This window comes from Leuresthes tenuis, unplaced genomic scaffold, assembly GCF_036924035.1.
Source record: "Leuresthes tenuis unplaced genomic scaffold, fLeuTen1.0.hap1 SCAF_3, whole genome shotgun sequence".
NCBI classification, from domain to species: domain Eukaryota; kingdom Metazoa; phylum Chordata; class Actinopteri; order Atheriniformes; family Atherinopsidae; genus Leuresthes; species Leuresthes tenuis.
In genome coordinates, this window is record NW_027325357.1 from 21,440,801 (window position 1) to 21,584,979 (window position 144,179).

The window sequence follows — 144,179 nt, forward strand, 5'->3', positions numbered from 1 at the left end:
CGTAATAACCCAGTAGATTCTGCTTTTTGTCAGAACAGCCTGCTAATAGACAAGCAATACATGGTTATTTTCAGCTTTTTACCAAAATATATTAATTCATTTGTCCAATTACTCCCCAACCCCGAGAAGAACCCTTTTGGATGAGAGCTGAAACATCTGAAGAATCAAGAAAAGTCCAGTTGGCCTTATTCGATCTCTTAGGATCACCATGACCTGGATGACACTGCTACATTGAAATCAATTCACATTCTTGCCATCACACGGCCTCCACCTGTATTAGAGATGCTGTTGTGAACTTTGGGTCACGATGCAATCCTTCTCCTTCCTTCTTGTTGTCCTGATATCGTACAATCTCAGTTTTAACTGTCTTTAGAATAGCGTTTCACAGCTGGCGTGACTTTTTAAAAGAACTATTCTTTATTTGTACGAATTTAATAGGACTTTTCTATTTTCAACGACACGCTTCTCATATTTCAGAATATGTGAAAAATTGTTGATTTGTTCACTTCTGTTTCTCTTTTAATTCATTTATTTGTTCCAAATGGAAATTGTCACTCAATCAACTCCAAACCTTTACCTCAACAGATTAAGACCACATGCTTTTGAATTGACTGGCTAGTTAGAATAAGTGGGTTCTAATTAATAACGAGCTCTAAATCCCCAAGTCCTTCTGAAATATTTGCTGTAAATGTTCTCATTTTTAAAGATAATATCCACACTTTAAACCCGTGTTTCTAATATAATTTGAATGTGTTTTGGTGACCAGCAGAAATGAAGGCCGTGTCAGTGTCCAAATATTTCAGGACCCACCTGAAAGTGTAAAACAAATAACACAGAAGCCCACTGCTATATACAACTGTTTATTTTTGATTTGCAAAACATCCAACAGAAATAACATTACATTAACAGCAAATTATAATAGAAAAAAAAGAGAAAATAATTAAACAGAAGATACATCGAAATTACATTAGAATTTAGATGACTTAAACGTCTTGATAAATGGAGCCATATCATGCTGACCTACACAGGCAGTTTATGGCTAGTAGCCTGATCAATATGCATGTGTTACAAACATTATAGTAAGTCCTTTTGTTTGCTCAGGCATTTAAATTCAACGTGGTATAATTTAGGTTTACAATGCAGGGTAAGAATTCAATGCCAAATTCTAATTCATCTTTATTAAAACTGATCAATACACTTGGCTGACAGAATACTAAGTAAAAAGCCAATCTCACTCAACCTCCCCACTCAGTTTTATCCGAGGAACACCTGAAGCCAGCTTATTTACGCCCCCTCCCCTGCATTAAAAGGGTCATGTTATGGCACACAGCTCAGGGTGGATGTGCCCAAGGCAACACTGTTCCTCAGTATTCACTGATCAATAAAATTGCTCCAATTTCATTCAGTGTTTACCTGAAGCAGTTTGACATGAAGACGGAAAACTTGATTTTGGAGTACACACCGAAGTGAGTCGTTGCTCTGGTAATATGATACAAGGATATCAACGGAATATTATTTTCCTAATAAGCACCACTAAGTTGCACAATGTTCCATTGAGGCTTGGAGCTCCACTGGGGACACACTTTGGACGATGTCCATGTTATGTAGTGTCGATTACACATAACTTGGCGGCGGTCAAGACAAAAGCAGCATTGCATGGATACTGAGGATTTCACGCCTTCTAATTCCCCTTGTTTGACCAAACTTTGGCAGGGAATGGCAAAGGTGTGGGAAGAGACTTTACAACAGAAGGAGAGAGAAAGAAGAGGAAGAGAGCACGGAGAAAATGACTGGGGAAAAAAAAAAGAAAAATAATCAGGTAAGGGTGATGTGCACCGGCCATGATAACAGTATCAAACGGGACACCTCTCACTTCTCCTTCTGCTGCAAACTCTTTCAGGTTAAAGCTGCGTTCACTCTGAAAAATTCGCCTCTTCAATTTGCCCTTCAAAAACTGATGAAGATACTGCGGATATTGGCGACAAGGCAGCAGGATTAACTACATCCGTTACTGAAAACTACACGAATATAAGATCAAAGTAAGGGGCGAAGATGCAGAAAAGAATGCCGCTTCTGGAGTAAATTCAGCCTCATCCTAGCCAGAGTCCAGATGGTCAGAGTGCAGGCACTATATCAAAACCACTCCTGGTATTTTGTGCGTTAAAAAAAAAGAAAAAAGAAAAAGAAAAACGAAAGCTTTGCTAAGTTTGAGAAGAGGGGAAAAAAAAATGTACAAAACAACCCAAAAAAAAAAAAACTATGAATGACTTCATTAGCTGGACTCTCCCAAACCTGTGAGATATCTCTGAGGTAATCATTGAAGTATGACTCATTAGACAGCAATAAATACCAACATGAATACAAATATAAAAGTAAAAACAGAGGCAAATGCTTAATGCTAAAGCAAAATCTGAGCCAAAAGAGGTAGGTATTTTAGGTAGATTATGGTGTGCATCCATTGAGGACGCTCCTTGTTCTAAGAACTACATTAGATTGATTCCATTACAATGCCTGTCCAGAAGATAAGAGCTGGAAAAGAATAAGAATTAGAAAAAAAAGAATAAAGACTTTAAATTCGTTGCATGGAAGATGGCCAACGGTTTCGTGTAAAGTATAACACTCGATGTGTTTTTCTCAGACAGGATTTGTATTGGCAACAGTACAAAAACTTCAAAAATGTTTTAAGAACATGAAAAACTGTAAAGCTTGCTGGTGATAGTGTACCATGAGTTGTATATTGCAGGCATTGTTACTGTGTTACATTGGTGTTCCTACGGGAATCCGTACGGATTCTGAGCAGCCTACCATGATAGAAAACAAACGATACGGAAACTCGACGATGCATCATATTCACATTTACTGTATTTGCATGTTGTGAACATGATTTTTAGGATGGAAAATAGATGGAGGAAAAAAAAGTGTCAAAGTTAAAAATAAAAACCTTTCCAATCCCACAGCGAGTTATAAAGGGGGTTTCTCTGAATTCCCCTGATGTCATGTAGTATTGATTCCGTGTGCTACCACCATCTACATGTTCGGTTAGTAGCTATAACGCATCCTCGAGAGCTTTCCTGTTCAGTTATCAAATCCCCAAGAGAAACTCCTCTTTTACCCTGTTCTTGTGTTGAGGGAACGTCCCCGTGGCACTTACATTTTTCACCAAAACCTCCTGCTGTATCTAACATACACAAATCAACACTGCACCTCAAAAGGTAACAAAAAAAAAAAAAAAAACTAAATCAAACTCATTCCTACATACAGAGGTATGTATTCAGGAGAGCATAAATCAACATGGAGACTTCTCAAAACTTCAGTGTTCAGTAACCAAGCACATCATAACCCTCATCAAACTGACATACTGTACATACGAGTGGTACTGCCTAAAGACGCTCGAGCCCTCGACTACTTAAGTTAAATCACAGCAGGGTCATTTTGTGGGACGTGTGAAATTAAATATATAATCCAAAAGGATTTTCAGGCCGAAAATAAAACGACAGGTTATGGGAACATTAAAAAAAAAAAAAAAAACGGTTTGTGCTATGCAGATTAATTTGAGAGGGAGGAGCGGAAGCCCCGACTGTCATGTTGCAAAGAATCACAGTGACAGTTAAGAGTATAATAATAATAATAATAATAATAATAAAGCCACAGTGACAGAACGGCCTTTGATTATGACAACTTAAAATAGGAGAGAGTGAGAGAGGGAGTAAAAAAAAAAATTAGAAAAAGATATCCATGCGGACTAAATCGACCAAAGCAAACCCATCACAACTTTCCACATGCAGCTGTTAACAACAAACGTGCTCTTCTCTCGCCATCTCCCCCACATCGTCACCTCTGTCTGCTGAGACCAAGGCTATGTCTGACATTGGAGGACCACGTGACTGAGCATTTTTAATTGATGTCCTTTGACATCTGCACTTGGCAGGACTAAGCACTTTTTTTTCTTTTTTTTTTTCAGAGAATTGCCTCATGTAGAGGACACGTCATCTTCTTTCATCTTATACAAATCCCACAAGCAGCGAGCTATAGAGCACTGGCCTGTATAGCCAAATGATTAAAGTCTGTTGGCAGTTTGGTTAATATGCCATTAGATGCTACCTGATGAAGCATAGGCCAAAGATGACTGACAGCAGAGAGAAGGCAAGCTTCCATGATATACAAGCTCATGTTCCTAAAGCCACAGATGACTAGTATTTACACTTAGCAGATTATAAAATGAAAATTCCCAAGGCTCTGGAGTCATCATTGTGATGTACTGTAATATAACAGGTGTTTAGCTGGCTTGGTGAGCTATATGGCTTATATTTGAGGACATCTTGTTCTCTTTCTGAAAAGGAACTGTGGAAGTTAACGTCATCCCACCACTAAACAAATAAGAATCTGACTGTGTCAAACACACAAGCAGCCCCTGTTTAAGCCGTTTCTAAAGTGTTCCTACCAAAAAACACGAGTGTTTCAGAACATAGTGATAATAGTTTAGAACGAAATAATGGTCAACTGTAATTGCATATATCTGTCTGGGTAAAAAGCCCTATGTACAGCGGCAGACATATTATAGTTATACAATATACATATCTATATATATGTATATATAGATACATATATTGACATATATCTGGTATTTACAAAATGCAGCCACTAGAGGGCTGCGCAGCATACATCATCAAACAGGAGGGCCAGGGTGTGGAGGTGCACAGCACCACCACCACAACCAGGCCCTCAGACATTCTCGAAAATCCACTTCCCAGTCAGAAACGAAAGGGGTGTGATATCTGTGGAGGTCTGAAGCAGCTACCCAAGCTCTTTGCCCACCGAGCTCACTGTATACTAAAGAGGAACAATTCATGGAATTGTTTTTAAAATGTGAAAAAATGTGAAATGACGTATCGATCAGAAACACCTATTGCAATTATATCCATGTCTATGCAAAGTCCACATATGGTATGCACTGATATATCAACAAGAAGACAGGCCCCTTGCTTTGGCCTCCATAAATCATTCCAGTTAGATTTGGCATTGTAGCCCTTTTAAATCTGTGACGACATAGAAACGGTATATCAATACGTAGGGTTGACTAAAGGGTGGTTTAACAGTGCTTAGGATACATGTGGTAGCAGTTAATTATTAACAAGGAAATAAAAAAAATGTAATCAAAGACACAAAATAACAAAAAAAAAAAAGAAAAAATTCAAAAGAGAGTAGCAAGCCATAATGCTGGCTTGGTTTGATTGATAATTAGCAGTGTAAAAGTAGCTAACACATTTAGTGGCTAATTCTCACCTCAAAACCAGGCACCCTACGATCCTATCAAAACCTCACTATATTACAGAATATGCTCTGTATTCTGCGTGCGGTATAAATCTATATAACGATACTTTCCTTCATACGCTGTGAGGCTAGTCAGACAACTTGCCGAGTGGCTGCATGAGTGAAGCGAGCCATGGAGCAGCAAAGTTATTTTTAGGTGCTGAAAGCTTTTTTTAAAAACGTAGTTGACCATACCTTTGGTGAAAGGTGAAAGGCGTGTGTTTGAATTGTACACAGTCATATAAATATGCTGCCTTGGAGAGAAGCAGATTTAAAAAAAAAAAAAAACAAACAAACAGACAAACAAACAAACAGACAAACCTACATGATTTCTGAATAATCCAAAAATTCTGAGTAATGTGCAGGCACTGCTTTTGCACTGGTAAACTGAAACGTTAGCTGTGCTGTATCTAAATTGTTCTGTTTCACGTAGGTGATGAAGATATAAAACCCAGTAAAACCAAGAGGTAGCTCAACTGAATGGCTAAATGAATAACTGAGAATGCTTGTTGTGTTGGTGGGTGCATGACATGTGCACACACAAAATGTCCAGGCATTTAAAGCAGCTGTTTGTCGAGTTAAATATGAACAAAAACACTGTATACATAGGCAGATGTTGTATGAATAGCTTAATTTGTACTATATGACATTCCCTTGTTTACTGTCACTTAACATCTGCTTGCTCTCGACATAAACTTGGCCTATACACCAAGATAACACTTCTGACTTACATACAAGTCCCACACATACACACACACACACACACACACACACACACACACACACGCCGCTTTCTCTCCCCCGCTAGCTCTATACTCCACACCTGCTTGTAGTCCATCCAGCACATTCTCAGCTCCCTCCTTCCACTTTTACCCCTCGGGGTCTTGTCTCCACCTTCCACCTCTCCACAACTGGGCTTCAGAGGAGGCTTCTAGGAGACTTCACTGCCAAACACTTCCAACACCAGCGGGGTGAGCTGCATGCTGTGCTCCGGCTGGAAGGACAGTAAGCGGTACTGTTTGGAGTGCTCCTCGTTGAGGCTACGCAAGTCCGCCAGCTTCTGGATCATCTTGGCATACCGCAGCCGCCCTCCTGGGTGGTGAAGCTGGATGTAGGCCTGCAGGGTCTCCGACAGTCGGTCTTGGAGGGCTTCAATCCTCGTGTGATCCTGCACACCTGGGCGGTCTGCAGCAGAGAGGGGAAGAGGCTCAAGAGATCTGTGGCTGATAAACACACTTAAGACTAATTGTGAAGGACTACTTATCAGTTAAAATACCCAACATGTTTCTCGCATGTGTAGTTATAACTTTCTAGTCAGGTGACTTGCTAATTTTAGCTCAAGGAGTGCACACAGGCAATATTAATGAGGCGCCTTATTCACACTCAGCGATGCAAACATCTTTTCGGTTACACATACATAATGTATGTACAGTGTCTTCTGAAAATGGATACCACACACACACACAAATGCATTTATTTGCATAGAGGTCGTTGCTCACAATGTAAAGAGAGATGCAAAACTCCCACAATAGCATAGGAGGCACCACAATGCAATTTATGCTGAAAAAAGTGTGTGTGTGTGTGTGTGTGGGGGGGGGGGGGGGGGGGGGGGGGGGGGGGGAGGGCACTTAAAACATCCCTTAATTAAGATGTTTTAGTTGTTTTGTGAATATAACAGTCATAATGATGAAACTGAGATTAGACATCAACGATTCACGGTGGCTCTCCACATATTTCCTCGTCCAGCTACAGTACCTGGAGAGAGCAAACAGATGGCCATGAGCAGCACGTGCTCCTCCTCATGTAGGCTGAGCTTCTTCAGGCCCACCTGGAACTTCACCAGCGGCTCCAACAGCTCAAGAGTGTGGCCCGCTGTAGAGGATCAACATATTAGTATATTCTGAGCAGCTTCAAACTCGATCGTAGAGGAAAGGCCCTCAGGGGAGTGCTACCATCCCTCTTAGTCATCACCATTTCACTTTCCTCTATGGAGTCCTATATGATGAAGATTTTTTTTTTTAATCAGCGTTCTCAAAGTTAATGTGATAATAACACCAACTCATTCTGCGGTTTGAAAAAAACAAAAAAACAAAAAGAGTGAATATATACTGTAATGAGATTCCAGAACAAAAGTCAATTTCAGCTGATGGTGGTTATGGATCACGTTGTTGCTTATTGACTGCCACACATATCGGGAAGACAAACTCCTTCTATACTCCTCTAATCTATTTTAGTTATTACATCCAGTCTATGACTTCAAGCACAACACTAACACCGACAGTGTTAGTCCTTGTATTATGTAACAGAATACACTAAGCCGAAAAATTAATTACAAGGTGGCAACCTCTGGTATATTAACAGTGGTGTTTGAGTTCTATGATATTGTAAGGTAGTGTAATCTTTCCACAGACTGCAGCTCCTGACTGTAGTAGGGCTCAGTGCAGCGGCAAAAGGCAGAGAGAAGGACACAGAAGAGTAACTGCGTATCAACCGGGTTTTTATTTCCACCGCTGAGACACTGAGCACAGTGACCAAAACTGGGATATTCTGAACTATTTAGGCATCTAATTGCTGAAAATGACATCACTACCTGACAACCCACAAGGCCACCTTCATACAGGAAGGACATAGTGATAGTACATTCGTTTGGAGCATGTTTGCATTTAAAAAACTTCTGTTCGGGTCAAATCTAGAGAGATTAAACAATACAACAGATTTTTTTTTTATTGATCCCCATCAAGTAGATGAGGTCATTGAATTAAATGGGAATTAAAAACTGATAGATCATTTTTTCTTTGCATATGTGCATTCTCCGGCTAACACGCGAGTAATAATCAGTGCATTTCATTTGAGCGTGTTTGTGTTTATGTAAATCTATGCGAGTCAAAGGTCACACCACCCACAGACGTTTAGGACTTATTGTTGCGACTGTGTCTCCTTGCTTTGATAGAACGGCTGGACTGTGCTGACGCTTTCTGAGGACGTTCCAAATTGCTCCGGATACACAAAACAATTTCCTAATTCTAACATTGAACTCTATGTGAGCATTAGCTTTGTTCATCTAAATAATGAAAGATAGTTTATTAACTGCTGTGAGATACACATTTCTCTAAAAGCAGCTGTCACAGTGAAGGTGTCAGGGGAGACCGTTCAAAATGCATGCACTGTCACTGCATGAGAAGACTTCTCTTCAAGCCATTTTTGTGTCACATACTCAATGATATTTTAAGGCGAGCACAACAGAGCTTCTTATCCTGCTTCAGACAGTGGTTGTTTTGTAGTGAGCAGGTCAGGAGTGACATTCTTTGCTTGATCCCAGAGAGAGGGGATCCTTTTTTGAAAGGCAAATGAAAGCCACAGGGACTTCAGAAGATAAGTAAGACTGGTTTTGCAGAATTACTTGCATTAGCATCTTTGGCCTAAGGGCGTGTACACGGGCCACTGCTAGTAACCTTATCTGTAGTCCAACACGGGTGCCTCTTTAGGAGCCAACCGTTTACTTCAAACACAACATAAAAGTGTTAATATGTAACGAGCACAAATGTTTCTTTGTTTTGTTTTTTTTTTTGTTTTTTTTCACTCAGAGTAGGAAAAAAAAGGGGGAAAAAAAGCATGCGGTGAATATATATATATAGTCTTGAACACAAGCCAGCCTTTAGAGCAGTCACGCTGTAAACACAGTGGACTTCACACTAACCTTTGGTGACATCACTGATCTGGTATTTAAAGTCAGGCGCACCACAGCTCCAGGACATGTCTTCCAGGTTGAAGCTCTGATTCGAGCGCAGCATGATCACCTCGATGGCACTGGACTTGAGCAAAGCAATCTGGTCCTCTGCAGTCAGCTCTCTACGCGGAAAGAAACATCAATTATGTTAAGAGCTCCGCAGAAGACAGTGAAACATAAAAAAATACGATCGAAAATAAAGTCTAATGTGTGGAATGTGACAGTTAATCAGTCGTGCAATTCATTTAAAATAATTCTGATAACGACTGGTTTAATGGCTCTATGTGGAGGCAGGTGCGGATGCAAAAACACATATAGTAGTTCTTTTCTGCTCGCAAACTGCCTGTAATGTCATAGCTCTTAAAATATTTTTAAATGAAAGTAATGACGTGGCAGGAGTTATGAGCTGAGACATGCAGACGTCTGGCGTGTTTTTCAGGGATTAGAATACAGATCGAAAGTGGACAAACATTCCAAAGGTAATCCATCATGTCCATCACCCGTTGTCAGTCGTTATGACAACTTTCAGGAAAATACGGGCTCAAACTCGTTTCAGCCTTGACTTTGCAGTGACCCCAAAACACACTGTGCGTTTGTCCCTGTCAGCACACCACGAAACAAACACTCTGGAAGGCAACAGTTTCCATGAGTGGAAGGTGGGACAGAAACAATAGCATCCTGGTCAGTTTAGTTTCACCTTTACAACAAAAGGGGGAAAAAAAAAAGCTGGTTGTTATCTTTCACAGCCATGTGATCCTATTCTGTACAGTGTTTTCTGTTGTCAGGGTTGGGATATTTTATACTTGTTTATGTCTTTAATGAGTCACTGTGAACCATTAAGAGTTGTAGTTTTCAGGATATTTTCTGCAACAAGTCATAAACATGCTTTTTATACAAAAAGAAAAGAAAAACGTGCTCATGAGACACACAACCAACTAATACACCGGCAGGTATAACCTCACAATGACAGCTGGTCCGTGCCAAATGAACAATCTCAATTAAAGAATATTCAAAATGATCTAAAGATCGCTATACACCATCTTCAGTAGTGTATTGCATCCATTATCAGTGATCTATGGTCTTTGGACCGCAGTCGTCACCATGGTACAACGCCAATTCATCGAGCAGAAAAAGTCCGTGTACAAAGTCTTCAGCGAGCAATTGGGTCAAAAGTCATTGGGAGAAAAGCAAATAAAAATACAGTCTAAAAGTTCACAGAGCCAAGGATTATATGTTTCCAGTCTATTCTGTAGGGAGAAAATTATACTGTCTACCTCTTCTGTCACTGTGTTATCAGCAATGAGTCACAATACTTCCCGAAATGAAAGTGAAAGTTAGAGTGCACTGCAGACAATCATACAAAATGGGTTACGCATCACTACTGCGTAACAAGGTTGTTGGCCATTATTACCAATTTCAGTTTCACCATCTTATAACAGTCAATGAATATTTCATTTTGGAATCAAACTCTCTTGAAAACTTGGTTTCTTTTGACCGACCATACACCACCACCATACAATTAGCTGTGCAACAGACAGAAAGATACGACACACACGTACCTGAAGCCCGGGATCATCTTCGCAAAGCCGATGACCTTCTGGATGCTATAGGAGACCAGGTCAGCCAGATGGGGCAGCATTGAGAAGCTAGAGCCTTCCTCCTCACTGGAGTCCGGGCTGCTGCCCTGTTCCTGGTACATCATCAGCAGGTTGTTGAAGTTCAATTTAGTGTCAATCGACTCTGCACCAGGATAAACCGAGCGGGGTGGAGGAGAGGGGAGGAGGAGAGGGGAGGAGAAAAGAAAAGAGAGAAAAGTGTTCATGTGAAGGCATATGCCACGCAGACGTGTTGAAAGAGACGACTAAAAATAAGGTCAGTGTCCGCTAAGTGTTAGGTGTGGGTCACATGACCACGCCGCTCACTGCGTTCACTCCATTAGTGATGGATACATTAATGATCTGCTGTTAACTAGTGAGAGTCGGGTGTCTGCAGAGAACAAGTTATTCACACGGGTTCCACTGGATTCTCAGTATAGCAGCATATTTTCATTTATAAAAGACCGTAGTTTTAATTCAATGTCAAAAAAAGCTTTTAAAAAAAGGGGGTGGTTACTGGAAAAATTGTTTAAATACATCTTCAAGTGTCATTGTTTTCACTGGTCTGTGAATGTCACCTGGAGAGTGACTGAAGGAGTCAGAGGAGGCATCTGAGAGGGAGTGGAGAGAGGCAGCTCTGCTGGCACTTCGCGTCACCGGGCCCTCTCGCACAGGAGGCTACACAATTGAAAAGGGTGCAGGTCAGGAAAATGATGTCAGCATTATCGTGCTGTCAGCATTCCAATACGTTGCCTTGATGATGAGAATTTGAACAAACCCTAAAACGACAGAAGTCGGAGTAGGAGTCGTCGTATGTTTTGTGGTGCGCCTCCACCAGCGTGCCGATGACTTGACTCTGTTCGTCAGTGAGTCTGGGCCGCCGTGCCTCCCTCTCTGCCTCGCGCTGTGCCTCCTCATCCTTCCTCCGCTGAATCAGGTCCTTCTTCCTCTGTACTTCCTCATCTGTCAGAATGACTGCAGGGGGGAAAAAACAGCGAAAGAAAGAAAGCGTTAGAATATAGAAGCACGAGAACAAAAAGGAACCTTTCAGGAAAAATATATGTATGCAGAATCTCTTTGTGCAAGAACAACATACATAAAACAAATCAGAAAACACGTGGGGCAGAGATTATAAATTATAAATAGCCAGAATAACAGAATACGTCTACACCATCAAAGCTGTTCTAAGGTACATGTTGTACTTGGGTTTAACACTGTGATGACAGCTATGTTGATGTTGCGTTGGGTGAAAGGAGGTTGTTATTCTCTGGAGGAAGAGAATGGGAGGGGATGGGTCCATATGGAGACCCCTGCTGCATTGAACAACTGAACGCATTGTCTTTGTTCTGTTCGCTCCTTGTTGTTCTAGCCACTGAATTAGCTCACAGAAACAGAGAGAGAGAAAGAGAAAGAGCTGGGTCTCGACAACATGCAGCTGTTTTTGCAACATCACTGGCTCCTGTTCACACGCAGTAAACTGTACTGCCTTTGCCACCACTTCAAGAAATGCTGGGAAAACACTAAACAAAACAAAACAAAACATTAAGCTCGCAGGGTGAGTATTTTTTTTGCTTCAAAGAGGCCTCTGGATAATATCCGGACATTAGCAAAAAACAAACAAAAAAAAAAAGATGTCCCAGCAAACCGAAGACTATGAAAACAAACAATCTGTGGAACATGGAAGCCTGGCAAGACTGCACATAAGGTGTATACATTTAGATTAGGTATACTTAAAAAACATGCAGGGGTCCACTAGTTCAAAACACTTTAAAAGGGGCAAAGACCCAGAGATAGCTGACCTGAATCCAAACATTACATAACATTTTCAGGAGGAACAGGAGGCCCCCCCTGAGACAGCAAACATCAGATGTGCAGGTTTCCCCGACAATTAAGAAAATCTATTTTCTCCAGTCATAGAAAGAAAGGAAAGGACAATCAGATCTGACGTAAATAAACACATTGTGTTCATTCTTTAAGCAGCATGCTGCTCTTAGATCGACGCAGAACATTAAGTTGACTCAGATTAAGCATTTCATGCCTCTCAAAACACGAGCTCAAGTCTCCACTCAGCTCATAATTAATAAAGTAATCTACAGTAAGAATCCAATCCTGGCTTCAAAGCCTAAAAAAAAAAAAAAGTCCACAACTTAAAGAGCCAGTATGAGACTAATTTATAGTCTGAAAGCAGTTAAAATACAGATGTATAACGTGGTGATATAGGTATTCTTTTAGGAAAGAGAGTAACTTCCTTTTTTTTTTTTTTTTAACCATTAACTTAAAGAAAACACATTGCAACATCTTGTAGGTAAGAAAGGAAACCCAAAGCACACTGTGTCTTTTTAACAAGCGCATGTTAGAATGTTGCCTTGAAGAGAAATGGGTCACCTGTCATACTTACACTCTTTCATCATGCCGATGTCCACGCAGCGTTTGAGCCGGCATGCCTGGCAGTGGCGCCTGTTGTCCTTGGTGATGGTGCAACTGCCGTTAAAGGGACACGTGAAGGAGGCCTTGCGCTTCATACTGCGCCTGGATAAACAGCAGACATTTTAAAGTCTATTTCAATACAAAGGAAAGTATATAAGGACCCAAAATGTCTAAGAAGTCAGTGGATTTAAGGCTCAGTGTGTGTGTGCCTGAACATGTTTGTAATTATATGAGGTTTTTTTTTATGCTGGAATGTAATGTAGCAATGAGGCACCTTGACAACGTTTTGTACAAATAATAATCATGCCAGGGATGGATAAACATTTTTTTGCCCTTCAAGCGTGGGATTGTAAGAAACAGCATAAATTTGGACGAGCGCCAAAGAATCCGGGGGTCTTGCCAAGGAGTGACGCAAAATGTAATGATTTAGTCACATGAATGTATGAACATTTATACACAGATGTGAGCAAAAACATACAGACACGCATGCTTTGTGAGAGTTCAAACCAGGGCCATCTGAGAGATGAGGAAGGAGATTATTAAACATCCGTGTTTTTTCTGCTCTCCCTTTGAATATCAACACCGCAGAGAGAACAGACGCAAATGGTCGGGTACGTTAAACACACGAATACGTATAAAAAAATATAAAAAAACACACAAAAAACCCCCAAGACTTACTCTGGTTTCTTCTTGGGTTAAATTGGAAACTCATGTCTGAGTCAATGAGCGGGGAGCAGCCAAGGCATTAACTATAGGACTAAGCTCATTTGTATTCTCGACCTGCTGCTGAGCATTAGTGCAAAAACAAATGTTCTCAGTGGTTTTGAGAGTGTTCCTTTTTGACTGTGGGCGGCAATTACATTACATGTGCGTAACCATGTAGGTGGCAATTAGAAGAAAAGAAAAAATATTTGAGCTTGTATGTCTGCGAGTAGCTTAATCTGTGACATGGTAAAGATTCGGTTTCATGGTATCGGTATTTGTGCATTTGTTTACCTGAAAAAGCCCTTGCATCCTTCACAGGTCATGGCATTGAAGTGGAAGCCGGTGGCTTTGTCGCCACACACGCCGCATATCCGCGGCACATTCCTATCAAACTCATCGGGGGCCAGAGTGGAAGTACTCACAACGGTAGACTCCATCACTAAACAGAGAGAAAAGGATGGATAACACCTTCCAGTCATAGAAAATGCTCACTTACTGAGCCACTCAGCCAACAATTAGCCCACAAACAGAAACGCACGAATAAACCTGCCAACTCCTAATATCAGTAGTAAATGCAGAAATATCCACTCAAATTAGAACCACTCGCAATTTCAATACAATAAGATACAGTAGAGGAAAAAACTGTGTCATTTTATTTAAGAAACTAGCCATTTTCATTCCATAAAAACCTTACATTAAGCGAGACATCTCTTTTCATCCGCTGACCAAAATGTTTGCATGTGATTCTACGTCCTAATCTTCCCTTTGGAAGCAAACTAAACTCCAGTGGTTTTATCCCGGGGGAAGGAACTGGAGCCATATGAATCAAGTGGAAAAAACCCTGTTTCACCCCAAAAAGCTGGATATGGGTTACATTTGATTACATAGTGCTCAGAGTACCTTTTTAGCTTTGCCTTGTGAGAGCGAGAAGAAGAAGAAGAAGAAGAAAAAACAGGAGGCATGTCACCACAAGGCAAGCATCCTCATAAACTATCACTGTCCTTCACAAAGCTCCTCTCTTATTCCTTTCTTTGCTTTCACTGCAGAGTGAAAACAAAGCCAACGATGGACGAAGGAGGGTAGCGAAACCCATACTTAACAAAGTCACATATCAACAGCCGACGTGGTAAGGGCCTAAATGAATCATTTCAATTAATTTTGACAGAAAACTTCATCATTCGTGCCTTATAAAAAAATGTGTCAAAGTACAACCACTGGAGCTGAAAAGTTGTTGCTGTTTTTCCACTTTTGTCCAGCGGTAAACAGAGACATCTAGTCATTGCCTTTTTGCCGCAGACGTCCTGAATTGCAAAGGCTCGAGCTTCTTCGGTAGCTCAAACGGGAACCACATGCTTCGACCAGGAATCTCTGATACATCTGTTACAGTACACCAAAACATATCTGCAAATATTTGTCGAGGCAATTCAGCAGATGGGCTGAACAGAGTCCTGATAAACAACAGACCACAGAGAGCCTTGTCAAGACTGTTTTGGTCTTGCTACTGAGGCCGTGAGCTTCAACCAGGTGAACCTGAAGCAGAGCAGACTTTTTCTTTTTTTTTTTGTGACAATATCTGCGAGGAAACATTAGATAAAAAAAAAAAAAAAAACACAGACAGAGAATGTAAAGGATACTACAAACTCTCCCTGTTTTGAGGGTCTTCGTTGAAACCAGTTACTGAGTGGGCAAAGATGTGTCCTAAACAACTCTCGCATTCCTTTATTTCTAAAGGTCAAAGTACACATGTTCACTTTAAGTTCCTTCCGAATGACATACTGGACAGCTGCACAAATCATCGGTCGCTCTACATAAATCAAAAGCCCTGAAAGTGGTATTATACATTTTAATCAATGGATACATCATTAAGCCCCCCCCTGACGTATTTGCCATAGAATATTTGAGATGAAGGGTTTTATATTTCAAGCTCTTGCACTATCTTAAATAATGTGCATTCATTTGCGAGTGAGGCCTTTGAGGGTCTGCATCACACGCATGCAAACCTTTTCAAGAACAAAAACTCAGCTGAACAGGAGTCAATGTAAATCAGATAATCCCGTGAATGCAGCGTTTTCTGGCTTCACGTGATCGAGTTCTCTGATCCTGAGAAAAATGAAAAACAGAGGACACTCTCACAGTCCAACCACTGTTTTATTCACTTTTTTTTCTCCAAAAACAATTGACTGGTCAGTAGGCAGTGCTTTTTGTGTATCTTGATCGGTTAAGAGAACCAGCTCAAGTCTGTGGTAGCGTCCGGAGAAGTGATGAACTGTGGACTCAAGAGTTTTCTTCACTATCACAACAACAACTACAAAAAAAGAAAGAAATCTGTGGCCGATTTCAAAATCTAATTAGTACTTTTCGCCGGTCTAACATAAGAGTCAGAAATCCATAATAGCTGTCATGTTACGTAACTCTGACCGGTATAAATGGAACAGACTTCACAATGAAGCAACTGTATCAGTTCTACTGCCCCTCGGCAAACTAATCTCAGCAGACTCTTACACTCATCATTCATTGTGAACCAAAACACCCATTTACCTTAGTTTATTATCGAATGATCACTGAAGTCAGTCCTTTGTGACTGCATTCAGCCTTGACAGGCCATTAGACTAAATGCAAGGCAGAATTGAAAGAGCTCTAAATAATGCATCAGCTTATTAGACTAGATCTGTACTCATTCCAGTCTTGGGTACACAAAGCCAAACAACAGGTTTTCAGCTTCAGGCCACGACTGAATGTCTGACTCTTGACCAATATACACTTTGGAAGGATCAATTAAATCCTTTGCTGCGGTAATAACTCAAAATATTATTCCCTTTACCAGATGCATAAAGTTTAGGTATAGAGCAGCATAGTAACTTAGGCATATTTGAACGCAGCTTGGCTACGAACACCTTTACCTGAAGGCTAATTAACACAAGACACCACGTCCTTAACAATGCTTACACCAACTGGGTGGATCACAAATATCTTTAAGAACTACAATCTGGTTATTAAGACACCAACACAACTTTATGTAAAATGCTATGATTCTCTTATATTGTCCGAGCCTCTCATGGACTGCGCTCTGGTGTGTTTACAGTGTGTATTTGTTGTGCGATTTCTCTCTTACTAATATAGTACCTTTGCTGTAAGCTCAAAATGGCAGGTTTTACATTGTAGTAGTGAATTAGGGCTGAATGATATTAGGTAAATATGCCACATTTAGTTTAATATCGCAATCTCTATACAACTTATACATACACAAATACTTTGATATATCGTGCTCATCTCTAGTGTATTAACGGGGGATTAATTCCACTTCTGCACCTGTGGATGCTGGTTAGCTGCAGAATATGCACAAAAGCAGCAGAACGCAGCTTGTTCTATTTCGAATCAAAATGTCCATTAACATTTCCTTTGCAGTACTGATGTTGTGCATATTTTTATTGTGGTAAGAACACATTTTTTATATACTATACAGCCCTAGATTGAATGTATTTGGTCTGAACTGAATTAAACATTCCAGCCCGAAAGCGACTTTGGGCTTTAAGTGATGGGTAAAATATCATCACTGCATAAGATAAAACAAGAGTAGAACTGTTAAAGAGAATGTGGCACAGTAACTGTTTTATCACAATTATCTTGTTTTTTTTTTAAATCTCGTTTATTCTTTAAGCTGCAAGTTAGAAATAAATGATGTGGGACAGCCTTCCCCACAGAGTAGGAGTGTTTTCTATCTGCTCGTGTCTCTATTCCACCTCACTACTCAGACTGCTGGAATGAGTTCTCGTACACTGGCCTGCGATTGACTGTATCATTCAGAGAGAAGAGCCAGCCTGCAGCGAGAGTAACGTAGGAGGAGAGAGGGATGTACGGGTGAAGCAGGCCACAGACGAAGTGAGACTGAAGGGATGCTGAAACAAAAGTAAAAACAGACAGATATGTACAGGGATACAGCTGGAAAGGGTCACCACGGCCCAATGTACCCTGCTGGCAGTTGTGGAAATGAGTGAGGAATATCATGAGGAGCGGCAACTGAGCAGTGGCTTAAAGATGATTAACACAAACAGACATTTTGTCATTTCAAAAGCTGGCTAAAAATACACTGTCAAAAGCGACTTGAGTTCCTGACTAAATATAAACGCGCCCAATCTCTGGCTGTCCCTCATCTTGAAAAGGATCAAGGCAAACAAAAAAAAAAAGATGTGTCGTTCATGTTAGGACTGCACTGTCAGAGCGCTGCTCCTACTTCAGTTAATCTTTCAAATGAACGAGCTGCTTTTGTTGTAACATGCTGCTTCGTATGGAATCTGTCTCCTGGTAAACTGTGCTCGGGAGAAAACGAATCACTTAAATTCTAACGCGTCTTTTAAGGCTAGAGACATTTAGGTTCAAGGCAGTAGTGTTTTAAAAGTGGTAGTCGGGGTTAAGCAACACGTGACAGCCTCGACACCACTGACCCTTCTGCTCACCCGTCTGACACATATGTGCCGGCTCACAATTTCTCAGAACCAAAAAAAAATAAATCAAACATGTTTACAGTGACTCCCAGAACCGCACTGGAAGGTACGGTGAAACTGTGGCCCCTATAGAAAAGCGCCAGGCACAGGGATGTTTTCTTACAAAGGAAAATCAATCCATTACAAATTAATAAATAAAAATAAAAAAAACATAATACCATCCACTCCTTTCCAAATGCTTTGCCTGAAATACAGAATGTAAATGGTTCACACACACACACACCTTCTACCGCATATCAGACAGGTGTTAGGGATGCCAAATATATACAATGACAATAAAACACAGAAAAAGCAGTAAATGCCAGTTTAACACAACCAGTTATCAAAATGCATCGGAATAGATGAACCCTAACCCTAAAAAGGAAGAACTTCTTGCACTGACTGCACCTACGTCATGAATGACCCCCAACTTTAAAACAAATTGATGGATTTATCTGGGAATTAACAACGAAAGGAGGCAAAAACCAAACGCATTAAAAGACTGGTGCCTGGAGTGAAACAGTGGCGGAGACTGATGAGCAAGAGATGAGGCCTGCTGTAATTATCCATCTTACCACAAACTGACTCTAACATGTCATTTTAACTGGGTGGTGAAAGCTGCAAAATAAAGACACATTCCCAATTTTGGCTGAGTAGTTGGAGGAGAGGATAGGGAGTTTCCCCTTCTTTCTTCCCAACAGAGGAGCTGAGAGAGAACAAGTGAAACTTAGCATGCAGTGGTACAGTGACTCATTGTTTCCTCCTTTCATTTATTACCAGTATGGCTGAACTGACATGCGTGTTACCCATAATCCAGACGGCGATGTTATGACTGTTCCCAGGTTAGAGATGAAATGTTGGGATGTTGCTGCATAAAGACCGCAGCTCTTTCAATATAGCAATGCGTGAATGTGGTGGTTAGAAGTGATAGTTTGAGCTGCTGTGAGATATTAATGAAGGGGAAAGTGCCAAAGTAGATCATGTCATGAGTCCTGTCCCAATCGCAAGTTAACTTATTTCCCTCTATTCTGCTCCCCATTTGATGTTCAGCTCCATCAAAAGGGTGCCGAGTACCAAAATGGATAGTGGTCACCGGTTCTTGCCGTCAAGCGTAACAGTCGTAACATCAGTGAGACTTAGGCTGTGAAAAAGATATGGAGTGCAGCCAAGATGTTAGATAAATCTTCATCAAAGTCAATACCAAGCGACAAGGAAACCCATCCAAAACACACGGCAACCGCTCAACAACCCATATAACATGATACCGTTAATACTTGAGTGTTGAAATGAAATGTGACTGAAGACAGAAAGATATAACAATGTGAGCAGAGGGGAGGATCCAGGCGGCATTTCAAGTGCACACAGACATGTAGAGAAGAGACGGGAAAGCGGGAAATAAAAAACCTCTGGCATCACGTCCTAAGAATGTCAGCAATGAGTTTACAGACCACATCCCAACACATAAGAGTTAAAGTCAGAATCACATCCAGACCTATAGCAGGTCTGGAGGAAAGAGAGGGCTTGCTGTGGAACGCTAGAGCGAGAGAAGGCGGCCCCCGGGTGACAGTCCAATGAGCATCTTCAATCTACATCACATGACGCAATCCCACAAATTGTTCTGAAATTGTTCCATCCTGCCAAAAGTTTCTGTTGAAGGGAAAAAACAGAGAGCAAAATAGTGGGAGAAAAATATAAAGGGAGGAGATGAGGAGAGAGAGAACAGACTGAAAGAAGTTGATGAGAGTTGGGGGGGGGGGGGGGGGGGGGGGTAAGCCGATGTGTTTTACTGCATACCTCGGGCTGGGTCACTACGAGTACAGAAGAGACATAAAACAAATCAGATCTGGAATGACCCAGGCTGCAGAGAGAACTGGGCTACAATGGAAACACATGGCCCTGTGATTCACCCAGAGAAGCGCATGTTAGCTCACAATACCAGCAAAGAGGATGAAAAGGAATTCTAAACATGGTTTCAGGTAGGGAGGAAAAAAACAAGCATCAGTACTTGGAAACATTATTAGGATTAAAGACAATTCGAGTTGAATTCTAATGTGTTAGATCTTTAGAAATGTCCTTGTGAAAGAAAGAAATTATGTGTATCTATCTATCTATCTATCTATATATATATATATATATATATATATATATATATATACACACACACACACACACACACACATAACATCCTAGGGGGAGTGACAGTGGAGAGAAAACAATGAACAAAAAGAGACGCTGTGGATCTAACAAAAACAAAGTAGACAAACTGAGTCTGTAATGCAGCTAAACAACTGGCTTTGCAGACTAGTCCAGTCCTGTCTCTTCGCTTCCCTCTCATTCTCCCTCCCACAGCCTCCACGAGTCTATCTCATGCTCTTTTTCTACGATCACAGGGAGCATGTTACAGCAGCAGTAATAGCACATGACAAGGTGACCTGTGCCCCACACAGGATGGGCTAAACTGGGGTGGAAGGGGTGGGGGGTCCCATGTCCCGTGTCCAGCCTAAACCCCCACCACCCAAACACACAGGCCCCAGTGCTGGCCAGCAAGGAGAGAGAGAGAGAGGCAGTAACGGCAGGCTGCCCCCTTATGCTGGGCCTCTTGCTGGACTCTGGAGAGGGGAAAGAGACGAGGCAGGGAGAGGTCCACTAAAACACACACGCACGCACCAAAAGTCCTGTTAATGTCTATGCCGTGTTTGACAGAGAATGCACATTCTGTAACACACAGAGCTGCGAACACAGAAAGCCAACTGGACAGAACCGGACGGACAACAGACATGTGGGAGGTGGGTGCAAAAGCAGTTACCCACAAGTCAAGTTATATAACCCTCTATAAAACGCTGTCTCTCTTTCAGGAAACAGTTTTAATAAAAATGTAAACTCTAAGGAAATTCCTGTACAATCACTTTATATGAAATACAGATGACAAAACTAATTAGGATCAACTGCCTTTGATATCCAACAGTGACAAACTGTATTTGCTTTCAGAAGAATCTTTTCAGCACGACCTGCCCTCCATATGCAACAAATATCACCTGTGTGATAGTCAGGCTAGAAATCATCAACCACAGGAGGTAATTCAGGGCTTGAGGAGATTAGGGGGATATTGACATGTCATTACCTTCAAAGGAACTAAACAGATGTGAGAAACATACAAGATGGTCTTTGCAGTTATGTGCAGCCGCCTCATTCTTTCTATAGTGTCACATGTAAAAGGAAGAAACCAATTACAGCAGTCACTAAAGTGGGGCGGTGGGGGTATTTCAGTGGATGGGAAAACTAATGGACTGTACCATCACATTCCCGTAAACGAACCTCCTACAGCAGCCCGCAAAAAGACAAAAAAACCAAGCCCATATTGTGGATTCCAAAAATTGCTATATGCTCAGTCCTACAGAAAACTTGATGTGAACCCCCAAAAGCCACCAGATCAACATTTAAGCTGAATAATGCTGATGCAAATTATACTGACTCTTTAGTAAATGTTCACGCCATTTCAATTCAGAACCAATATGACCATTGATTATATACCTGCACGGCTGACACAATTAACTCTCCCCAGATCAGTTAACGAGCTCCTGTAAAAACGGTGTCAGTGCCGTCCGTACCGCAGGCATTTTTTCCAACATAAACTCAAAGGTGTGGAAAACATAACACGAAACTCTGTGAAACAAAAAAGAAAAGAAATAGGCATATATACCCCTTGCTGTTAGAAGAACTTGATCCCTTCACGTTCACTTTTTTTTTTTTGGTTTAAAGCAGCCGAGAGGAAAAAGCTGGATGTTGTTTAAATTTCAGACTTAAAGGAGAAAACTCTTGGAGGCTTTTGTTCACGACTGTCGAAGTGAACGCAAACTAGCCATAGAAATGCAAACAATTGTGCCAAACATCGGCGTGCCATGTTGTGTTTGTGGCACAGATACACATCTCCCTTCCTGCTCATGAGACTCTTGTGCACGGGCTTACGGAGGTAAAGGCAAGAGAACATCTGCATCAAAGCATTAACTTGTACGCCCTTATACGCACACTCAATAAATGTTGTGTGTGTGTGTGTAAAAACAATAAACAAGAAAAGGAGTTATGAAATGTGACAAAACCAGCAGCAGTTCATAGTAATGATTCATAGTAATTTCAATAGAAGAAAAAAAAAATAAGCTCTACACTTTAATGATTTCTATTGGCAAATCTCCTATGCAGTCCTGCAGATTTCATTACACAACACCCAGGCTTCGGTGTTTAGTGCTGAAAGTGGTACTATGGTCACATCAAATGAATCAGGCATTTGTTTATTCCTGTGAAAACCGTTTCAACTTTTTGTGAGTGAATTTGTCCCATTTCTAACAATCAATTACAGCCATAAAGTCACGAGATTGTAAAAAAAAAAAAAAATAAATCCATGACAAACTCTGGTCAAAAAGCAAAAGTTATAGATTTCATAACACGTGAAAGACTACTTTCACACAGGCAGTACACACAAGTGCATTTTTACATGTGCGACTTAAAGGCAGAAATAAAAACAAGGCTCACCTGGGGTTTTAGCATGCCCGTTCACAATGTGTAAGACTGGAAACCTTTCTTCACTTTATCCCAGGCTGGTAATCCTGTTCAATACAAGAGCAAATTGGCATGTCGCAAGTCACTGAGAGGGCCTTTACCTTAGGACCTGACCTGCAGTTACTCTGTTTATGTAACACTGAACTATTTCCAACAGCAACATACACACTCAGTAGTAATCATGCAGAACTTGAGCGAGTACGTAGACACACAGCCCTTATAAAACGTCAGTTTGACTGTGTCAAACATGTTTTCTAGGTTCTTGAGCGAGAAAAACACACACACACACACGCACACCAAAAAAATCAATATACGACTTCAGCATTCCTCCACTGCATGCGAGTTTCATACCTCAGCTCAACTTTCCCCCCATCAAGACCGAGTAGCTTTTAATCCTCTTTAGTCGCCGTCTTCTTCATGCTTTTACAAAGTGTGTCTCCTCCATGTTGGACAGAGTAAGTTAGCTTAAAGGAGAAACGACCGCGCTGCGTTCAACTCAGAAATGTGAGGAGACTTGGGGAGAAAACGTCAAACTCGTACGCCCTTCCAGACGTTCACACACGCACACACACATACACGCTCACACACAGCATCAGTTGTAGTAGCTAGCGTTAGCGTGGCTAGCTGGCTGCTTTAACCCTAAACGCGGCAGCGAGTTCAGCCAGCTTATGAACAGTTCTGCGACCGCGAGCCACGACCATCCAACGGAAAAACGCAGCCGTCAGTCACTGAAAGGCTAACGCAGGTGCTAACATTCAGAAAACTCGGGCATACCTACGGCTGTCCGACGATAAATAGGCTAAACCTTCTTCTCCAGGGTCCAAATAGATGGCCATTACTTTTTGTTATGCACCGCCCCTCTCTTCGATCTCTACGGGAAAAAGGGATTTCCCCCTCGGCCCCTACGATAACCAATCATAGGTTGACTCTGCGTGCGTCCTGCTTTGTGGTTGGTAACGTGAGTGTCCAGCCGCTGTGTGCTTGGTCTGCTCTGGTGCTCATAACGCGGAGGACCGCCCCGTCAAACAGGGGTGTGTCTTGACGTCAGAGGTAACGAAGAGGTAAACAACTTTGACCGCGTGAGGTTTAAAGCAACATGGTTTTACCGTTGATCTCTGAATCAATGGAGACGCTGCGCGGGGATTACGGTGCTCACACTGGCCACGTTCTGTTGTCTCAGTTGGTGGAAATCGTTTCAGTGAGGCCTGGTTTTCACCTGCAGCGGTACCGAGAGTCTTTGTTTGCAGCATACATAAGCATTGCATTTTTTTTATTTTTTTGATAAACCCAATAAGGTCACAGTCGATGTAACACAACTGAAACTTTATAACGAGAGATGTCGCGCCCCAGATCTTTAGTTTAATACATTTTGATTCATGTTTCCTTTGACACTATGCAAATATGCGCAGCGAGGCGTGCGTATTTGAGGGGTGTGTCCTCTCTGCAGTACAGTGGTAGGCTGGGAGGCAATACTGCTGCATGGCGATGTTTATATGGATGTGCAATGCATAACAAATGTCCGAATATCCTTTTAAAGTACAGTTAATCAGATCCTTAATCGAATTCGTTGGACATGTTCTTAATTCATTCCTTTGCTTTCTTTAAGCCGTTATTTGGTAACTGATCGCTCGAGGCGTATAGATCCTCTGGTGGGTGGTTAAAATGGTGGTGGTGGAGTGTGTGTGTGCGCTTGTGTGTGTGTGTGTGTGTGTGGTTTTAAAATCAGTGGAGGGGGGCTAAGAGAAGGTCAGATGTGTGTCTAACATGTAAACACCGTATAGGCCTCAGATAAGAAGGGGAGTGGGACAAAGAGAGGGGGGCTAGAACTACACACACACATCCAAGCAATCAGGAAAACAAGAGTAAGTGTGCAGAAAGAAAAAGAAAACCACTGACTTTGAAACCGCAAGCTACTGTGTATTCATCATAATTTATCATAAGGACCCTGTCATGCATTACACTGTCATCACCAGCGATTTACAGGACCAATACAATTCTCAACATGTTTAATATTTTTATTGTTGTTCTTTGCATTTTCTAATCCCTGGACATAGTTTGTCGACTCTACTCTGAAATTATCTTAAGCATGTAAACATTTTAAATAAAATCTAACTGGAAACAGCAGCTTTAAAAGCTTATCGTTAAACAGATAAAGGCTGTAATCAGAAAGTACAAGTTGCAGCCAGTTTATTGCACCTTACAGTTCACAAAAGGTGTGAACAAGCTACCCCTATTTAACAAATGTGTAGCATCCCTCCATTTCACTCAGCATTGAGGAGTGCAATAGTCGCAGCATAATCTTCACTCCTTTTCTGCTCTCCAAATCTCCAGCTAGCATTGCTTTTCCCTCCAAAACGACAAGAATTTTTACAACAAACATTCTCTAACTATTCTAGTCCATTCCACATTAAACAGTTATACATTTTGTACCCACTGTTTTGCCAAAGAGTACAGACCACTCAACAATTAGGCTCGCACCATAAACCCCAAGGACACATGAGCAAAGTTCACTGTCGGCTACAGTCTTGTTTATGCCAGCTTTGCATTCTATCTGCCCCTTCAGAACTAGCATATTCTGATCCTGCCAACACATTAGACAAGTGTCATAGGCTTAATAAATGTTGATTCATGTGCAGTAACTGGTAGTAAAGTGTGTGGGTGTTAGGTTCATGTTCATGGAGAGTTGATCCTTATCCTGTGGTTTGGCTTGTTTCCAGCTCTGGCACCAGGACTGGATCAAGCCGTTCTGCTAACGGGGATTTATTTGGCTCCGCAACACCCATGTCAGACACGCATCCTGGCCCAGCCATTTTGTGTCCTCAGATGCTCCGGTTCTTCACAGTAAGCTGGCTTGCCGTTTGGAAACCAGGAGAGTGGAAACTAGAAATCAGAAACACTTGACCCACTAAATCTAGGGGGCTCAGAATTTGTGGCAGTGGTGCAGAGACATAAATAACTGGCATTGTAACAGAGCTCATGCTGGAATACAATTTAAGGAGGGACATTTGACTTTAGGATTCTTTGTGATGCAGAATCACAATTCGTGCTGGTATACATGTGTGTGATTTTTCCTTTTTATGGCAAAACTGAATTTGATAGCATTGTCATTTTTTTCATAATCGAATAAAACATTTATCATAAGGGAAACACACATTGCACAGAGTGAAAAACTGCACTTGTGAGTTTTGTAAAAAAAATAAAAATACTGCTGATGCATTGTAACACCTGATAGAAAGGTAATCAACTGCAATGGACACCTCAAACACAACTTTGGCAGTCTGAAGCCAATTAGCCATCTTGGGAAGCCCAGCTGTGTGTCACATGTGTCGGCCTCTCTCCCAAACAAACTGAACATGTTTTACACAAGCTTTCAGAATCACATAAAGAACCAAGTGGGTCTAAGAGCTCTTAGTGCTAACGAGAACAAAGCCCTCAGGTGCACTAAAGTACCTGAGAGCATCTTAGACCACGGTCAGACAACATGTGGCGATCAGCTATCAGATTTCCAAATGGACACACTTGACTTTGGCCTACTCTACTTTGGTGATGTTCCAGTGCTTTACAATACAAACGCATGTTATGCCTATGAAACTCAGGATATCCTGCCTGTGGGACTACCACCCTGCTCCACTTACATCTGTCCTCATTAGATGCCTCAGGGGCCTGGTCAAGACCCACATAGACTCACTTCCCCCAGGCAATGCAGATAATCCACAGTTTGCATTAAGCGTTAGAGCTTCTGAGATTGCCATCACCTTAACTGTACAAGGCCTGTCTCCCTTATGTGTCGGAATACACTGTGCCATTGAGAATATAACAACACGGCTTGTAGCATAATTCCCTTCACCCTTTTGGGACGATGAAAGCACTGGAGTTGCTGACAGCCAGGCCACTGGTGGTGAAGATAAACACTTCCTCCGCTCTTGATGTTGTCAACACTGCAAACACGCAACATTTGAAGCGACAACTTATGTCAGTTCTCACTAATTGCTTGTGACTGTGGCCCAGAACAGAGCCAATTTGATCATTTTGAAAAAATTGACACCACGTCCATCAAAAAGCTGAGACGAGTTTTTTCAGGAGAATGCCAATTTTTTAGATGATATCTTCTGAAAAGTGTATCTTTAAGAAACGTTTCTTATATAACTCACAATCCCAAATATTCATGAAAATGATAGTCTTCCGTTACGCTGGCTCAATATGTGTATACAGACAAAGTTGAATGTGACGATAGGATGAGGTGAAGAGGATGACAGCGGGCATCAGGAAATAACAAGGTCGAGGAGGAAACACAACGATCAATATGCCTTGAGAGGAGAGTGTCAGCAGTTTTAAGTCCCTTTGGATCAACATTATGGGCTGATGTAAACATGGAAATTCAACGTTGCTCTGACTATCCTCAGAATGCTTTTCGTGTGCTGGACTGAGAGCAACCGCAGCAGCTGCATCACTGTGCGGTGTCCAAACTGCACCGCCCTGCTTTGTAGAGCTATACAGCAGGCGATGTAAACAGCATAGTTTCTCACAGGCAATAAACAACCAACCCACCAGGACAGTTACCAGACGAGATGCAAGAAGAACACCCATGAAATCATGCATAACCAAACTCATCCTAGCCGCAACCTTGGCAGCCCGAGCACCATGGAAAACATTACCAGAATATGATTTCCAGAAGGCTCAGGACAGCAGTGTCCTTCCTGCCATCAGACTGTTATATCACTTGTTCCCAAACCGCCTTCACTGTCTGCATCATACTGTGTGTTATTTCCAGCAGATTCTTTTTCACATGTAGCTATTGTTAAATGAATCAAAACACGGTAGTTGTTATAATGTCACACAGTATTAGTCTTCTGAGGTCATGAGGTTCTCGCCAAAAGATTTTTCTTTCATATCTTCAAAAGCAACTCAACTGAACTCTACTTGAGCACTTGTGACATACGTATCCCTACAGGGATTGCTTAAGTTATTCTCATTCATTCTCTCATGCTTAAGCATTACTGGGATTCTTCTGTCTCCTTTAGGTCTATACTTAGAGGACCAAAGGTTATTTTTCTTGAATTCCTCAGAAGATAGCCAAAAGGGTTGGAAGCTGTTCCTGGGCTCATATACTGTTTAGATTTTGTAAAGACAAACATAGAAATGACTTTTTTTTTAAAAAAGAAAAAAAGTTTTTTTTTTAAAGTATTATTTCTAGTATTACATGATCCAGTTTTCAAATTGAGTCAACTTTATTCATAGAGACAGAGAGATCCTAGACCTCACACCACTGCTCTACTGTTTTCCTCCTGAGGCTCGCCAATTGCTGCAATAAGAAGATTGTACTGCTTATGAGACTAGTGCTGCCTATAAAGGTTCCTCTAGTTCCCTCTTCTGGGAGAATCAGGGAGGACATGACCACTAATTACTGTATTTTTGCACATCGACCCCTGAGAAATAAGTGTTTGTTTCAAGTATGAGTGTTTGTTTCAAAATTGCACAGAGCTTAACAACCATAAATCTTTAACTACCTGCCAATAAAATGCCTTTTATGGAGCTGAAATGGGTATTAAGTTGCTCAACAGCCTTGGTTGTGCTTTGTCAGATTTTTCATCTCTTAATACAGCAGATGTGGAACAAGTTCCAAATAATTACACTGGAGTGGTACCTTTGTTGTGTAAGGTACAAAAGGAAAATAAAATGTCTTAAATTATTGCAATACAGCATATGTGCCTAACTCATTACATAACTATCAACCCATTCAATAGGACCAATTCTTGATTTTTGTAGTATCACATGCTGCCCCCTTTTTAAGGGAGGGACTTGGGTCTTCATGGGTCAGAAAGAAAAAAAACAATAGAAAAAAATCTAACAAAGCAGAACATAGGGAGAATGGGAAAACATTTGGTTTTAAAACTACAACTGCAACTAGTGTCCTCGTTTCACAAATGTTTAATGTTATTGAAAGAATATTATTAAGAATATATACCCAAATGTTAATAAAGCTTGCACTGTTATGCTAGATGTTAGTAGTTTATCGTTTTAAATAAACTTGATACATTGCCTATTTTTAAGTTAATACATGGTTCAAATGATTTACAAGTAATTCCATTCTGTTTTTACAGTTACAGAAGAAGAAGAATTACATATGTAAATCTTATATCATATAACATATGTAATCTCAATGTAACTTTCAAAGCAAGGCCTCACATAAATAAAACCCAACAATGTCTCAGTGAGGCACATGGTGGTTGTGCTGAGAACCTGCCAGTGGTGGGCCGTCAGGGCCTGCAAGGCCTTCTCTGCTGGCCTAAAAATATCTGAATCACAGACTGATGTCTGATGAAATCCCAATTATATTTTATCCATGAATACTTAATACTATATTAAATAATTCCAAATAGTCTGTCCGCTTCCTTCCATAGCTTTTCCCTTGGTTGCGCTGATTCCAGACGTACTGATTCCATTTTCATATTACAATTTTAACCAATCACATTTCAGTCATCATTTGTTGCCAAGGTCACAGAAATCTACCTAGAGGCCTTCACAATCAGTTATATGGGCCCTGTAGCATAAAATAAGTGTCGATCAAACTGTTGCTTCAACCAATCAGATTTTGACTTGGCGACACCAAGGCCTTCCAGCAGGCGTACGGTAACGTCACCGCATTCATACCCTTTGATTGGATAGTCAGAGAGTGAATTAGTCAGAGCTAGCAAACTGCATCTGCAGCGAGCTGCACGAGCAAAAATATAGTTGTGTTGATTTCTTTAGCTGTTTTGTCAACCCACAATGGCTGAAGGAGGAGAAGAAATGTATTTAAAACTTGTGAAACTTATGCCAGAAATACGACAGGGCAAACTCGACTTTCAGCATTAGCTTCGATGGCGATAGAAAAGGACTTCTTGATGGAACTGAAACGCACGGATAATCTGTACGACAGAGTAACGAGGAAAGAAAGGAGGATGGATTTTGTGTACAAATAATCAGGATTTTTGGTGAGTAAAATGTTGCTATTTTAATGAATAATATAATGTTGTTATTGATGTTTTTATGTGTGTGGCAGCTGTAGCTGCAGTCGAAGGAGACTTGTGCACCCCGGGTTTTTTTAATTCTGTAAATGCATTTATTCTGGCTACACGAGTTATCTATCTGCGATGCAACAGCTCTTTATATTGCAATTCTGCATAAAAATATGTTTTTTACAGCCATAAAATAGTTATTGAAGGTGGATTGATTCAGACGGAGCATTACTGAAGGAAGGTGTGAAACGCACGGCCCGCCAATGGAACCTGCTATACCCAAACTTCTGTAGTTACTGAGTAGCTAGTCACTGAATCAGTTGTGTGGTTTCTCAAAGACATTTGTAGTAGTTCCTCCGGCCTTTGGTATTTCAATTCTGGTTTAGATTATTTCAGGTAGTAATTTGCCGGGACTCTCTTTGTTATTTGTCAAATAGATTCACATTAATTGTAATAGGCTAAATTCCAATAATTTGGTCCAGCCTCAGCACTAGTAAATATTTTTGTCAATGAGATCAACAAATTCTACTAAAGTTGCCTTCATGTAACAGCAGCAAAACACCGGGTCATAAAATAAGAAAATGGGGTGTTAAACTCGACCACAGGCAGTACTCTTATTTTGAAAACAACGCTTTTATTTTGTCGAATTGGAGAGTGAAAATAAATTATAGAAAACGAACAGCTAGCAAAAGGACGTTACTGATATTAACAGGCATGGCTCTTCAGCTTTGTATTGCCCACACCCAGTATTTTGTTAGACAAACGTTGTGGCAAACCCACAGCTTTATATGCATGCGTATATGCGAGCTGGCAACCTTTCTTACTGTGACGCCGCTTTCACACAGCGAGTTTCCTCTGCTATCAGTTAGCTAAGATAGCTTTGGCGAGCTAAGAAAAAACGGAACACGGGAGTTTGCGTGATACATAGTCACATACCATATGGTTATATATATTACTTGGAAATCATTTATAGTTTTTACTACAAAATATATCGGAAACAATAAGTATTCTTTCAAAATAAGACGTGTGTTGTATATACGGATATGTCGGTCCCATGGTGTAATGGTTAGCACTCTGGACTTTGAATCCAGCGATCCGAGTTCAAATCTCGGTGGGACCTCGCCCTTTTGATTTAAATATAATATTAGCTGTCGTCTTCACGTATATTCAAGATGTTTTCGAGAACAGTTAAATATATTTTCCCATTATTTACTTTATGTGAACTGCTTCCACCTGCTCTTTTCTTGTGAGTCAAAGCTGATTACAAGCTGAGAAACCACACGAGAGATTCTGGTTTGAATAATTTGGTTTAATTTTTTTGTCAGACACTACGTACTCAATTCCTTTCAACAACTCAAAATATATTACTTCTTTTACAAAAAGAAATCTTATATGAAAATTTGAGAGTGCTGAAATAATCTAAATACTGCCTCAGTGTAGAAAACAAATATTAAACAGAAAGGTATAGATAAAATAAAAACAGAAATCTGTCTGATATCTTAACACAATGATAACAATCTTTGGCTGTGAGTTAAATTTCTCTCTGAAACACTTCACTCATCATACTGTATATGTTCATGGATATTTGTCAAAATCTGAAACAGGAACTAAACTCTAGTGATATGAAAACACTTTTTATGCGGATGTTGTAGATTTCTTCTGATGATAATTTCTTTGGACTCTATTACAAAATGAGGTGTCTCATTTACAGCTGTACAAATTGGGCAGGGTTTTGCCTGTGATTTTCCCAGTTTAGTCATTTCTGATGCACAAGGCCTTAATAAATACAATTATTTATCATGCGAATAGATTATTTAAACAGATATGCATCAATTTGTTCTGGGATATTTCAATTACAGTAGCAGTTTTGCTTGTATATCAAGGAGAAGAATGAAAGGGTTGCATTGCTATGAAAATGAATGGGGATGAAACTTTGCACATCCGCAGATGAAGGCACGATTTATGAATTAGTATTGGATCATAGAAATGAAAATTGAAATTAATTGAAAGACCAATGTTTTTAGACTAAGCCCTAGTAGAAAAGTTATATGTCTATGTAATGTATAAGTGTTAATTAGTTTTAAGGCTGGCCTCCTTTCTACTAAAGAAAATTGTATTAAATGATCTACCCGTTTGTGTTTTACATTCTGGTATAATTCAGAAATGTATTTTTTGTTTAACGCATCAGTTAGATAAAAATACACATTTGAATGCAGCTAGAAAAGCACTCTCTGTGGATAATCATAACCCCCTTCATTAAAATGACTTACTTTTCTCTCTCTCATATCACACAAGGAACACAATTGTCAATAAGCTACTTCACGTTAAAACTTGACTCTTACTCTCTGCCACATTGTTAAGACCCTCTTAGCTCCTTTTCCTTGAGCTTTTGACACTAATGTAGAGAATTTGGTTTCCCATCATGCTGTTTGTAAAGTTAGTTTACATCCCATAAACGATCAAAACATGAATAAAAATCGAAAGAGGAAAAAACCTGAAAAACAAAAACACCCAGACACCACATAAAACTCTTGTCTGACAACATTAGGTCACTCTTTGGCTTTGAAAACTATTCCTCTGTAACCCTTTGCTATGTAAACTGACAGTTCAGCAGTTTGCAGCCCTGCAGAGCAGTGATTTATCAAAAAAAGGGGATTCTCTTATGAAAACAGTCATTCACCACACATGCCACTTGCAAACAAAAATATGTTTGTTGTATTCAAACTTCACGAGATAAGATGTCAAACTCATGTTATAAATATCTTCAGATCCACAATAGTCCATAGTTTTAAATCGCCTGCTTCCTCATCTTCTTAGTTGTGGTCCCAACATGACTTTATTGATGAAGTTGACAATTGCCACAGCCGGCTGCTCGGGATCCGTCTCAGCAAACAGGTGACACACATTCTCTGTAGTAGCGCCTGTCCGTCTGGCCACAAAGCCAAACATCCTGCAGCAGAAAGAAGACATGACAGGTCAAAAGACTGGAGAGCAAATAATATTTCATACTTAAAAGGCACCAGATTTTGTCTCTGGACATCGGAATCAACAAATCTGATTGTGATAAACTGCCATGCAAAGGAGCACGTTGCACCATTCTGTTATATGACCCAGGTGGAAAGAACACACACTGACACAAGCACTTACTTGCATGGCGTGCTATCAGAATTAGTCCACCTGAAGCCCGGGCACACAGAGACACAGAAATAAAATGTAGGAAAACATGAACAACAAGGATATGGAGACTGTTTCATAAGCCTAAGCACTCAGTGGTAATCTACATTCACCTCTCAGAGTACAAAAGCAGACAAGCAGCTCACAAAGAGAACTTATATTGTAAAAAATATAAGTCTAATTAGCAACAATTTGTACAGCAGCAGCACTAACGAGCACATTTATTATTATAACCTTCACTGAAGGCGATCAGGCTTGAACAAGCACAAGAAGTTGTAATTAACGGTAAAACAACATTGTGTTTATTTTTTCCTCATTTTGATTGACCCACCTCTGATCTTGAGGGTCAAGACTGCTGAAAGTGACACTGTTGATTGGGTAGTGCCTCCGAAAGAACAACCTGTGAAGACGTAAACAATATGAAAACTCCTATGTCTGACTTTTTTTTTTGTCAAACTGATGTGTTAGTTTTCATAATCCTGCATTAGGAAATTACTACCTCTTCTCCTACAAGTGACACTCAGTTGAATAAAATGTGGTGCTCTCCCTTACAAACAAGTCTGTGGTGCTTCAGAAGTACAGTACCTTCTTTTGCTGTCGGTTAGCGTGATGCCTTGAGAAGACACTTTAAAGTGGACCATTGTTGCCACTGGCCGTGGATTCAGAGCTAAAGTACACTTGGTTGCCTTGGAAATAGCCTCCGGCCCCGTTAGTGACTCTGTTTCTACAGAGTTTAGGTAGAGCACGTTGCACGCTGAAACATTAGAGATATTAAAAAGATGTCGATTAAAATGATTAAACCATCAATGCTGTGAAAATATGACGCTTGAGCAGCTGAAAAGAAAAAGAACTTCAACTACAGAATACTGTTGCTGCGTGAACAAGCGTGTACTCTACCTGCTCCTTGCTTGAGGAGGTCAGCTGCTGTACTTGTATTTGTTGCACTTTGCATCTCCTGAAGCTCTCCAACCAGATCTGAAACATCATCGGCTTGTGTTACCGAGCCATACCGTCAACATGATCGAGGACTATTGCAATAACCTGCTATTCATGGTTTGTGTTTTTCAGACTGAAAACTAATGATACAAGTATTACCCTTTTCTGGAATGCGGAGGGCACATGGGAGAGAGATGGGAGTAATTGAATGTTGGTACACCAAGGCAGATAAGCTCCCTGAGACAAAGACAGAAAGAGAAAATAGGTGCATCAGATTACGACTGTGACAGATTAAAAGGGATTAAAACAAGGAAAATAGCCTGCCTTTGACAATTTAAGTGATAGCAAAAAAATCTTGAGGTTTACAGGTTTAAATGGATATGCTCCAGAATCTTATATATAACCAAATATGTGAAACATACTGCAGTAGTTATGTCTACACCATAACTGACCAAAGTAGGACTCGTTCTGACAGCCCTTGATCTTCACTCCCCGTGGCCCAGTCTCAATGAGGAAGTGTCTCACCAGCTGTTCCAGAGGATCCCCTGGGAAGAGGGAGAGGAGAGTAAGAAGGCAAGGAGCGATGATTAAACATATGGCACACTGTCAAGCTGTCTCACGGATAAATCGAGAAATCTGTCTTGTTTGTTCTTTACCAGTCATTACTCTGCTTCAAACCTGGCTGATGTTAATGTAAAGCTATATTCAATATCTGTCATGAAGCTCCAGCTTTTTTTGCTGATCATGACGTAACCTCATTTGTGTTTTTGGACAAACTTTAGGGCGAGGGCCCATGTAAAACTGTGGCAGGAATACCTTTGTTCCCAGTGATGCTGGCATTAGGAGGAGGGGTCGCCACCTTGAGGGCCAGGCCGTAGGCACCCTGGAAGGAGTTACTGTCTCTAATGAGGAAAGTTCCCGGCTCCTTGTCCTTCAACACAGCTATGGCTAAGATGGAGACGACAGAGTGGAGGTGTAAAAGAAGAGATAAGGGTAACGTGAGTCATCTTGTTGTATGAAATTGTACTAACTTTCCCACTTCATTTATATTTGGTGAGATGGTTAAGAAATTATTAATACAAACCATGAACCCTCACCTTGGTCTCTGGAGATGCCTGGTTTGTACCAATATTTTGAGCTGTCCTGGACAAACTTTGCATTCACCCTAATGTCTACCTCATCCCTACAGCTGGGTTGTGGAGACCCCCTTCTTTGCTCTCCAACAGCAGCAGAGAAAGTAACGTGCTGCGCGGGAGAAGGAGCTGAGGAGGCCCGGAGGAGTGCATTGTGTCCATTCAGGTATGTTGCTGTGGAGGAATGGCGCTTCTTCTCTGGCAGCGGTGGCTGGATGGCGGGGATAGTTACTGCAGTGTACCCAGTGTACGGGACATGGGGGACGTTTAGTAACGAGTAGTAGTAGGAGGCTATGGGGAAGGTCGGTGTGTGATATCCATCGGGCACAGGTGACGGAGGTTTGGTGTCGGCTGAGCTGTCTCTGTCTGGGGTCAGTTTCTGTCTTGCAGTATCTGTAGCAGTTGTGGAGTGCTGAGGAGAAGATTGCAGCTCTGGGGAACCAATGGGAGAATTTGGGGAGGTGGTGGAAGGGCTGGAACTTAAACTTGGAGACAGATTCTGTGCTACACCTCTGCTGCAGTTGGATGGGCCATCACTAGGAAGAGCAGACCCATTGAGTTGGACTTGGATTGGGCTGATGACGACAGTAGCATAGCTTGAAGTACGTGATTGCTTATATCCATCGATACTTCCTGTGATCTTGGCTGCTCCAAGTTTATCATCGGCACTCAGAGAAGACTCGATTGATGGTTGTGTGGAATTTGTAGATATGGCTGAACTTTGGGTTTGTGTCTCTGATGGCACTGGTGGGATAGATTTCTCATTATCTTTGTTGGACTCTTGATGTATAGCAGTTTCTTGGCTTTGAAGTGGGCTTTCAGCATTTACGCTAGTCAAGAGACAAAGTATGGGGGAAAGAATTAGACTTAATTTAGATATCGGGATAAATGCAAACACACTCCCAGCATTAATTGATGAATGAAAGAGTGTTTCAAACACCTGTCTTCTGTGTGAGTTGGGCTGCTGCTACCAATGAGTGTGTAGTCATGATCAGAGTCCAGGCCTGGGGTGCTTGACTGACCTTGGGAGTCAGATTTGCTCTCTGAACCTTGAGATATGTCATCCTCTGTATCCGTCTTGGCCTTTTCTATTTTATCAGGAGAGATTAAAAGGAATATGTTAAAGGTATAACAAAGTAAAGAGTGAACAAGAAGCAAAGATCATGGGAGTCCACTATTGATAGACATTTACACTTTGAGGAACATTATCATGAAATGACTTCACAATTTGTAGATGTGATGGACTGGCGACCTGTCCAGGGTGTACCCCGCCTTTCGCCCAATGACTGCTGGGATAGGCTCCAGCCCACCCGCTACCCGATTGACGGTATATAGAAAATGGATGGATGGATGGATGGACTTCACAATTTGTAGATGTTTTTTTGGATTGTTGAACCCTCTGTCCATTTTCACTACTAAGAGACTCTGCCTCTCTACGGTGCTTCTTTTATGCTCAGGCAGGTTACTAACGTGTTGCCAAAAAAAAAAAAAAGCTTTCCATATGAAAAATAATCTCCAACATTTTCTCATTTACCTTTGTTCTGCTCAATGCGTGGCTGGTTTCCAGATCCTGAGGGGGTGTTGGGAAGCCTTCCTCTCCCAGGAGATGGGCTACTTGCAGGCAGAGGTGAGGCCGATCCAGAGTGATAGCCTGAGGCATAACCCCGGCTCTCACGGCTCTCAGATGGGGATGACTGGTACGGGGAGCAGGGGCAGGAGTGGTGGGGCTGTAGAGGAGTTTGGTAACCACTGCTTGCTCCATCCCGCACATCTATCAGTGACTGGGGGATGGCATAGCTCTGGTGAGGTGCAATGACAAATCTAGAGTGCTCCGGGTTTGGAACATTGTCCAGAGCAGAGTGGCAGACACGAAATGCCGGTATTGATGTTTTGCAGTGCCAGAATTCTGCTTCTCTTGCCAGCTCCCATGGATTTTCTGTTTCCCATAGTGGAAGTGCCTCTCTTGTCCGTTGTATCCCAGCTGCTTGGGCCCAATGGGGATTCTCTGATTGGTCAGGGTGCAGCAGATGGAGCGCCCTGACTGAGGCTGATTGATGCTCTCGCCTGTTGGAACAGTCCTGACATGGGCAGCAAGAAGATGATGCAGGAGAACCAAAGAACATTTCTCTGTAAGGGCTTGAGGGCTGTGGCTGGTGGGAGAGGTGAGGGCCTGGGCTGAGGCTGGAATGGTGGAGGAGGTGACACTCATCCCCCGTGCAGAGTCTGTTTGAGGCTGGCAGGGTGTGGCTGTGAGGGTGGGTGTGCTCGGTGGTTGGATAAGGGTAGCATTGCCTGTGGAGGCACGGCAGGGACGGAGGTGGAGGTGGAAGTTCCCATGGTAACTCGGGTAAGGGGTGAGTGCTATGGCGATGGCAGAGCTCCCTGTGAGTTGAATGAGGAGGAGGGGACATAGATTTGGATGGTAAAGCTGGCAGAGTTTGGCTTTTTGGATGGGTTTTAATGCCGTTGCAACGTACAGGACAGTGACCACTCGAAAGACACAGCTCACTATCCATTTCCCATCTGGCATCACTGCATTTTGTACCTGCTCGACCACTACAGGAGCGCGCTTGCCTCAAACTCACTGGACTTGACGGGTCTCCATCGTCTAAAATAGCTGTTTCTCTGTCCCTTTCTTTCTCTCTCATCTTGTCCTTTGCTCTATTCTCCACATTTCCTCTCCCAAATGGACAGTCAGTTTTTTCTCTGTCAGGAGAGTTAATGGACAGAGAGGCTTCACCAGGGTGATCAGAAGGGACCGCAGAACAGCTGGATTTAGAGGTGTAGGTGAGAGGTTGGATCTGGGCGTGGGATTGGGTTTTCACAGTTGGGCTGCTAGTGAGGCACCCATTGGGTGAAGCTGCTGAGGCAGTTGCACCTGGTCCACGTCGCTTCCTCACTTGAGCATACAAGCTGCCGTCTAGAGGGCCTCTGGTGTGCGAGATATCTGGTAGAAAGGTAAAGAAAATGTTATTGTTAGATTTCACCCTCTTTTTTATGTTAAACTACATGTTTACATCTATTTGTATGTTCTTACTTTCCATGCTGTCTTGGTGGTGGAGATTGAAATTCTCATAGGAGTCCCATCTGACCACAGGGTCTGAGGTGTTGTAGTCTACCTTGATGGATGTGTCGTTCTTGCGGTATTCTCGACCTGGCGAAAGCAGAAATGAAAACCCGCTGAATACTTCAAATGTTATGGTGACAGACAGACAGGTGGACTCACAGATGACAATAGTCACCTCTCATTTTTTCCGGCCCATTGGAGAAGATGAATTCCACAGTAGCATCTGGAGGAAATCTGTCATCTACAGAAAGACGAGCATAAAGGCAGTGACTAAAATATCCAGAGCGTAACCACAGAGAGTGAGAAAAACATCCACCAGAAGGTGTGATCTGTGAAGCAGAAAAACCAAAGTTAACAAATAAATATGGTTGCTTCTTGCTCTTTTCGAGGTTGAAATAAATAGGCTAAAAAGAAAGGGAATTGCTTTACCAAACAGAATAGAAGTCAACAAAGAAATCCAACTACTGAGAAGAGCTTTCTTTTCAAATCCAAGCATCAGTGTGGCGAACATTATTCACAAATCCTGCTGTATGCATGCGCCAGCAGGCAGCACTTACAGCAACTGCCATGAGACCGCTGGTTTGTGGGCCACATGCAAACATTTCTGTTTCATCTAACCTGACACTGTCATTTGCTATTTGTCTCAAAATACACACTAACACCACGACGGTGTGAGGAAGAAAAATGGGTCTTGAGTGATACAGCAAGGAAGCAGCAGAAATATCCAGCAGTGGGTGCCCTATTTTTTTCATTAATATGTTTACTCTTTCCTCACAATCCAGTGCAGTACAGATCCAGTACAATCTTAGTAAGTTGCATGGATATAATAAAGCACTGCAGTTATGCATGTTCTTCCCTCCACTCATTTCTGTAATGCCTATTTGGAACTGAAGCGTTTTTCTGACCTTTGTGTTTTTTTTATACCTGTGCAGGCCAAGTCTAGCTCTGTCTTGCCAAACCACAGCTGGGCTCCATGAACGGTGCAGGTGTGGAACTGGACTCTGAAGACCACCTCCCTCTCTGCGGCTCTGCTCCGCCGGTGATAGCATTTAACCTGCAGATAAGGAGTGGGATGAGAGAATACATTCAGGGGGAATGTCTCAGAGTGATGAGTAAACAAAGAATAATCACATTTTTGCTTACTCGTTCACAATTTCTTTTAATAAATGTAGATTCAGTACGTGTTGCTGCTATGGCAACGATTTGCACTGCGACGAGCACAAATTTGACAGTGGTATCCTCACCAAGAGACACTGCACACGTTTGTTATCTACAGATGAGTAAGAGCTTAAGTAGTTTAAAAATAATCAACTGATTTTTATAAAAACAAAGTTTGACTCCAAGTTTTAGGTGCAAAACCCACCAAGGAACAGATCCTGTATGTTCAGAAAGAATGCATATAGATGGGATTTTAATCCAAGTAGGGTTTTAAATGAGTGACATCCAGTTCTTGATAACATATCTCACCATAATGTCCCCCTTTAATAGCAGCGCTGGCTCCATAGTCACACAGAGCTTTCTTGCCCTGGAGCTCTGGGGATCACTAGATACACAGAGAATAAAGAGTGGGAACAACAGCTTCAAACATACATAAAACAAGTTAAAACATGTCTCTGTTGGGTAAAACACTGGTAAACATCATACACTTTAATGTAAGCACAGACTAGACTGCAGTTAAACACAGACTGTGACCTCTGGAGTTAACATCTGTCAAAGAGACTGAAGGAAAGAAACCCCCCCCCCCCAGACAAAATGGTGAAGTCAAAATACACAGTGATCCAAGTGACTTACTAGACGCCTGAGGTGTAGACGAGTTGTAGAGACTGGTAGATTTTCAGGAAAGGATAAAATCCTGCATATACAGAAAGAAGCTGAGGACGTTAACAATTTCAAAACTAGTGACATTGAATAGACGAAAGCTTTACGGTACTTATTCATCAACATTATAAAACTTCCGCTCACTGTTCTAAACTCATAGTTAGCATCACAGCACTTCTATTTCCCCAAAACGAGTATGTGAAAAAAAAAAAAACTGACCTCCTCCTGCCTGGAAGTTTGGTAGGGAGGGAATGAGGATCTGATGAAGGAACAGAGGACTGCTGTTCATTTTAATGGTACCGGACAACAAACCACTAAAGTAGTAGATGTACCTGTGGATTAGAGATGAGGAAATGATGTGCATGATGAAATGAGAGTGTGACTAAAGCAATATGACATAATAATAATAATAATAATAACATGTGAGTAGTGACATATGGCAGAGATGATAAATTTGCAGGTGCATGAATGTGTCACACCTGTTCTGAGAGGGCTGCAGGGAAGAGGAGACTTTGTCCTCGCAGAACTTTCTCATGGCCAGCGTGGTGAGAGCCTGGTCCGCTCTGGAAATAAATGCAGCAATTTAAACGTATATGTGCACATAAAATGCCACATTTTATTGGGTATAAAATGAAGGTCACGAGGTTCGTACGTCAAGTAGAATGTGGATGTTTCTGGTGAAATACTTTTTTGGAATAAAATTAAGCTTTAAAAGGTAACATGCTGGGATATTGAGTGTCTTGTCTACTTCAAATGATGCACATTACCCAGCTGATATCTTGCTGTAGTGCATGTATGCTGCCATAATGACCCCCGTCTTTCCTTTGTTTCCCTGTGAAAGCAAAGAAAGATCGAATGGGTAGTTAATTAGTTTTTTTCCCCTTCAGAAAAAAAAATCACAGCAAATGAAGCAGTTGTGTGTTAAGGTTACACTGACTTTGCAGTGAAGGACCACCACATTGCCGGGGTCAGAGGTCAGCCAGGTCTCCATGGCCTTACAAATGGCACAAATCCTGTCCAGAGGAGGAGCGTGACAATCCGGCCAGCCATAGTCCTGCACCTGGACCGCAGACGATTTATGTTTCAAATTCTGGTGTTTTTTTTTTTTTTTTCACCCAATCAAGTCTTTCCATTAAAAAGTTTATATAGGGGAAAATATTAAATACATTGTTTGAGCATGCCAGTGGTATTCGTGTGATTATGCTGTGCAATGCCCTCTACCTTTTCAGGTGTAAATACTTGTACCTTTGGGTTAAGTCTGGTGATATCATGCCTCTTCTCTGATAAATTCAGCAGCTGGAAAATGCAGAAATGCAGAAGCAGGCAAGAGATAAAATACAAATATACATTATTGTATACTGTTACTGTTGTATACTGTATACTGTGAGGACTGAAAGCAAACAATTTGTGGTTACCTACACACAAATAAACATCTTAAGCTTTGAATAATACAACCTCTATTAAAAGGATAAAAACAGAATGCAATTTATGAATCTCATGAACCAATGTTTTACTCACATTGAACATAGAAAATGAAACATTTTACCGTTTCATGAAAAATATTAGCTCATCTCAAATTTGATGGCAGTAATACAGAAATCTCAGAAAAGCTGGAACGGGGCAAGAAAAAACTGGAAAAGTAAGTGGCAAGTAAGTTGCAACTAATTAGGTTAGTTGGCAACACGTTAGTAACCTGCCTGAGCATAAAAGGAGCACCGTAGAGAGGCAGAGTCTCTGTCTCTGTCATTAGAACCACTGCATGGGCTCAGGAACACTTCCACAGTTCACTGTCATCCAAGGTTTGCCCACAGTTCAGAACATTGCCACATCGCGAAACGCAAAATATCGTAAAGGAGACCCAGGACTGTTGAGCAGCTAGAACCCTATATCAGACATAAATGGGACAATGTTTCCCTCCCAAATTTCCAGCAACTGGCCCCGTTAGACTAGTGTTAAAAGAACAGGAGGTGGCCTTGTCCCAACTTTTTTAAGACATTTTGTTATGATCAATTCAAGACGAGCCAGCATTTTGTCATGACATACTAAAATCTCCCATTTTCAGCATTTGATATAAAGTCTGCTGTGAATCAAATATTGGTTTATGTGATTTCAAGCGACTGCAACCTATTTTCATCTAAATTTGACATAGCGTCCCAACCTTTTTGAAAATGGGGTTTTACATTAAACAGCAGACATAAGCTACTTGCAGATTGATCCAGTCAGTTTTTAAGTGTATCCGTATTTATGAAAACATTTTCAACGAACCAGAAATCTATCTTGGTGCTTAGATTTGAGCATGGAAGCCACTTCCTGCATGTTTCTGCGGTACCGCTGCTCCTCCAGGTCTGGCAGGAAGAAGACCGAGATGATCCTCTCTGTGATGTAGGTGAGGTCAAAGTCGTAGTGGCACTCCATTACATGCTCCATCACTTGCTCCACGCTTTTACTTCTAGACATCGTGAAAACCCATTCTTTTAGTGTAGTAGACGGTACACACACTCAATTCCTCTATTTGATTCCAACTTTACTTTACTTTTTTGAATGTTTATATCTAAAAATGCCATTTTCTTTTGTCTGCATGTGTTTGATTAAGGCTTTCTAGTACCTTGGTATGGAGCCTCTCTTCTTCTGTGATGTTGATTTAGTGGAACTGTGCTGTATAACAAAGAGGGAAAAAAGAATAGCACAGTGCTGCTGTGACATGTTGCCTCCCAGGATATATAACACTTCTTTCTTCCAAAAATGTGTACAAACCTACCAGGTCCGTAACTGGGGTGCAGGTTGCAGGCACCTGAGAGGAGAGAAACATATGGTTAGATTTTGCAGCAGCAATCTTGGCATACATTTTGAATGAACCTGCTCAAGTCAAGTCATGTGTTTGATATAATGCTCATGGTCCTGCTCCAGCAGTACAGATGAAGGAATGGAAGGCTGTGGGATGAAGAGGAAGGAAGAGGAGCTGCTATCGAGGCTAGTAAAACTCATTCTCACTCTCTCTCTCTGTCATCTGCAGCAGCTGGTTTCAAGAAACATCTGTCAGTGTGGATTTTGCGGTTCCACATGACAAACTCGTGACACACGATGTCGGAAACACACAGATTAATACAAATAAGGGTCCATGGTAAGATAACTAGAGAGAACTGCTTGTTGTGCTGGTCATTTGGTTGATTGAGCAGAGGTGTTGCTCAGGATATCAGGAGCTCAGTAGAAATATGATCGATTTCTTTTTTGGCCTCTTGGAAATAAAAGAGAGACTAGACCGACGTGATTTAGTGCTGGTGGAAGACTACATGTGGTGAGCAGTCCCTGTACTTTGCTGCCAACAGTAACTTGCCCAAACCACAAACACAGAGAGGCAGAGGGAAGCTGAGGTCATTTCAACAGCCGTTCCAAGCGCATACAAATAAACTTCAACAGGTTTTTGCAGCTTTTTGTATGTTGGTTTCATAATAAGGGTGGAGGGCGTGATAACCATGGATTTCAAGGCAGATAATTAAAAATGCATGAACATGAAAGATGAAAAATGGCATGGGTGAAAAAAATGCAACAGAATTCACAATGACTTTTATATGGTCAAAAGCAGGAAGAAATGTCCCAAAACATTCAGTATTTCAGTACAGTTATGTATTCTGAGTCTGAACCATGTCAGCCTTTTTACATTTGAGCTCCCCCATGTGATTGATTGGCAGCTGAGCCATTCACTGTTACACTGAGTGCTGGTCAGTACTGGCAGGTGCCAGCCAGGCAACAACTTAACTAGTAAAATGCCCGACAATCACAATGATCTACAGCTGAAACAATGTGAGGAAAACAACAGCAACCAGAAATACAGTTTTAATGACAAAAACATTATTTCAGCTTTTATTTCTTTCGTGTTGGAAATTTGTCAGTCATCAAAAAAGGGCTAACCTTCCATGGCATGATTCTAACCCTTTCACACCAATACAGTGCTTCATCTAGAATAAAGTCCACACTTTTTACCAAGTGATCCCAGCTTTATTGTTTTGCTGCTGTTTTTAAAGTTTCTTTGGCAATTTTCTTTTCACAAAACACCAAGCAACTATTTTATGCTGTTTAATGCTTAATGGCAACATCTCAGGTGCTCCATGAGGTAGTAGTTGAATAAATACGTTGGGCAACATTGTTTTCATTTTTCCGGTGTGCAGATTTTATTTTTTCAGTAGGGCGGGACTCGATTTAAAAAATTATCTAATTAATTAGAGGCTTTGTAATTTATTAATTGAACATTTTAATCACATAAATATTTGACCAGAAAGCAATGAGAAGCAATTTTATTTCACATGGATTTTAGTATACCATTGAATAATGACTGAATACATAAGCTTACGCAACAAAACATTGGGGTTTTTTTTCAAGGTGGTACTTAACCAACCGTCCTCTTATCGACGCTTCCATCCATCCGTCCGTTTTTTTTTTTAATGCCTTTTAAGAGAAGGGGAGTGACACGCAGCAAAAGGCCGTCCGATGCGGGATTCGAACCGGGGTCGACTGCAGCGAGGACTGTAGCCTCTTTACACGGGACGCTTGCAAAACCCACTACTACGCTACCCCATCCGTATATATTTTTTTTAAACAAAATTTCCCATCCACGGGGCCAACCAAAGTGGTCTCATCAGCTTCTTCGTTCAAGTTTGACTATTTTTCACTGTGGTTTGTTGTTGTCTGAAGTCAGTGACGGCGCCTGGGTGTTTTTTCTGGTTCAACTCCGGTGGGGCTAACCGATACAGCGGTGGGGCTCCACACAACCACACAACAGCCGAGAGTCAAAACACAGCCCAGAGCCCCCGACCAATTAAGTATGTTAATGAGGCAACGAGGAAGAGCATGAAACAGGCAAACAGGCAAACACACAAAACGCAATAACAAAGTCAGCAAAGTTTACAAAAACAATATTAAAACTCACCAGGTTGAGATTTTCAAATAAGTACAATCCGCCGGGTTTTGTGACGAGCATGCACACAAAGCGCGCGCACAGGAGTGACAGTTGTCGTCGCAGCTGCCAAACGAGGAGGCGCTGTTGGACTCCGCACTTCTCTTGGTTTTATGGTAGGGCTAACGGTAGAGCTAACACAATTCTTGGTGGGGCTATAGCCCAATCAAGCCCTACCCTGGCGCCGCCTATGTCTGAGGTCATTAACGTAAGGTGATGCTCGAGTATAATCGGTATGTCTGAAACTCATCCAGTGAGAAATGTTCCGCGGTGCAAAAATAAGTGCGATTAAAATGTGTTTTTAACGCATTATTTTTGTGTGATTAATTAATCTTAATAAACGCGTTAAAGTCCCGGCCCTAGTTTTCAGACATTGTTTGCAAAACAATAGGAATATGTGACAGAAAATAAATGAAAAGTACTGCACAAAAATATTTTTTTCTGATGTAGTGAGACACTTATATGTGGTAACACATAAGAGTGTATACTATGAAGAATGAAGCTGTTTTTTGTGCGTCATTACATTGAGATATCATCACACTATTAAATTACATGATCATTTAGCAAGTCTTAGGGACAAAATGATTGTACTGCCAGCAGCTGCCCTTTCTAGCTTTTTCATAAAAGCTGGCATCAGCAGAACTCCACACAATTGCTGGTGACAAAATCGAAACCACTGGCAGTGGACATGAGAGGGGCTACTTCAAAAGATGTACCACCGTTTTGGTCAATTATAGCAAAGCAGTCGTAGGTTTTTTTTGGTAGGAAAATGAGCTCAGCTTCTGCTACGTAACGCTCAAACCTGTCAAAATGTGGTTTGATTCTCAAAAGAAACAACTGGCTCCACATTGGCACTGAAACTGTCCTCGTGTTAAACATGTATAGAAGACACAGCAAGTCCACTCATTTGTGCAAGTTGCAAATGTTAGTCTTTGCAGAGCAAACCTCTGGCTAATTTCCCATCACTTTGTCATTGCTTCTTGGATGGTGCCCCCACTGCTAACAAGGAGCACCTAACATACCAAGGTATTCTGAAAATGCTACATCTTAATAGCATTCTATGTTATATTACTTGTGTGTTAATAGAGAGATATGTTATTTATGCCCATTTTTCTTTGGCAATCAGAAAGTTAATAATAAAAAAATATATATGTTAGTGTTAAATGTTAAATATATGGAGTTAATTATCAGGTGAGTTGCTAGAGAGATGGTGGAGAGCAAACAAAGCTTCAACCTAAAGCTCAAATAGGGCATCTATCAATGACACTCTCTGGGGTCCTTCCAGTTTTTTTTTTTTTTTTTTTATTCTTTGAAAAAAGTTAATAACTTGTCTTGGTTTATGACATGAGCTATGATAACTGAAGCAAGCATTAGATGTCCGTGAATACTTTGATTTAAAACCCCAGACTGATCTGTGAATAGTAAAAAGAAACCTAAACAGCAACTTTTTCACATTGTGGCACTAGCATGGCATGACTGGTATAGCCACACTCCTTCCTTGTTTTTTAGAAAGTCTAAGTGCATAAAAACTGATCACACTCGTGTTATAAAACTTACAACAGGAAATGAAAGAGCACAGAGATTCAGCCATAGGGGAGATCTTAACAGGTTTAATAATAGTAGTTAACTGGATAAAGTAGTCAGGTTCAGGAAGCAACAGTAGGAGACAGACACAACACACACATGTACACATGTAAAACACAAACATACAAACACACACATGCAGACAAAAGGAAAACCTAGAGGCAGAAACTGTAGAAATGTAAGATTATGGGAGAGGAGCAAGACACCAAAGTCAACAGGAAGCAATTTGCAACAGGATGTCAGTGCTGGTCGGCAGAAGTTCACACATACAAACACACACACACGTAAATACATGCATAGTATACATGTGTGCCGAGTAGCTCTGCCAGCCTTGGGGTCTTCATTAATGCATGCTGGAGCCACTGGGAATGGGGCCATCTGGTTCAGTTTGTCTTGATCATCAGTCAGCATTTACCAAGGTGCCAGTGACAGCGCTCTATCCCACCCACAGGCACTGAGTGGCTGACTGTTAGTGGACTGGATGACTGATCTGTGCAGTGGGTCAATTTTCTTATCATTTATCGAGCAGAAATGTTAAATACTCACTTATGTTATGCTTTGCAGCTGTTGGCACTGCTGGACAGAAAATTGAATCAAAAGGAAATGCTGTATTTTTTTTTTTCATAAATCTCTCAAATTAGTCTGTGAATGAGGGAATATCCAGTTTGGCTGTGTCCAAGGGTTGGAACATAATTAGCACTTCAGCAAAGACTAATGCTGCTTATAGTCCTGTTTTGCTTCTTTTAAAATGAATCCTGTGTGTCTGTTTCTCACTGTTTCAAGTTTTCAGATATTATCTCACAACCAAACAGCTCCAGCTCTGTAAGGTTCTGCTCAGACTTCTTACAAAATATGCTGAACCGTTCTTTTAAGACAATAACTTAGGGTTCAAGTAAAACGTCAAGAAGATTTTTCAGTATTTTCTGACATTAATTAACAACTAATCAACTTTAAAACGGTTTAGTCAGTATTTATCACACTCAAACATTGAACCTTTAGATTATCCTGATGCCTAAACCCCTTTGCACCGCAGCATGGCTCTAATTCTGGTATGATTAATGACATGTCTTGAGCCACCTTTCGAGGGAGAAGGGATCCAACATGCAGAACTGAAGGAGCAGTGGAAGCAGGGGATAAATGGGAGCATTTAAAAGGCAGGCATCAGTATCCCAGAGCAGCAAGTTTCACTCTGACAGTCATCTCTGAGGTGACTTCACAGTCTGGACAGGGAGAAGTGAGTAAGCCTTCCTGTACGAAAGTGGAAAAAGTTCCATAGTCTCACCAAAAACTAAAATAAATCTTTTTTTTTAAACTCCCGATTGTTAATGTTTTCCTCAGGGCACAGCAAGGATAATGTAGGAGTGGCTGGAATCATTTCTGGAAGAGATGCAGCATCCTTGCTCTTTCCTGTCTCATTATCTCTCTGCATCTCATCCTTCCTGTCGTATTTCTCTATTTCTCACACCTTGCAGTCTGACATCTTTTTTATTTCTTTATGTCTTACAATCTGACTCGCTGCTTGCAAAGCTTCAGGTAAGACAATGGGAATGATGTCTTATCCCTGAGATACGAGCATGCGCTCTCCTTGTACAAACAACATTGGATAACATAGAGGAGCTTGATAAGCATCACCACGCATGGCCAGGGCACGTCACAACCAAACTGGCCCAGAGCAGGAGGGAACAAGAGCTCAAAGCTAAAGCAAAGTGTCTGGGGAGTAGAAAAAATAGGCAGAACTTAAGAGGGAAAAAGACTGGAAGACAGGAAGGAATGGCAAACAGAGACAGAAATTGAGAGCGAGTTCTGAACATGAAAGAGATATCAACAGCTGAACATGCCTCCTGACCACTCTCACAGAGCAGAGCGATTTCACAGAGCTATTTTGATTCAGTTCCTTATTTTAGACTATACAGAGTATCTCTCAGAACACTTAAATGTTCATTTTGTCTATTTGCATGTCAGTCATCTAACAAATTCCCTTTCCCTGTCTGCTGCAATTGTAGTGGGCTGATTTGCACCATGTCCCATGTGACAGGCTGATGGCTACAATAGGCTAACACGCATATTTTTAGTTGGTCCTGTTGTCTTTTCGCCAAATAACATTTAACACGAAATAACTGAAAAAAACTCATACATTTATCACAGCCTGTCCAGTATTAAAATAAAGTTATTGCAAATGACATCCTTTGAACTCAAACTGTTTATAAAGGCGCTTCTGTGACCCTGGTAAAAATAGGAGAAGTATCTTCCAGGAATATTAAACAAAGCTTGATGTGCGCCTCACTCAGGAAATTAAAAGTAGAGTGTCAGTATAAACACTCTGAGCTTACATCTGCATGTGTGTTCAGCAACACTTCAATGTTGCTAAGGCCAGGAAGGCAGTAAAATGAAATCAACCATGACAATTATCTGTATGCAGCTCATCATGCCAGTGATGGTTATAAATAGCAACAACAAAGTTGCAGTGATAAGCCACCACTATAATCAGCTTCCAAAGATATTCATCTGACAGGATATTTTACTCTGCAATGTCCACTCTCGCCATCACCATTCACTTTACTGGTTTTACCTTCCCATTGATGTGCAGTGACACTTTCTGCAACCACAGAACCACAGCGTGCTCACCAGGTCCCCTGCGGTGACACATGAAAGGCTGCAAAGGTTGGAAAATGTGGCTCAAGGCACCCAAAAGACGGAGAAACAGGGACTCACAACATCTGGTCCAGAGCTGGACTGATAATTGGCATCTGCCTCAAAATCGACTAAGGATTTAATGAGGAGAGCTTTTGAAAACTGAAAACTAAATAAGCAAAAAGGACCATCAACTTTGTAGGGAATTTTTTTTATCTATTCTGTCCACTCAAACTAATGACAATAAATGAATGCCACTATCATAAACCCCACTAGCCAAATAGCATGCACACAGATCACAACTGCCATATCAATTCATAAATCAGCATGAAGCATTAGGAGAGCAGCTGGTTTGCATGAGAGGACACTGTCACCATCTGTATTTCACTTTGTAGCATTAGGATCCATCAGCTGATAGAAGGAAAGTTGACTGGATATTGGACAATGGCATTCCCTGTCAAGTATCCTTTGATCAGAAATGTTAACTTTTGCATATACATGACAAATAATGTATGCATGTATACACAGTACTGAAGTAGACAGATACACTAAACAGGTGAAATGCATTGGGACAGCAGGAAGTTTCATACTAGAAAGTTAGCGACAGACACATGTCAACAAACCCATAAAAAATCAAGTATGGCATATTTAACTTTCACATGCATTTGGAGTTGCATATAGAATATGGTTCAGGCACACTTCACTTCATAACAACAATCTCATTAAAAAGTAAGTCTTACGAGTCAATTCTGAAATATAAATATTTAAAATCTATGTATTCTTTATAGGTCAAAGCAGGAGTCTCTGCTTCAATTTTGCCATTTGTCTTAATCAGAGTAAACACAATCCCCTTTCTGGGCAAAGCAAGCACACTCTGGCTTCAGTATTAACAGAATAATATGCACAATCACATGCTGCATTAGCAGAGCAAACACAGTAGAACGGGTTTAAAGATGTTAGATTCTTGCTGAGTAGCGGATGGGAAAACATGAGGAACAAGTTGAAACTAATGTTTTCACTAGAGAAACTAAACCCAAAGATTAAAACAGTAAAGACAGCGCAGTGTGTTTTTACCTCTCAATAAGCAGCTTCAGTCTTTCCCTCTGCCTCTGAGCAGTCCTGTGTGTGGAGTGTGACACTACCTCCCTCCTCTTCTCTCACACACACAAACTCAACTCACTCCCTCTCACCAACTCACTTTCCCTCCCTCCCTCCCTCCCAATAACACATATACTCACTAACAGTGTGCCAGCAGCACATGCAACATAGCATTTCCCCTCTCACTCTGCCTGTGTCATACGCATGGTGAAGCCCATCAACTGTGCAAGCACTTTCCCCTTACATGTGCACTCACAGACACGTCAATACGCCACACGGAGACAGCGAGCACAGGGTGCTGATGTCTGTTGACCGCTCGAGCGGCCTGAGGCTGAGGCAGAGAAATGACAAGAGGCGGAATAAAAGTGGCAGGAGGACAAGTGTTGGTATTATAGAAGATACTGAGGAGACAGGCAGAGACAACACGATGCACATGGGATGAAAGAATAAAATTGGAATATCACACTGATGAGAGGATTTCACATTTGAAAAAGGTTAGAGAAAATGTAACACAATGTAATGAAACGTTTTGATAAAAAGATTGTCCGAAAGAAGAGAAATTTATTAAATTATTAAAGAGGAAAAAAATCAAAGAAATTTGTTATGAGAGAGACATACTGTAGAAACATGTATCACAGGACACGGTAGGCCAGCCTTGACCTAATGTTCCCCTTTATTTATGAATACCCCCAAATGGGACTGATTACACACACACACAGCCTGCCTCCCCAGCTGCCTCTCACTTATTTGTGTGCCCCCATGATCACTCACTGGCAGGCATCTACGGCACTCTTGTTATTTTCTATATTTATCCACTCAGACTTTTTCTATCCAGCCTGATCATCGTCCTGTGAGACGATGTTGTCTCTCATCCGTGGCACCCGTTCTGCTGCACACTCACGCAGTTTCTTTTTTGGCTATTGCTGTGGTGACCAGGGGGATGAGTACGACCAAAATAATAATCCTTTTTTAATACATGCTGCTAAGGGACAACAGCTGGTAGTACCCAGTCGTATACTGTTACAGTGTGTATGTGTGTTTCTTGTTCAGGTATCACTACTATTGTAAGGCTCCTGATATGTTACACAGTCTCATCATGTGAATTTGTCTTCATTATGATTATGAAAGTCCCCATAATGAGGATCTTTATAGAAATGTTTTAGGAAAGAATAAGCCTCAAGGAATTCATGTGAATGTTATGATATCATGTCCACTGGAGTCATGGATACCCCACTGACCAAAGAGCAGTTCAAATGAGGCTAACCACTTCTGGGGTCTTGATTAGTATTGGGCAAGAATCAAATTATGGTTATGGTTTGTTTGCCCACGATCAATGGAAGTCAACACAATGTCCTACAGTGATTGCTGCATGATATTATCTTTGTATCTGTGGAGGAGGAAATGTGACAGACAGGAAAGCCATCAAACAGCTTAAAGACCTAAAGAGCATTGAAATAAACGTGTTGAGTCTCTGTGGTTTGTGTTGCTGAGCAGCGACAGCAGCACAAGTTGCAGCATGGTCATGAACTCAGTGCTGTGAGATACTGAGCTGCTGTCACATTTGGGCAGAGGTGGCTACTGCTGATGTTTTGAAATAAGCTGTGGACACAGAGGGTGCTCGTCTCTCATGGCGGAGGCATCTCATACTTCAATGAAGCAATTTACTCCTGGTCCAAACACCAAGTCTGCTACATCCAAACTTTAAAATTTCTCTAGAGTTTTCATACCATATCTGACATTTGAGGACAACTAGCTGGATGTTTAATGTATAAATAAATTTCCAGCTGTTAAGATCAGTGGCACATTTTGACCCTGTATGTCTTGAAGTTGCTACATTATTACCAGACATTTGCAGCTGTAGGTACTGAATGTTATAATTCAACAAACAGGAGACCAAGACCAAGCTTTTAAGACAGCATACAGGTTGTCATGAAAACTTAAATGTCATCTGTTGGAAAAGAATACAGTAAACCTATTAAACAGCAATTTAGCTGCACCACACACCCTATTTAATCAATGTGGTTTCAAATCATGAGGCTAAAACTGAGAATGTCTGCCCAACTCCTTTTTCCTCATATCACTTTCTCACTTCCTCTGCTCCTATATCAGATTTTTTGAGGGACTCAAAAGGGAGGATGGTAAGGAAGTGCTCATGGGCATACATTCAGAAAGTAAAAGATTCCTCTCAAGTAGTTGATAGTTGAATCTAACCAAACAAAATTAGATGTATCAGACAGAAAATGATCCAAAGTGCTTACTGAGATAAAGCTTAATGTACTTTGCTGGAACGATATAACAGCTTTCCAATCAACAGACAGAAGACAGTGAGTGTTTACAAAGTGAATTGAACCCCTCCCTGCATACAGACCACCAATAGTTCTCGTCTGCCAACAAGTGCTGATGCTATGAGAAAACAAGCTATGTATTCTATAAGCTCTAAAGCCTTATATCAAACTGTATGTCAAAGTCCCTCTTAGATATAATGGAGCTGTCACAGGTGATTGAGGACACTCATGTTATTACACGACTAAATTCTCAAAGCAGCCTGGCTTGTTAATGCTCTGTTTGCAGACCCTGTTTAGTAATACTTCTAGAACAGTTCATTAGGCTTATTCCACTATAGGCTCACCTCATTTTAGCATTGCTAGCTAAGAAGAAAGGATGAAGGTGAGGCGTGCCCTCTTGGGTGATTTTAGGCTTACCTTGGCTTCACATGTCTTGTGAACTGTAACCTTGCACTCTGTAAACAGAAGGGAGAGGAACGTGTTTTACTCTGGAAAAAGGAGTCAGTATGAGTGACTCAGGATATGCTACTTGACCTGACTGAGATGTGGACTCACCCTTGCAGAATGCCCCAGGGCTGTCGATGTTCTGCTTGCACACATCACACGCTCGTCTTTTCTTGAAGCTCTTCACTGTGAAGGCGTGGCTCTCTGACTTTTTGAGCTGCAGACACACACACACACACACAGGGCAGTTAAAGCCGATCACCCGCACAGAACATACAGGTGGCAGAAAGAAATGCTAAAAAAATCATTGATTTAATCATACAAAAAGAGTGCTTCTGAAAAGAGCATAGATATTGAAATGTGATGTGTTAAGGTTCAGCAGTTTTCTCAGTGTTTCCACAGGCATCTGAGCTCAGTATTGTCCCCTGTGTTGCTGCTGTCAGAACAGATGTTTATCGTTTCAGTGACACACCAGCATGAGCACTGATGCTTTACCTGCTGTACATTCAGCCTCCTCGACTGAAAATACATGTCATATCACATAGTCTCCTATAACAAGTGTCCTTATTCTGTCTCAGTCTGTGGGGTAGCGAAGATGAGGAGCTTTACGTGCTGCTGGTTGAAATGCCACAGTTTTGTGGGGGCACAGGCAAGCTGGATGTAACTGAACAGATAGACTGGGTGCATGAATGTGTTGTTGTTGCATGAGTTCATCGTCTTTCAGAAGTTGTTGGCTTTCTTCATGTCTCATTATTCTTTCTTTAGGTCTTGCTGGGGTGGCTGCAGGGGTTTCTCCTTTCAACACGGCAAGGTGGTCACACTGGGCAGTCATGGCAGCTGTCTAAACATGAGAGATTAGTTTCTCTGGGCTAAGCAGAGGGTCTCTGTGTCAGGAAGTCTAACAAAGAGTCAAACTAACTGTTAACTCTTGTAATAAAAAAAAAGTCAAGTTTTTCTGGCTGAGAGGTTTAAATATTGTTGTTAATTTAAGTTCAAAGGAAAAAATGTGATAAAAATAACTCAAACACACACAAAGCCATGGTGAGTATATGTGTTTCAAAGGCAAATAAATGTACTTCCCTGAGTCATAATTTTTCTTTTTATAAGCCACATTCTCAACTGTCCCTGTGACAAGAAGTGGGACAGTGTTTATGTAAAACGAGGGTAACGCCCTCCAAAGCAAAGCTGTTTGAAAGCATGTGAAGCCCATTAAACCATTACGTTTTTCCTTGAGCAGAGAAGAAGGAGGGCCTGGAAACATCAGGGGGGAGATGGTGTTTGTGCTCTGTGAGTGTGTGGTGTGTATGACGTAATGGGAGAGGTGGAGAGCAACAAACTCTGCATAGAACCTGAACACACATATTCTTTTTTTCCCCTCTCATATGGCTTCATGCATGCTGTTGGTCTTGAAAAAAATATTCACCTGAGGCATTTTCATTCACTTTGACGCCTGCTCTCTGGGTTTTACAAACAAGAGGAGCATTCATTTTAACTGTAGGGTTAAAGCACAAACACACCAGTTTTGAAACTCTTACAAACGTATCTTTGGATAATGTGGTGACAGAATCTACCTTTTTCCACACTATGTTAGCATCTGTCACTTAAATGCAATGTATTATGAAACAGTTGTCTCTCTCATGCATAAAATACACTGTCTAAATCCTTAATGATGAGTTGTGTATAATAAATATTTTATTCACCTCCACTCTGAGCTTTCTGGGCTTACATAATTTGAAGACATAAACACCGGATTGAAGCCCAGGGTTTACGGAGCTGATGTGAAGGAAAACTTTCTACCTGAGTTTTTGACTGGCGTATAAACCTACCAGCTGGCTGTTATGTTCTGCAGTGCAGTATTCTAACAACGTGGACCACGACTCACAACAGGATAGTGCGTAAGAGAGATCTGTGGCAACTGTCCGTGGCCGAATTGCAGATGAGGAAAATACTATAGTATATACTATAATAGTATTTGTGAATAAAACTGCCAAGCTGTTCAGTTTGGTGTGCGGAAGAGTGAGCTTGGTTTGCTGTGTGCTCGAGTGAAATCTCAGGTTATGTACTATATTCTCTGACATTCGATAATAATATACCTCAAAGATATTGATAATAACAGATCTCAAAAGATGCAGACCCTGGAGAAGAGAGAGGTGGACTGGAATGAGTGGGTCACTCTATGCCTTAACTGGCCACTCTAAAAAGAACTCTGAGTTCTTAGTTTAAAAGAAGCTATTATACAGTCTTTCTGTTGTATTTTCTCCAAAGCATTTTACAGGCATGTCTTTTAAATCAGGAAATAATGTTGAATTGTGGAAAAAAAAGGGCAGAATTAGTCTCTTTTAAGTAATATGTTCATGTGTTTTTTTTATCCATTGGGGGAAAATGCCAAGGTTTATGAAGCAGTAACATCAATAATTAAAGAATGTCAGTACTCACAAAGCATAACTTTATCAGTAATCCAGAGCTTCAAATAAATAATGCCTACAGTTGAATCAGACTGACATTGTATAAACGTTAGCAAAATGAAACAGGTGCTTTTATCCAACACTGACTATCCTTATTCAAGCTACTACGGGATTTTAATACTTAGTACATGTTCAATGCTTGCAGAGCAACATAACACTTCGTTTAGAGAGGTGTTTTTGGTCAGAACTAGAATCCAGTACGCATTATGTTTTAGCTTTGATTTTGTTGTTCACCACTTCAGAGATAAATGTCAAGCTCTTTTACTGAATATCAAAGGAGTCTCGCTGCAGTTTGTGAAACTGTCCCAAAATGTAATGTACAGTTCTTTTTCTGCATGCAAGAAAAACAAAAACATACTTGTAGTAATGATCCCAGTTTTGTCCCCTGGCTCCTGTCAGGAACCAATACTTTTTACAGTTTTTTTTCAACCCACTACTATTTGGCTAGGTTCAGGAAATGAAAACTATTTGTTTTACTAAAGAAATACATGGCTTGGCTTGAGATAGATTAATTTTTCAGCAGCTGCCACTGACAGCTCAACATCTTGGTCAGCAGAGTGAGGACTCACTCTCTCTATCTACAAACAAGAAAAAAACGTGTTACTAAAGAAACTTCCAATTTGACACATTACAGTGAAATTTTTTGGGTTTGACTTAAAAAAAATAATTATAACGTGTATATACACAAATAAGCCAGCTGTTAATTATGTTTGACTGTGATTTCATGGTGGCTAGCTCCGATTTTACAACTTTTTCTCCATAAACAGCTCCCTTTATGAATAGTATGAAAGCAGCAAACTGCAGGAGAGAAAACTGAACAATGAGTTGAAGCTTGGAATACAGCTCTGTTACAGTGAGGTTGTCTGTAAGTTCAAGACCAGTTCTGAGTTGTAATTTGAAGCATTTATATTTTAAACATAAATCATAGCTGGTTTAAAGTCTCTTTAAACCTTTAAAGCCAGTGGTATGGCTGAGGATTTTTGCTTTGAATCTGCAGAACACCAAAGTCTCAAAGAGGCAAGATCATGAGGTACATACATACTTATGAGTTATCAGCAGATTTATAATTGCTAAAGAATTAATGAGTTAGTAGAAGCAGACCATTGGTCAGGTTTTTATGACCAAATGAAACATGTTAGTTATATAATAAAGTCACTGCCACAGTCATTGTTTGAAACCTGTAACATCAAATAAGGAAATAACTCTCTGAGTTGGACAAACAGTAGTTCTTTAGGCCACAGTCAAGGACTAATTCATTACCTGTGGACAGAGCATATCACCATTATGCTGTATGCATTGATCTTATAACAAGTCATTGAACTATTGACAGGCTGTGATGAATCTGTATGTGTATGTAAGTGTGACTGTGAATGGGTTTGTGTGTATGAGGAGATTTAGTAGGAGAAGCCATGAACCTGACAAAAAGAGGTCAGAGAAGAGATCCTGTCCAGAAATGTGATTACATCACTCACACATTTTGGAGGTTGAATCAATTGGTCTTGTGTAAGGTCCAACCGAGTTGCTATTAACTTAACTGTCTGCTTTGCTTCACAAACCTGAACGAAGAGCACTTGCAGGAGGAATAGTAGACTGTGACAGCAGTGGAGATGAGGAGTTAGCAGGGCCACACACGCAGTAAAGAAAAGCTACAGCTTTCAGATGACCACTTTTGCTCCACATAAAACACAAAAGTTTAAGATTTACATCTTAAAAGCATAAAAACATCCCCATAAAACACTAAATATAAAGCCTGAGAAACATGGTCTCATCTGAGTGGTTAGAAATGCTATAATAATATCAGTGGCTATAAAACCAAAGTTAAATGGCATGTGATGGATCAGCACCCATTGATTTTTACTCTACCATTTGCCCTTGGCCAACACAAATAAATGATTTTGATTTGGGTTTTGTTGTTTTACATCTATGCCAAGTTGTAGTACAGTTCGATCAGAAAAGAAGTCAATACAAGTGTGGTTCTGGCTAAACGAGATTAAAGTTCATTAAGGCAACACAGGTTATACGCAGGTGAAATGTTTCATGAGATAAAATCTAAATTGTGAGTTTCATCATTTCTCTTTAGAAGAGCACTATTTCAATGGTTCAAACTGACACCTCTCCACAATCAATCATCATTTGATGCCACTGAAACGGTTTGACATAAAACACTGGATAAGTCAAGGGAGCCCCCCAATGGACAAACTGTTGCAGTGCAGCGCAAACAAAGGGGTTTAAATCCTCTAATCCTCAAACTAATGCCCCTTAAATGAGAAGCTAACTCGTACTTTTTATTAGTTTTTTGAAACCCTGGCGGATGCGTCTGAAAGCATTTAAGACAGTTTCTACAGGTTTCACCCTGAATTTATGTGAGAGGGGGATTGAAGGGAATGAGAGAAGTCTTCTCTGGTGCAAATATTATATTTGATGAAAAGTTGACAATCAACTCTTTCAGCTTGAAAAGACACTTAAAAATGGAAAGCAAAATAAGCTTATTCACCAGATGTTTATAGAAAGACAAAAGGGATAGCAGTTGAGCTGAAGCAGATTTGGTGGAAATCATCTATCAACAAATGGATAAAGAATAGTTAGTCAGTTTATAACGGAATAGGATAACGGTTTAACAAACAGTGATTCTGCCTTCACATTGTTTCCCAGTGAGAATTATCTGCCTCCCTTTCCCTCCATTAAGAGTGAACACAACATTATGAACATGTGCCATATAATTCAAGACAATTAAACAGCTGCAAACTAATACCGTCATTGCGAAACTAAAATGCTGACGATGATATCATTTCATCTCAGTAACATCGCAGTTCCTCTTTCATATTAATGGTTGGACTGACCATGCACTTCATAAGATATGTGATAGCTCAGGTCCGGTCCAGTTTAACTCTTTGGTACCAGCAATAAGGATCTCTGGTTGAGTGGACAACTAGTCTTCAGTAGCTCCAATGAGTATAAGTATCAGCAATGTTGCAGTATTGCATTGCAGTATAAAAGAACCCCACCCTGCTTGTTTTTTCGCAGCCAAAGTCTATGTCATTCTCCAAGCATCTCTGACCACTGACGAGGGCCTCAAGCACTTCCACATCCAGCATGTAGATGAAGAGAGGGTCAGGCACCAACAGAGGCATAATGGATTTCTTTGACTGTGGCTGCTCCGAGGATTTTTTATTACTGGGAGGCAGCAGTAGAAGCATTTCAATGGTGTTATTTTAAGATAATCAATTTGTTTTGAATCAGATTCTGCAGAAGAATTATCTGTGTCAGTTCACATTGATTCACAATTGAGAATCAAAAACGAGAAAATAAATGATCATTCTTAATTAATGTCTTAATTCATACACACACACACACACACACACACAATTGATACATGTACAGTATCCCCCCCATGGCACAAAATTCTCACAAGTGATGACAAGCTGGAGACGGGAAGTCACAACTTTAAGCACACATACACACACATGCAATCTACTCAGGAAGGGACAGGAGCAGGTGGTGAGCCAGGGGTAAGCTCCCATTCTGGCTGGGTATTTATAACCTGCATGAGTTGGGGCTGTCACCTAAACAGCCATGAAAACTCTGAAAATAGGTACGAGAATGAGTTTGTTGTCTATGTGTGCGTGAGAGTGGGGGTAAGAAACTGTGACCAAATGAAAAACACAAACATAAGAAAGACCACCTCGCATGTATGACACATTTCATTCCTCTGCACTGCATTCAAGTCCACCCATTCAGTGGGGACTATGCTATCACAATTTGGCATGGTCAGACACACATACACACACAGCTGAGGCTGTAGGAGACTTTAAGCCACATGGGATCTACCTAATGCTTTTGTTCCAACAATAGCCAGGATCTAATCTTTATACACGTCACACAACTGCTGTAACGTTTAGTATTTTCTGTACGTCACAAAACAAAGTGACTTGATACTCCACGGTCCTCTTTCTCTCTGACCTGCAGCGTGCCACAGTGTGATTTACTTTGACATGTGAGGACACACACATACTGGTGTGTAGCCTCGGTTTATAAACCAACAGGCATCATTAAGTTAAGTTAAGCTATTAAAGTCCTCCAGAGACTTTATGCAGGAAAAAGTGTTACTTGTTCCTAAATAGAACCAGCAGACAGGAAGGCGTTGGGTCGAAACCAGAGAGTAACTTACACCACTTCCTCTTGATCCTTTACACCCGAGGGACATCGTTAAAAGATGGTCAAGTGGTCAGTGGTTGCATGTGCCATATTTCCCCTCTTCCTCATAGCATTCAACTCATTTTGAATAGGAGAGTAACCCGCAAAGCATGTTTATGGAATGTTTCCTACGAGAGGCAGAACTGCTTTGGAGTGCAGCCCTCATCTAATCTGGAGTGACAATTCTTTGGATATCTTTTATTGGTCTTCACACCTACTGTGTGAATAGTATATAACATGTCAGTGGACACCTCCAGGGTAAAATGACTACCACCTCAATGATCATACATCAAGCATAGACTAGTGGATAAAGCTAGAGGAATTATCCTCAGTTTGCAAAACAGCTGATTTAGGATGATCTTTTGTTATCACTTTTTCCACAAACTCAAAATGTGCTTTACTTCAAACCGATTCAACAAAAATGCATGATGAGGTAGCAATGGTTCCTCTATGTTTAGAGTTCCCAAAGAGCAGTTGATAACTTACCTCAGTAAGCTGAAGGATTTCGGGATGCACTTCAGGACGTTCCTTCAGGGGGATCCCTCCAGCGTCTGTACCAGGTTCATACTTCTTGATCCTGCCAGTGCTGTAAAGGCACCCCATACTTCCAGCTCACACCTCTTTCACCTTGTGCCCTTGATTTCCTCAAGCCTTATTCACTCCTTCCACACCAGTGCCCCACTCTACGAGGTGCCTCTTCTTGGTCTCCTCTCAGCACTTCATATTTAGTTATGTCTTCCTCCGCTTCCACATTTTGCTTCTCCTCTCAGTGACTCTACACACCTCTGCCCTTCAGTCTGACAGCTTGTCTTTGCCTTGCAACCCGCCCCAGATGACTTTCACTCCCCCTCTCTCCTTGTACAACCCCTCTTTCTCCCCTCCACGAAGTGTCACCAAGAGCCCACCCTCCACTCTACCTCCTCCTCTTACACTCTCCCCTGTCCCTTGCTTTCTGGCTATCCTCACTTTGAAAGCATGCACTCACCACCTCTCACTTCCCTTCCCCCTTTTCACTTGCCAGAACCTCCTTCTCTTCTCCTCGGCCTCTACAGATCTTCAAATACTCTTCTTGTCCTCACTGACAGAGCCTCCAGCTTTCCCCTCTCTATCTCGCTCCATCAGGCTCCTCTCCCTGTCTCTCCACAGGGGAGAAGAGGGCAGCTGTTTTGGCTTGTTGATGTCAGGCCCTTCCCCTTTCCTTTGGCTTCACTTTAGCCCCTCTCTCACTCTTCTTCTTCCTCATGGGGGAGTGATTCGACAGAACTCTTTTCACAAACGTCATTCCTTCAGTTTCTGTAACTTTGCACAAGAGAAAACACTGTAGGCTTGATATCACTGGTCCCACTTGTCCCTCCTCTCAACTTTCAGGGAGAAAGAGGCTCAAGCAGAAGATCTCATCTGCTTGCCTGGGTTTTTAGTGAGTGACACAAAGTAAAAGGCAAGGTTTCTATTTTTTCTGTCTTTCAGTTTTTTTAGATCATTGCATCTGCCTTGGCTCAAACACCCTGTTTAATAGAGCACATGACATCAGCATTAATGCTCCTTATTCCCGCTCTGCTCTCTCCCCACTGAATTGAAAACAACGATAGGCTCTGTACTTAAATCTGAGATCTGCACTACACTGCCCGAGTGAACTCCTTCTGACTGTAGCGCTCCTTCTCTGTAACTCACACATAGCAGTATGTGGGTTCCCCAGGCAAAACTGTAAGCTGGAGGTTTTAGGGCTGCAAGAGGAAAATCTCTAACAAAAAGCTCTTTCTCCAACCATGTTTTTAGCCCCTAGTCAGGCTATACAAAGCAGTCTTTGGTTGAATACTGAGACAAATCCATGGCTGAGTGCTATATTAGGCTGAAAAGCATCAACATGGGTTAGTGTGGACTTTCAGCAATGATATATTTCTGTGTTTCAGTTGTAATGTGCATGTCAACATAGGATAGACGTAGGATATACATTTTACATCAAAATGGCCACTTGATAAATCTTGTGACACAAGCTCCACTCATGTTGTGACTTCAAGTGGAGGAAGGACGGAGCCTCCTGTGTGGATCAGCTGCTGTAACACATCGCAGCAGGGGTGGGGGCTGGTGATGGGTTGATAGGGTGTCTGAATCCTGAACCTCTGAGATGCAGCGCTGTTTTTACTGAAGCGCTATATTTCAAGAGTCCCGCAGTTGAATAATACGTCATTGTATTTTTCAAGTTTTCAAATGTATTTATCAAGAATTCATCATTGTAAAAAAAAAAGTCTTTGTAAAGAGTTATTGCAGTAGGCAGGGATGGCCTCCTGTACCAGTCTTCGTTGCAAAGTGCAGTTTGCTACTGAACCATAATGGCATTTACACCATATGATTACCAAACTAATATTGTGTAGGTCCTTTTCAGTGTGGTCAAAGACCATCTGATGGTGTCCTGGGGTGTATTGTACCAGAATTTTATCCTATGGGCCCTGTAAGCCTGTGATGTTGGGTCTTTATGGCTGGGACTTGCTTCCCAGAGATGCCATCAGATTAGTATCTGAGGAGTTTGGTGGCTGGATGAACACCTCAGACTCTCCGTTGTGTCCTTCCAGGCTTTGTTGAACAGTTTTTGTGGGGTCCATTGCTGTCCTGCTTGGGGAGGCTGCTGTTGCAGGGAAGCACTGTTGACATTTGGAGGCTGTGACTGTTCTGGAAAAATGGTTAGGTTGGTGGCAAAATAACATTCACGAGAACGCCAGGATGCAGATTTTCCCAGCAGAGCATTGCATTGTAACAAGATGAGCAGTTTTGCTCGTTACTTGTCAGTGATTTGAATGTCGTGGCTGATCAGTGTTAAATGTGAAGACTAAGACTGAGATACTCAAGTGTAAGTACTTTAAACTTTCACTTGATTACATTATTTTCTTATTTGATTTTTCCAAGATTTTGATCTCTGATATATGAACAAAATGGTGCTCGCTCATTTAGGCAATATATTTTTTTTTTCATAGCGGCAGGGTGGACTTACTATAGCTAAAGTGCCTTATTAAAAGAACATTATATTATATATTAGAAAAGCTTTATGCCTAGGCAATTTATACATGCTAATGTGCATACTGCATCTATAACAACAGCATGGCTTTGTTGTAGAAGAGTTTGAATGTTTGACTGGCCTGTCAGCAGCCCAGACCTTTTACCAACTGAAAAAAATTCGGTGCATTATGAAACACAAAATACAACACAGAAGACTCAGGACTGTGGAGTAACTAGAGTCCTATAACAAACAAGAACGGGACAACATTCCTCTCCTAAGAGTCCAGCAACTGGTCTCAGCTCTGACATTTACGATCTGTTTGTAGAAGAAGATATGCAACACAGTGGTAAACATGGCCCTATCCCAACTTTTCAATGTGTTGCTATCAAATGTGGCATTTATCAATAAAAAAGTAAGATGTTTCTCTATCAACATTTGGTGTTTTGTATGTTCAATTGTTAATTAAATATTGAGATTTGCAAATTGTTGCATTCACATTTCACAAAGCATCCAGACCTTTTTGGAACTGGGGTTAGTGAGCAGCTCTCCAGAATTTATATCTCCACCGACACAAACCACTGTAAAGAATGGCTCACTTGCAAAAAGTGGAGAGACCCCACCTTGCAGTCTGTGTGTGTATGTAAGGCTCAGCAGGATAATCACCAGCTGTCACCTGGACCTCAGCAGGGGGCCGAGACTGAAGAAACACCGAAGACCCGTCTGCCTCCGAGACCACACCGGGAGAACCGTTAGATAAAAATACTTTGTTGGTGCATATGAAAGTCTCCTGGTGCAGTTTACCATGATCCCAACAGCAGCTTCCATGGTTCCATTGTGTTCAGCGAACTGAGCTTCATGAAAGACATGAACTCGTGAAACGATGGGCTCGTCTGTAAACGCTACTAAGCAGGAAATATGCTTTAAATGAGACTCGCTGGTCTGAATCTTTGCACTAACACCTACATAAAACAATAACCACATACTATTTGAATGTACATAATCACCCCAATTTATTGCAAACTGGAAGACAAGTTCATGTCACTTCATGGAATTCCGCAAACTCTTTGATAGGAAAGGCTTCGCTTTCCCAATAACGAGCGTGGGGGTATGCATGAAGAGTAAATGATTCAGACAGCTGCAGACAGTCTATGACATGGCTGGGAACAAACCATTGTGGGGCTTTTCATGTGATTATGTTATTTGAAAGTGTAGCAATAGAGGGACATCTGTACGACGGGGAGAACAGTAATGGCACTTGATGGCTTCTCAGTGAGAATCGTGGAGGCTGCTTTTCTTTTAATCTAGACACACAAGTAAATCTCACACTACTGCCGTCTACATATTAGTCCTCTCTCAAAAGACTGCGAGTCAGTCCAACTGAGAATACAATATTCTAACGAATATGCTGAATAGTGAATACATGATGGGCAAAGGTTTGCATATGAATAGCCAAGTCCAAACATCCATAAGTGTTAACACGGAAAGACAGGGTTCAGCAATAAATTTGCTCAGATTGAGTTGATAAATCCAAATTATTTACTAGGTACAAAGGGCTTGTAATAAACCTTTTAAACATTTGTCTATGAAGTCTGCAAGTCAAATACTGATAATTAAAAAAGGCGCCACTTACTAAACTACATCTTCTGTCATTACATGCCACCTTCACCATGACTGTAATCCACAAATATACAAAATTCATGTTTCCCCACTTTTCCATTTATTTATTACAATTAATTCAATGTTTCCATCATTTTTCCATGTGTCAGCTGTTTTTCTCTTTTTTATTTAAAACAAGTCCAGTATGTGACTATTCTTTAGAACCTGAAAAGTCCTGAAGGTGGGGCGGGGGAGGAGCGATGCTTGGATGGGTGGGTGGGATTTTGAAAGTAAAGGTTAGGATTGCAGAAGAAAAGGAGGGCGGGAGCGGCATCTCCCCTCCCCAGAGCCACTTCTGTGTCAGGAGATTTTTCATAAGCTATGTGGAATTCTTTTTTCTTTTTTTTTTTCTTTTTAAGTTTGTAATTTACTCCTCGTCTTGTACTCTCGGGCCTCGTTTCGTCATTTTCTTTATTCAACGTCCTCTGCGTCGTCACCTTGGTCTCCGTCCATTAGCAATGCGGCGTACTTGCTGGCTGAGCTGAACTTCTGAAGAAATCACAAACAACAAGCAAAGCAATCACTTAAGTAGCTTTGAGTGTAGAAATAAACTTTAAGGATCATGTAACAATTCAAAATAGAAACGTTTTACACAATATATAAGGTGAACGCTAGCAAAACAAACAAGACACTATGAAAACTGTTGAAAAAAAATCAAACTAAAGCTGAGGTGAACTCAAGTGCCAAGGACTGGTGGCCATCAAGCCATTCAAATCGCCCCCAAAACCCAAGCTAAAAGGTCTAGATGGCAACTGCCACCTGAGTTGGGAGTGGGCCCAAGTCACCCTGGAAAGCACTTACAGGGGTTGGGGTTTCTTCGTATTTCTTTGGCTCTGGAGGTGGTCTGGAGTCTCGGTCTCTTCTGTTGTCCTTTCTACAATCACAATGAACAAGGGGTTAGAACATATCAGTGTTGAAACAGTTAACCCTTGTTCTGAATCCTCAAAGTACAGATTCAAGACACCACAATACGGGACAACAGGATCTGCTCAGTCTTTCTCCACTTCCTAATGTGCACAACTCCAGAAACAGTGAGATCCATCATCAGTCATGTAATCCTGAGAGTAGGCCACTCTTTCCAGATGCCCAGAAAATGTCCTGCCTGCCTCATCAAGAACTTTGGAGGTGCTAGCTTTGGATGGCTGACCTGTCTGCCTCCTTTCTTCGGTCTTTGTTGGGCCCCTCTCCTCGGCCCCGCCCAGCTCCAGTCCCTGCTGGTCCCCCTCGTGCCCGCGGGGGCCCCCGGTCCCGACGCACACCATCAGCCTTGTTCTCATCTTAAAGGAGAAGCCAGACAGTTGAGTGAAGGGAGGAAGGTGGACTCGGTACAGTAGACTACACTCACAACACACTGCAGCATCACAAGCAATGTGTTGGATTCAAATTGTGTTAGTCACTGAAGTAGGGCCAAATGAGAGGTGCACAACTGCAAGATAACAAGCTGCCTTGTACAACACAGCTGACACTTTTCAACTTGATTTAAGTTTGAAAAATGTGCAGAAGGGTGTCTGAAGTTTTCACATTTTGACAGACTTCTCGAGTTTTAGACTCAGGATTTCTTAAGGATTTGATCATCCACTTTCAGACAGAGGATGGGATTGTTACACTGATTGGATCATCATCTGTGGGCATAACAACGTCTCTGCAGCAGTGCTAAAGTCACGTAAATCCATGCATATGGTTTACAAACAGACAGCAAAACAAAAGAAATGGATTTGGCATCTGTGCGCTCCACTTGCCTCGGAAGACGCCACCTCAACTATTCGCTACGAATGACAGCTTAATATCCAGACGGAAGGAAAAATAAATGTGGAGGAGCTCAGGATTAAATCTCAAACCTTCCACTTTTAGGATGGCCACTTCATCAGCTGAGCCAAGTCGACTTAATTCACAACTGACTCGCACAGTGTCGGAAAGTAATAAGGAAGCCAGAAGATTATCATGGAAAGTGAACTACAAAGAGTTTGAACATTATTTTGAATAGCCATAATACTAACACTGGCTTTAGTTCAAAGCACATGTGAGCAGGTGCAACTGAGACTAATAAAGAACAACACAGTAATCAAAGCTTGAGCAGCATTAGACAATGCAAAGAAGAGCCTGATATCAACTCCAATAAGGAGCCACTGTGTGGAGCCTGATGAGGGCAACAACAAGGACTGAAGGACTAATGATGCCTGAGTATGATGATTTGTCCCTCCCCAATTCTAAGCACATGGCTGTTGATGCAACTTCAACCACCGAGGAGTGCCATGTGTCGCTCGAGGCAGTTGGGGACTGACTGCTTTTTGTGTGCATGCCTCCATGGCAGGCCTTACCCTTTCCAGATCCTCTTTCATCTGCAGAACTCGAAGAACTAAACAGAAAGGGAAAAAAGTACAAAAACGCGTTTAAAATAAAAACATCTACGACACTGTCATGCTAATTCTGACTTTGAAAGTTTTTGTTCTGCAAGTGATGATTCTAAGCATCACTGCTGGTATTTTCCCGGCGGTGCTCTTACCTGAACTTAGGAGGAGTTGAACCACTTGGGGAGACCGGAGAGACGGGGGGTCGTCCATCGCCCTCATTTGAGCCTGTGCTCACTGCACTTCTTTTGGCCCATGCGTTCTCCTTGGGAGGAGGAGCAGGCATCACTTTCAGCGGCTCTTTGGAGGAGCTGGTGGAGGAGGGCCGTGGTGAGGGCACAGGGGAGGTTTCTCTGCCAGAGAAAACCTCATTCTCCCCAGAGCGCTCTCTGTCTTGACACCTTGACCCTGTTGGAAGACAATTTTTTATTTTTTTAATTAAACAAATAGAAGTCGTTTTCAGCCCCAAAAAGGTCCCGAGAGTCCAGGAGTTCTTGTTGAAAACAGAATTATTCTAAACTTTCATATCAGAAAAACAACCACCACAAAACTAAGTAGAAACAAAACTTTTGCTTTCAGTTTTATTCATTTAAACGAGTGTGCCGGGATGACAGAAGTATCTCACCTCTTCCAGAGGAGCTTCCTTGCTGTGAAGACTCACTTCCTGTGCGGGATCGCTCAGTGGGAGTTTCCTCATTGCGCCAGCTGGGGTCCCTGAAACACAGGAGCAAAACGTCAAAGTTCTTCACCAAAAACATTAGCATCATCACTGTACACAGCACCGTAAATAACACCAAATGTGTGAACAGTCCCGCCCCAGCAGCAGGGTGCAGCAAACGACCCCTTCAGCAGACTGACCCTGAAAAATGACGAGAACTTTCAATAAATGTTTTACTTCATGACCTATAACACTGCAACTAAAAGATGTGAAACTTTTCGGGGGTCATACTACTGAGCATCAAATCTTGAGTGACTTTATAGGCCTTAACTGACTCACTGGAATTCGAGCATCTGCCAACTTTGGATGCAGATGTCAAGAGACTAAACCTGAAAGGATTCAGGCATCAGCATCAGAACAGTGTTCCACAGAGTATCAAAATCCCACTCCGAGCTGAAGCTTTTAGAGGAGTCCTGACTGTCTCATGATTTAATCATTAAAAATATGTGGGTGGATCTTAAATGTGTTAAAAACATTCCGACCTTCAAGGGATATGCCAGGTAAAGTCGAGAAAATGTCCTATTTCATCCAAAAGAGAGCTGACAACAAAAGAAAGCTTCAGCAAGCTGTGGAATCAGCCAAAGAGGGGCAGTCCTCTTTTAAGATGCCTAAACATTTGCACATTCCACTACTGTCCATTCTCAATTTTGAGCTCATAAAATTCAGACTTACAGTTTAGAAGAAAAAGGCAGAAACTTTATTTCTGTCTCCATGAGGGTTGGATAAAACAGAAACCTGACCCACTGACCTGTCTCTCAACTTCCTCTCAGGTGCCCGGCCTTTGTCCTCCTCCAGCTGCCTCTGCAGCCTCTCTTCCTCTTTCTTCAGCCTCTCCTCCACCTCCCTCTCCTTGGCTGCTGTGTCAACAGGTTTAGCTGCACCAAAGATGGACGAGGCCCTGCTGCCGGAGCTTGGAGCAGCAGCTGGGGAAGTACCACCGCTGCTGGGGAGAGCTTCCTCCTCTTTTGGTACACTACGGGGCTTCAGGTTTAACTTGGGTCGCTGCTGAGGAGCTGTGGAGAGGACAGAAATGATCAAAGATGGTGTGACTGTGACTATCGGGAGATCAGATGAGCAGTGTGAAAATAGGTCAGCACTTGAAGTGACTCCTCAGGCACATTATAATAGCTTAGAGTAAATATCGATTTATTCAGAGGATCTGATGAACACTGCATCTGTATATGGAGTTCTCACCTCTCTCGTCACGCCTCTCCTCTCGTTTTTCGTATCGTTCCTCCCGTTCACCGTAACGATCCCGTTCACCGTAACGATCATTGCTACCCCGGTTATCATCATAATCTCGGCGAAAGCCACTACCAAAGGCTCGACGACCTCCTCCGCCGCTACGGGAATCAAAACCTAGAAAGACAACAGGAGACAAAAAGAAGAACTTAAGGGACATAATGCTCATAAAGGATATAAAGGATGGTTGGTTAAAAGGTTGGAAACCACTCAGAGAACAAGAGGAGACTCATGTGAAACAGAGACCCTCACAAGCACAACAGCTTACCTCCTCTATCGTAGTCTCTACGATCCCTGTCGTCATAGCGATCTCTACGGTCCCTGTCCTCATAGCGATCCCGGTAGCGGTCTCGTCCTCCTTCGTAACGATCATTGTCACGCCGCGGGCCATCTCTGTAACGATCTGACTCGTAACGGTCCCGTGATCCTGCAACAGGACAACAACAAATCCACCTGAGAGGACATCTGGGGTTTTCTGCTAAAGTTGATCCGATGGAGTGAATCAAGTCAACTTTTTAGATGAAAAACACATGCTTCCCAGCTGAAAAGCACGCTGAACCTAAAATCTAGGAGAATCTCCATTTTGAAAAAAAGATCACTTTGAAATAGTGGGTTTGTTTTCGTCAATAGTTGTTTATTTATATACATTTGATTTTTTTCTCTTTGTTTAACTGGGACCAAAAGCAATTTTATTTAAAGAAAGTCAAACAATGACAGGTAAACAGAAAAGTCACATCAGACACGACTGACTATATCAAACATTCCAGGATTTTTATTTATTCTTTTTTATTTCCAGAGGACATACCGTAGGGATAAAAGAGTTAAGAAATATCGGGCTTACTTTCTCCAAAGGCATCATCCTTCTTCGGAGGTCCATCATCAGCGTCTGCACTAGGCCGAGCTCTCCAGTCGCTGTCCGTCTTGTCAGGACCCATGTCTGCCATCCGCCCACCCCGATCTCTGCCTCCCATGAGTCCACTGTCTCTTTCTGAAATGTGGGAAAAATGGAGAAACATTTCATCAAAACCACAGGAAGACACCGGCTAAATAAAGTAGAATGTTGAATGTTAGCTAAGTAGAAAGGCAGAGAGGAGTCTCAAATCAGCCAGAAATGTACCTTTATCATTAGACTGGTCAGCAATATCCACACGAATCCTTCGGTTCCCCAGATTCTGATGGCCCAAACAGGGAACACAGAGGAGGAGAGGACAATATTAGCTCGGATTTTACTTACTTATTTTAAGAAAGAAACTTAATTTCGTTATTTCGACTAAGCGTAATCAAAAGAAAATAATCATGCAATACAAGAAAACTCCATAACACACAAAAACTGTGTTTTAGTTGCAATCATCCTTTATCTCACCTCTTCATTGAGACTCAGGGCCCGCAGGAGGGAGTCGACATCATCAAACTCAGCATAGCCAAAACCCTTCAGCCGCTCTGGGTTACTGGGCTCTCGAGGCAGACGTACGGCACTGATCTGAAGACAGATGGACAGAAACGACAAATGAAACGCAGCATTCTCTCATTAGGGCCAAGACCGCAGAAAGTGAACTTCAGCATTGGCTAGAATAAATGCACATTCCATTTAAAACCCTTTCCAATTAAAAGCTCGACAGTCCCATTATTATCCCCAAGGGTTTTAAATCAGGTGTGGGAGACCATTCTGATTCCATCAGATGACCTGAAAGCTCCAGGAGGAGAACTATGGCTTTGATGAGACAAGGAGCTTGTCCAGCAGAACGCCAAAAGCTCACACTTTCCAACACAACTAGAGATTAACTTTTGTCTGACAATCATATTGTTGTTGCCATCTTTACCAGCTTCAGCTGCCTCGAATGATGGGAGACATTTCACACAAAGGGTCTGAAGAAGCCCGAGGAGCACATAAGAGTCCTTTTGTAGACCTGATTATTCTTCAGCAATAAAGTGCTACCACATGTTCTCCTTACACCAAGGAGGCTTTATGCATCCGAGATGTTTCTAAAAGTAAGATTCTGACCAATTAAGCTCGTCTAAAAAGAGACAACCAACAACAAAAAAAAAGGTCTTCCTTCAATATAAAGAACAGGAGTGCAAGATGACAGCCTGACAGTGTGGACTGAAACATATTCAAAATACAATGCCGGGGCCAAACAGCACTGCTGTGATCAACTCGTACAACAATATTTGTTTCTGTCTAGTATAGCATTCATTTTTGTTCTTTTACCAAAACCTTTATTGGCAAAGGGAGAGTCAAATGGACATATAGTCCTCCACAGCACATCCCAAAGATTCTCAGTGGGGTTAAGGTCTGGACTCTGTGGCGGCCAATCCATGTGAAAATCATGTCTCCTGCTACCAGAACCACTCTTTCACAATTCATGTAGTCAGCAAAATGTCGCTGAACTTAGTCCTGAACCAACTCGAGATCATTGGTGGTGACTTTTTTTTCCTTCTCCTTCCTTTATTAGACAGTGTTAGGTTCACTGTGTATTACACATCTGGTCAAACTGCAACTGAAACCCTTTCTGCAAGCTGATTATCACACCTTTTATGTTCTAGCATGTGTGTGTTGCACCTACTGCCAAGCCGCGGAAGAAGTCTTTTATCGAGTCTTCGGTGACATCGTAGGGCAGGTTGCCCAGGAAGGCCGTGTATGGCGGGCTACGGGGGAGTTTGGACCTGTCGATGTTGGGCTCGCGAGCTGAGCGAGGAGCTGTGGGCAGGATGGAGCGGTCAATGGGTGGCGCCCTGTACGAGTCCTCCTCGGTGTGCCACGATGTCGAGACTGGAGGAACAAGCATTTTAATGATTAGTGCTTCAGTTCCTGTTGTGCTGGTATTAAGCCTTTATAACAATGTATATCAGTATAAAAATAAATGCTCAAGTATTACTAATCCATAGAAGAGAGACAACAACAAAACTGATTTGTGAATATCTAAATTTGACAGTTATTTACATCTGAAAGTGAAACCTTTTCACTTCATTCTCATTTAGTCATGTTATCCATTTCAATGGAAACATTTCTGGACACCCCGCTGTGAAAACAAAGACCCACAATACCACGTTTACAGGCTCTGTAGCTCCATGTGTCAATGAGCAGTAATGCAAAAACAGGAGAATATCAGATCAAATACAGTCATGGTATGCAAGAAATTAAAGGACATGGATCAACTTATTCAAGTAACTAAACAAAATGGTGCATTAGCATGAATCAACATGGACTGCATCTTAGGAGGACAAAATACATGTTCCTCATTAAGCCACTGCTGCTTCCCCGTGCTGATTCACACAGACCAGACAGAGGAGTATCAGTGTGTGCTTACACACAGCAAGCCAGCAAACGAGCCAACGTCGCTGGTCAGAGCAGCATGTTAAACAAAATCTACATAAGAAACCCTCAGGTTACACAGTTTTAATGGTGGCAGCGGTATCTGCACAGAGCTTCTTTTTTTTTCAGTGACATGAATGATCTAAAATAAGTCAAATATGTTCTCTCTTATCAAACTACATTTTTTTTCTACAGCAAAAAAAGGCAGAACTAGAAAGACTATCATCTTTTTACATATTCTAATACACACACGCAAACATGCACATTTTTTTTTACTAATAGGTAAACTAATTCCTGATTGGGTCTTACCGGTCAAACGAACTCTGAAAACTAAATGACTTTTATGTCACCCACTGCATTCATTAATTCATCAAACTGCAATAATGGGAATTTAAATAGCCAATTCACAGCTTGGTTAACTTTAACAAGGAGGAGCATCAATCCGGTATTACAGGACATGTCTGAACTGAAAATTGGTGTAAACTGGTTTAAACCTTTGCAAGATTGCCAACCCACTTTGTCCCAACACATTTCAAACTTACCACCAAACCAGCTGTTCATTTTACATTCAGTCATGAGTTTGACCACACATGTTGATAACACCACCACTTGGATCACATTCTTCAATGCACTTTAATCTCTCCAAACTCATCTAAAACAAACTACAGCCTGAGTGATATAAAAATGACTTTACCACAAGGTTCAAACTCTTCCAGAGATTGTTTTCCTTTACATAAGACTCCCAAGTCAGTTAGGAATCCTGCACTTGACCAACAAGTTCTTTTCTCTCAGGGAATTGAATATCTAAATATCTGTCATTTAATAAAGATAAAGATTAAAAATGCTAGCATGTGAAGCCCTTCAGCCACATTCACACGACAAGATCTTAAGTGTCATCTGATCACTGTATCATTCACACTACACTGAGTTTCTCTTATTTTCTGAACTTTTAAATTGTATTTTCCTGGGGGGGGGGCTTAGCTTGTGACTGTTGTCTGTCATATCAAGAGTCTTTATTGTCATTATACGAGATCACAAAATTTTCTACAGACTCGTGGCTTCAAGGCACACTTTGAGGTGTTATTCAACATATCTTTGAAACATTAACACACAGCAATTGATGACTGCTGAGCAAACCGCAAATTTGCCTTAGATCTAGGCCATCTGTCTACGATGGGAAATGTAGGATAAAAATCTTGTAATGGGACCTACTCTTTACACAGAGACAGACTGTTTTGCTTCCCGTTGCCGCCTCAGTTGCGAATCAGTTGTGGTTCCCTGTCAATCTCCTGTTCCACCTGTTCTTCCACACTGTCGCACCTTGAAAGCACTACAGAGCTAACCTGGATCTTTTTTTCTTTGGAACTATACTGACAATTCAATACTGCAACCACAGCAACAGGGACGTGATCTTTAAATGCAAATCGCACACACAAGTTACAATAAAATTTGCCTCCGATTTTAAGCTTCGGTTGTTTTATTTAAAGACAAAGTGAAACAACAGCACAGTATAGTGAACAGGGTTGGTTCTTGTGGAATAAACATTTAAGACCGGAGTTAATCTGTTTTGTTTTCTTTAGGAGCGAACAGAAAACTGGTTACAGCACATTTCCAGATAAATAAGCAGTATCAATAGTAGTCACGGCATTTTTCAAGTTTTGATTGATGAGCGATTGCCATCGCTAATAGCAACTAATGATCCACACTGTTCTCAAAGCCTGTTAAGACATCCCAACTCAAGTCCTGCTGCTGTTTGGAACTCGCTTTCAAATTCATGAAATCTTCATTTGTAAAATGATCACCTGAAACTCTGTATGTTTGTCTGTGTGTGCTCACCATCTCCGTCCAGGTCATCAGTCTCATCGGCCCAGCTTGTGGACTTGGCCGGGTAGCTGGGGGGTGCGCTGTTGCCTCCGCTGTCTTCTGCCAGGAAGTCAGTCAGAGTGAGGGTCTTCCCCTTCTTATTCTTCTTTTTAGCTGGAGGGAAGATGCACACAGTACAGAGTCAACTATGGGGGGGCATTTGATGAGTCACGGGTTGGTTGCTTATATAAATGTCTTAAAAGCAACGACTATGGAAAAAGGTAGTGAACTTTACAAAATACGCCAGTGTAGCAAAAGGCCCCCCCGACTGTCGAAAACTGCCCCCTTGAACTTTTCACAATGAAATGGAACAAAACAGCCGAAGGTTACTGATCTGTAAAACTAAGAATCATAAGAAAACCAATATATCCAGAGTGGATTTTCTTGTGGCTTGTGCATGTAGCTTTACTCATGCATACAGCTGTTTCTCAGGCAGGCAGAAACAATTAAGAGCTGAGCAGTAAGATGTTGTCCAGCTAAGCCAGATAAGGGGGCCACAATGTGTGCGAGATAAAAACACTTATTTTCCTGTTGGAAAGAACACACACGGGGAGGGGTGTGCCGGTCCAACTGAAACTGTGCAGCAGTTCAGACAACGTTAGCACGTTCCACTCAAAGAGTTAGGGGACATCTGCAAAGCATGACCGTTATAAAGATAGTTTCTTGGGAGCCTGAACCTGTAACGTATGTGACGTGCACAATTGTCACATTACTGCCTGATCACAGCCAACATCGTCATTCTGCTTATTCGTTCTAATTGTTTCCATTCACCTGTATACAAAATTAGATAAACCTCACAGAAATGTAATTTTTGCATCCCTATTTGCATCATTTTAAGGGACAATTTCACATTTAATGATCTCTCATTGTGCAGCCTCCTTCTGCTATAGTTTAACGGCTATTGAGGGGGGAAAAGTAGTACAACCAGCCACTCATCTCAACGAGCTATAGTTCTGAATAATTTCTACTAGCTTGAGCATTATAGATTTTGTCAGAAAGCCAAATATCCCAGCACCACAGTAGACACATTTTGGGAGTGGCAATTTGTTGGATATGCATCAAATCATACTACTTGAAAAAAAACACACCAACGACACTAATCTAGAAGTGCATGTATGGACCAAACACCCTACTCACAGTACAGAAAGTGTGAATGTATTATCAAAATATCATTACTCTAAATCATTTATTGCATATATTTGCAATGCAACAGTTTGTCACTAAATCTACATGACTGGAACAGCTCGAGCTCATTAAGGAACATTCCCCATGGTGTTTGAATGTCAACAGTTAGCACCAGTTGCCCAGGGGGCTTCACGCAGATCATACAACAGGTTAGAAGTGTTTCGGTCTGAGGCAGAAAGGGGGCCACACAGAGCTAACTGGGACCTTTATTGTTTAAAAACCCAGCTGTAAGGACATTTTTTACAGTTACAAATTGTACACACAGAGGGAGAAAAACGAGCCGTAGCTGTTTACTCCCATTTCCCAATAAATAACACCAAGGCATTGTATACATTTAGCCTCACTAAATGGCTAACATGATGGTACACACATTATTTCACCACCAGTTTTCTCAGCGCATCGCACTAACGTGTCATCGAGTTTTCTTATTTTCACGTCAACACAAAAATAAGCAAAACAGCGAGGTTACAGCTAGTTGTAAGCTCACAGATTGTTGGCTTGCCATTTACGCTGATCGCTTTTGTCTCCATGCCTGTGCGAGCTTAGTCAGCAAAGGACTGCTGACGGGGGAAGTATCCCTGCTTAGCTGGCTAGGTTTTAGGGCCTAGTGCACGTCGCAGCGCCAGGATCCAAGTGCGCCATAAACGGAGCAAGACTTGGCCGGCTAAAAAACACAGCTCGAAGTTCAGACGCTCACAACGAAGTGTTTAGGATGTGAATCGACCAGCTCCGCTGCTCTATTTCATCAAACACCGATATCATGGAGCAACGCGACACACGTGGGGAGACTTTTCAGGCGGCCCGGACTCGTCGGCCCAACCCCTCCTCCACAAATCGCGCTTGCGCCGGCGCTTATTTGCCCTGAGCGCCACGGCGAGCTCCGCCACTGACATACAATGTGCCAGTTCTGCACGCAGTTAGGAACATTTGATATCATGTCATCCACTGCCTCACACACGTAATAATGAGTAAGCTCAAAAGTCTGTACGCCTAACACCGACCTAGCATTCTTAAAGAAAAGCCCGTTTGTCCTTTATAGGTTGAAATGTCCAGATACGAAGAAGTCGTTGCTTCGTTCATTCGCCTACCGCAACCAGCTGCGTCTATAGCAGGCTAAAACATTCGACAAACGTATTTATGGACACGAGACAACGACGCAGATCAGTAAACCGACAAAACGGACGTCCTCACGCTTAATCTGTTAAACTGTCTGGAGATTTAACCCTCAGATATTCTCTCTAAGCGACCCAGATCGTTCACCCACATAAACCTCACCTGACGCCGCCATGTTGGAGAGCGAGTTCGTTGTAGTACCCGGATGAAGGCGTCAGAGGTTTATTGTCGGGAGCGCGCATCGTCGTTCACGGGCCTGTGCCTCCTCCCTTGTTTACTTACTGACCCACATCTGCTTAGACTCGATGAATGATGTTTCCTTCGTGTGATATTTCTGTTATGTGTCCTTTATCTAGTCACACTGCTGATTTATCACATTTCTCTTTCGATTGAATAACCATACCCATCGACTAAAAATATAGTTTGCTTAAAACTCTGAAGATAGTCTAAGCCCAAGAACGAGTTTCTGAAATATTGAGTTCTGAAATATACAATATATAAATATACATTTGTTTAAGCACAACCACTCGTCTAACACAACGAGTTTATTGTAAAGATGTTGAAATGATTCCTTCTTACTGAGCTTCTCACACTAAAGCATCAAATTGATACCTGTCAAACATAATATCACCATGGTGAAGTGGAGCTGACAGGTATGCTTAACTCTAATGATGTATGTTGTCTGTAAAATGTCAGAGTGATCAGCTGTCATTTAAGACTTGCATGGCAACTAAGCATTGATGATATTATTTGAAATTCTCCTGGGTTATTCCTACACTTTACTATCTGAGTAATGTGCCATATTGACATGCAAACTCCATTTCTGAATGTATCTTCTTGCGATTATTGCCCTGTAAAGACATGTAATGTATATTATTACTGGCTTTCATTCATGTCCTTAATTTGAACATACCCACAATTGTGATAAAGAAGCCACTATGAAACACTGTGTGGGGAAATAATTGTTCTAAGCATCATGTCTCTCTGAAAAAGAATATCAAACGGCTATAATGTTCAGGCCTCCAGGCTTCAAAGAATAACTAAACAGCACAATTTCATAGTGAAAATTACTACTACACAGTTGATTGCTCCATGCATTACTTCAAGTAAAAATTCCAACTATGTAAAGAAAAACAAACCTTTCTAAACATATATAAACGAGATCCAGAACTGCTGCCTTCTTCTCTGGGCTCTAGCTCACTTAAAAAGGACAGTGGAAAAGTACAAAACTTGCTCAAAAGTTACCCTGAGTTATGCTAATAAGAATGTTGTAGCTCCACAGTGAAAGAGAGGTAATCGCAAATCACCTCAGTTTGATTTTGATTTTAAGTAGTTGTCCATTTAATGCCGATTAATGCAGTGATTTGTATAATCTGTAAAAACAGATCATAAGCAATTTGTGCATGCCTTTTTGTTTATGTGGCTGCATGCAGTTCAGACTTTTTCTAACACCAAGATGACAAGCTAATTTGTCATCAGATTACCGGAAAGGTGTGCGCGTCTGAAATGGGATCATGGCAGAACAGTATGATTCCTGGTTTATTATAGAGTTCCTCTGCTCCCTAGTGGCCAAATATCATTAATGTGTGTTTTTATATGCTATATCTTGCTCTATGTCACATATACACCAGTATCTGGCACTAATAGTAACAAGTAGTGAAAACAAGTAGTTTTGTGGGTATTCATAGAGTCTATAATTTCATGTGAAATAAATGTTAAATTGTTCATGACTTTTGCTGAACTCATTGGACTATCTGTTTCTTCTGAATTTCACAGCTACTCCAGGATGGTGGGTTGTGCCAAGTTAAATCATTGGAGCTTACCAATAAGAGCAGACTAGGCTTGCCTGCAAGTGGTCGGCTTCATTTTGTTTCAGTTTCTACAGAAAACACTGAAGTATGCATAGCACTGCACAAGCTGTTTCATGTTAGCTTTGAGGTTTAAGCGGAGGGTTTGCATGGAGGACTATACCGATAGCATGGCTCTTCCTCTTCTTCTTGAGTCTGTTTTTTAATCAACACATTTCAAAACTCTGCAAGTGACCATTTTAAAAAGAATAATTTTCATGTGTCAACAGAAAGAATCCAGTCCAAACACTTTCTTAAACTTTTTTCTGTTGTAATTGAGCAGAACATTTTACCCACAGATTTCGCATGCATGAAAACAGTAGATACACAAACAGCATGTCTGTGTGCCAATTTTTTTAAAAATGTTGCTTTCGTTGTTGTGCAGTGTGACTTTATTCAGAATTTGTGAAGACTTTATGGTTTGCATGTTATGTGGAATTGGATCAAAAACAGCTTTGGATGGTTGAACCAGCTGGAAGTCTCTGAAGTCTTTGTTCCAAATTAACTTGTGGCTGCCAGCTCATCCAGTGCATCCTGGAGCCTGAAGAAAACACAAATGAAAACATTCATGTTGAAATAGCCTCTGCCGAATTAAATTATTGTCTCAGTTCATGAAGCAGTTGCCCTTAACCATTCAAACAACCAGCAGAATCATGTTGTCTTGACATTTAGTTTTCTCTCTCTCTCTCTTACTTGAAATCTCCACCATCAAGCAGAGTCTTGTAAGTGCTGATCTCAGCCTCAAGTTTCATCTTCATGTTGAGCAGCGCCTCATACTCTTGGGTCTGATGCTGAATGTTTGCACGCAAGTTGGACAGTTCTTCTTCCAGGCGGACAATTAGGTTATTGTACTTCTCCATTTCCATGTTGTTATGGAGCTCTGTGTTGCGTAGAGTATCTTCTAAAGAAGCTTTCTGATAAAGGATTTAAGAGAAGGAATGAAAATATGCAAAAACTTCAAACTAAGGAGAATACTTGAAAAGTTTAATATTTGTAATGTAGATTAATTAGAAAAAAATGATGCAATAATCAAGGTATCTTACTGTGTCACATTGCCACAGCAAGTATAGAATGGACCATACATCTATTGCAGTGACATGAAACTCTCGAGAGGACTTGATAATTTTGTGTTTGTGAATAAAATTAAAAATGTATGAAACCTTTTTCAAATACTTACTAAACTCTGTTGAGATGCAAGTTCAATTTCCAGAGTCTGTATCTGTCTCGATCTGTCGCTCTTCTCCATTTGGACCCCCTGGAGAGCTTCCGTGTTCTGCGATACCTGCACCTGAACATCTGCAATCTGACGGGAAAAATAATTTTGAGCAAACAGGACATTTCAACAATGTAGCATCACATGATTACACATTCTTTTAGCCTTATATCACCTGATTTTCATGCCAGCGTTTGAGGTCCTCTGCATTCTTCACAGCGATCTTCTCATAGTTTCCTCTCATGTCCTGCATGATCTGGGCCAGGTCCTGACCTTTAGGAGCGTCTACATCCACTTGCACGCCCGACTGGGAGATCTGATTTCTCAGTTCCATTACCTCCTATTTGAACAAAAGAAGGACAGAATTTAGGTAAACTCAAGTTACTGCTATGCATGTTATTATATATGTTTTAATTGATATTATTCTGCTCTTGTATTATATTTGAAATGTTATTTTGAAATAATAGGATTTCCTGATCCATTTCATCCCCTTCTTTGCAGAGTGTAGCTTGTTATGTTAGTCTGACCCTTGTAGTGTATCATGTAAAATATTTTGCTGTCCCTGAGCAGCTCTTATCTTCTTGCTCTGATTTTGGCAAGTCAAAATAACATGTTGAGAGAAAGAAAGATAAGTGCACAATTGCAACTTTGGAAAAAAAAATGTGCCGACTCTACTAGCAGAAACAACAAAATAAAAGAACTATTTTCATGCAAGCAGGCTGCTTGAGTTTGCCCTTGCTGAGAAAGGTGAGGGTGAGACACGATTGATAAACTTTACTCTTGGTTTTTAGTCCTTCCTGAGATTTGAGGTCTGTGGTACTTAAACATTTGTTTACAATTCTGCATAAAAATTTAAGAATTTAAGCCCTAGAATTACCAGTCATGTTGAAGGTAAAGTAAAGTAAACTGTTTTTAATGAGTGTGATACCAACTGGGTGTGAGTTATTGTGTTTTACTTGAAGAATATCAAAGTCTGATTTTCATATTAGCTAACACACCAGTAGAAGTATATAATGGGAGAATGCATTTCTATCTCAGAAACCAACACATCAAATACAGTAACTCCAAATACCTAAAATTGTCTCTCTCACTGGTTGACTGAGCAACAACGGCTTGCATGGGAGAACTGGAAGCCGAAAGTCACTACTCTCCAAAAAGAGCATTACTCTCTCTTTGCAGTTTGCCAAAGATCATGTGGAAAAGACCAGAAATCTGTTGGAAAACTGACACAACTTTTTGTTTTGAATTAGAGGTGTTATGTTTTGAATAAAGGAAAAAATGTATTCCAGCACGAAACAACCTGATCCCATCTTTTACAGATGGGATCAGGTTGTCATGGTTATGGCAGTGTTATAGGTGGGCCTGTTTTCCTTCATTTGGGGCAGGAGATAACTGATGGGACCATTTTTTTCTGAATATACCCATGAATTCTGTATAATAGAATGTCAGGATGTCTATCCGTCAAAGTGGGTAATGTTGGGAAATAACGAAAAATTACTGAATAGGGAAAATATGAGTATTTTTGAATAGCCAGTTCAAAGTTCTAATTTTAATAAACATAAATGTTGTGCAAGGAACAGAAATGAGCAATTCATGTGAGGTAATTCAATATCATCCCAGAGCCAGAGATAAGATGTTCTATACAGATGGATGAGCTAAAAGGCCTCATAGCCAATGCTTAGGACTGATCAACTGCAACTGTAAATGTTTAATTTTTATTATTGCTGGACCAGATGCTGAAAGCAAAGCTTCACATATTTGCCTGTCAGATATCAAATATTAGGTCCTCCTTCGATAAACTGTCAAGAATAACAAAGTGTTTATTTCCATTCTCTGCTTTTGAGGCTTGTGTTAAAACCTGATATATGCTGTTTGTTTTTATACAGGAATATTGAAGAGTTCAAAGGATTCGCAAACTTTTTAAGCAACATTGTATAAACAGATGATTCTGATGGACTCTTGCTCTTTCTTAAAATCCTCTTTCCATTAACACAAAACACTTTACACACTGCTCATGGTAAAGTCATATAATCTCTCTTTATGTACTGTAAACTCACATTCTCGTGGTTTTTCTTCAAGAAGAGGAGTTCCTCCTTCACAGCTTCAGTCTCACTCTCAATGTTCATCCTGCTCATGTTGGTGTCATCTATGACTTTCTTCAGCCCAGCGATGTCGCCCTCCACAGACTGGCGAATTGCCATCTCATTCTCAAACCTGCCAGATGCACAACACAAACTCTATCACAGATGCTATCTGCTCATATGGTCACTGAGCAGTGTTGTAGAAAGTTAAAAACAGACATGAGGAGAAAAGTCAAATCCCATACTTGACTTTGAAGTCATCAGCAGCAAGGCGGGCATTGTCAATCTGGAGCACAAAGCTAGCGTTGTCCACGATCTTGTCAAAGATCTGGAAAGGAAAAAAGAATTAACAAGAACATTGATTTTATTGGTTAACATCATTTGAACATTCAATTTTGCATCATTTTACATTCAAGAATTCAGTCAGAAGCCTCATCCAATGCTTTTTTTGTGGTTTCAAACAATGTGCTTGGAGACAGTGGTCTTCTTTCATATCTCAGCCAAACCTATGATTGGAGTCAGTATTTCCCTGTTGCTAACAACAGATACTAGCCAAACTGCACAATAGCATCCCAACATGGTAGAACCCATGTCATAAAAGAGGAACCATAAACTGAAGAACAGGAAAAGGGGATGTTTCTGTGCCAAAAACAAAATCTGGTTTGCTTTAGCGTTGCTATAGAAATGGATTTCCTGTCTGACTTAGTTGTACATGGAAGTATTTTTTCTTTCGGAATACTCAGCCAACTCTGCTGTTGCTGTCAGTCATTGTAGTATGTATCACTGTATGTGTTCATGTGTGCAGACATGGGGAAAATCTTTATCTGTGTCTCTTTTAAAGAGTTTATGTGACCATGGCATCCTATGAAAGAGGAAAAGGGAAAGACTTAACTTCCCTTTATGTGTGAAACACAAAGTGCCACCATCAATATGTCACTATGTGATACTGAAGAACTGGACTCTGGAGAGGAATGTGACATTTGCCTCTGCAGACTGGGGCTGATTGTTATAGAGCCCCTGAACTGCACACATCTGTGTGCTCACTCTGGCAGTGTGATCCTTTGTGCATATGTCTGTGTGTGTCATTACCACACACACATCTGTTTCACATTGAGGCCCTCCTACACCAGCGCATGCTTGTAGAATTGCCATCTAATAAGCAGAACCATTTGGAAATGCTTTTGTTTGTTGGTTGCCTGAGAGCATTCAGTCAAAATCCCATGATCCTCGTGTTAGTGAATCATCAGAGGAAGTTCTGGACTGTTTGTGGAACTGAACAATTTTAAAGGGGGAGGGCCAGAGCTACAGAAGGCAACCACACCCTTTGTTCTCTTGCAAGAAATTTGATAACTTAGAAAGGAAATACTGCCCATTTTAGTATCCTCAACATTACGTTAAATGTGAATATCTCATATACAGATGCCAAAAGAAGTCTGGATTTGCCACATGGCACGAGATATTTAATCAAATACACAGACTGATCTTCATATTAGATCCAATGTATCATTTCAAGCATTCAAAATCCTTATGTTTTTCACTGGCCATATCATTGTGTTATACTAAACGGCCACCTATTCATGGAATTCTAATTGTTACCTGTTTGCGTAGGTCTTCTATGATGGGTTCATACTTGCTGTAGTCTCTCATGTCAGCCCCCCCCTTCTCCATGGCCTCCCTGATCTTTATCTCCAGTTCTTTGTTGGCCTGTTCCAGGTTCCTCACTGTATCCAGGTAATTGGCCAGGCGGTCATTCAGGTTCTGCATGGCCCCCTTCTCGTTGCCGAGGATTCCAGCACCGGCACCACCAGCACCACCGAATCCTGAGCCCATGCCGCCACCCATTCCACTGCTCAGCTTGAAGGAACTTGAGGAAGATGCAATAGGAGCACCAGAACGCAGGGAAGATACAGAGGTGGAGGAGATGCGGGTACCTTGTCCACCAGCACCGCCGTAAATGCTGGCAGCACGGTTCTGAGGTGTGGAGCGGGTCATGGAGATCCGGGAGGAAGGTATCTGATGAATGTTGGAGGTTCTGTAGCTCATTTTGGAGAAGTTTAGGCTTTGTGGAGAGTAAAGTGAAAAATGAGATGCAGACGCTCACTGCTGGCCGGCTTAGAAAGTGACGCTGGCAGTGGGAAGTGAGGAACTTATACTCCTGCCTCTCTTTCCCAATAACAGCTGGTCTTTCAGACCCTGCCCACTTCAGCATCGCCCAGTCTTTGTTCGTGCTCCCTCTCACTGCTCTCTCATTCTATCCCTGTTTCCTCTTCTAACATGCAATGTGGGCTCTGTCACCAAGGAGATATGTAAAACATGTCTTGTTATGTAAACGTTTCAGAGCAATCAGAGCATACCGAACTACAGACATAAACAGCTCAAAGCAAATAGAGGGTCAGTGAATATCTCAAAGAAAGTGAAAGAAAGCAGAAAATTCTATGTTGTCCAGCAGAATCTGTGCTTCAGTCAAAATAGGTGATAAAGAATTCACACTAAAAGCGAGAGGGTAGAAAAGTTGGGTTAGTGAGTTCTATTACTCAGGAATGCTGCAAAAGTCTTGTGGTTTGCCCATAAAAGGCACAATGTGCCAGTTGCTACATAGTTTCTCAGTTTGTGGTCAGCAAGGTCCAAAAATAAACAGTCTTCACCAGCCTTACTATCTAGAACAAACTGAATATAGCAGCAGTTATCAGAAGTGAGACAAAGCTGATGCACTCATAGACACACTAATAATCCTGATCAAATTTCAACATTGTACGTAGAGTAAACAGAAGAATGAGAACTGAAAAGGAAAACTGAATGAAACCCAATATTTAGGTACATCCAAAGGCTCTGCAAAAGATTAGAAACAGAAAAAACAAAGGTTATCTGATACCTTGCTCAGAATACAATCAAGAGGAAACAAAGGCTGCCCTCATTCATCAGTCATACTACAGGCAGTTACCTTCACAAATCAGCCATTGAGGATTTCAAGAATTATCTTTAAAGCAATATCTGTGACATCCGTCATGCGATCTATGGATGTAGTATGAAAATGTATCTGTTTTCTCTGATCCTTTGGAAAATTCAGGACAGTATAATACTGTAATAATTTATGCTCATTGTTACTTTCCGAAAATGAGGAGATATACAAATGAAAAAGAAACTTTTTGAAAAAAGACCATTTTCCTATAACCAGTCCTCATTAAGTATTGGTCCAACATCACCGTGGAAAAGTGTAAGCAAGCTTGAAGTGCGTGAGAAGATTTTTATACTGAGCCCAAGAGTATAAGCCAAATGAACCTCCCACAGGGGGAAACTCCATAGCACACTCCACAACACCCTCCTGAGTTCTCATAGAACCACGTTCCTTTCTTTTCAGATCAAACTTCATCCTTGTGGTTGATCAGTTTTCACTTTATCTGTTCACCTCACACCACCTCCTCACAGCTCCAACTGTAAAGAGTAGCAAAAAACAACTAAACGCAGTTTGCAGGAATGGTGAATTAAATCAGCATGACTCATACCTCATGACACTGTCTTGTTTGTTAGAATTTGTGTTGGCAACGTTTGCCTCACCCACAGAGACTCAAGCTAGTTCCTGATAAATGCAAAATAGCTTGACCAGTAGTTGTCATGAACATATCTAAACTACATATCTATAAGAGAAACCCCTGCCTTTAATTTATGTGATTCCCAACATATAAGCCTTCCATCTGTCTCTATGGTTTGTTAACACAATTAATACAAAGTTTCTGAACTGTGCAATGTTTCCAAAAGATAAGACAGAGGAGTAAAAAAGAAGAGGAAAAACTCAACAAGCTGAAGTCTGTGAGTCATAGCAGAAATCAGGAAGCTACTACAACAGAAGTTTAAGCACTTCACAAGTCTTTGATAACTGCCATGTAATTACTGTCCTCAGCCTGGTGTGGGCTTGAATCAATCTGACTTTCCTCACTCCTTCTTTCCACCCAGCTTGTGTGCAGAGTGAGTGCACTCACACACTTATATAAACAGCCGAAACATGTATTTGCATATATGCATATGTATACGTAATGTCTACTCTATGGCAGATGTATGAAGGAATGCTAACATGTAAGTGAGTGTGACACACTCTTACTCACTGACTTCTTTGCTTCCTCTCATCTCATTCCACCCTTTCTCCCTCCCTTATTGGCTGACCCAAAATATTTAAAGACAACAAAAGAAACAATCCTGTTATCTTTTACATGATTCCATATTTATACACATTTGGGTATCTATATGTTTCCATATATTTTTATTTTATTTTATGACCACGCCCACCAGCACAGTATAAGGGTCATACATCATAGGTTAGTGAAATGTGTCAGCTAAGAGACATTTTCTCTGTGGGATGTCATGTCCATTTCTAGCTCAAAGACATTTCACAGGAAGACTAAGAGTGGGTACTCAGTCACGCCCACAACTCAAATGAAGACAAATTATTTCTTACATCTCAGAAAATAAAAAGATTAAAAAAAGAGACTTCAGTGGACAAATAGACTTTAAAAGATCCGCAGTGAATGTCAAATTCCTTTTTTAAAAGCTTGTAAAATAATAAAACGTCCTGTGTGTCAGGAGGAGGCAATGAATTATAACTTATTATCTTTTACCAGTTCTAAACTTAAAACACTCCAACTGAAAGCGAAACACATGAAAAATAACATCCTGAATAGATCTTTCATTCGTGGACATTTTGTCCCTTGGGTGAAAAATTTACAGATTTGTATACACCAGCTGGCCTAACCCTGCCAGTTCATAGATTTTGTGAAATCAGACAGCCTACTCCAAATACTTTTTAGGACTGCATTGTGTAAGTTTTTCCAACAAAGCAAAATGTACACGTTTTCATTATTCGCTCTAAGCTTCATTGATCTGTCATTGGTTATGGTAAATATTCTCAAACATCTGAATAGCCTCAAAGTTGTAATACCTTGCAGATTTAAAAAAGTTTTCAAAAGATGTTTTAACATGATTTTATGTCTTAAAATGTACAACAGATGTATTGGAGAATTGTTATAGAATGACCCCAAATGCAGCATGTTAATGTGCCCATGGTTAATACAAACACTAGATCTATGTTGGCCATCTTAGTTTCCTTTGACATGGTGCTGTGATTAATTTGGCTTGTTTATTGTTCTGTTTGTCAACAGGATTATTGAAAAATAAATGACATTTTTAGGTACTTTTTCCAACTTGAAAGGCTTCTGTTCTAGATCTGCATCTGGATGTTACAGAGGCTGAGAGCTGCAATGATCTGATTTGATGTTATTATCCTGGGATCACAAATTGAATGTTCTGTTATCTTGAGATTACAAAGCTAATTGAACTCATGGTAGCACTAAAGGAAAGTATGAATATTGCCAAAAGTCTATTTATTTAGTCTTCTGGCCTCTGAATGTTTATCCCAATTTTAGTTGTGGAGCCACAGCAGCAGATTGGCAGATGAATACTGTTAAGCCTGCAGCTGACAGTGGCTACAAATCTGAACAAAGCTCTTCAATATCCATCAAATTTTATGTTTAGCCAGTGATCAGTGAAAAATTTTGAAGATGATTTGTTATTTGCTGAAAACATTCACCTACACGTACCTGCCACTAGAGGGCATAAGTCTCAAAGACAAACGCACTTGATGTAGTTACAGGATAGGTGGAGGTTGTATGCATGCTTTTGATTGTTACTCTGAGCTGAAGTACTCTAGGTTTGCTGAACTCCATACTTCATGCCTTCTGCAGATTTTATATATGTGTCTTTTGTTCTTTGTTTGAACAGGCACCTCAGGAAGTGACTTTTAGTACATGTAGTTCTGATAGCACAGTGGGCTTGGTAGTACCCTCCTGAACACAACAAAGTCCAAATCTAAGACCAAGGACGAAGCAAACACTATCACTCCTTAATTCTCTTTGCAGAGACACTTTTATGGCATTAACACAGTTTTGTTGGTTGACATTATTGTGCGCTTTCAAGCATCCCACCTAGTCCTTCCCAATGAGTCAGTCAGTGGTGGTGCGGTAGATTTATCTCTTATCTTTGCTAATTGTCTCATGAACTCCACTAGCTCCTCTTCTCACCATCCCTCCTCTCTGACTTGTCGCATGTATGTGTCTCTCTCAGCACATTCCTATGTTGATGTGTCATTTAGCAGCTTTACACAAACGAACATCTTTAACCTCTCAGGAGACTTAAGGTTGGGGGGGGGTAAGCTTTTTAAATTACTCTCTTGCTTTTCTCGTGCTTATGAAATGAGAAATTGTCTTCAGAAATGGGAAAAGCATCTGTAAACTCATTTTAATCTTCCAAACGTTATGAAACTACAGCTCTGTTTAACAGCTGGCCCAACATTGGAGAGGCAGAGTTAGTGAAACAGCAAATAACTACTTTAATTGTACATATATGGTTGCGTCCAGGTTCAGCACAAGAGCTCCATTGTGAGGAATCACGTCACTGTTTGAGAATAGCCAAGCAAAACATGCACTCTTTTGTTTGCTTCAAGTCCCTTTCAGGTTGTTGCATTTTCCACCAAATGTGCCCCATCTGCCAAGGAAAAGAGCCAAAGCAAAATGTGGGAGGGTCAATCATAAATCTATCTGCCATGTGACAAATGAATCATGATTTCTATCTATCTATCTATCTATCTATCTATCTATCTATCTATCTATCTATCTATCTATCTATCTATCTATCTATCTATCTATCTATCTATCTATCTATCTATCTATCTATCTATCTATCTATCTATCTATCTATCTATCTATCTATCTATCTATCTATCTATCTATCTATCTATCTATCTATCTATCTATCTATCTATCTATCTATCTATCTATCTATCTATCTATCTATCTATCTATGGCATAGATTCTAAGGGTATTTATCAGTTGTTCTATGAGTAGGGGCAGCTGTTTAAAGGATGGGGTCTACTGATAAAGAGGAAGGCAAACTCTGTTTGCTCCTAACTGACTGATATGAAAGGAATTCAGCTATTGTGGGTTTCTGCAAAGAATGGTTAGGCTCATCGATCGTGGCTGTTAATGAAAGCATTCAGCAAATTGCAACAGACATTCTAAAAAAAGAAAGAAAAGAAAAGAAAAAAAGACAAAAGTAGAAGATGATATCCAGTGGGTCAGTCAGAGGACATCACACTGGACAAGCACAATTCTCCTTGTCATATATCATGTCTATGAGAAGAGCTGTAAAGTGGAGAAAGTCGTAAAATGATATGCTTGTTCATTATACCCAAGGTTTGACTTTTTGTGCACAGAAAATTTGATTCGATGTGTGTCTTATGCATATGAAGTACATTAAGGATAGCATAATAGGTAGAGAGTGTTACCCACTATGAGTTCTGGAAAATGCAAATGTCTGAAGTGGGCAAAACTAAAAAAAAAAGAAAGTTTTTTAGTGTTTCTGCAGCAGTTTTAAAGAAACCTGCACACTGATTGATTGTGTTCTTTTAATGTGCTGTACATGTGTAACATGATGCAATGTTCTATCCTGACATTGCCTCATTTCTCCCCCTCTCGCTCTCTCACCCCCCCCCATCCTTCACTCCCCTACTGAGGACACCAGCCAATCGCACCTCAGTGGGGTGCCTCCCCTGCTCTGATAAATACCACAGAGGACCAGGGAGGGTCTATCTGCCTGACTCTCCTTCCCTAAGCAGGGTCTCTTCTCCTCTCACACCACCTCAGTGCTACAGACTCCCTCTGCAACCATGTCTGTCAGAGCCTTGAAGACCACCACCCTCTCCACTGTGTCGTCCTCCAGGGGCCCCACCCAGGGCTACAGCAGCCGCTCCTTCTCTGGCTACGGGGGCCGTGGTGTGGGGAGTGCCAGGCAGAGCTACGCTGTCCGCAGTTCCTATGGAGGTGTGGGCAGCAGTGGTGCTGCTGTGGGAATTGGGGGGTTTAAGGTCGGTGGGTTTGCTGTTGGGGGATCTGGACAAAGAGGAAATGGAGTGGAGTTTGGCTACGTGGGCTTTGGTGGAGGCCTGGGAAGTGGCATGGCCAATGAAGGGATGGCCCCCATTACAGCGGTGACAGTGAACAAGAGCCTGCTGTCTCCTTTGAACCTGGAGATTGACCCTACCATCCAGGCGATCCGCATCCAGGAAAAAGAACAGATCAAGACCCTGAACAACCGCTTTGCTTCTTTCATTGACAAGGTCAGTCCACTAAAAATGTACCTAAAGTTAAGACTCACTGTTAAAGCAGGATCGTTTATGATAGAAATTTGCGCACCACACACCAGGCAACACTTGTAAACTGCAAAAATAGCAATAGCAAACAACTCTGCAAATTCTCCTGATGTGACTGGACTAAATAATAATCTCCAAAAGTAGAAAACAGGCTCAAGAATTGCAGAGGAAAGCCTTTAGGGAGAAGTCCATTTCATAATTGAAATCATCCATGAGAAGATTCTAGAGAGATCTACTCTGTTTATAACAATATGCCATCTATGGAGATAATCTGTGGAGGGCATTGCTTGTTGTGCCTGGCTTCCAAAATGTTTTCCTTCTCAGGTGAGATCATTGGGCTCAGAGAGAAGGATCATTCTGGATCCAGGACTGACATGAAGAGCAAAACATTTTTTGCTCGAAGGGTCGCATTATGAGCAATATCCTGAAAAATAAGCTGTAATGAAAATGGAATAAGTTACAGATGCCTTCTTGCAAATAAAAATCTTTTCCACTGTGGAATTTCCAAAGCTTATTCCAAAGACATTCACAGCCTGCATAAACACAAACTAAAAGAGTGGATATGGTTTAATCAAACTCTGCATGAGACAAGCTTGTAAAAAAAAAAAAGAAAAGTGGATAACTACTGCAGAAACTTGAACAATGTCCATTTTATGAGGCCATGTAATGGTAAAAAAAGCCATTTATCTGAAAGAAGAATAAACCTTTGTTAAACAGCCTCCATCAAACATGGTTAGTGAAATGTTAGCATTAAAAAAAACATCTTACCAAACAAAAGACCGACTGATCAGAATTTTTCAGTTATCTGTCTCTATAACTCATGAAGGGGTTCTTTTGTTTAATGAAGCACACACAAGTTATGTAGACAAGAAGTCCACAAGTAAATCAATCTTCAGATCGTTAAGCAAAGCTCAGTCTCCTGCTGCTCCTCATGCCATTGTGATATGGTGCAGAAACACACTGAGCTGTGTGTCCTGTATTGTTTGCTGAGCGGCAGCAGGACCCCACCCAAGGTCAGGACGGTGAGAGGAAAAGTTGTGAAGGGGCAAATGGAACATAGTGCCACACTGTGTTGAAGTGCAGAACAACGGGTTAGAGTCGTGACAGGAGCAACTGATGTGGCATGTCAAGGAGGGAGAAGTTCAATTAGTGATTATTATTTTCAGTTGATATTCAAGTTTTTGTTGCTCATTACAATACAATGCTCTTCCACACTTTAAATTCATTACTTCTCCATCTGTTACATGTTTCTATGACAAGCTTATGTATTTTCCAGAAAACAACAGATGCAACACTTTCAAAGCAAATGTACAACACTGTTTTTTCTCAAACAAAAAAAGAAAGACAATGACTCACGAGAAACTCTGTCCTCAGGTACGTTTCCTCGAACAGCAAAACAAAATGCTTGAGACCAAGTGGAAGCTCCTGCAGGAGCAGACCACAAGTCCCTCCAACATTGACGCCATGTTCGAGGCCTACATAGCCAACCTCCGCAAGCAGCTGGATAACCTAAGTCATGAAAAGGTCAAACTGGAATCTGACCTTAATCACATGACAGGCCTGGTGGAAGACTTCAAAAACAAGTGAGTAGCGTACCAGACAGTGGTCTGACTTCTCCCTAAAGATGTTATACAGGATGTCTTTCTCCGAATCCGCACAACGTTATTGAACTCCTGGTTGTGCTGCCAAACTTTTTTTTAATGGAGAAACTACTGGGGCTTGTGTGTGAAATAATGCTCATATGTGCTCATATATATATAAGTGTGTTGCAAATTGAGGAAATATCATCTTCGTTTTAGGCTTTGTGTCATGGTATTCAGTGAGTGAAATGCTGGAAAAAGCAGATATAGAGTGTACTGGATTATATATGGGAATCTGGAAATCAAGATTTTAAGAGGTCACATGGCTTATAATTCTGACCCATACTTTATTAACTATTTCCCCTTCTATGGTGGTTCCATTCAATGCTAAAAATTAAAGGTTTATGTGATGGACACACTGACGACTTCTCTATTTTCTCTCTTTTCGCAGATATGAGGATGAAATCAACAAGCGCAATGAGTGTGAGAATAACTTTGTCCTTATAAAGAAGGTTTGTACAGATTGAGCACAACGAGCCAAGACAATGGCCTATTTTGATTTTAGTTTCCGTGCTTTATTGGACAATAAATGCTCTGATAAAAAGATAACATTTTTCATCTGAAGGACACAGATGCTGCCTACATGGTAAAAGTGGAGCTGGAGGCCAAACTGGATGCGCTCACTGATGAGATTGAGTTCCTGAGGCAGCTATATGATGCAGTAATAACCTAATTTTACTTGAGCTATTGAATCGCTAAAGTTGGTTTTTGTATTTTTCAGTTGTTTAATTATGTCTCAATTTTGACAGGAAATCAGTGAGCTACAGAGCCAGATCAAGGACACATCTGTGGTGGTGGAGATGGACAACAGCCGTAACCTTGACATGGACGCCATTATAGCTGAAGTGCGTGCTCAGTATGAAGACATTGCCAACAAGAGCAGAGCCGAGGCTGAGTCGTGGTACCAGAACAAGGTGGGAACACACGTTGTGCTATTTAAGGTTCAGGTTTATTTCCCGTTAATACATTTTCTGTTTTCTGAAATGCTATGGCTCATTTTGTGATAGCAGTCACGACACTTCCATCCTGTAAATGCATTTATCACAGAAAAAAAACTGTAAAATCTAATCACTCATCCAAAACCTTCCATTCATATCTCAAAACCTGCCTATTGTGCCAGCAAGTTAGCTAAAGCACCAAACAAAAAATGGTTTTGTAATTGTATGAGCTGCACTTGCAAGAATGATGGTTTTTTTCCCCTCCCACATCATCCATCGAAATATTTCTTATTAACTTTTTTTTATCTGACTGTTTACTGACTGTGTATCTGTTATCTTTTTAAGAATAAGAATCTCAGAAATTTGGAATTGAAGTATAACAAAGATTCCCATTTATTGCCTTTAATCTCCCCTCCATTTATGCTTTCTCCCACCACACATTCTTCCACTCGTTTCTCCTCCATGAAGCGTTATCAAAACACCTGCAATTTGATTTAAAAAACAGAAAAACATTAACATGAGTTCCTGGTAGCAGGCAACTTGGCCTTCCTTCTGTGAATGTGGCAGATCCACTGCATATTATGGCTTGTCTTTGATTGCCTCAGTATGCAGAGATGCAACAGTCAGCTGGAAGATATGGTGACGATCTGAAGTCAACCAGGGCTGAGATTGCTGACATGAACCGCAGGATAATGCGGCTCCAGTCTGAAATTGACATGGTTAAGGCACAGGTAAGGGTTCAACTTTATAGCCCTTATATATATTGAGAAATATTGGTGTGAATTAGGACTTTTTTTTTTCTTTGATAATTCTTTCTTTCATAATTTTCAGCAGTAATTTAGAACCCTGTGCATGCTGCCTTATAAGTACTATTAAAACTTTTAGCCTACACTTCACTGTGCTTATGTCCCTCCACTCTTAGCGGAACAGTTTGGAAGCTCAGATTGCAGAGGCTGAGGAGCGGGGTGAACTGGCAGTGAAGGATGCTAAGCTCCGCATCAGAGATTTGGAAGAAGCTCTCCAGAGAGCAAAGCAGGATATGGCCCTGCAAGTCCGCCAGTACCAGGAACTGATGAACGTGAAGCTGGCTCTGGACATTGAAATCGCTACCTATAGGAAACTGCTCGAAGGAGAGGAGAGCAGGTAAATTGTTACTGTGAGGACACCTGTGCACCTGCCCGTGGCAGCAATGATAACTGCATCCTACAATGTAAATAGTAATATGACTAAATGTCCTGTGTTATTTTGTTTATTCACATTATCTGCTCTTCCACAGGTTAGCGACAGGAATCACGACCAATGTGACTAAGCAGACTTGTAAGTCCATCTTCCACCTCCGTACAAATTTGTTAAGTCATCTTTGATTTTGCTGTTATGGTAAAAATCTCCCAAAACTACAACTTAATCAGTTTTTTTTTCTAATACAAAAAGAGTAACAACTGATCAGGGTATCAGTCTAAGGAGACAAAAACACAAGAGATACAGTTTTATTCAATGTTTTTATGCATTTGAAACAAACGTTTGATATTTGATTTTATAACCCTCTTCTTCTAAATATGTAGCTATGAACTACAATGCGTACTGCCTGGAGAGTTCCCACATCCCATCCTATGTTAGTTCTTCCTTTGATGGTATCAAGTCTACAAGTGGTTCAGTCTCTGCCCTTGAAGGAGCGGTTAAGAGCACCACAATAACGAAGACGGAAACTGTGACAATCAAGGCTGAAGAGAAGAAGGAAGAGGAGGAAAAGAAGGAGCAGCAGGCAGCAACTGAGGAGTCAGCCGCTGTGGAAAAGAAGGAGCAGGAGCCAGTCAAGGCTGAAGCTGTGGCTGAGGATTGATACTTTAGTTATGGTTTAAAGAATTCATGATTTTGATGTTGAAAAATAAGAAAAAGCAGACCCACTCTACCTTTTAACTGTTAGAAGTGTAAAAACAGCTTTCATCCTGTACTCTCCAACAAAACGGTGCTGATGGGAGAGTTTTGTTTAATCTCTTGTAGGTGAACAAATTCATAGCTGTCAACTTCAGTCACTGCCAGATGCTCAGCTATTGCTGCACCACAATTGTTTAGACAGCAGGTGGCGGTGCTATAAAGCACAGCTGTCATGTGAACATGTAATTTGCAATTGAATAATCTATAAAGGAGTAATCTGGGGAGAAATGAAGATTTGCCAAGCTGCACTATGAAAAATAGTCATAAAAGTCCCATGACTTCTGTTGTTGTTAGCAACACCAAGAATCCTGTTTGCAAAACAATAAATCATCTTTAAACATAAATGTACATGGTGGTCTGATGTGAATTGTTGCATTATAAAGTTGAAGGTTTTTTTCCTCCACTTTACAGAACAACATATTTAAAAACACGGTATACAACGATGGAAAAAAAACCTGTGAGCATCCATAAGGGGCTTCCTGTCTTGTTATTACAGACTGTCAACACTCTCACATACATAAAGAGTTTTACTTTTGTCAGTTTGTCAAAGAAAGCTTACATTGCAGAGGGGGTGACAGTCCATGTCATCAAGCTTTTCCTTGTGCAGCACTTGGCAAGTTTCAGCCTGCCTCGCTCCAGGGTAGCACACTTTAGCTACAGGGCTTTCCTTTTGATTGTCATGCATCTCTATGGAACGTTCACTAAATGTCATATTCCCATTTAATAAGTTTAATACCTTACTGTGATAAACTATGCATTTAAAGTCCTTAAAAAAAAGGATACACAAAGTTAAGAATTCACATGTGCAGATCGATTAAAAAAGAGCTGTATTAAAGGAATTCATGCAAAAGCTGAGATGATCGGAAATCTGTATCTGCACCTAAGTAACATAATGTGCTCCACGATCCAGGGGCAGGAGATTTTTATCTTTCAGAAAAACAAAGAAGCAGCCTTCCGTGCCCATAGAGGAACAGGTTTGAACAGGAATTATGGGTGGTGGTGCTCCACCCAAGGCAGTGCAACCTCTCATATAGATAAAGACAGAAAACATCACAAATCCCACAATCCCACCCACTGTTCATCATTCTTAATGTGCTGCTGACACACACTGGGACAGACTGGAGCATGTTGATGAGCTAACTGCACAAAAATGATACCAAAGAGATGACACACAGTCAAAATAAATACACAAAATAAGTTCCCAGCAATGGATAATGCAACAGTTGACCGAAAATGACACTAACAGTTGAACACCATTGTAATGTCCTTCCAGAGGTAAAACTGCAGGAAAAGCTGTTTGAGTTGGCTGATTCATGGAAAATTCATAAATGTAATTACATCAGACACTCTACATACAGTATCTCACTTAAAAAGAGTACACCACAAATAGGACAAACTTAATTTGAATGTTAAACTCCTCTGAGATCAGAGGAATAGTTTTATATAATGTAAATAACAGACAGCTAGCTTACCACTAAGGCTTGATGAAAGGTTGAGCTAGCTGGCTTTGTCCAAAACAGTAATCTGACTCTAAATCTCAGTAATAAATTGTTAGTTTTATCTGAATCAAAATTAAATATAAAAATTACACTTTTGTGGGGGTTATGAGCGGTATGTTGGTTGGGTGAAACTTAATTCTGCCAATTACCTAAGTTTCTGCGTAGACTTTCTGAAAATAGTTCTGACTTATTTACAATGGAACATTTTTTTTCTTTCACTGCAAAATATAACTAATAGAAAAATATAAAACAGAAAAAATGGTAAACGGGCAAACTTTACCCATTAACCCATTTGCTATACCTCCCTTACCCTGTATAGGGTTGCATAGGGCTGAAGCCTGTCTAAGCTTGGTGAGCACTGAAGCAAATCTGATTGGTTTCTTTGGGACACACAAAAAAAAGCAGGTAGCCATGTGCATGTGAGGCAGGCTGGTCATATGTAGAAATCCTTGCAGGCACTGACAGAAAATACACACTCCATGCTCTCACCTTATCGCAGTGATGGAAATACCCACTTCATCACCATGCCACGAATTTTTTGCAAATTTGGAAAAAGAAAACACCAAACAAATGAGCTTGGCATGGCAGCCATTATTGTTTAGACTCCCGTAGTGGAACTGGCTCAGCATGCACAATCCCATTCAAAATGATCAATTCTCCGTTGTCAGCGTTGATACATCTAAAAAAGACTATAAATGTTTTGTTTAAAGGTTAATTGTTTCTTGGTGGCATTACAGTCAGTGTTGGTCAGTTCAGATGAACATGAACAAGCTTTTTCCTTTATTTGAGATTCAGTCATACATTCAGTCAGTGACATGCTGACACATTCGCAAACAGCTGTGTGATCTGCCCACAGTGGATATATACGAATCTAACACATACTCTGCATATGATGCAGTAAACCAACACCATACAGCCTCCTGCTTGCTGGGTTACTACTAGATAAATGTGCACTGTTTTTTGTTACATCACAAAGGACTAACTATGCTACGAGCCACTATCATGAGCTGACACACTTGCCTACCATAAAATCCTGTTTGCTGCAACACCTTTTCTACACATGGAAATGACATCTTTGTCAGAGTGACAAGTGGAGAGTCCTAACATTTCATAGATGTTAGTGTGAAGTGTAGAGTGAGGCTAAAGTATGCAAAAAAGTAGAATGAAAGAAACTTGGCTTAATCTTTGTCACTGATTGATTGCAGAGGGTTAATGGCATGTCATGTGGGTACGAGCACCAGTTTTACCTTTATTTCATCTGCACAATACGCGTCTGTCTGCAACTGCATGTTGGAATTCTCTGTAGAGTAAATATGTTCACACCTGAATGAAAGAGAAGTGAACGCCTTTCTCTGTTTCACTAAACTGCCAAGAGGCAAATGTCGCAACACTGCATTTGATTAAGAGCATTTATTGGATTACATGTAATCTGGATCCTCCATAGGGCTGTTTATCAAAAATACCAGCAACAAAAACTTCTGAAAAACAGCAGTTTCCAATAAGTTGTAGACCAATAGGAAACTGTAACAAGATTAAGATGTAGTTTTACAACAGTTGGTTAACCTTTCTGTAATGGTGAGTGCTAGAAATGCAAAAGAAATTTGAACTGAACCTGTGTCAAAAGAGAAAAACAAACTACACCCCAATACAAACAGTCTTTAAAAAGAATGATGTTATTTAATCATTTTGCTTGCGATTGTCACTCCGTGCCCCATAATGTTACAGCCAACTAAGTACAAGCATGCAGTGCATGAATACTGGTAGACAGGTGAGTACACTGAGAACTAGTAGCAGTGAATAAGTGCAGGCAGTCATCAGGGAGCAAGTATATGTCATTAAACTTAGTTTGGCATCATTGTTAAATGATTTAGCCTAATTTGCCTAATGTGCACAATAAAGTAATAAAAATATTAAATCTATCATTAAGTCGACATAATAGATATATTAAATGTCAGTAGAGAAACATAATGAATTACGATGCCTTTCCTTAATGATTTAGTCATGTAAACTGTCAAACTTAATAGTCCTGATGCTTTAAGACTACGCTGGCGGCAATACAGTAAATCCCTACATCTTTCAGAATTTGTCTGTACATGATTTGATATTATAAGTGCAAGAATGACATGTGTTTTCAACCTTTGAAAAAAAGAGAAAAGAATCACTTTAAAAAAAAAAAAAAAATCCCTCTTAGTAAACCTTAGTGACTTGTCTGAATTCCTCAGCAAGTATGGGGCGGGGGCAACTGCCAGAAGAAAGATAAGAAGCACTTTGATTACTGGGTATTTAAATGTCTACAGATGCCTGGAGGAGGTGTGTCACATTTCCCTCACGCATGCAACCAGAAATATTTTTACTTTATTCAGAGCAGGCCAGAATACTTTCATAAGACTTCATGAATGTTATAAAAGTATCGGAAAAGATAAAGAGTAAGAGAGAGATAAAATGTTGCAACATATTTAATACATTTACCAACACATTGTTTATTAATCAAAAGGACAAAGAGAAAACATGTAAATTCAGTGAAGGCTGCTCTCCTTTTAGATAGACCATTTTAGAATGCTGTGATGAATATTATCATCATTGTATGAAACAAAAATGGTGCTGGAATTCATTCTTGCAAGAAGCAACAACCATATGCAACAACTTCTTACTAAAAATAATAACAAAGAAAATGCATGTTAACATTTTAATTTCCCTTTGAGATTGATCAAGTGTCCTTTCATTAAATTTGTAAAACACCAGTAAAACACTATTACCCAACCTTAGCAATAAAAAGCAAGTAGAAAAATGACTTCTCTCACAGTGTCAAGATAAAACGAAAGTCTTTAAACTGGATTGTGTAATGTTAAGATTGCCACCTTTCATGTGGGAGACTGGGGTTCAAATCCTGATTCTCTGCATGAATGGTACTACCTCCAGTAGGGGTCCTTGGGCAAGACCCTCTTACGCTACCTGCCTATGTGGGATATGAGTGTAAGTTGCTTTGGATGTCTGTCAAATGCATAAACATAAAAGCCTCAGAAGGAAAATTCATGATAAGTGTGTTGTTCTAAAATGCACTGATAGTAGCCTTTAGGTGCTCGAAGGTGTGTAAGTTATTGTTATTAAATTCAACAGCTACATCGTCAGCTCCGTATGGATTGTACAAGAACATGACGTTTAGCTGTAGTTAGCAAAAGTTGTTTGAACAAAAGAAGGTGAGAATGTCAGAGTAACAGCGCAGCATTCACATCTTTGGCGTTGCACCCCTCTCAACAATTTAAAGCATTTCATGTTTTGTTTCTGACCAACATGAAATGTTCACTAGTTTATCAAAGCTAAAAGATGACAGCAATGTGCTGTTTTAATGATGCTGCCATCTGTCATTATTCAAGCAACTCAGCACTTCAGGGCATCTGTTAAAGACAGGAGGGACAGGATACTCTGACCAATTTGTTGCATGACAGGGGACCTGAAAACTTGACCGATCTGTCATCTGTACTTTTCAACCTTGTAGGCTATCAAAACTATGATCTGGTTAACTTAAACTGACATGCCTCTTGTCAAGGTTTGGTGTGTCACTCTAAATGTTCAGAAGATGCTACCAGACTTTTATGTGACAGATGACAACAACGCTATGTTCCCTACCAAATTGGATGGAGATATAATTCTGCTTTAGTTGTAGCTCTATAAATGTGCCTTCTTGTTTATACTGCACATCAAGTTCTTTACAAATTATCATTTATAATGGGTGGATCATCATCAGCAAAACAATTAGGGTTTGTTGCTGTTTGTCATCTGAAATTTAAGCCGTGAGATGCTCTTGTAACCTTAATCTCCGATAACCAGCTCTGATAGACGCGCAGACACTCTTACTATTAATCTCTGTCTGTCACTCATACTTAACCATGAATTTTAAGAATGCAAAAGGGAGTGTCAAGCTAAATTCTTTAATGTTCCACAACTTTAGAAACTAAAGAAAAACTGAAGACAGATCTGGTTTTACATTTACTTTCTCTTCAGGGAGCAATTAGAAGCAAAAAATCAGGACATCTTAATTAACCAAGATTAAAAAAATCTTTTAGTTGAATGTTACAGACTATACCTTACTCAACATGGAGGACAATAGGAGTGTTGCACAATGTTGTGGAAAGATGCTCTTCTACTCTTTGCAGGAGAGGTTTTGTTTCCACCCTTTTCCTTTGAATTACCCGCTGTGGGATTCAAGTCAGGCAACATACTTTGTCGGCTCATAGTTTTCACTTGTTAACCTCTTAAAAAGTTTTGCGAGATGTTGGCACCATGCTTTGGGTGGTTACCATGGTGGAATATTCCTCTTTAGACCAGTTTCTGCTGGTAGTTATCTCATCAGACCATATTTAATAAACCCGGAAGCATTCATAGTTACACCTACATACGTTATGACTGTTACTCCTTTTTGCTTTAATGCAGCCCTAAATCATTACACTCAAACCTCTATGATGCACCCTCAGGGAATCCAGACAGTGGGCTGGAGACAAGAAGATTTAGAACTGGGGATACTATGAATACACCCTGCAGAGCTGGAAATAAAAAATGGTTCAAGTAAACCAATGTGCAGATGAAAAAACATTTAAAAATTAAAGGTATGTTAAAGTAATGTAGAATAAAGGGTCTAAAATAAAAAACATTGAAATCCAAATGCCAAGGTAAACACTTAAACAAAGACACAAGCAGCACAACAAAGCTCCGTAGATGTGACAGAAACATGCTGCACCCATCTGAAATAAACAAATCTATCTTAATCTCATCTAAGATTGCTTAATCAATTAATTCATTCAAGTAGTTTGGCAAAGTTTAATCAGGTTTTTTTTTTTTTAACTCTTTAATTGATTTATTTATTTTTTTACATTCACATGCACAGCAATATTCGGACTATTGACTTACACCATATAAGACAATATCATAATTATAATGTTTGCATGAGTTACAAATGTAATATTCCTGTTTAAATTACAAAGCATAGTCAAATATGTGTGTGAAGTTAGCCGACTGTCACAGAGCACAGAGTGAATAAGTTGTGCTGCAGCAGCGTGCATCGATGACGTCATCCCAGTAGACAATTGTGTAGAAAGCCCTCTATAAGCCCCCCAATAGCCGCCAATAACAACAACACAGCAGCTATGAGCTAATAGTATGCGTTCATTCATTCATTTGTCTTAAAGTATTGGTGAAATAAAGACAGATAATGTCTTATTTAGAGGTTGTACTGTCAATTCCCTGTTCTCTCCCATTATATGGATATACACGGTTCTCAAGTAATCTAAATATCTTCCGAAGGACGTCGACTTTCACCAAACTGTTCTCGGTGAGTAGATAAACGTATTTCATGCCAAAAAGAAGGTCTAGGTTTAAGTTTAAGTTTGACTGCTTGACTTTCTCAAAATGATGTGAATGAAGAGCTTGATTTGTAAAGTATGGTGACTAACCTGCTGATAAGCAGCAAAGCTCTGGTATCCTGTTGGCAGAGTGAAGTTTATGAGCTCTAGTTAATAATTTTCTACTATATAAACTGTGTACTTGAGGTGAGACCCAGTCGGTGGGTTGATAACAGATTCTCACTTTCATTTCATATGTTTAAACTTGCAAGTATGGAGGTATGTTTCAGGTGTTGTGCTATTAACTGATACTTCACTCCATAGGTATTTTCATCTTTACCTTTCCATTTTCACCAAATGTAATACAATTCTGTAATGCTTCTTCACTGCACACACAGACATACACACTCACACCCACGCACAGAGACATACCATAATCTACAATGAAGGATTATTCAGACAAGACAGTGGTTGCTTGGCTGCACAACAACAATAACAGGTGATGTAAGAAGTAGTGTGAAAAGATTGAACTGTGTTGACAGGAAACACATGCATTATTTTTCTATCCTCTCCTTTTTTGGAATATTCAGAACTTTCCATTTTATCCTCTGAACCACAATTTTTTAAATTAAAAAGAAAGAAAAAAGTATCTGCGTTAAAGATCAGACTATGACACACTGCAGTGTAAATGCTAACAAGTAAGTGCCAGTGTGAATCCTATACAATAAGTAACAAATACTCATGTTTCTGAGATCCTACGAATGGGAAACCTAGTTGTAAGATCAAACAGCTTTTTCTCTTAACTGGAGGCTTTAATCAGTGGTTGCGTCGATTAACAAGCCACTATGTAACCACACCCTGTCTGGCAACTTTTGAATTTGATTTAAATCATCTATCATTTAAGCACAAGTTTTTTCCCAGTTTTGAACACTTTACATAAAATTGAGAAAAGGGAAAGAGACATTCCTTCTCTTAGGGTAGATTGTAAATATTTGACAGATACATGTGTCAGTAAATGTAAAGGTCTTGTAGCAGTAAATTCTACTATAGTCTTGACTGGGTGGAAATCAGGTCATGACTTCAACAGTATGTTGGTCTTAGTCACTGAGGACAGTGATAGTGCTGCACTTTTGGGTGGGTAATGTCCTAGGAATGTGTTCACTGCAGGAAAAAAATACGGGCCTGCTTAGACAAGTTATGTGAATGACTGCCCAGCAATCCAACCAATGTACTGTCCAGTTTGAGATGTTAGGTAGACAAGCTACAGAATATCAACTGATATGGAAATTAATGCAACATACAATAATGAATTAATGAAAAACAATATTGATTTTATAGTGAATTCCCACTTTAAACCAGTCAAACATATCCCTTTATTTAATACTTTTTTCATTTTCGTTTTTTAGCTAATTTTGCAGGAGTTGAGTACATTTCTGCTCATACAGTAAGTATGCTCACACGACACAAGGAAAAAAACAAATGATTGTTAGTCTGACCAAAACCAGACTTTTAAAAGACATGTAAACATGTCAGTCTGGCCATGATCATACAAAATTTTACTTTTAGGGATTGCATGTTTTTTTTTTTTTTAAACAGTAAATCTTACGTGTAAAGCTGTTGTCTTTCACATATTTTTCTGTTTGTTTTCTCAGACAGCTAAATGCAACAGAAATTGTGACTGAAAAGAAGCCAATTAAGGTTATGTGTCAACTCACAGTTACTTAAACCATTTCCCAGACTACCACTCTGCTGTAATGGAATCCTGATTTATAACCACAGCATCTTCTGACACGATCACCATTCAAGTAAGGTAAAGACAACTTCTGTGTAATGAATTTGACTATCATATGTACGAGAATCGCCCACACTCAGTGGCGACATAATCTTGATCATTTACTCACACAGTTCTCAGCGTCTGAGACCAGAAAAGCCCTCCGGGATGTTCATGCACTATTCACATTCAAGCACCATACACACACTTATAACCAGTACCATATACCCAGGGTTCTGATTTGATCTCATGTTGATTGTGCAAATCTTTAATCTACTGATCAAAGGAGGGGAATTAATAAAGCATAAATCTAACCCTGAACCAAACTCTTACCGTAAAGGGGATCATGTTTATTCACGTACCGGTGATGAAATGAGGCAAGAACAATGAGGTATGAGAAAACACACATGCACACACAAAGACAAATCTGTTCAGTCTTAGTCACCACAGACAAAACTGATGATGATGATCAGTATGACACAACTGCTGAAAACAGACCCTAAACTAGGAGTATACTGTGCTAAACATGCAACGTATGTGACATCATGCAAAAGCAGGCGTTTCTTTAACGCGCTCACTCACACAAGCAAATTATTTGGTTGCTAAGTTCTTATTTAGCAAGACAATTTCCATGACCTTGCCGGTCTGACAAAGAGTGACTCATCGAGTCAAGGTGCCAATGTTCCCATGCTTGACCGTAATTGTAGGGAGGGATAGAATGCATGTGTGCAAGTGTGTGTGGGTGGTGTACTAGGTTTTGTTACCTATTTAGACCTTTACTGATATAAACACAATCCTTGTGGGGACCTGTTGTCCTTATTGGGACAAAAAGGTAAAGGTAGACATAAAGTGGTTATTGTTAAAGTTAGGCTCAGCCTGTCCACAGGGAAAGGAAGTCAGTGCAGTCTTGGGTGTGTGTATGTGGATTATATGCAAGGTGTTAAAGTCCAGCATTGTAAAGTAATATACTGAGTGTTTTGTGACCGTGTGAAATTATTTTGTAGTAGCAACTCTTGTCTGCAGCTGAGCATGGGAGTTTCAGACATTCATTGTTGTAGCAACTAGCTTTTACACATTCATTACTGCAGTTTAACCACACTAACACAGCCAGATATTTCTGTGCTTGACTTGAAGACTCTGTGTTTAGGGTGTGTACCTTCTGCAGGTGGTGAAATCATGAGGGCTAAATGAAAACTTCACTCCATCATGATGGACACACCCACAACCTTGAGGAATGTTAAAGTAAGCATGAAGAGGTGTGTTCATGAGTCCAAAGGTTTTGGATTTTCTCTTTTGTGTTCATTATTCATCTTACTGAATACTTTGATTATACTCATCTTGATCTGATGGGATTTTTTTTCCCCGAAATGTTTTGTAATGAAGTTAAGTAGGTTTACGTGAATAAAGAAAGGTGCCATTTTAACACACCCTGCTCAGAAGTTCACTTGTCCCTAAAATGTTTCATTTTCAGGCGCAGTTGATTTTTTTATTTAGATGATAGATTTAGTTGACAGTGTGGTTTAAACGGCGTCAGTGTTGGTTCCCTGACATGCAGTATTTGTTTTTATTTGCAAATAGTAATGCTTAACCTATATGTCACTGCCCTTGCTAGATCTGAGCAAGGCATTCGGGGTGTGGCCTTTCTGATAAGCAAATGGGTGTTGATTCCGCATAGTAATGATCTCCTAATGAGCCTAAGCCGGATCTGCAGTAATACCTTCGACAACCCCCTTTAAACAGTTGAACTAGACCATTGACCTGTTTATGATGCACATGATTCAATCAAATGACTATATACCAATGTAATCACATCCATAACACTAAAATTTGATCTGATTATCTTGACACCCATATTAGAGACCCATAAAAGTCAAATGATTTATTGCAGAAGACCTTTGGTTTGAGTCCTGTGTGAAACCATTATTCCATTGCAATAGTCTTCACTTTTTTAGTTTCCCTCAGTTTTTGATGGGGTTTACAATATATTGCATTAGTTGAATCTGTCCTAAGTGGTTGCATTGTCACTATCTCAAGATTGTGCTCAATTGAAATATTGTTTTCTATGTATGTTGATTGGTATTTCAGTGAAATAGTAAGAAAAATGGTCTTGATATGTCACATCATACTCAGTAGCTCAAAGCAAGTCTGCCTGATAAGTCCGCCCGACACCAAAAAAAGTCTGACTGAAACTGTGCAAAACTGAGCTTCTCACAACGGGCTAACACATCCAGGTAATGCGGTTGGGGATTGAGTCACTCTGAATGCATATGCTCAACTGGAGTCAAATGGTCCCAAGGGCTCTGTCCAGAGTCTTAAACTGAATTAGATCATACTTTGAAAGTATGAACTGGGACACCATCACCATTTGAATCAAATTAACTTGTTCACATTGTGAACACTTTTTTGTGACCTTCTTTGAAATCTCCTCCTTATTTGAAACAATGCAATAAAGTAGTGGAACGCGGGCTCCATGGCTGTCTGAGCATTACTGACTCAAAATCAAACAATGATAAAAAATAAAAAAGATGTTTTCAGTTCATAACCTAATTTTATTTGCTCAAGATAAAAAAAATGCATTTGAAATCATTGAAAATATAAACACCACTCATAAACTAACTCATTCTTATGCGTTCATGCACAACTTTGGGCATTAGTTATATTAATACAGCTGAATTGTTGCAAGGAACCAGGTGGACCCAGGGGCAGATCCTGAGGCAAGATGCAAAGTATTTATTGCCATCCAAGGTTGGTGGGTTTGTGGAGTCACTGTAAACGGGAGACTGGTCAAGAATTAAGTATGGAAATGTGTAGACAACAGACTGTGAGGTAGCCGAATGCATGTATTTACCACTGGCACACACAATGATCTGGCAGGACATAGAGCCCAGTAAAGAAAAACTGCCTGCTGAGGAGATGAATCATCGGTGTGGAGTATTAGATACTGGAGATGAGCATATACGCTCACAGCCTGTACTCGGGGAAACACCTGAGAAAAAGGGGCCAGCAACAGCACAAATTTATTTTGTCAGACAGAAATACATCAATAATTGTGACTGAAAACCAGGCTATTAGGATAGTTGCATGTTTCTCTGTTCCATTCCTGTACATGTATTCTGAGATAAGGAAGGCCATCCATTTAAACGGTACAGTTGAGCTATAATCGTAGCTCCACTCAACTGCATGTAACCAGCATAATGTTAACAGGTTGGAAGTATTTGAATCAGCTGGTTGACATTCTTGCAGCGGTTGACTCATACATGTGTCAAGTTCCACTGGTCGTGACTTGGACTTGGCCTGTCTTGATTTTGGTCTTGATTTGGTCTCTATCCTTCAGTTTAAGTTCACTCTGGCTTTAGTCTTCTCTTGTTCTCAGTATAGGTGGTTATGATTGCGACACCAGTGATTGTTTCAATATTAAACTGGTGATTGCTTGTAGATTGATGGTCAGATTTTCCCAGCCCTTTTATTTTGACAACAATGTGCTCCACCCAAAGACATCAGAACTGATATGTGAGTTATCTGGAAATTATACATAATGGACTCAAATGTTTGTTACAGGTAGTTAACAAGGCAGTAGAAGTAATCTAACATATCGTCTCTGTTATGCATGAAAACTTCACATCGTTGTGTGACCTATCCAGAATGAGGAGTTGTAGAGTTAACCTTTGTAATGGTTAAAGACAACTATTGTCCAGATTATGAAGAGTCCATTTTAAACTAAAACTGAATTTTTTACTAAACTTAAAGAGATGACTTTGTCACCTAAATCAAATTAAACAGTAAAAGAGTGAAGCAAAAGTAAAATCAGAATAAACAGTAATTATGCACAAATGAGTGAAATGTCAACAATTCACAAATCCACCACAGCTTTCTCATATTTAGGTGTATACATTTCATGACAAGCTGACACAAAACTTGTCATGTTCTCCAGCACTGGACCAGTAGTTCTATTACCTCTTTTGTTGCCATGATATTGGTTTGCAGCATTGGTTTTTAGAAGCAGAGCTGGCCACTCCTTTGTGACTGGTCTTTTGCACTACTCACCAAATGAGAATATCCAGTGTTAAGTCTGCTAAATTGACAGCTGCATATAGAAGAAGGAGAAACAAAGTAATCACTCAAAGAAATGGGCGGTATAAGCTGTCCAGCAGGTTTCTGCAACAAGGGAGTGTTTTAAAAAAGCAATGGAAACAGTCATTGAAAAAAAAAGAATCAGGAATCCACAGTAGTTGACAGGTGGAATTCCTTGTTTTAAGTGTCACCCCTCTGAGTTGCCTTTGGCTATGAAAAAACTGTCAGTTGTGAAAGAAAGAAGCACTCCTTTCTTCCCTTTTACTACTAGAGTTTTTTTGTAAACACCAAGGAACATGTGTCTAACATAAACTGCGAACATGTAATAATGTAATTATAATTAATCTGTTTGGGTAGATCGATTTTGGTTCTTTGGGTAGCTGGACTTTTAGTGGGAGGGCAATCTAAAGAAATGCATGACAGCTGTGTGGAGGGATGCACAGAGCTAGCTCGTGAAAAGCTTGTTTGTTTGTTTAAACTTACAAAAATATCATGTCAAAACCCTAAGCCAATTCATCTGCACCTCAGTTTTGTATTGACCTCCAGCAACACTAAACTACATGTGTCAGCTTATGTCACATGAATAAACATAGGAGTACTTCCCACACCTCTGTGTTTGACCTGACCCAACTTTAGAAAATGTAAACTGCAGGCCTGAATGAAACCTTTGTTTCTCTGCTGGAACAAAAAGAGTATCACATTTGTTGCCTTCCGTACTACAGTACAGACAGCACCAGTCATGAAATTAAATTAATGAGAGGCCTGCACTGCAGATATGCTGCGTTTATGAATCATTCTCCGTAATTTTGCTTTTGTGCATGACAAATCATTCAAAATTCACTATACATAAGGATATCCTTCCAAGCCACACCTGAGACTTTGTACAGTGTCCACACCCAGTTTACACATACTCCAGCGGTACAAAAGAAACACCCGCAAAGTAGGTTTCACTATGGGGCTTAATTCAAGTTGAGATGTGAGCTCAAAACTCCCTATAGGACTGTGCACTCTACAATATTGTCTGTTACATGGGAACAAGTACACCCATATGCTGCAGAAGATTTTAATGGCTAAAAAAAAAGAACATACACTTCAAAGAGTTTGCAGGTACAAGGAAGCAAATTGCAGAGCGTGGAGAAGTAGTATGAGAGCAGAAACTGCAAACTCAAAGGCACAAGCGAGGTTAGTCCGAGCTCTGTTGAGCCATGTATTCCTATAACTCTCAGCAGTGATGATTTCATGAGATTCTTTACCAATAAAATTGTTTCTATCAGAGAGAAGATTGATGGAATCCTTCCCAATATTATCACTGATGAATCATCAAGTGCAGCAGCTTTAGAAGTATCTTTAGAACCTGATTTGTATTTAGACGGCTTCTGCCCAGTTGACCTCTCTGAGCTAACAACAGCAATAGTCTCTTCTAAACTATCAACTTGTATTTTAGACCCAATTCCAACCAGACACTTAAAGGAGGTTTTCCCCTTAGTTGACACTTCCATATTGGATTTGATCAATCTGTCTTTGTTGACAGGATATGTACCTCAGACTTTTAAGGTTGCTGTAATTAAACCTTTACTTAAAAAAACTACGCTTGATTCAGAAGTGTTGGCTAATTATCAACCTATATCCAATCTCCCTATTTTGTCTAAAGTTCTTGAAAAAATAGTTGCAGCTCAACTTTGTGATCATTTACATAGAAATAATCTGTTTGAAGAGTTTCAGTCAGGATTCAGAGTGCATCATAGCACAGAAACAGCACTGGTGAAAGTTACCAATGATCTCCTCTTAGCCTCTGATAGCAGACTTGGGTCTGTGCTTGTCCTGTTGGATCTCAGTGCTGCATTTGATACGATCGATCACAGCATTCTGTTACAGAGACTTGAACATGTTATTGGGATTAAAGGAACTGCATTAGGCTGGTTTAAGTTATTTATCTGATAGATTCCAGTTTGTTCTTGTAAATGAAGAATCATCCTCACACACCAGAGTAAGTCATGGAGTTCCTCAGGGTTCTGTGCTTGGACCGATTCTTCTTCCTTTATACATGCTTCCATTAGGTAACATTATTAGACAGCATGGCATAAATTTCCATTGTTATGCTGATGATACTCAGCTGTACTTATCTATGAAACCAGATGAAACCAATAGGTTGGTCAGACTACAAGCATGTCTTAAAGACATAAAGACCCGGATGACTCAGAACTGTCTGCTTCTAAATTCAGACAAAACTGAAGTTGTTCTCTTTGGACCTGAGCGCTTCAGGGAGAACTTGCCTAGTTATATAGTTACTGTAGATGGTATTTACTTGGCTTCTAGTTCTACAGTGAGGAACCTTGGAGTTATTTTTGACCAGAATTTATCATTTGATGCACATATAAAACTGGTTTCTAGGACTGCCTTATTGCCAAAATCTGGAACATCCTGTCTCAGGGTGATACAGACAAACTAGTCTATGCATTTGTTACTTCAAGATTGGACTACTGTAATTCTTTATTATTGGGCTGTCCCACATATTCTCTGAAAAGCCTCCAGCTGATCCAAAATACTGCAGCCAGAGTTCTGATGAGAACTAACAGGAGAGATCATGTTTCTCCAGTTTTAGCTTCTCTTCATTGGCTCCCTGTTAAATTCAGAATAGAATTTAAGATTTCTTCTCCTCACATATAAAGCTCTTAATGACCGAGCTCCATCATATCTTAAAGATCTCATTGTAAGATATTTTAATAACAGAGCACTTCGCTCCCAAACTGCAGGTTTACTTGTTTTTCTCAGTTTAGTGTTTCTAAAAGTAGAATGGGAGGCAGAGCCTTCAGTTATCAGGCCCCTCTCTTGTGGAATAAGCTGCCTGTAAATGTCCGGGAAGCAGACACCCTTTCCACTTAGATTGGGCTTAAAACTTTCCTTTTTGATAAAGCTTATAGTTAGGGATGGCTCAGTTGATCCTGAAACATCCTATAGTTAAGTTGCTATAGACTTAGACTGCTGGGGGACCTCATCTGTCACACTTTTCCACACTTTGGTCTCTTTTCCCCCCCATTTAATTTCTCAAATGATATTATGTACATGTGACATTATTGTGGTTATTAACTTGTGTTTCCCTGTTCCAACAGGTATCCTTTGAATGGTGTTATGGTGTTTCTCCCCCCGTCTCTTCTGTCTTCTCAAACCCCAGCTGGTCGAGGCGGATGGCCACCCTTCCTGAGTCTGGTTCTGCCAGAGGTTTCTTCCTGTTAAAAGGGAGTCGTTCCTTTCCACAGTCGCCTCAGGCACGCTCAGGACGGGAGATTAGACTGAAGACAAGTTTTGGTGCAATCTGTTGGTTTCCTTAGCTAGGATATTGTTTTTGAATTGGCTCTTAATGAATGCATTGGATTATATTGAAATTAATTAATTGGATTTCATTGGATTATGATTACAATGAATTGAATTCCAATTGGCTTGAATTGGATTGTATTATTTAAGTGCCTTGAGATGACAAGGCACTAGTTTGTTATAATTTGGCGCTATATAAATAAAACTGAATTGAATTGAATTTAATCAACTACCTACTTTTAAAATCTAGTCTCCTGAGCAAGGCTCTCAAGAAGAGCTTAAACTATGCTCTCACTTCACATTAAATCAACAAGTAAACTAGAGGACATAAAAGGACTTACCAAATCAGCGGTTGCACCATTAGAAATGGTTGCATTTTTCACTCTGTATCAACATTTTGATTGACATTCAGTGACTTAAGTCACTGAAATGAAAAGAATGCACTTCTCCTATTTTATGAGCATTTTTATGAGAGGAAATGTTTTTTGATTGCGTGCTACAACAAGAGGCAAACACCTTTCTCTTGAAGACCTTAAGTGTGTAAACAGGCTGAACAGCATCTTCACATTTTTATGTGAAACAATGGCAACATGTTGACAGGTGGATGCCTTCCTGCTAATCAGTGCACTAAAAATCTTCACCCAGCACACTACGAGCATACACTAGTGCACATTAGATTACTGCACAGGATTGGTCAACTTTTGCAAAGCCACAAACATCACCGTTTTAGCCACTTGGTATCAGGGACCTCAACTTGATGTCGGAGGGTAAGCATGTTTAGCTGCTCCAAATGACCCTGTCTTAACCAGGCTCAAGTTTTTAAATCATGGCAGCCATGACCAATGATGACACTTCTAACAAGCACAGACCACGCCAATGTGTACCCATTCTTTTCTCTTATAACATTTGCAACAAGAGTTTTTTGGAAAACTGCCTTTGCTGCTCAACTGAAATCTCCCCAACCTAAAGCTCATCGTTCATCGTTTCGACTCGGCACTTGTGCCTCACTCAACTTGCATAACTACTGTGTGTGTGTCACATAGCCCTCAAGTATGCACATTGAGTATTACTTGAAAGACATGGCGCTGTCTGAGAAAAAGCAATAGGCTAGATACAGAGAATTGCACACATTCCTTGACGAGAACAGATGATTAAAAAGCAATGAAATAAAGTGTATGAATTTAAACTTATACTGGTTCCACACCTGGGTAGAAATGAAAGGCAAGTGCATGTGAAAAGCTGAGAAAGAAAGAATACAAATGCAGGCCCAATAAGTTGGAGTTCACAGGAGTGAAGGGCTGGGTGTACTAAAATTCCATCGGTCACAAAAGCAACCACTTAATCTTTAATTCACACCGCTGATTAATGTGCAGGATTAATACCACCCCCACTTACCGTATCATTCCTGAAAGTATGATACTGTAAGCCTTGAAAGCCTGAAGTGTACAGTTTTGTGGGAGAGCTCTCTGTCAGCTTTGAAGACCTTTTTTTTTAAAAAAAACGCTCTCTCTCTTTTAACAAGAATTTAATGAGACAACTCTGCCAGGGCATTTGGCTGGATAACCTTAAATAACTCCTTAATTTCTATACTTTATACTTGTAAATTAGTCCTGTATTAATCCATGTTTGGCTAATGCCATAACCGGGCAGAAATTACAATAATTTTTGCGAAGTAAACATTTATTGTACTGCAAGCACAATATGAAGAAACGTATGCTTAAAACTTGTTGAAAAGAATTGTTAAGCACTTTTATTTGGAATAGTATTGTATAAATGCCTGAATGTTTAAAGTGAGTGTAAATTCACGCTGTGGTAATCGTTCAACTCGTTCCTTTTTTGTTGTGACGTTGTTGTCTCATTAGCAAGAGTACGTGAAGCATAGCTTTTTCAGTTTTTCAGTATTCTATCACTTCTCTCTTGGACTAATACTACTCTCTTTGTCCCATTTGGACAAATATTTTTTGTCGGCTGCGTTGTGATCAGTGATTCCAAACCATCATAACACCCCAAAAAGCCACTTGCACAAGCCAAGGTGAAAGGTTACAGCACTGCACACAATGACAGGGTTGCAAAAGATTGTCCAGTCACACCTATTGTGATTCAGTCACAGCGAAGACAACATTGTTTTTTACTGTCTTTAGTAAAATTAAAAGTGTTGCTCAGACATTTAGCTGAAACAAAATAGAAATTAATCAAAAGATAAACCTGACGAGTGAGGCTGTGTTCTGCAGTTGGGAAGATCAAGCTTGTCCCTGTCACAGGCTTGTGCGCAAACTACAGACAATAGATAACTGATGCAACAGCTAAGTCTGTGAAAAACTGAAGCTGTTTACAGAGCTGTTTATTTTGTGCATCTTGAAAATATGATGATTTTTAGATGAAATCTACAAATGTATGTTGTATTTCTGATGGTACTCCGTGAGTTTATGTATTTTAAGTTATTTTCAATGTAAAGCTGATTGATCTCTTCACCAAATGAGTAATGGAAATATGTGTAAGAGGCTGTTTTTCATGATGATACTTTAACTTCTGCCCTTTTTTCTCTTCTTCTCCTGTCCTATTGCAGGGCGTGTCGCGGCTTATCTCCTGGCAAACCTTCCCTACCAGTTTAACAGGACTGGCCACTCTTGTTTTTCAGACCAAGGCGTGTCGCATGAGGCTTCAGAGGGCAGGTTGCGGTTCCCTCCCACTTGTCTCAGGATGACAATAAAAGCAGGCACAGTCAGCAGTCAGACACTCAGAGGGACTTGGCTCTCCTTTTAAAGCTGCACACCTTCAGTTCTCTTTTTCTCAGCCCGGACAATCTTAACCACAGCAAAGATGAGGAAGGCAATGTCAGTCAGCTCTTACAGCTCCAGAAGATCCACTGCTACACCAGTCAGCTCTGTCTCCAGAACCAGCTATGCTTTGGGCTCTGCACCCAGCTATGGTGGTGGTTTCAGCATGGCTTCAGGAAGATCAGGTGGCTTTGGTTTTTCTTCTAGCCAAGCAATGGGTGGCTTCGCTTCACCACCCATCACAGCTGTCCAAGTCAACCAGAGCCTGTTGGCCCCTCTGAACCTGGAGATTGACCCCAACATCCAGGTCGTCCGCACCCAAGAGAAGGATCAAATCAAGAACCTCAACAACCGTTTTGCCTCCTTCATCGACAAGGTTGGTACCTGTGAGCTCTGTGAAATTACCGTTGGTCTCACTTTTGACTTTAAGTTGTAACTGAAGTTTAACTTTCACTGAAAAGAAATGAGAAAATGTGTGTCCAGTGTTCTATATTTGAGGAAACTGCTGAGCTAGGATGTTGCTGAGCAAGGAGATCTTATCTCTGAGCTGCAACCTCTGTAAATAGAAAAACTCTCAAGTCAGTCTGTCATGATGACAAATATGATCATACACTGACAGCTCTATCCAAATATACCTAAAATGACATTTGGCACCATCTGAGCGTACAAGATGTTTCTCTGCCCACTAACTAAACATGGGTGGCAATTATTTCAGTGACTTGCTCATATCTCACTCAGGGCACTTTCGTGTAGAAGATGGATATATCTGTAGTATACCCACAAAGTCCAAAGTCTGCCATTTGCACATTGCACTTATCAGCTGGTTGTTAGGGGCAACATGAATGTTAAGTACAAAGCTGTAAATCAGCTTTCACTTGCTTGTAACGTTAGGATCACATAGTCTGCATTGATGCATGTTATCTTATAATATTTGATGTCTCCCCAACTCTCTAAATCCTATAAGCCATTACCAAGACAGGCAAGAAAGTACTTGTCTCATTGTATTGCATGGCTTTGTCTTCTGTGGTCTTCTGCCACACCTAGGTTTTTTTCTTGTTTTTTTTATGGCTGACAAAACTACGTGGCTTTCATGGCTCAAGAGAGCACACAGGATGAGTCATAACTGAACAGGAGAGGCAATGGCTGAAAGTTTTACAGCCACCGTCACATGCCGGTATCATCTGGATTCCTTGTATCATTTAAAGAAATGACCCATTAGAATATATGTTCATAGATTAAAGGCTCTCAAAAAGTTATCTTTCACACATTTTGGCATCCATGACTGCTTAAACAATATGCACTCATTTAATCGCCTTTACGAGTCACTATTTTTGTGGCAAGGGTGTGGCATTTTACATTGATACACATAAGTCATGTACCAAAGGTAAAACCTGAAAGCTGACACCAGATGCCCTTCAGTTTTTTTTCACAAATCCTTACTTAAACTAATACTTTTTTCTGAAATTTTCTTTTGGAGTATCTTATGGACATTATGTAGCCTACAAGCCAAACCACAATACTAGTCTACTAGTCTACTCAATATTGAAAAAAGCCAAACAAAAAAACAACATCTAATTAAAGATTTTTAGAACAACACATAATTGTTCTTTTTGGTTTTTTTTCCTCCACAGGTCCGTTTTCTGGAGCAGCAGAATAAGATGCTGGAGACCAAATGGAAACTCCTGCAGGAACAGACCACTACCCGATCTAACATCGATAGCATGTTCGAGGCCTACATTGCCAACCTGCGCAGACAGCTCGACGGGCTCGGCAACGAGAAAGTCAAGCTGGAATCAGAGCTGAGGAACATGCAGGGCATGGTTGAAGACTTCAAGAATAAGTCAGTGATTACATGATTGTCAGTTACAATGACACATACTGATGTTCTTTGTCGTAGTGTGAGTGTGCTCACGTGCCGCATTGTCTTCCAACAGGTATGAAGATGAAATCAACAAGCGTGCAGCTGCTGAGAATGAGTTTGTGCTCCTGAAGAAGGTGAGGAGACATGAATATGGCTATTTTTTAAAACATTTCTGAGGTTTAATGTGGCAAATTATGACACTTCTTTTATCTACATAATTTTAAGGATGTCGATGCTGCCTACATGAACAAGGTCGAGCTGGAGGCTAAAGTTGATGCTCTACAGGATGAGATCAACTTCCTCAGAGCCATCTATGAGGCTGTATGTACAATTTGTAATGATCAGTTCAACTTTTTTTTTATTATATCATAGTAACCACTCTGGTTACTTTGATATAATCTGCATACTATAGAAATCAATTAAAGAAGATAGAGAAATAATTATTGAACAACAACCCTCGGTTCTGTAGGAGCTTCGTGAGCTGCAGGGCCAGATCAAGGATACCTCTGTCGTTGTGGAGATGGACAACAGCCGTAACCTTGACATGGATTCTATTGTGGCTGAAGTGCGTGCTCAGTATGAAGACATTGCCAATCGCAGCAAGGCTGAAGCAGAAACCTGGTACAAACAGAAGGTGAGTTAATCAAAGTCAATGTTTTTCATAAGTTATAACATGCATTAGTATGTAATAACACCATTCCTATCTTCCTGTCAGAATTATGTTCTTCACCTTCATTTTATTTTCATAACAGTATGAAGAAATGCAGAGCTCTGCTGGTCAGTACGGTGAAGACCTGCGCTCAACAAAGTCTGAGATTGCTGAGCTGAACCGCATGATTGCCCGTCTTCAGAATGAGATTGACTCCATCAAGGGACAGGTACATTTAAAGAAGTTTTTGTGGATGTGAGCTCGTTGCTTAAAATGATTTTAAGTTATTAAATCATTCATAACATACATTTCTGCAGAGAAGCAATCTTGAGGCTCAGATCGCAGAGGCTGAGGAACGTGGTGAGCTGGCAGTCAAGGATGCCAAGCTCCGCATCAAGGACCTGGAGGATGCTCTGCAGAGAGCCAAGCAGGACATGGCCCGCCAAGTGCGTGAATACCAGGAGCTGATGAATGTCAAGCTTGCCCTCGACATTGAGATTGCCACCTACAGAAAACTCCTGGAGGGAGAGGAGACCAGGTGGGATCAACTTAAACACTCACTGTTTTACAACTGGTATAGTTTCATTTCTAAATTCAGGAATAACCCTCTATTTTTTTCCATAATCAGACTGGCCAGTGGAGGCTCCAGCGCCACCATTCATGTGCAGCAGACGTCTGGAGGTGGTGGTAAGTTTCTGACTTTATGCATTGTCATCATACATGATACATACATGAACAAGCATAGTCACACAGAGAAAACAAATAATTAACACTTCCTGTGTGTTTACTGTTCCAGGACTGTCCAGCTCCAGCGGTGGATTTGGATATGGTGGAGGTTTTGGAGGTTATGGTGGTAGCACTATCACCAAATCCACAGTCTCATCAACCAGTTCCAGGAAAATGTATTAACAGTAAAAAGGAGAGCCATCCCTCTTTCCCCTCAGAAACTCTTGAATTTAGTCTAAATTTGTACCCTTTCATGGTGCTATGCAATACTGTCAAAACAAGAGTTTCAACAAGAGTGCTGAGCATCCCAAAAACCAGTGATTCTCTAGTGCAGCTTTATCCTGTTTTCTACTCTAAACCACACAACATGAGTTTCTGAAGGCTCAGGTCAGTTTGCATTGCAATGTTTTTTTTTTCTTTCTGCACTGACATCCCATAAATAATTGGAAAAAAAGGCTAAGGTGTATGTGGAGTGTTACAACTAAGCAAGGAAAGTATTTGAGGATCTGTAATAACTAGTCAGCATTTTACACTGCAGTCTGCTCTCCAGCAGCCCACATGTTCTCAGTTTCTACATTTGAGTGTTGACCTTACTAAGAAGAGCAAGTCCCTGACCAAATCTAATCACCTGAGAGATACAAGATTGAGAAATTGTATGGATTTACATGTTTACAGTTAAACCTTGAGTCGATTGGTTTCTGCCTTGCACTTTTTTTTATTTGATCATTTTGTATGTTTCCCTGCTTAGTTTGCCTCCCATTGTCAAAGTCAAACAATGCTAAAAACCAGATTTATTTTCTTTGTCAGCAACATGACTGATAAATGTTGCAGAAAACTGTATGGGATCGATCTGAATAAAGTAAATCTGAGGAAAAAAAGTCATTGCCTCTCTTTTTGATTGAAGTTGTGGTATGTGAGAGAAAACATGACGTTTCACATGGGGGCAGTGATGTACCAAGATGGTTACTGCTTGAATTTGCAGTCACCAAGAGACAACAACTTTTCGAGGAATCTGCTCTAACATTTATTTTTTAAAATCCAAAGATTTATTAATTTACAACTTCGAATGTCCTCTTAAGAACTTTGATAAGAGAACAATACACCTCTCTAATTAATACCATAAACTATTATTTTGCCAGTTCAAACTTTTGGGGAAAGTCACAGATTTTATAGCACCACTTACTCATATGCAGTTCTGCCATTTTGTCATATTGGCATCTGTGTCTTTAGTATGCCTTGACCTTTCCAACATTCATTACCCAAATATGGGCTCAACTGCAGTTTACAGGGCTGTAAAAGCAGGGTATAGCACCAATGTAAAAAGAGAAACATGTCGTGAGGTCAGTGAAGTGGATGCTGCTGTAACCTGAAAAGAGCTTTCCAACGATTGGCTGTCTAGAAGTGCGGATTAATCGCAAGGACAGAGATTCGACATTGGTATGTAATATTGAAAAAGAGAAAACATGTTGAGCAGGTGAGGTATAACTGTGTTTGTCACGTGATCTGTAACAAAAAACAAAGGAAGTAGGCCTGGACTGTTATCATATCAGAAATGCAAATGTTAGACTTTTAGACCTGCATAATACCCAGAGCCAAATCGAATGCATCTCTAGGTTTCTGTAAAGAGCAAAGCTATTGTTCTTCATTATCCTCTTCTCACAAATAGATTCTGCATTGAACTAACATACTTGCATTTCATTTCAACTCTTTTGCTGCACATATAAAGCACACCTTTAAATGTGCTTCCTTTACTCTGACTGTATTGGGAGGTTAACGAGAAAATTCCTTTCTTTGTCTATACCTGGGGCTCAAAATGCTGGCAGTGATCATGCATATAATCATTAAATTTGGGCCCGAGGGAATTATAGTTGCCAGATAGATGTCACATGTTTGGATTGTAACCATTTCCACTTCCATTAAACTGCTTACATCACTACCAGAACAATTGGAGGTGATGCATCTTTTCAAGCAAAAGGAAATCTCTCTTCCTGTGGTTACCAATCTTCCATGTATCCTGCAGACAAATCCTCTGTCTTGGATCAAACTCAAACTTATTTTTGTATTCATTCACAGTATTCATGGAAGATAAAGCGTAGTCTGTGAGCAGTTTGTCCTTGAAGTGGATCACTGGTCTTATTGTCCTGGAACTAATTCTCTGTGACAGCAGCCCCAGCCACAAAGCACGAAATTTGCATTTTTGGAACAAAGCTACAACCTTGCAAGAGAGTACAATTAACGATTCGTGCCACTCACATTAATAAACACTGCATTATTCGACCTCAAGGAAGCTCTGAAGTATAGGGATAGATTGTCTGTGTAAAGTAGAAACAGTACAGATACTGTATAAAAAAAAAAACTAGGAAAGTCTTTGGATGTGTTTTGAAACTGTAAAAAGATAATTCAAAGCATTCGAAAATTCATTCCAATTAAGACAGCAAATAAAATAAAGCATGAAAAAAAAAGTCTTCATGTCAAAGAAAAAATTAGATTTTTTTTTTAAATTGAACTCAGCACGCTAACAAGCCATCGAGGCAGTCTCTGTGAAACTCTTATGCAATGTTGAATCCCAAGAGAGTAACACTAACTTCCCCAAGACAGAAGATACACAACTTGCTCTTTGGATTTGTGTTTCTGTGCATGTAGACATAAGAAAAATAACTATATTTATTGAAAATTGATTTCATGATTCTGTCAGAGTTACATTCAAAATGTCATGTTTTTATTTTTTATGTCATGTCTTGGGTTTTGTTTTCAGGTTTTAGGTTTATTTTTAGTCAATAGTTTTTTGCCATGTTTTCCCTTGTCATGCTTCGTTAGGTTCATTCAAGTCACGTGTCTTTGTTTTCACAGCAACACTCCATCTCCAATCACCTCCCCACAGTATTTTAGCTTCCAGATTCCCTCAGTTCTGTGCAAAATCCTCACCTTCACTGACAATTCACCTCTCTTTACCTTCATGCAATGTGCTTCATGGTTTTGAGGTTTGTTAGGTCAGGTTTGGCCTCTTGTTTTCCACAGCCATAGTCTTGTTTAATTTATTCCACAGTTCAGATTTATTGTTATCAGGCTCTGCCGCACTTTTTGTTCTTTTTTGTTAAATAAATCAAGTTTTCCTTAAATAATCTGGGTCCTACCTCTTCCACGTCACGCACAACCCCCACACCCCCGGTTGTGACAGAAAAGGTGAAAACGTCTGTAAAAAGTACATCTGACACAACAGTCAGCTTGTAGCCATTAGTTTGTAACACTGCTTTCTACACTTTATTCAAATTTAAAACTCAATTTTGGACTCACTTGTCTGGCATGAAGTTCTACTTAGTTGGGGTTATCAAAATATCACAGCCTCAAAGTAGATCCTCTCACAACATAAACTACATGTTAGAAATGTTTTTTTTCTTTTTTCTGATTTGTTACGTAACATGTCTGGCTCTATCTGCAAAATGTACAACTGTGATTGCCAACCTTCCTAAATTTGAAAGCCATGCTTGGTGTCATTAAAAAAAAAAGAAAAGACAAAATATGTGTCCATTATGGCTCTTTCTCATTTTATCATAAAACTAGTTGTGGCATTGCCCAAACATTGTATTCTTTTTTCTCTCTCATTCTTCTCACATGATCAGAGAATGTCTGAAAAATGTGTAGAGGAGTCAACCTACACTTTCCCTTCAGATGCCTGTTCACACATGGACGTCACAGCAAGAGATTCCCCGCTGGAGAGGTGTTGTCACGGTGAGACATACTCTGGAATAGAAACTGAGTAGATTATAAAAGAGACACGACCACATGCTAAATATACAATCTGGGCATCATAATGTATTTGTGAGCAGCATGTCATGGCGGTTGAGGCTTCATCTCTAACCATAATGGTGGTTTTTGTGTGTATATCAGTACCACATGTATTTGAAAGTATGTACAGTATCGACAAGCAGGCAGGAAGCAACATACATGTTGGCAGAAAAAAGTGAAGCAGCCTCTTTTAAGAGCAGGCACACTGCTTAGTCATAAACGGTTCAAAGTATTACCTGATATATTGGCTCACTTTGTAATTTTCTGGCGCTATTGCCATATTACTAAACTATATATTATTATACAGCTATTACTGTGTTTATGCTGATGAACGTTAATTCTGTATTTTCTTTTTCTTATTTTTTTGTGCCATCCAGCACAGCTTTCAAAGTAATTTATTTTTGTAGGATGTCTGGTTTGTGGGACCAACACGTTTTGTGTTTGTAGCCGAAAGGGCAAAAAGATATTTTGAAGAAATACGTCACCACAGGGTCTGTTTTAACACAAGTCATTTTGTTTTCTTGACCATAACCGTGCAGTTGACTTTTTTCCTAACCTTAACCAAAGTGCTAGGAATTGTAAACTGGTTTTGAAACGTAAGTTAGTTTAAAAGATCAGTGATTGAGGCTGAGGTATTCAGCTTGACAACTGTTTGTAACTCCGCCATCCACACAAACAAACACACAAAAGCAAAAGCGGAAAATCCAGAAGGTTAACTCACACTGAATGATACAGAATGATAACTTGAAATGCCAGCATTAATTTAGACTTTTTTGAAAAAGATATGCTATATACTAACAATATGATAGACATAAAAAGTAAAAAAAAATTAGGCCAAATTATTTACTGTAGGTAATACATTTTTTTATGTTGACATTAGAAAAAAAATCACTTTCTGAATGTAATGAAAGAAGTTATTTACACGCTTTCCGGAACATTTGTCAGCTTCTCTGTTCTTATGTTACACAATGAGTCACCATGTGATTCTAGTCACAGTGGAGCAAGGTTCATCAGGCTGATCCATCAAAAGAAAGTGACCTTTGTTTTCTTTAGCCTTACAACTGTGTGAAAACACCCTCTTGCACTGAACTGGAAGAAACTGTCAAGAGTAACTGAAAAATTGGCCTTACCGTTAACCCATACCAAGCACCACAATCAATAAACCACCCACCTTCCACAAACTCCAACCCCTCAGTCAATACTGGTGAATATCAGCAGCCACTATTGGAAATGCTGCATGTGAGGTGAGTACATATCAAATCGCTTAGTTTCTTTGTCAGGTGATAATGGGGTGATTCCGTGTGTGCCTTCTTTACTCATATTGTAAGAACTGCTAGATTGTGGAAATGTATTTCTCTTTAAGGACAAATGGTAAAACCTCATGATGAAAATCTTCACATTTCTGTATGAACACTTAGCTTAATGTTTGGTTTATGTGGTTTTAGAAAAAAAAAGATTTATAGTATGCTATCTTCTGGTTTTACAGCATTAGGTCTGACTTGAAATCTTCTGGAAATCTGCAACCTGCAAACTTGAGACCTATTGTCTATCGACAGATGACTTTGCCTCTAGGGGCAATAGCCAGTGTTTCAGGGCTGTGGATAGCTGATGCTTTCGAGGTTATTTTTTTGGCCAATGCCTTCTGTCTCTTTTGATTTACCCAGTGATTTTTCTACCTGCATACAACTTAAATCTGCTCAAACATGATTGGTTAACACTATTTCGATCTCTGAAAGGTATCCAGAAAGCTACAGCAACTAAATTCTTGTCCCTCTCCAACAGATTCTGGATATCCGATCGATATTTGCATTTAAGCCATCTGTTAATGCTTTCATTTATTTCAAATGTTCTCTGAAACTGCACTCTCTGATTACGGAAAAAAAAGAAGAAAAAGCCTGTAAATACAACTTATGTAGGCTTTATTATGGTTGCATACCTCTGACTGATAAAACATTTCCCCTGCATTTGCTTGGACAGTTTGATCATCATCTCTCAGAATGCCATTTTGTAGACGGTTTTGTTCTGCAGTTTACTAAGGACCTTTGCAAGTAATGTTGTGGATGCAAATTTGAGTTAGCTTGTTTGCCAGTGATTGCATTTGATCAGTGCTGAACAGTGAAATCAGAAACTGTAACTGATTTCAAGTTATGCTTTGTGTAGAGATTTTTTAAAGGGTAATTATTTCTTCCAGTGGCACTAAAAGATATAAGATAAATATGCAACATATAAGTTTGACTGTACAGCAAATAACCTAGGCAAAATATTTCCTGCATCCTGGATCAAATGAAAAAAACGTTTTTTTTAAAACAGCGGAAAGAAATGTAAATGCTTCACAGAAGCAAAAGAGTCAAAGAATAGTTCCAGAAATGCAAATTAGGGGAGCTTCAATATAACAAACACTTCACTGGAAGTGGATTGCATTGGAAACTCCTTTTAGGTTGCATTTACAAATGTTGGACCTCAGGTGTTTCATTGTTGATGGGTACAAGTAAATGAGATACCCGTGTAATGTCAGAGTACATTAACTTACACAGGCCAGAGCAGCTGAGGCAGGCTGCCTTGTTTTAGTACTGCCGTTCTGTGCCCTCCACCCTTCAGACACTCCAGCTCTTAAATGGGGATAGATTAATGATGGTGTCAGTTATGCTCTTTTAGGGTTGCACTGAATAAAAGAACCAAACATTTTCAAGGAGTCATATTCTTGTAAACATTCTTCGTTTCACTTCCAAATTGGCTTAAATTGATTTTTTTCCGCATGTTTCTTGCAGTTCTAACTGATCATTCTTATTTGTTTCATTAGTGGAAATCTCAAAACCTGACAACTAAAATCTCAAGCCGAGCTGTGTTTTCTATCATGCAGACTGATACTTCCCCTTTCAATTATTGACACATACTAGAGAGCATACAGTGAAGTATACCTGGGTGTTTACTTATGTGTCCTGCAGCAATATTTCTCTGATCCATGGGCATTCCCTCTCTCCTCTATGACAAGGCACTGCATTTGAATGATGGTGCTGAGAGGTGGGACAAACTGCAGATAGGAGACAGATAGCTTTTTCCACGGTGCCTCCACCTACCTATTCAGACAGTGGGAAATGATAGATGCCCACACTAATTTTAAACTCTGTGTACTAAATTCTTGTTTGCAGAGGCAGTGATGGGTAACTGGGGCACAACTGGAGGGTCTAGATAAGACATGCAGTCACCCGTGTTACCACACCTTTTAAAAGCTTCACCCTGAAAAAATGTATAACAACAAAAAGGTGATGATGATTGACTGAATTGAGTGAAGAGCTGTGGGGGAAGGCAACTGTGATGTTGCAGCTAGGCTTTGACACACCTGTCACCAAGGTTGGCTACTACATGTCATGTGTAGGGGCATAGTAGAACAAATAATACCAACCACTTGTTTCACTTCACTTCAACTCAGCACAAGTTCTCTTGGCTTTCCTTTCACTGGAGCACTTATAAAACATCGATGCCAAGACAAACCGTTCTCAGCTTTATTTTCAAACACAAAGAGTTTCTGTCACATTAATTACAGGAGTTATTGTGTGAATCTGAAGATATTGCAGTGCTGCTCTCTCATGCAATGAGTTGCCAGGAATTTTCTTTATCATCTTTGCAAACTAAAGGAGAAAGCATGAAATGTATGATAACTTGGAAGGAATTCATGCATGTAAGCAGTTGAATAACAGACACTTTCAGGAAATGTGATTTCATCACACTGTGAGATGGATATCTGAAATAGTTTGAAATAGGGCTGTCAAGCGTTTAAGATTTTTAATTAAAATTAATGACACGATTGTGTAGTTAATTAATCTGAAATCTTTTTTTTTTATCTATTGAATTTCAGTTTTCAAATAAATAGTTTCTAAATGCAATTTTATTGCATATGTACCATAACATAGATGGAGCATAATATCGACGTACTGTTTATCTTTAAGTGCCCTTATCCATGTTGTTTTGATGTTTCTTTTTATGCTTGTTTTCATTCTTTTGGTTGGGCTTTGTCATTTCCTCACTCACTCACTCCCTCAGTCTCTCTTCAGCCAGTCATCAGCTCCACTCCCTTCACCTGTGTTCATTTCTCCTCAGCTGCACTCATTCACCAATCACTCTCCCCACAGTATTTAGTCTCCCTGTTGTTTCACAGCATTTGTCAGATCCTCACCATTACTCTCCCTCGTGCTACTCACAATTCCTCGTCTCTATTTAAGTATTAAGAGAAGTACACAAAAATAAGTAAGACCTGGCTGCAACTGGGGAATGCACGTAAGTTAGCATGTTAGGATTTAAAAAAAAACATCCTAAAACATTAAGATGTTTTTCTGCCTTTTGTCATTGTATAACTGGTCTAATCATCCATCTATTTTTCTGCAATCCAATTCAGGGTCACGGGAGGCTGGAGCTCGGGCAAAAGGCAGCGTACACCCTGGACAAGTCATCAGTCAATCATAGATACAAACAACCATGCACACTAAGTCACTCTCAGGGCCAATTCATATTCACCAATTTACCTAAGATGCATGTTCTTGTACTGTGGGAGAAAGCTGGAATACCCAGAGAGAACCTTACACATGCACAGGGAGAACAAACTCCATACAAAAGCACCCCAATCAAGATCTGAAACAGGAATCTTTGTGTTCAAAGGCAACAGTGTTGACCACTACACCGCTGCGCGGTTCATGGTCCCATCAGTAAAGATAAATAAGTTAATAATAATAAAGACAATCCTTCTGTGATCAACCCCTGTATATTTATAGAACTTGACACTGTAAAGTAACTGCAACACTACTGTTAATTTGGTGAAGTTGGACCAAATATTGTTTTGCAATGCTGAGTGTAGTCTGTCTCATGGTACTTTAGCTTGCAAGTGATATTGTGGGATTATATTCTCTATGAACAAATTCACTGATTCGAAGTATAAAAGATTTTTTTTAAAGCTTATTTGTATAGCAGAAAAATGTTGTGTTACAACCACCTGCTTTAGATCAGAGAAATAATCATTATTGCAACCTTGTTGCCTTAAATCTCACTGCCCTTGAGCAGATGTATTTTTTTTTTAAACAGAGGAAAGTAACTTCATCTAAAAAAGGGTAGAAAATTAAAAGGTAGAAAAATTTTCTCTGGGCTTTAAGTAACCCCTCAACTACCTCGCACTGAGCATGTTTCATAGAGTCACACCTTCTCAGCTGAAATAAAGCTTAATATAAAGCAGTTTCTGTGAAACACCCATTTAGTTGTGAAAATGCATGATATATTGAGGACATAAACTAATACAGCAAAGGTCTTAAAATGGATATAGGCATCAATATGACCCTGAGCTGTCCCAGGCACAAATAATTCCACACAAATAAACTTAAAACAGCCTGTTTCATTATCTCATAGCACATCTCAGAAAGTCACATAAATTGTTATCTTCACATTTTATAGAGGCACTTTTTAGACAGTACGAACACCCAGTAGATTTCTTTACACTGTTAACAATGTAAATTCTTACATATTGAGAATTTATTTGGCAAAATTATATCTTTTTTTATGAAAGCTAACATCATAGATGCCAGCAGCAGATTGTACACTCAGGCTGTGAGTTCACAGCATTAGAATTGAGTTCCATCGACAATTTCACTGCTACAAGTTTGTGTGAGAAAAAGTTTTTAAATGCATTATTGATGTGGTGGGCCTTAGGGCTCTGAGGAAAGTGGCTACATTGAATCATTATTAGACAAATCAATGGGCTTGCTTATGTTGATTGGTGTCTTTGACTTTGCAGTCTAATTGCATGAAAATCTCTATCAAGGCCAAGAGCAGTAGTTGCAACATACAGTGAGCAAGGATCTAAGTTGGATGAAAGCAAAAGCAGAGGCAAATCTACCCTGTCAACTTTCATTGGGATCTCGCTGCAGTTTTAAGGACAAGAAAAAATGACTGGGGACACAGACAGCGTCAGAATAAAAATCTTATGGTTGATTACATCATGTTTCTTCTTGTTTTCATATTATTTTACAGTATGGGACTAATTTGAAATCTTTTAAAAAAAAAGTAATCTGGACAAATTACAAGGTTATGCATTTTTTATTGTTTTCTATATTTGACACACAGATATAACAGTAAAGATCTGTCTTAATCTAATTTCAAAACATAAATTCACCTTCCTGGTATGTCAAACCAAGAGCCATTCTCAACAACAAAACAAGATCTGCTCAGTGCACTTGCTAACAATTTCACAACCCAGTCCCCTGCGAGTCTGTCGCAGTGATGGAGGATTTCTCCTGGTGTGTGGAGACAAAAACGGGCCTACACCTCCTTAAGACACCCAAGTCATGGGTTCCTCCTTGTGTTTGATCATCACAGTACAACCTTCCCTGCTTGTCAGCCTGCCAACAGCTGATGGGTTTTTAAGGGAGACAAATGAGCTCTGACCTTATACGGTAATAGATAGCCAATAGTTGGGTAATTTCACAGGGTTATCATTGTCCCCTCTCTCCCTTAGAGCATTTGTTATAGCAGCAGAGAGTGAAAAAGAAATTCTCTTTCATTATCTCCACAACACTGACAAAAACAGGAGAAATACTCTTGAGAAGGAGAGTGCTTTTTCAAGTTCCCTCCCATTAAATAAAGTCTCACACCTTGTTAACGTGTTCATAAGATGTTTTTTCGTGTGTTACAAGACATATGATGAGCAGTCAAATTGCATGCATTGTGAGAAAATGATGGAAGGAGAAGCAACAAAGCTGCAAAAAAAGTTGGCACAAGCTAGGTGGAGAACCTTCTTGTGGCACAGAGGGCAGGGGCACAAATATCACAAAGATCCAGCAATAGAGACTAATGACATTTATGATTTTTTACTGATTGATTATTCATCAAAACACCATGATAGTCTTGTACAAGAGCAAACAGCACATATTAAATGGGTAACTGGCATATGCTGTGAGGTTTAATGGTTGCTACAGGGGAACATGCATTTGCCCATCAGCATCAAGGAAAGCCACAAGGGGATCCACTTACAAATATTTACTAATGCAAAAGAGAAGACCTATATTTGACAGTAACAGTAACTTGAAGTGATCCCTGCTGACAATCCTGTAAACAGACATTAGACACATGTCTATAACTGATGGCAAATTTCAAACAATTGAGTTTCTTCTCATGACATAATGGTGTTGATGTTCTGAGTCCTCAACAACTTGCACAATTTAACTCCCCACTTTTGATTTCGTTATTTGAACTCTTTGCACTGCCTTATTTGAAAGGTTTACTTTATTGCGAGAGAACATACATTACAAGAAAAAGCCTGATCATACAGTTCAGGGTTGGTGGAGTTATGCAAGAATAATGGGATGTCAACTTCTATCATTTCAGCCCACCTCTTGACACCTGTTCAAACTAAAAATCTTTAGTTTAGTTTGAAAACAATGGCGATGTGCTTTCACAGCATCTTTCAAGATTGACTTCCCTGCTGTCTATAAAGAACATACTGGTTTTAACAATCTAAATTGAAAACTGTTGGAGGGGAAAATGATAGTGTGTCACAGTCAGGGATGTGCCAGTGGTGGAGAGGACCATAAAGAGGCAGTAAGAGACTGTTGCCACCCCCTGGGGAGAAATGATGACCTTGGAAGGGAGAAAACAGATAAGAGGGGGAAAAAAAGAAAGATTCAAACAGTGCAATTTTTGGTTACATGTTTGTGGAAACAATAAATCAGTCAGAATGAACATTGCTCCCATGTTCAAAGTATGTGTAAAACCCAACTGAACCCATGTTGATACAGCAAGTCTGGAGGGTGGGCCATCCTCAACGTATTTAGAAAAAAACCCCACAAGATTTACACAGCACACTTTATGCTATTCCCTGCCATTCGTGTTCGGTAATAGATAGCCGGTAAGCTCCTAGCAGGTTAAACTACTGTAACGGCCTGCTCACTGGGCTCTCTAAACAGGCTGTAAGACAGCTGCAGTACATCCAGAATGCTGCTGCTCGAGTCCTGACGAGAACCATGAAATACAAGCATATTAGTCCGGGGGGGGGGGCTTCATACACTTGACTGTTGCCTTTAAACCAGACTCTGAAGCAAATGTCATAATGGTGTAAAAACCATTGCTTTCTCACCCTAGATGCTATGCTTCTTTGTATTCCACGGATAGACCACATACTCTGTGGTGCTGCCAATAGCAATTTGCACGTAACACTTTATGGAGATTCTAATTGCTGATAATGCCAAGGGCTCTGCCTGTGCTTGCACCTTTTTTCACAACTCACAACAAACAGAAGGTGCTACATAACAAGTTTAAACTGTGTGCACTGGTTTCATCTAAGAAAACTTCAACTGCTGATTTAGTTTCTGCTTTCATTAGCTTCAGTTTTTTTAATCCCTTAAGAAAATAACAAGATCAGGATCTTAAACATTTTGTTCAGTGTTGGTTCCACTTTCACAGATAACACAAAAATACCTTGATAACAAAGGTAGAGAGTCACTACTAGCATTAGCTGAGAACCCCTCTTTCTCATCCAGACACAATCCTCCCTGGTTCCAAAAAACTAACATATCCGACCAAAACTATAGACTATAAACTATCAAACCATCAGGTGACACCAGAGGTGTTAGGTCCATCTCTACACCTATGAATACTTAGATGAATAAAATGTTATTGCATTATTTATTTTAAATTCTTTTCAATAAGATTCTGCTTGACGGTATTTATATAGCTCCAAAGTTTGAAGTAATCTTTATATATATATATATATATATATATATATATATATGTATTTTTTTTAATGGTTTTCCATTAATGTCAGTATTGCTAATGGAAGGAGAATGTCATCTACAGAAGTTCCTGATGTAATAAGTTCTGAAATTTATTTGGAATAAAAACAGCTGTGATACATTGTATGTATGCATCACAGAATCATTTTAGACAGAAGAAAAAAACAAATGTGAAATCACACATCTCGTAACTGCACCAGGTTGACTGGAGTTCTTATAGTTTCTGTTTTTCAGCTGGTTCTGTTATTCTGTTGCAACTAACAGTTAAAATCATATTGTACTTATACACACAAACTGTTATATACGGACTTATATCCATCAGTGGGTGAAGAGATGGTGACCCAAATGTGACACAGCAGACTAGAGGCAGAAAAAAAAAACACAGCCAAGCTGGAGAACCATGAACTAAAACTGAAAGAATAAAAGACTAAATACATAGCAAATCAGAAGGTGAAAACAGATAAGCAATTAACTGACTACACATACTTCCACAGGGTTGCAACAGAAAGGAACAAGCAAGGCTGATTGAGTTGGAGACAGGTGTGGAAGAGGAGCTGATAACCAAAACAGGAGAACTGATGATAGCTAGGAGTAATGATCAGAACAATAATCTAAAACACAATACAAAGTATAAACTCCAACAAAATACCAACTAAGAACACAGAACAGAAAGTTACAGAGGAGTTCAAAGAAACCACCAACTAAGAACACAGACAAGTAAAACAACATTATAGAAAACTATGGAAAAGACCAGAAACATGGAGTAACAAGGAACAAAAAGACAAATCAAGACTAGACAAATACAAACAGAATAAATCCTGATTTAAATCAATGATTAACACAAACAACAAGATGCAAAATGCAGAAAAAACAAGACAAGACAAAAAAACAATTGCAAACCAAGAAAATCAAGCTGGGTAAGGGGCAATTATTTTTGCACTTTTAAAAACCTTTGGGACAGACTTCTGTGATAGTTGGCAAGTGGCTGTTGAACTCCTGGTGGACTGGGACTGTCTGTGTGACTGATGTTCTGTGGTTGATGGAGAACAAATGGATATTCTATATTTGTAGCTGATCATAAAACAGGCAATCTGGTCTGAAAGTGGGAAAGAACATTGAGTTAAGAGAGCTGCTGTTCCAACACAGCGTTCTCATTGTACATGCATTTTATCACACGAGCAGCTGCCACCAAGACTTTAATTAGCATGTTTGGGACCAGTTACACTCGTGCATAATCAGGTTCACTATAGCTGGAATTGTACCACTATTGTTTGAACATTAAATTAATTGTATCAGTGAAGCAATTAAAGTCTTGTGGAGCTGTGTAGCCATCATAGTAACTGATCGTGTGTGTTTTGGTTGACAGATGAACAAGAAATACTTGTTATGGGACTGTCAGTCCAAATGATGAGAGGAAAGGTACAAAAAGATTTGGAAATATTTGCATATTTATGTAGATGTAATACGTAAAAGTATTTTGACTAAAAAAGTCAGACCAGTTCCAGAAAAAAAATTTCTGGAGAGATTAAACTCAACCTGCACCATGATAATGGGAAGAAAAATGTACTGAAATGGATTGGAAGAGCTAATGGTTTTGAAGCACACAACTCTGATCTGATTTGCAAAAATGTTTTGTTAGGTGATGAGTGTCAAAGTTACCTCCATATGAATGCTAGGAAGAAGGTTTTCCCAGCAAAATATCACTGAACACTGTTTCACTCTAACTGTCAGTGGTTTTAAAGTTCTGGCTCGCTGAGAGGTGTAAATTGCTTCAAAAATATGTGCACAAGATGTGACGAATGTGTCAAGAGGGTCCAAAATCTCACCACACATTCATTCTCTATAAATGCCAATTTGTGTATGAGTAAAGACATACACGCTTAGTTTTTTTGCTTTTTTTTGTATGTATACATTACATTCCTAATGCATCTATTTTTGCATGTCATTTTCACTCATAAACTTCAGTGTTCAGACAGTCAGGTGTGGACATTGTTACCCTTTACCACATGCACTTCACAGTCGGAGACCATGTGAGTCACATTCTAAAAACTGGAAATATTCTGGAGAAGCTTCAGTGACACATAGATCTGAGTGTTATCTGCATAGTTGTGGTAGGACACATTATAATTACGTATTAGCTGGCCTAATGGAAGCATGTACAGATTGAACAATGAAGGTCCCAGGATTGACCCCTGGGGAACCCCACAGGTCATAGCAATTTGGTCTGAGACACAGTTACCAATTTCAACAAAATACTTCCTGTCTTCGAGATAGGACTCGAACTTGTTTAGCTACGTACTGCCAGTCATCATCCTCTTGCGCTTGAACAGCTTCCACTTGAGTTCAGACCAATGAGCGACTTTAAGTTAATTACTATTATAATATATAAAATCCATCAAATTTGTTACACCAAAGAAAAAATTAATGCAGTTATTTTATGTTACTGTTGAAAAGGTGACAAATTACAGAAAAGAATAAAGAGAAAATGTGTTTGTATTACATACTTTGATTAAATGAAACACATGCATGTAGCTTAGCAAGTTTACAGAACAATTTTAAGAAATATCTCAAGTGCTCCTGTCTCATTAACCAAATCGGTCACTTGTCCCTACCATGAGATGCTAGGCATTTAATCCAATCATCACAAGTGACAATTTTAGAACTTTCAAGGAGAGTCACAAAGTCCTCTAGGGAGATTGTAGTACTGGGAAAGAGAATCAGGAGATTCAATTTTTCAATAAAAGTGGAAGAATTTATCTTCTAATTTAGTTTATTTGTGTTTATATATACATTTGGGCCACTTTTACTGATCTTATATTGCGATTTAAGTTTAGTTTTCACTTGATATTTGGCAAGATTTTGGCAACAGAAATTCTAGTTTAAGATCTGCAAAAGATCTTAGTTGTGACCATGATCTGGTAAGGACCAGATCATTTTTTGCTAATCTTGTGATACATAAAACATTTAAATTTTGTCATTATCTTCTAATTTAAACAGTGTCCTTGGTGTATCTTCAAGCATGCAGCTGAATCAGATGCCTTTCAGTTGAAGGACATCAAGCTTTCAAGGAAGAAAGGCATTGAGGAAAATATTGAACATGGTGTCTCTAAGATTTAGACACTACTTTACGTCAGATGCCTGCAGTGGAAACATAGTCTGTTTGCACAATGTAAAGCTGAAAAAATGATTGGTGAGCTCCAACCCTTCTTTATTCCAGAGAGGGATGGACCACTGTTTTGTTATGAACATTAAAAAACTCACACCATGCCAACAAATTGAATGGTCTTAAGAATTCATCAGTTACTGCTCCTTGCTGGCATGTATTGATGAATGAATTGATCCACCTTGTCAGCAGACTATGCTTCTCATCTTATTCCCTACTCAAACTTTCTTCACACTGATTAATGAGGGACGTATCTTTTTCATGGGTCAATTAATTTTAATTAGCCCTCATGCCAATATCACAGACAACAGGAGGTGCATCTGACAGGTTGGAGAAATCCTAATAGATTCTTACACTCCCGCCCAACCCCTGCTCACACACAAGATACTGAGGTTGGATCTATGTGAAAGCAAAATATGCTCTATTGCCATATCATTGTTACTCTTTAAGAAATTACAATTGAGTTATACTTTCCCATGTGTTTTACGCAAGAAGTCCAACTGAAACAGTCTGATAGTTTGTTTGGTCATACCTTTAAATATGACTCATAGGGGATTCCTGTAAAGTGCCGCTTTCAAGAAGCATGAGGAAAATACAATTTATATGGTTGCCTCGGTTACAAGTAAACACAACACGTCACTATGAAACATTGGGTATATCACTTGGGTACGGTTAGAAAACAGTCATAGTTGACAGAGTAGACATGATGACACAACCTTCACATGCAGTTGCTCCACAGCCACTAAAAGATGCATCTACAGTACACTGAATATAATCATTGGTAGAATCTACATGAATTAACTTACACCACATGGACCACATTTTTGGGGAGGGGAAGAATAAATCTGTTCTAAACCACTGTCTTAGATTCCCAGAGTAAAAATAAATTCTCCCTAACTTATATTAACTATGTTTTCCCTGTGCAACGGATGCATGCAATGAACCTCTGCTTTACTGGTTTTTACCCTGCTCAGGAGGCTCTCTCAATATTCAACAATTGGCACATTGATTCTAGGTTTACCTCTGAGGCTTATTAAAAGAGGCAACACAGAGACACAACACAAAGCATTCAAAACGTCTTCTAAAAAACATTTAACTGAAAAAAGCCATCTTTTTCATTACTGGAGGATGGCTGTCCTCGCTGATGAAAACGGGGCTTTTCTTAAACACAAATTTGAAGTCATACGTCACACCATCACCAACCTGCTGTTTTGATTTGTAAGCTTTTTTAGTAATGCTAATTACTATTTGAAAAAATGAAGGTAAAAGTCTAATGGTGGTTCTTTGATTTGAGGGAAAAGTTTGAGGTTTTGTGAAATATTAGCTTTCCATCTTGAGAATGGGAAGAATAATCAAAAAAAGTGTCTTCCCCTGTAGAAATGACAACTTTTTTTTGCATTATGAGTTGTTTACAGACTAAACAGATTTCTCAATTAGTGTGTTAGTAATGTTTTGGGTGGTGTACTTTGTGTCATGTGGATTATTTTACATACAATAATGTTTTTAAAGATGAAAACATAACTACAGACTGCCAGAGGGTGTCCCAGAATTCTGCTCCAGGGTTGGTGTGCATTTTTTAGTTATGTGGTGTTATAGACTCATTACAGTGCTTGAGGAAACATAGCTATACACTGCTTGTCAAACTGTAAAAGCGATATGCTGGAATTATAGTCAGTTCTCAACATCAGCTTCTGAAGCAAAAGCTGTTAAGTATTATTTCATTTTCCTCCCCCTTCCTTGAACCAAGAGGGATGCCTGATATGAAATTCTCCCTGACTGTGCAATCCCATACCCTATGATCCCTTCTTCAACTTGTAATGGTCATATCCCCAGGCAGCTCATCCTCCATTAGTGACACTGATTAACCCCACAGTGTCTGGCTGTTTTCAACGCTTGATGGAGTTTGACAGGCCAGCTGAGAAGGGAGAAAGCCTGTGAGGATTTGTTTAAATGCACAAGTTTTATCACAACTTATTGAAGCTTGTTCATTTGCTGGTTAAAGCAAAGCTTTACAGGACTGCAGCTGAATGAGATCCGAAATGGGATTGTCACAGAACCATTGACTGGGCTGCTAATTAGAAGTCATTTGAATTCTTGGTCTCTAATTTGTTCCTTCTTCAGCTGGAAGCCTGCAGGTGCAAGTTACTCAGAAAACAAAATACAGCAGTGGTAGTGGTAGCTACGGGATGTAGTGTCAGCTTTACAACGTATGGAGAAGTTCATAGTACAATTTAATTATTAGCACAATTATTAACGACCCTAAATTGGAGTAAGTAGGTATAGAAAATGGATGGATGGTAAATATCGTAATACATAAACCATGTGCAATGTAAAGCGCTTGCTTTAAGAAAAAAAAAGAATGATTTTTATATCACTTTAATCTTGATTCTAAGACACACAGATGGAGAATACAGATACTCCTTTAAAACTTGTAATATATTTCTTTCACTTGGAAGCTTTTCTTTTATCTTCCCCGCAGTGTCTTTCTGTTTTCTTTCAAGGTTAAGTGCACCAGAAATCTTGCAAGACTCTGCGAGTGCCTGTCAACCCACACTCATAAACACTGGGCTTGCTTGATATAAGGCACTTGTTGTCCACACCTAAAAATGAAAGACATCCCTCTTACTACCCTTTCAAGTTCAAAGAAATCGGTGAGGGGTAGAGGTCGGAGATTGTCACAACTCTGAGGAAAGAGAGTTTCTAAGGCCGGGAGCTTAGGTTTTTCAATCATTAAACCCCTTGCTTGAGAATTCATCTTACACAGAAAAAAAGTGCTTGACCGAGTGACAAATGCAATACATTCGAAATGTTATTCAGGATACTAAATACACAGTAAAATTGTTCCTGTACGTCAGCCAGATTGTACCTCGTGTCTTATTAAATGACTTACTGTAAGCTGTTTGTATCTGTTTTTTTGTCAAACAATTGACTAATATTCTATGAAGTGTACTAACAGGAAATTCAGATTGAAAGATTGAAGGTGTTGATGCTCCTCAATGCCTTGGAGAGCTGTCCCGACTTCTTTTATCTCAAATGAGGACTGCTGAGAGGTTACTGGGTGTGTGTGAAATTTATAGCTCTGCTGGGTGTCAGTTAGCCTACTGTATGTAATAGAGTTGCAATAATATAGGTATCTCTGTCTTTCATATCTAGTTTGTGAGCTACACACACACACATACATGCTTGTATGTATGTATGTATGTAACAAATCATTTGAAATAACCTTAAGAGTGATGGAATGATTAAACTGAACTGAAAGAATCTCACCTTTTATAGAAATGGACTAACCTTATTATTTCTTGTGTAGACATCACATCAATCAGTGTTCAGATGATTGGCAAAGCAGCTTTAATCACAGAAAGATACACTGCAGCAGAATCCGAAGGTAGACCATGAAATACCAAGACATAAAACAAAAGCTGGCTGAAGATCATCATGACAGAGCAGCTCTTAATAAATCAGAATGAAAAGAATAACTGGCACCAATTTTTTATGAGGCTTATGAATGCCTAACATTATACGTCATCGTATGAAAACAGAGTCCCCCCCTCTACTGGCTCAGCACTGTTGGGACTGAAGCGTATTACAGCTTACAGTTTTGTCCCTGAAAAGCATCCTAATTTCCTTTTGGCTCCTCTTGTTAACAGTCACACTGTAATATTAGCAGCTGTTACATTGAATGCAGGTCAGCCAGCGATTGAAACCTAGATGTGAGAGAATCCATTGGAATGGGTGCTACAGAATTAGCTGCTTGGTATGCAGACACACACACTGAACTCAAATTGAGGCATCACACTGTGATCCTCAGCCCCTAATCCATGTTGTTTGTGGTCACGACTCTGCAGGAAATGTGCTTCGCATAGCAACAAACTGATTAGGGGTTTTGAAACATCTCGGAATTGTATTCTGTCTCACGAACAGATTTTGATCACAACTTAACTTGTTTCTTTTCTCTGTTATATTTTATATTTTATCACAGTTATCAGACAGAAGCAAAAATTCACATGGGGCAAGAAGGTGACAGCCCCACCTGCTGGCAGAAGAAGAAACTGTATGGTGGTACTAAATAATTTAAACACAATTCGGGATTTTCCACACAAAATTTTTATCCAGTGCACATATCCCACTTCTCTGGATGCAGGCGGGGTTCAAATCATAGTGAATATTCACAAACTCAACGTCCTTCAGTCGGGACAATGTGTCTCTTTCTTGAAGCACTGAGGGTAGTCTATGACTGTTCTGTCTAATGTGTTTTATTTGAGCTCCTGAGGTGCACAGCATAAAGCCAACTCAGCCACAAAACATTATGAAAGACATTGTGCATAGATCATTATTTTAAGTCATTAAACTGTTTTCTGTCATGAGAGAGATGTTCATAATTGCTACTATTTTACTGCATTTATAATCCTACTTTTATCTTGAAAGCTTTATAAACATGTGAAGTGTCACGTGGCTCAAAGCTGGGAAAACCTAACCCTGTCTGACCTCACTTCTGTCGCTTCTTCACATCTATGAAATGTTATACTCGTTTTATTTGCCCAGGGAGGAGCAGGGTTCGCCTCATTGTTGTGCTACTTCTATTCACACAACACCAACTGAAAATGGAGACTTGCTAAATGTTACATAAGGGAATTGTGTGAATGACTTTAGCTTGAGCCCTAATAAAGGTTGTGAGCTGTTTTCCCCTCCAAGTCAAATCAATCTGTCCACTTTTGTCTGGTTGGAGATGGAAAAGTTTTGAGAGCCTATCTACTCCAGTTCCTGATCATACTTTGATCTATAATATGAATAAACAGAAAAAAAAAGTATGATGTTCATAAATATATTATCACTTTCAAGGAATTTGCGGTCAAAAAGTTCACACTATGTATTCTTTTGTCATTACACACAAACTGGAGACACAGTGAAGACTAAATGAGAAGAAATGTGACGTAATTTAATTTCAAGATATTTAAATGACAAATTTTGTTTCAATATTTGCTGAATTAAGTTTTTGCATTACATTAGATCTAATCTAACTTATTTAAAAGGCCTAAAAAGATGATTATGGATTTGATGTTAATTCCAGGATGTTATTTTATCTTTGTTTCTTTTTTTTTGTAAATAATGTTCATGAATGAAGACAGTCAGAGTTAAAAGCTCATCGACAACTTATTTTTCAACGGGCTCCAACATTTGATAAAAATCCCCTCTCTGTTTGCCTTCTTGCCACTGTTTGTACGTATGCACCACTTGTCACCATGGTCTCTGCATCTAAAGTAAATCAGTCTCCATTGCGTGAGATTATGTGTAACTCTGTTACTGTGCTTTGTTCTTCCTCTCATCCTCTGACCTTTCTCCTTGCTTTCACTGCAGTTTCCTGATCTATTCAGGAGGAAACTACCTATACTTATTTTTTCACAACTTTAAACAGACCAATCTATCACACAGCTGCTTTGTGCACTCTTTCCCAACGACTGCTGTACATGTAGGTCTCTGTGTTATTTGAACAGGCATAAAGCATGTCACACATTGCAATATGAAATCCTCTAAAAGGATGGATCTTAAATTATTCATAGATGTAACAGATATGTTAGTAAAGCAAAATATGTTGTTTTACTGTTTGTTATATTTAATTTTCTCCAATGATGCAGTTCTTTATATTTTTTTTCTTTTTTTTAATTGAAATCAAGCTATGTAACTTTTTTTGTAGAATTTTGACATATTTGCACCACAGTGCATACAATAAATGCGCCTTTTTTCCAGCACACAGTCACACACTGTTCATGACATTATTACTGTTGGGAATGCTCTGCTGCCCCATGAAGTCATAATAAAGAAAAAGTATCAACATTGTGGTAGGATATTGAATTTCACCATTCATCCATTTTTCAAACCTGCATTATCCAGTGGTCACAGAAGGGAGGGCTGAGTGTGTCCCACACGCCATTGGGTAAGAGGTGGGATACACCCCGGACAGGTCGCCAGTCCATCACAGGGTTTGAAGGTGCTTTCACTGTGCAATGGATAAGTCAAAGAGGCAGGTCATTAAATACGTGAAAGCTAAGGCTAATAACAATGCCGGCACACAATCAGGCCTTCCAAAATTATCATCTCTGTTTTAATCAATCATCTGTTCTAATTGTGTTGTCAAAGCGTTGACATGTCTATGACCAATAAACACTCAGGGAAAGGTGTCCATATGTCACAGGTTTTAAGATTTTTGGATAAAAAAGACATAAATTCTACTAGACATGGGAAGACAAAAATAGCAAATATTTCAAGCAAAAGGGATTCAGCTTCATCAGAGAACTGAGAGGTGTACTGTTGAACCAAACAGTATTATGGGAGAATTATAATGTACGTAATTTAAATTCAATTTAATTTACCCAATCTACATGTGCATGAACACATTATTCAGTATCATGTAAACATTAATATACAATGTGTGTATGAAAAAATATACACAGTATATTTTCTTCTTCAGCCGTCTGCACATTTCATCCGTCCACTTTCCGTACTCGTTTTGTCTTATCCAGGATCGACAGAGACTGGATATAATGGGGTCAGTTCTGCTCCTTTAGGATTCTGTTACTGATGTTTTTACATATGTCAAACCTTAAGAAATAAGTTTAATGAAGTATAAATGAAGAGTCAAAGTAAATCCTAAAATACTCCTGAGTGTACACTCAATCAAGTTCTTTTGTTACCTAAACCTAACAGTGGCTCAAAAACAGAAATCACATCTCCATTTCTAATGTTGGGATGCTGTGTAAAATGTAAATAAAAACCGAATGCTGACACCAAATTCAATATGAGCTCATATTTCCATCTTCTATTGATTTATGAGATTTGCAAATATCTGCATTCTGATTTGTCATTAACATTTTAAACAGGGTGCCAACTTTTTTGGAATAAGGATTGTAAAAAACCACTGTCCCAAATGGACGCCCAGTTTATTGGGTAAAAATAAAGCTATATTAACATATGACAAACATTTAAAAATAGGTTCCTTGCTGGGTTTCCTGTGCAGTCAACTTGAAGGTTAATTCAAAGGTACAGTAGTGACATCTAGCAGGATGAAATGCAGATTGAAACCATTCAATTTACGGTATCTCCATGTCTCCCTCCCTTCACAACCATAGAAAATACTACAGTTACCGCAAAAAAGCCCCAAAAATTAAAAGCCCCCTTCAAAACTAGTGTTTTTTCCCATCTGTGCTATTTTAATAACATATCACAGAAACCTAGCTGAGGGGTGAAGGGAAAGAGACATAATGTGAAATGAGTGAATTGCCAATTTTAAAATAATGAAAATTCAGTTATTCTTTTTTTTTTTTTTACCAATAAAATGCTCACAATCTTACACTATATCAAATTGGCTATCAATAAGACAAAAACATTCAATACTTTCAAGTTCTAAATTAATTGATTACATTTGAGTTATTCACTGGCAACAGATTATTCACCTCCAAATGAAAACAATGAGTTATGACACATAATAAAGGACATTCAATGTGAAATTTCACTAGAGTTAACTTACAGCAATCTTACTGAGATACCACAACATTTTTACTGAACACAGTACAAAGATGTTTTACTGCCTGCATTCTTGCTTACTGTTCCCCTTTCTGTCAAGTCCCAGAGGTTCCGCTTTGCACATATTGCACCATTTATCTTCATTATACCAGCACGCTGTAACTACTGCCTAAAACCAACTTGTCATCATCTCTACTCTCTATTTTTTTCCCCACTCCTTACAACAACAAAAAGAAAAAAATGTTGGCAATTTAATTTCATTCTACGCTTTTTTCCTGCACTGGACCCCTGTCTCTTTGTATAACTTTAGGGTTTAAAACATGCTGTTTTATCTGATGTTGGAGTCATCAAAATGCATAAAAATAAAAATTAACTATGTAATGTCAAAGCGGTGTCTTTTACTACAGACAGCTTTATTTTTATGCCACAAAAGCAAAAAAATATATATATGTCAGGCTTTGTCCTGCAGCTCTGATAGGCTCCAGCCTCCCCACAACCCTAAATTGGATCAAGTGGGTTTAGGAAATGGATGGATGGATGAGTCTTTGTTCTTGAACTGTTGTTTTGTTGTATATTGACCAAAGTTTTGAAGCTAATCTTGGATCTTGCATATCACAAACAATATGGACCTGTAAACCTACACTTAAACTAAAAACATATGACAAAGTATTGTCAGGGTGGTGCTGTCAAATGAAAACAGCCTCTACTTTTTATTTACAAGTTGTTAGCATTCACAGTATGTTCTGCAACAAGAAATAATTGTCCAAAGCAATGGTGGATATAGGATTTTCAAAGTCAGGGACCTCATAGTGGGAACATGTAAAAAGCAGCCTAACCCAGCTAGGCTGGAGGGTGAATACACTCTGGACAGGTCACCAGTCTACCACAGGGCCACTTAAATAAATAAATAAATACTCTTCTGTCAAAAGAAGAATTCTTCACAGTTGTTGATCTTAGTTTTGACATCATGTCACATGACTTATCAACCTGCCAAGTTAGTCATAAAGCCAATGGTGCAAATCATAAAGAAACTACACACTTATGAAGGTACCACAATATCTACCATGTATTTATTTAATGATGTAATACCACCCCATTTTACTTGCACATTCCTTATCCACACAGTAATGTGGTTTTAAAAAGCATGAACACTTAATTTTCACAACTGTAATATACAAAAAATCAATGTTTTATCATTTCTGTTTTTTTATATATAAATAATTATATAAATTATTGAATTATTAACTATATAAATCATTGAAATAATCAATTATTCGCTACAGTAAGAACAAAAAAAAGAGAAGGAAAAGGGTTTATAATGATGTTACACACAAGGGTTACATTGGTAAATCTTTTACAAATCTATGAAATGTTGTATGGAACGATTCTAAAGAATCAAACAGTCTCTAAAGCAAAAATTTTTACCCAATATAAAATAGATGCAATTGTAGAATAAAGAACAACAGATTTGCTTTTGTCTGCTTTTCAAATGAACTGAAATGAAAAGTATCTGTGGTCAATCTGCCATCACTAGATTAATAAAATGAGAAAAAAAGATAAGCTGGACAGGCCTGCTGAGCAGTCAGCTAGTAAAGAAGCATTGTTCTGTTGTCTGGGTTGTTATTATGGAGGAGGTGAAGGAAATGGATCAGACACAATCAGGGGTAGGAGGACAGCAGTGCAAGCTGATCTTTCCTTTTTTAAGTGCATCTTACTCTTCTCTGGCCATTGCAATCATAAATACCTGTAATTTGTGTTTACATAGAGAGCGTTAACACTACTGGGATAGATATGGATGTATGATAGGCCTTTCCTCAAATGTATCAAAACACAATATGTCACCATCATTTTCTTTTACTATGAATATCATGGGGAACTTTTAAATGGCACATCCCTGCTTGATCATGACTTGCCAAAAACTGGCAGCTTAGCAGCTCTGACACAACAGTTTCAGTGAGAAAAAGCAAACTCATAAACTTCTTGGAATGGAGGAAAACAATCCCTGCCTGCTCGGCATTTAATCATCACGATAGAGTTGGAACCAGAACGGTTGCATTTCTGTCCTGCTGTTAAGCTGATTGTTTACAGCCTGGCACATTAAACTAGAACCCTCATTGTTCAGGTGCAGGAACTCACCTACGGAGTGAGCACACACCAGTTCATTGGGTGAGCTTGTTACCTTGGCACATGAAACTGTAATAAAAATCCATCTGTTGGAGGACTGATGGCGAGCCAATCCACTAAAACTGAAGCTTGCTCTCTGGATGCGAGTATGTGTTGTTTTGAGAGTGTAGCAGTGGCGTGCATCTCATTGAACACTTGAGAACATCCAAAGTTTGTCTTCTCTTTTCAAATGTTTTCATAGAATTATAAGTATGCTCTTCAAGCTTATCAGCATAGAGTGCAAATGTGTTGCATCAGTGCTGAGCAAAAAGATAAAACGTTTTTGTGAAGACTTCGTCCACAACCAGACATACAAGTCAGTGAGTATAAAGTTATAATCCACACTGTCTTCGCATGCCTTCAAGTTCCATGCTTGAAGCACACCAGGAACAAGTCAGCAATTACCCCCTCCTTTCCCTTTGACGGTGATGGAAATGTACTGTGTAATTAAGTTGTCATGACAACAGGGCAATGAAGAATGAAATTTAGTGGGTGTTCACACAAATAAATACAAAGCTGACTCTGCATAATGCTCCTTCTTTTGGAATGCTGATGAACATGAGTCTCACCACACAGCAACCTGCTGCAGAAATCTGGACACTGCAAATCTCATCTTCTGACAAATTAAGAAGTGCATCATTCAGGTGGCTGAGGACATGTGGAGCTCCATCTTTCATCATGTGCTCCATGTTACCTACTTTATATTTCTTATCTGGATCAGCTCCTGTGTGTTTTGGCAATAAAAATTGTTGTCACAAGACTCGGTCTGACTTGGCTGAGGTCTGTTGTGGATGAATGAGTTTGGATATGTGTGATCTGCGGGAGCGCATGTTCTCATGATTTAAAGCTAGTGACTCTGAGATGTGGACATGGCTGTAATGAACTGTACAAACAGCAAATGTATGGAACCGGTGTCACGATTCAATATGTCAGTGTGGTAAAATGTTCACAAAATAAGTACATTTCAGTGCTGCAGTAGGATTTGCTTTGTTTGCTAGCTGAATGGAACAAGAAACATTACCACTGGGGAATCTCTAGTATATGTTTATACCATGCTAATACTTGCTAAATGACTTGGATGCAAGTACAAATCCCATCCAAAAAAAGTTGGAAAGCTGTGTTAAATATAACATAAAGCTAAATGTAATGATTTGTAATTCTCACAAACCAACATTCAGTTCACGATAGAACAAAAAATATTAATTGTTGAAAGTGAGATGCTTTACTATTTCATGAAAAACATCTAAAACATCTAAAACAAAAGGCTGGAAAAGTAAGTGATGCAAATAAGAAACAGCTGGAGGAATATATTGCAACTTGTTACTTTCCATGACATGTTGCAAGATCAGTAGCATAGTATGAATACAGAAGTAAAGATGGGCATAAGTTCAGAAATCTGAATGAAATGTTGTCTGCCAATTTTAGCATAATGTTCCCCAACATAAGACTGCACTTTGAATATTCCATTATCAACAGTACTTACAGTTTTTTACAACAACTATGACCCGTTTGTCAGAACCTTAAACATTTTTTCAAAACTGTTAACGCACATCACACCTGAAACACATAATTCCCCAAACAGTTAATTTCATGCTCAAAATCACGCAGAGTAACTAAACACAGACACACACTTCCAAAATACAATAATATACTAACACAGTTCACCAAAGCACTGACACACCTTGTCTTCCAACAGAAACATTTAGTCAGTCACAGCACAGTGTCACAAAAAACACTGACAACTGATGGAATAACACAAACTGAATCACTTTGCATGTGTCAGATCTACTTTTTTTTCCATTTTCTTTTACAATCAACAGATTATTGTGTTGATCATACATGTAAATTAGTGTTTGTGATGATGTTCTTCATTTTTCACTTGTTGGACATGAATTTTGTTCCTTTTCTGTACAACACTCAAAAAGGGAACGACCCATGTCAGAGCATGGGTTTATGAAAGAAGAAGACAGTAAATGACAGCATTAGCAGTAAACACTTTACTGTATTGCAAATGAAAATCACTTACAGTAGAGTAAAGAGGAAAAAAATCAGCATCTAGCTGTCATTCATTACTGTATTGTCAGATACACAAAAAGAAAAAGGAGCAGAAGAAATCACTGTAAAAAGCTAATGTGCTCGGTCGTCAGCATTGCCCCACATATTTTCATTGACATCACACCTGATGTCTTCTCTGGCCAGGCATCTTGGGAAGTATCTTTTTGCATGCCTTATCCAGCCCTGGCAGTTGTCAGCTGTGATGTCCTGGCATGCAGCAGCCATTGCATTCAGGAGGGACATTTGGTCATGTGGACGGTGATCGAATACTTTCCACCTCCAGGCTGAAAACAACTCCTCTATTGGGTTGAAGGGGGGTAAGGGGCAAGGAAAAGGGACATCATCTTGGGATGGGCATCAAACCAAGCTGTGACTGCATGTGTATGGTGGAATGCCACATTGTCCCAGGTGATCACATATGTTAGCAAGTTACCCCCTAACTCACCCTGTCCCCTTTCCCCCTCATGTACCAGTCTATCATACAGCTCTTCTAAAAACTGGAGAAGGCGTTCGGTGTTGTAGGGGCCAATTTAACTTTTATGCAGGAGCAGTTTTGAACATGAGGTTTTCTGTTTTGACAAACTGTGTGAAAGTAATTGAAAATTCACCAGTTAACATCTACTGTTTTGGACGTGATTGAGATGTGTGTAAAAGGAGTTAAAACTCATTTTAAACGTGTACAACGTGTGTATTTTGTGTCAAAAGAAGAAGAATTGTGTTAATTGTATAGCCCACACAGGATGATGTTGTGGTAACTGTGTGAAGAGTTTTGAAAAAGCGTTAAAAGTATTGAACAACGGGTCATAGCAGTTGTAAAAAACTGTAATATCATCAAAAAGATTCTGAGGATAAAGCAAGACATGCAGCCA

The 144,179-nt window shown here is 40.0% G+C and overlaps 6 protein-coding genes and 1 non-coding gene across 11 annotated transcripts; 3 read left to right on the forward strand and 4 right to left on the reverse strand.

The window, feature by feature from the left end:
- Nucleotides 1-847: 847 nt before the first annotated feature.
- LOC140303679 (vitamin D3 receptor B) lies at nt 848-23,799 on the reverse strand. Of its 3 annotated transcripts, none has more exons than XM_072382536.1 (10): nt 23,578-23,799; nt 22,773-22,846; nt 14,056-14,203; nt 13,031-13,161; nt 11,411-11,607; nt 11,211-11,310; nt 10,597-10,777; nt 9,008-9,159; nt 7,066-7,182; nt 848-6,495 (listed from the first exon to the last, which is right to left on the reverse strand). In XM_072382536.1, the coding sequence occupies exons 3-10, from the start codon at nt 14,199-14,201 to the stop codon at nt 6,242-6,244; spliced, it is 1,278 nt and encodes a 425-aa protein (XP_072238637.1). In that variant the 5' UTR covers nt 14,202-14,203; nt 22,773-22,846; nt 23,578-23,799; the 3' UTR covers nt 848-6,241. The 3 variants fall into 3 exon arrangements, with proteins under 3 accessions (XP_072238637.1, XP_072238635.1, XP_072238636.1); XM_072382534.1 differs by having other exon boundaries at nt 23,574-23,799; XM_072382535.1 differs by having other exon boundaries at nt 23,151-23,799.
- Nucleotides 23,800-30,845: 7,046 nt separating this feature from the next.
- trnaq-uug (transfer RNA glutamine (anticodon UUG)) lies at nt 30,846-30,917 on the forward strand. Its single transcript has one exon. It is a non-coding gene; the product is annotated as a tRNA-Gln (tRNA).
- Nucleotides 30,918-31,931: 1,014 nt separating this feature from the next.
- Nucleotides 31,932-53,141, reverse strand: LOC140303690 (tensin-2-like). Of its 2 annotated transcripts, XM_072382548.1 has the most exons (26): nt 53,030-53,141; nt 52,892-52,929; nt 42,684-42,716; nt 42,531-42,580; nt 42,191-42,374; nt 41,171-41,221; nt 40,863-40,985; nt 40,693-40,757; nt 40,405-40,488; nt 40,145-40,257; nt 39,899-39,959; nt 39,575-39,650; nt 39,032-39,161; nt 38,283-38,348; nt 38,078-38,194; nt 36,575-37,987; nt 35,981-36,128; nt 35,005-35,870; nt 34,724-34,855; nt 34,360-34,452; nt 34,067-34,144; nt 33,869-33,946; nt 33,557-33,725; nt 33,303-33,371; nt 32,945-32,974; nt 31,932-32,747 (listed from the first exon to the last, which is right to left on the reverse strand). In XM_072382548.1, exons 5-26 carry the CDS (start codon nt 42,350-42,352, stop codon nt 32,603-32,605), a joined length of 4,269 nt encoding a protein of 1,422 aa, XP_072238649.1. In that variant the 5' UTR covers nt 42,353-42,374; nt 42,531-42,580; nt 42,684-42,716; nt 52,892-52,929; nt 53,030-53,141; the 3' UTR covers nt 31,932-32,602. The 2 variants fall into 2 exon arrangements, with proteins under 2 accessions (XP_072238649.1, XP_072238648.1); XM_072382547.1 differs by lacking the exons at nt 52,892-52,929; nt 53,030-53,141 and adding an exon at nt 50,166-50,252 and having other exon boundaries at nt 41,147-41,221.
- An 11,194-nt stretch (nt 53,142-64,335) lies between these two features.
- Nucleotides 64,336-76,218, reverse strand: eif4ba (eukaryotic translation initiation factor 4Ba). 2 transcript variants are annotated; one of them, XM_072382537.1, is made up of 15 exons: nt 76,170-76,218; nt 73,683-73,823; nt 71,098-71,303; nt 69,897-70,013; nt 69,651-69,705; nt 69,375-69,521; nt 68,802-68,960; nt 68,486-68,650; nt 68,040-68,304; nt 67,199-67,287; nt 66,729-66,981; nt 66,544-66,581; nt 65,373-65,502; nt 65,027-65,099; nt 64,336-64,714 (listed from the first exon to the last, which is right to left on the reverse strand). In XM_072382537.1, exons 1-15 carry the CDS (start codon nt 76,180-76,182, stop codon nt 64,637-64,639), a joined length of 1,929 nt encoding a protein of 642 aa, XP_072238638.1. In that variant the 5' UTR covers nt 76,183-76,218; the 3' UTR covers nt 64,336-64,636. The 2 variants fall into 2 exon arrangements, with proteins under 2 accessions (XP_072238638.1, XP_072238639.1); XM_072382538.1 differs by lacking the exon at nt 65,373-65,502.
- A 2,020-nt stretch (nt 76,219-78,238) lies between these two features.
- On the reverse strand, nt 78,239-83,344 carry LOC140303684 (keratin, type I cytoskeletal 18-like). The gene is made up of 7 exons (XM_072382541.1): nt 82,745-83,344; nt 81,394-81,476; nt 81,125-81,281; nt 79,243-79,407; nt 79,032-79,157; nt 78,548-78,768; nt 78,239-78,395 (listed from the first exon to the last, which is right to left on the reverse strand). The coding sequence occupies exons 1-7, from the start codon at nt 83,189-83,191 to the stop codon at nt 78,356-78,358; spliced, it is 1,239 nt and encodes a 412-aa protein (XP_072238642.1). The 5' UTR covers nt 83,192-83,344; the 3' UTR covers nt 78,239-78,355.
- A 5,432-nt stretch (nt 83,345-88,776) lies between these two features.
- Nucleotides 88,777-94,199, forward strand: LOC140303682 (intermediate filament protein ON3-like). Its single transcript, XM_072382539.1, has 9 exons — nt 88,777-89,309; nt 90,717-90,925; nt 91,374-91,434; nt 91,548-91,643; nt 91,732-91,896; nt 92,526-92,651; nt 92,843-93,063; nt 93,197-93,237; nt 93,483-94,199. Exons 1-9 carry the CDS (start codon nt 88,860-88,862, stop codon nt 93,758-93,760), a joined length of 1,647 nt encoding a protein of 548 aa, XP_072238640.1. The 5' UTR covers nt 88,777-88,859; the 3' UTR covers nt 93,761-94,199.
- Nucleotides 94,200-112,537: 18,338 nt separating this feature from the next.
- On the forward strand, nt 112,538-116,735 carry LOC140303683 (keratin, type II cytoskeletal 8-like). The gene is made up of 9 exons (XM_072382540.1): nt 112,538-112,997; nt 114,253-114,461; nt 114,556-114,616; nt 114,708-114,803; nt 114,952-115,116; nt 115,235-115,360; nt 115,449-115,669; nt 115,760-115,818; nt 115,928-116,735. Exons 1-9 carry the CDS (start codon nt 112,665-112,667, stop codon nt 116,038-116,040), a joined length of 1,383 nt encoding a protein of 460 aa, XP_072238641.1. The 5' UTR covers nt 112,538-112,664; the 3' UTR covers nt 116,041-116,735.
- Nucleotides 116,736-144,179: the final 27,444 nt, after the last annotated feature.

Coding starts and splice junctions, on each gene's coding strand:
- LOC140303679 (XM_072382536.1), bottom strand. CDS start 14,201: ATGGAGTCTACCGTTGTGAGTACTTCCACTCTGGCCCCCGATGAGTTT. Junction 10,778..11,210: donor CTCCTTCAGTCACTCTCCAG/GTGACATTCACA, acceptor ATCCTGGTGCAG/AGTCGATTGACACTAAATTG. Junction 9,160..10,596: donor AAGATGATCCCGGGCTTCAG/GTACGTGTGTGT, acceptor CTTTCCGCGTAG/AGAGCTGACTGCAGAGGACC.
- LOC140303690 (XM_072382547.1), bottom strand. CDS start 42,352: ATGGAGCATGTAATGGAGTGCCACTACGACTTTGACCTCACCTACATC. Junction 39,651..39,898: donor GTCTACACCTCAGGCGTCTA/GTAAGTCACTTG, acceptor CTGTGTATCTAG/TGATCCCCAGAGCTCCAGGG. Junction 34,145..34,359: donor TCAGAACGAGTCCTACTTTG/GTCAGTTATGGT, acceptor TCTTTGTCTCAG/GGAGCTTATCTGCCTTGGTG.
- eif4ba (XM_072382537.1), bottom strand. Junction 66,582..66,728: donor TCAACTCCTCCTAAGTTCAG/GTAAGAGCACCG, acceptor CTTTCTGTTTAG/TTCTTCGAGTTCTGCAGATG. Junction 65,100..65,372: donor CGAAGAAAGGAGGCAGACAG/GTCAGCCATCCA, acceptor TTGTGATTGTAG/AAAGGACAACAGAAGAGACC.
- LOC140303684 (XM_072382541.1), bottom strand. CDS start 83,191: ATGAGCTACAGAACCTCCAACATTCATCAGATACCTTCCTCCCGGATC. Junction 81,282..81,393: donor GCTGATGACTTCAAAGTCAA/GTATGGGATTTG, acceptor TGCATCTGGCAG/GTTTGAGAATGAGATGGCAA. Junction 79,408..81,124: donor TGAAGAAAAACCACGAGAAT/GTGAGTTTACAG, acceptor TTGTTCAAATAG/GAGGTAATGGAACTGAGAAA.
- LOC140303682 (XM_072382539.1), top strand. CDS start 88,860: ATGTCTGTCAGAGCCTTGAAGACCACCACCCTCTCCACTGTGTCGTCC. Junction 91,897..92,525: donor AGTCGTGGTACCAGAACAAG/GTGGGAACACAC, acceptor TGATTGCCTCAG/TATGCAGAGATGCAACAGTC. Junction 93,064..93,196: donor CTCGAAGGAGAGGAGAGCAG/GTAAATTGTTAC, acceptor GCTCTTCCACAG/GTTAGCGACAGGAATCACGA.
- LOC140303683 (XM_072382540.1), top strand. CDS start 112,665: ATGAGGAAGGCAATGTCAGTCAGCTCTTACAGCTCCAGAAGATCCACT. Junction 115,117..115,234: donor AAACCTGGTACAAACAGAAG/GTGAGTTAATCA, acceptor TTTTCATAACAG/TATGAAGAAATGCAGAGCTC. Junction 115,819..115,927: donor GCAGACGTCTGGAGGTGGTG/GTAAGTTTCTGA, acceptor TTACTGTTCCAG/GACTGTCCAGCTCCAGCGGT.